We start from the raw sequence: 144,179 nt of genomic DNA on the forward strand, positions 1-144,179 counted from the left end.
TGTACCAGATTCTGAGTGCCCCAGTTTTAGTAAATCTACTCCAATATCTGCTTATCTTGTCAGCAATGCAGTGTCCTGGTAATGTCCTGGGCATGGATATATGAAACTATGGTGTCAGCCTTCCCAGCTATCTTCTTTGAACTGCATAAAAATGCCTCCATATGTAACGGACATGAGGAGGAGAGGGGAAGTAGGAGAGCTGCCTAGGGTGACAATGCTGCTCCTTCTATATATACAGAGGAAGGAGCGTTGTCACCCCTAGGACAGGAAGTGTGTTACTGCTTTGATCAAAAGATAAAAATAAAAGAAACAAGACCAGAGAAAAGGAACAAATGCACTCACTACAGCTAAGGACTGAAAAACTGCAAAATATAGATTTTGATTTTTAGCTTTAGATGCCTTTTGGTATTAATACCTCTATTACACAGTCTGAAAATTGTGACTGCCCCAGGTATAACTCCATTATTCTTTTTTCTAGGACTATCAGACGTGGCGTTCTCCAAGAACAAGAAGGGACGTGTGAAACGGCCAATGAATGCGTACATGATCTGGTCTCGCATTCACCGTCCAGTCTTGAACCAAGCCTATCCTGGCACCCCATTTTCCACCATTAGTGCCAGGCTTGGAGAAGAATGGAAAAACCTGTCACTGGAGCAGCAAAAGCCCTATTATGAGGAGGCGGAGCGACTTAAAAGGAAACACGCTGAAGAGTATCCAAGTAAGTAGTCAGACACAGTTCTTAGTCCTCATTGCAGGATTCATATTCCAATGGATGAAAACTAGTTTTACTATCAGTACAGAAAAGTCCGTTCGTTTATCCGATGGATTGGCCCCTGCATGACATATTACATATCCAAATGCTGAAATGAAATATGTCATCGTTATAATAGCATAGTGCAATGTTGACACTTTTGTACAATTATTTTTATGGTTCGCTATGCAATTTGTATATTTCCCTCTGTGATTAACAAATAAAAAAATGCATCATAGAGCAAACTTTTATCAAAAACACATGACTTTTATAGCAGGACAGGATCTGTTCACCTGAGGGGTATTTACAGGTTCAGGGTGGGGATATCTCCCCCTTCACTGGCACAGCTATAAGGCTATGTTTACACCTGTGGCTGGGGTCAGTCAAAACAAACAGCTGAGCCACGTTTTTACTGCCCCCCCCCCCCTAGGCTGCGCAGGCAGCGGCTGTACACATGCTGGTTGTGCAGGTTTTCAGAGGCTACAACAGGTGGTGGGGAAGAAACAAAATGCCTCTTCTCCTCCTGTCAAACGTCATCAGAAAAGTGATCCACCGTGGATCGATCTTCAGAGGGTACAGCTCATGGAAGCTAGCCCTAACACTTGCTGAAAGCTTTTTACTTGAGCCTTTGGTGTCATCAAATAAGTCCTCTATATATGTCTATTGAGAATTCACTGTTGGGATACAGATTTGAAGTGCTCTGTCCCTCTAGATATATATGGAAAAGGCTCTTCTGCTGGCGGCACAAAAGGTTCAACTGAAAAGCACTCGAGTTTTACCAAGCTGAGAGGACCCAATGTGGAATCCAAACCTGCTTCATTCTACACAAAACAGAAAAGAAAGGGTTTTCCAAGCATGTCTACTTTACAGCTGTACTTGCTACATGTATGCACACATTTAAATTGAACCATTTTAGTACCAATCTGCAAATTGCTTCCTACCTGTACGCTCCAATGTGCATTGTACATTAAACCCAGATCTATAGATCTTCACATCTGCAGATATAGGGATTACCCATGATAACCGATAGTCGTGAGTATTGGATAATCCCAATTCATCTGTGCAAAGTACAATGCAAATCCAATCTGTAGGCTGTATTTATGGAGTCTGATTTATAGTAGATGATTTCTGACTTTTCCACACCAGTTTTTTCCCTCCATCTGTATTATACACTATAATAACATTTTGCTTTTCTTTAGATTGGGAATATCGGCCTGACACAAAGAGAAGGAAGATATCCTCTTCAGTAGAGGACACCAGTGCAAGTTCTCCCAGAGTTCCATCAGAAGCCTCCGCTAATTTGATGCTGCCATATTTGTCATCATCTGCAGGGATGGTTCAACTCCTCCAAACAACAGGTAAGTCATGAGTGTTTACTGAGTGAATGTAGGCTGACACTACCAGATGTAACCCTAGGGTCACACTTATGTGGGTTTGCGGCTGCGTGTCTCTACAGAGCAGCACGTATTGGCTGCAGGTGGTTGTGCGTACAGGACCAGCTGTGATTCTCGCACCCGCAATCACCCCACACCGTGTGAACCTAGCCTTACATACTCTGCCAGCAATTAAAGTGAACCTATATTAGTTCACTCGGTTAGTTCACTTAGTTCAATTGGATCCTTAACTAGGCTTCAATTTCTCCGCAGATTAAAGTGAAAGGCCAGCTTTCATTATATTCTTTTATTTTCTGTAGGACTGCTATTGTCCTTACGTCTAACTTGTCTAATTTGTTCTCTTGTAGATGGAGTATATTACATTTTGTAACCAGTCATGCCACCGTCCTGCAATACCATCGACCAGCAATGCAACTGAACTGCAGTACCATCGTGTCATCAAGACCTACAACATCCAACATGTAAACACCGCACAGCCATCTTTTATGCTTACCTACTCTGTGCAATGATATCGCACAGACAGGTCCCTTTCCTCATCTTTAGCAGTCCCCATCTTGACAAGAGGTGTGCTAACCTCTACAATCAGGTACTCTTACCCAACAGATGCATATTACAAAATGCTTTATTCAGTACAATTATAATCAGAGAGGCAGACCATATACTACTAAAATCCCCATCACCACAAAGCTCTAAAGCAGCCGGTCTCACTTTGCGAAACTGGTCAGACATGACCCTTCTACAATGCCCTGACTCTCTGTGGGACCTATACATTTGGAATGATAAGTTACATTGAGTAACATTTTATTCTATTATCACTTTCAGACTACCTATGGTGACTTTCTCTTGGATATATAACGGTCTACACATACGGAGTTTCCTCATCCTAAAGCCCCCATTGGCTCGCTGGTGTGCGAGGGAGGTTCAGCGGTGGCTGCCCTTAATATACCAGTATCAAGGTGGTGGCGCTCATCAGTGTCTGGTTTATTCTGGTAGCCTATTTATCCATCCTCCTCTAGACCACTGTGCCCGGTATTGTGTTCCGGGCACTACCAGTCCCCTTATCCTAAAACCTCCATGGGCTCCATGGAGTGAAATATTAAGATTTACTGGAGTGCGAGGGAGGTTCAGTATGGCTGTCTTTAATAGACATATTTAGCCATCCTCCTCTAGACCAATGTGCCAGATGTTTTGTTTCGGGCACAACCAGTTGGGAGCTGCAACATAAGGGGGAATCAGGGGGGAACCCATATCTGTTGGAGCAAGAGATAATAGTCACTATGTCCTTCAGCCTGTTATAGCTCTTTATGCTAAATACCATCTTGTCAATTTATAGTTTTCCATGACTGGATGGTTGGAAGGTCCCAGAGAGAGGCAAACATCGTGGAAGGTTCACGCCAGACCGGTTCCACCAGATTACACCAGCTGCGTCCTAGCTTGGTGATCTTAGTACATTGTCTGTTTCTGATTTTATTATAATTGCACTGAATAAAGCTTTTTGTAATATGCATCGGTTAAGTGTAGTACCAGGTTCAGTATGGCTGTCTTTAATAGACATAATTAGCCATCCTCCTCTAGACCACTGTGCCCGGTGTTTTGGCACAACCGGCTAAAGATCGATGAGAACCATCTAGCAAGCATATATCGCCCCGCTCAAAGCTAGACAAAACATCTAGCAAGCGGGAGCAGCATCCAAAGCTGTACCAGAAACTACCCTGAAACACGTTTGGATTTTTACCTGTCCCTTCCAGGGACATGCTAAGGTGGTTAAGTCCAAACCAGGTTTTTAGCCTCTGTTTATCAAATACTGCATGGGTCAATAACAGCATAAATGTTAAACCCACTGTTAAGGCCATTGAAGGGGGAGGCAATTACCCTGAAACGTGTTGGATGTTTAACTGTGTTAACATATGGTCTGTGGCATTTCAGGTCGGTAACCAGATATGAACCTATTGGCTCTCCTGCAGTTTGTGTCCGTTTGCCCCATGTTGGCACTGTGTTCACTGGAAAATTCGCATTTTGAAGAGCAAAGTAGGGTCTCAGGGCCTGGACTTGAACCTGGGACTTCTACTGTGTCAGGCAGTCTATATCGTTTGTGACCGACTTTTGGCTTGTGACTGACTCCGCTTTTGTGTTATCCCTAAACTGTTTGATCCGCTCTTGGTTTCCAGCTTGCCCTTTCCCTGGTGGGGGGATCCTGAGACTGCGACCTGGTATTCACACGCAGCCAAATCCATCTCCACCATTAGGAGCTCTGGTGAAGACCGGTGGATACTTCAACCCCGCACCTCAGGTGAGCCTGCGTCATTCCCAGGGTGACCCGCTGGTGTACCAATCCTGCTGGTTTCAGGTAAGCCTTACAACTGCTGTAGCAATTGGTCTCTGAACCTGACCACACACCGTGACAGAATATTCTGGCCCAAACATGGAGGCCGCTATAGCAAATGCCATGGCTCCTGTCAGGCAGCAAATTTCAGAGCTGCAAGAGTTTGGTGTTACCTACCAAAAGAAATTTTCCCAACTGCAAAGTGTAGTAGAGGGGCAACAGGAAGTGATCCATGCCCTGCAGAGATGATTGCTGGACTTAAGTTCACGCGATGTTGCTAATACACGCATGCCTCTGCCTTTCAAGTTCAATGGAGACCGCCGCCACTACAGGGGTTTCCTTAACCAATGCCGCATTTATTTCCAGATGCAACCTGCTGCATTTAATTCTGAGAAACAGACGGTATTATTTGTTATAAACCTCCTGACTGAGGAAGCCCTAGCTTGGGCCTCTCATTATATAGAGCAAGACAACGCAATGTTAAACAGCTTTGAGACTTTTGTGACTGCAATGAATCAGGTCTTTGATGATCGCTACCGCTGAAGCAAAGCTGCATAGTTTGCGGCAGGGTAGACGCCCTGTTGCAGAGTATACAACTGAATTTCGACGATGGATCTCAGATACCACCTGGAACCCAGCAGCGCAAAAGAGTCCGTTTCGGCAAGGGCTCTCTGAACAGGTGAAGGATGAGCTCGCCGGAGTAGAGACTCCTAACGATCTTGAGAAGTTCATCCAATTATACAATCGGATTGACCAGAAACTTACAGAAAGGAGAGATTGGGAATGTTTGGAAGTAATGGTGGTATGCGTTTCTCTGCTAATCAGTTCAGTCAGAAGGATCTAAACATTTCTTCAGATTCTAACACACCTGAACCTATGCAGGTAGATGCTATTAAAAGATCCATTTCTACTCAAGAGAAAGAGAAGACGTTTGGAGAACTTATGTTTATATTGTGGGGACTCTGGGCATTACGCAGTTAATTGTCCCAATAAAGTCAAAAGAAAAATTGCTGCGACTGATGTTATCCTGCCTGAACGCATGAATTCAATTACCCAGTCTATCTCCCCATTGGTCCATGAAGAAAATAAAGTTGGTCCTAAACAGTCTCATTTTGTTGTCCCTATCAAACTTTTCACCGAGGGCTATGAAATTCCTTCTTCTGCTATGCTGGATTCTGGGGCTGGGGGAAACTTTATGGACATAGAGTTTGCCCACAATAATAATATTCTCAGAAGAAACAAATCCGCCCCTATTGATATGGAGACGGTTGATGATTCACCTTTATCATCAGGACCAGTTACTCATGAAACCGTTCCTCTAGTACTCCAATTTCAGGCTGACCATTTTGAGACCATCAGCTTTCAGCTGATTACATCACCTAAATTCCTGTCATCCTGGGCATCCCCTGGTTTTCTACCCATAATCCCTCCATCAACTGGGGAGCACGGATGATAAATTTTACATCCCCCCATTGCGAGGAACATTGTAGGAAACCATGTGGTACAATTCTCTACCAATCAGAGAATCACAGGCTGATATGGTAACTACACAGTCATAAGACAACCTGCCTCTACAATACCATGAGTTTCAAGACATCTGTGATAAAAAGAATGCGGATCAATTACCTCCTCATCGTCCATACGATTGTCCCATTGAACTGCTTCCAGGAGCAGAAATACCATTCAGCCGCATTTTCAATTGATCAGAACCTGAATTAAAGGTGCTAAGGGAGTGGCTTGATGAGAATTTGGAGAAGGGCTTTATCAGACCCTCAACATCTGCAGGGGCAGCCCTGTTCTTTGTTGAGAAAAAGGACTCCACTTTGCGTCCATGCATTGATTTTAGGGGCTTGAATAAAATCACTGTTAAAAACCTTTACCCACTCCCTTTAATCGCAGAAATGTTGGAAAGACTCCGCTCTGCCAAAGTCTTCACAAAACTTGACTTACGGGGGGCATATAACCTGGTACGCATGCTGCAAGGAGACGAATGGAAAACTGCCTTTAGCACCAGATATGGACACTTCGAGTCCCTAGTTATGCCTTTTGGCCTATGTAATGCTACCGTGACTTTTCAGCACTTCATCAATGATGTTTTTCGAGATCTCTTGGACCAGTTTGTTATTGCTTATCTGGACGATATTCTCATCTTTTCGGACAACCTGGAGGAGCATCGCAAGCATGTCTGCACTGTATTCAAAAGGTTAAGGATGAACCGACTTTACATCAAACTGGAGAAGTGTGAGTTTGAACAAACCCAGATCCAGTTCTTGGGATATATCGTTTCATCAGAAGGAGTGAGCATGGATCCCGAAAAGATCACGGCAGCGGTGGATTGGACTGCCCCTGGAAACGTTAAGGAAATACAACGATTTATTGGATTTGCCAACTTTTATAGGAAATTCATAAGAAACCTCTCTAAAGTAATAGCACCAATTACACAGCTGACAAAGAAAGGAGTGCCCTTTGCATGGTCAACTGAGGCGCAAACTGCTTTTAGTAAGCTAAAGACTCTTTGCACTTCTGCACCAATATTGGTACATCCAGATCCTGAGCTACCTTTTATTGTGGAAGTGGATGCCTCAGACTCTGCCGTAGGAGCGATCATTTCTCAGAGACGAGGAGAAAAAATGCAGCTTCATCCCTGTGCATATTTTTCTCATTTGATGTCATCAGCTGAAAAGAATTATGACATTAGGAATAAGGAGTTGCTGGCAATTAAGGAAGCTTTTTCCGAATGGAGGCATCTGTAGGAAGGGGCTAAGCATCCTGTGACTGTCTTCACTGATCATAAAAATCTAGAATTCATCCGTTTTGCCAACAGATTGTCTTCTAGACAAGCACGTTGGTCACTGTTCTTTTCCAGGTTCAATTTTATTATCTCATATCGACCTGGGTCAAGAAACGGTAAGGCTGATGCTTTATCACGGATGTTGTCTGGGCCTCTCCAGGAGAACAACTCTGAATGCACAATCCTGCCTCAAAAGAACTTTCTGGGGGCCACAAGTCCTAAGGCATTCTTGTATCTTCTTAAAGAGGGGTATGAGAATGACCCACTTCTCAATCATCCACCTAAAGACATTAACCTGACTTATAAGAATGGCTTTTGGATTCAAGGACATCATCTTTATGTACCTGAATCTGTTCGGGTGGAAGCTCTCAAGTTGGTTCATGATTCCAAACCGCTGGGCATTTTGGAGTCTCTAAGACCGAAGAACTGTTATCGCATTCCTTTTGTTGGCCGGGGTACAGGAAAGATGTCAAACGCTATGTGGCCTCATGCTTGACCTGTGCACGCAATAAAATTCCCCGAGCCTCTCCTTTGGGGTTGCTTTAGCCACTCCCTGTTCCATCAAGACCATGGGGGTCTATTTCTATGGATTTTGTGGTGGATTTACCTCCCTCAAAAGGAATGACCACCATTTTGGTAGTTGTTGACCGTCTCACAAAAATTTTCTTCCAGTTAAGGGGGTGCCCACTGCTGAACAGACTGCTGAACTGATGGTTCGAGAAGTCTTTAAACTGCATGAAATCCCTGATGATGTGGTGTCTGACAGAGGTGTGCAGTTTACTTCAAAATTCTGGAAAAGCTTTTGCTCAGCCGTAGGTGTTACAATCAATCTGTCCTCTGCTTTTCATCCCCAGTCTAATGGTCAGACTGAGAGAACTAATCAAACAATGGAACAGTATCTTCGTTTCTTTGTCACTTATCTTCAGGATGACTGGGTGGACTGCCTTCCCACTGCAGAGTTTGCATACAATTCTAAACATAGTTCCACGTCTCCCTTTTACTTAAACACCGGTTATCATCCAGTTTTTATTCCTGATCTCCCTATCACAACTCCAATTCCTGCTGTTACCAACAGACTAACTACATTGCAGGCGATTCAGGAGACATTGATTGAGACTTTGAGGGAAGCTCAGGAATATTACAAAAAGGCTGCTGACGCCGGAGAGCACTTCCTACGTTTCATGTGGGTGACCAAGTTTGGTTATCAACAAAGAATTTGAAGGTGCATGTGCCTACGTTTCATGTGGGTAACAAAGTTTGGTTATCAACAAAGAATTTGACGGTGCATGTGCCATCTGCTAAGTTGGGTCAAAAGTTTGTGGGTCCTTTTCAGATTTCTGCCCAAATCAACCCAGTCACTTTCCGCTTAAAGCTTCCGGACAGTATGAGGATTCACCCTGTTTTTCACATATCACTACTCAAACCGTTTCAGGAAAATCCTTTCCCTGGAAGAATTTGTCCACCTGTTGAGATACAGGGTGAAGAAGAATTTGTGGTGGAGAAAATTCTTGATTCCAGGATCTTTAGGAATAAATTACAATATCTGGTTCAATGGGAAGGTTATGGGCCAGAAGAAAATTCTTGGGAGCCTGAGGAGAATATTCACGCCTCTAGATTAACAAGAGAATTCCACCAGAGGTTTTCTCACAAACCTGGCCCTAAAACGTCCAGAGGACGTCCTGGGAGGAGGGGAGTACTGTCAGGGCCTGGACTTGAACCTGGGACTTCTACTGTGTCAGGCAGTAACTCTTCACACTGAGCTACCTGAGATGCTGGACAACACTCTGCCTGATCTATTGGATAATCCTGCCTTGTGCCTTGTTTTCTCTTGAACGTTGAACTCCTTGCTCCTCCCATGAACTTCCTATAAAAGCCATGTCCATGCACTTCCTCCTTGCCAAATTATTGTGCCTTCCAGCCAATATCCCGCTCATCCTTACTGCTGCCGTCTATATCGTTTGTGACCGACCTTTGGCTTGTGACTGACTCCGCTTTTGTCTTATCTCTAAACTGTTTGATCCGCTCTTGGTTTCCAGCGTGCCCTTTCCCTGGTGGGGGGATCCTGAGACTACGACCTGGTATTCACACGCAGCCAAATCCATCTCCACCGTTAGGAGCTCTGGTGAAGACCGTTGGATACTTCGACCCCGCACCTCAGGTGAGCCTGCGTCATTCCCAGGGTGACCCGCTGGTGTACCAATCCTGCTGGTTTCAGGTAAGCCTTACAACTGCTGTAGCAATTGGTCTCTGAACCTGACCACACACCGTGACATAGGGACTGGCCAGAAAGGGATTACTTTGACGCAGTTGGCCAGCTTAAACATATATTACAATATATGTGAACTAAAAATCCCTGTTTTTTTTTATTACAATGTTTGCTAGAAAGGGTGTATAGCAATGTACAGAGGGTTCATCCATAATTTATTGTGTTAACATATAGTCACACCCCTTTGCACCAGATGGATTATATACATATGTATACAGTGGATATAAAAATTCAATTAGGATCAGTGCTGATATAATAAAAAGGTGAACAATCAGAAGCTATATATATATAAATAAAACATCTGTATGGTACACTTGATTGTGATGCGACAGCACATATGGCTAGAAATCTTATTAAATAAGAACTCCAACTAACAATACGTTCATAGTTGAGTAACACAACCCAACGCAATTTTAAAAAACAACATATGTGCTTTTTAGAGGCATTTGACTGGCGGTGAGGAGGCGATATGCCACCTCTTCAAATTCTGAAAATATGACCCACTGCGCTGAAACCACATTGCATGCAGTTGCAGGGCAGTTGTGGAGACTTCCCATGCACTTGAGTGGGTTGCATTCGGTGGCGGTACAGCCTTCTGAATGAGACATGCTGTTTAACCACTTGCCCTCCAGAGGATTTACCCCCCCTTCCTGACCAGGCCAGTTTTTTGCGATACGGCGCTGCATTACTTTAACCTCCCTGGCGGTATTCCCCAGTGTAGCTCGGGGTAAAGTTTCAGTACCACAAGCGGTAACCCCGAGCTACACTCAGGCTTACCATGCGGCGCTGCTCCGCGATCCCTCGGTCACTTACCTTGTCCTGTGCTCCCGCGATGTCCCTCCTGCAGTGTCCCCAGCAATGTAATCCGGCAGATGCTGGCATCTGGCATCTGGGTTCCGTCCCCTGCGAGCGTCAGGACGTACGCGGGAAATTTGAAAATGACAAAAAGTGACATTCACAAAAATCACTAAAATCACATAGTAAAACATTACTGTACCAAACCATTTCACATACATTTTGTCCCGAGTGCTTTGTCCTGTGCCCTGCCTTCATTTGTACTGTTCTTTCTACCTGGAAACTGAGAAATGTCCATGGCGTCCAAAAAGCGTCCCTTTAGGTCAAAAGCGGTTTTAGACCAGCATGAGAACAGCGATAGTAAATTGGAACTACTTGCAGAATTGAGTGATGATTCGTGGGAAAATTCGTCATCAGATACTGAAAACGATTTTGCGACTTTGCTCAGCGATGTACGAACTTGGCGCTATATTTCAAATTTCAGTGTTTTTGGTTTGATTATATTATTGAATTAAATTTAATATTATTATATTATTTTGTTATGATTATTTATTAAATCAAAATTTATGATTTTGTGTTTCAAGTTTTATCCTACCCAGGATGTTTACTAGACTCTTGTTCGGACAGATTTCAGTGAGTTATTCCTAAGAATTACAGGCCTATAATATAAAACGCCAAATTTCCATGCAAAATAATGGTACCGCTTTCAGCACCAAAAATCTGAAATAATCATACCGCCAGGGAGGTTAACTGACAATTGCATAGTCATGCAACGCTGCACCCAAATTAAATTTATGTCCTTTTTTCCCCACAAATGGAGCTTTCTTTCAGTGGTATTTGATCTGTGTTTTTTATATTTTGCACTATAAACAAAAAAAGACCGTCAATTTTGAAAATATATATATTTTTTGCCTTTTTGCTATAAAACATATGCAGTAAAAAAAATGTTAAAAAATCAAATTTCTGCATAAATTTAGGCCAAAAAGGTATTCTGCTACATGTCTTTGCTACAAAAAATCCCAATAAGTGTAAATTAATTGCTTTACGTCAAAGTTATAGCATCTACAAATGGCGGTATATATACTGGAATTAGTTTTTTTCAACACTAGTAATGGCAGCAATCAGCGACTTATAGATGGACTGCGGCGGGCATTGGGACACTGGGGGGAACTGACTAACTGCCACTGACATCCCCAGTGACACTAATACAGTGATCAGTGCTAATAAAAAGCTACTAATGACACTGGGCAGGAAGGGGTTAACATCTGGGGCGATCAAAGGGTTAACTGTGTGCTGTTTTACTATGTGGCCTGTGTGTGTTTTACTATATAAGCATGCTACTTTGTATTGCTCTGCTATGCAGAGCAATACAAAGCAGCATGCCAGTACTGACAGGGGAAATCTGTATTGTTTTTTTTTTTTGAAATTCATTAAAAACCATTCAAATACAAAAATGAATTAAAATAGAGGTTTCAGTTTGTAGTGCTCAAACACAGCCGAGTCCCTTTTTAATGAATAACAAATTACAAAGCAGTTAATAAGGTTATTAGTGTGGGGGGTGTGTGGGGATTTCTGTGTGACCCCCCCTCCTTCAACTGGGAGATACATCAAACGTTGCTAAATTTAGGGTACAAGACACAATATTTTACATATGAAAGCTGCCGCCATCTTATAATCGCTTTCCGTATTTTAGATACATTTCATCAGGCTCAACCAATCGCCAACATCTTCTATCCTACATTTCAATCTCCATTTACTTCTTAGCATCATACACAAGCAGAACCATTAGATCATGGTTTGTCCTAGGCCGGAGTAAGACATTTTAGCTTTCATGAGTAGTGGAACTGCGAATATCAATGAGAAGCCAGCAAGTTAAAGAGGAGTTCCAGGTATGGATATTTTATACATAGTAACTGTACATTGGTTCAGCTTGGACCAATGTAACTGAAATTGACACAGCTACTCCAGTAATCTCCACTTGCTACCGGGTCCAAAGCGAAGTGTCTGGCCCGATGCACTGTGAACACCGAACATTGTGTCTTTTTCCCAGAAAGACTTCAATCATGAAACAAAAATGTATCGTGGCAACTAGATGGTTTTGACAATAAAGGAACTACACATCAGGGCTTGACAAATCCCAGGCGCCAGGTCACCATGGCGACTAGAAATTGCATCGGGGAACCTGGATTTACAGACTGCCTCCCATTGACTTCAATGTAAAAACTCTTGTCAATAGCAATCATATGTGAACACTTAAGTACGCATCAGGGATGTTGGATTCCTATCGCCCAACGCCTGGGACATGTAGTTTCGGGTGCCCGGCAGGTAGTTTCTACCTTTAGCCCTGCTGTGGACAAGCAGCAGGGCTCACCTGTCAGGTGAAGCAATTGGCGACGGCCACACAGTGAAAGTTACACCCAAGCAGATACCATCCTCCCCCCTAAAAAAAATTGAGGCCCCCACCCCCCAATACAAACGTAAAAGCACATGCTGGGGCGCCTACGCATGAAACCGTCAATTGTAATACACGTTACATATCGCCGTGCACGCCAGGATGAGAGCAATAATTCTAGCACCAGACCTCCTCCGTAACACTAAACTGGTGACGGAGCTTTAAAAGTGTCGACCTATAGAAAATATAAGATACTGCAGTTCGTCGCCATATCACGAGCGCGCACAAATTTAAGGTTCGATAAGTTGGATATCCATTTAGTCGCTGCAACCTCATCTTTTATATGGTACAAAAAAATAGGCTAATTTATTGGTTTTTTTGTGCCCTAAAATTAACTTCCTTGTACTTTTTACTAAAATTTTGCGGTAAAATCATGTGACATAAAAAATTGGAATCACCACTATTTCATTCTCCAGGGTCTCTGCTTTCAGAAAATATATAATATTGAAGAGTTTCATGTAATCTTCAGGCCTAAAATTATTTTTTAAACATGTGCAAAAAAACGGCTCTGGCAGCAAAAGGGATAAAGTTAAAAAAGAAAAAATTGTTTATCTGGACAAGCAGATTCTCATGAGGGACAAGTAGATTGGGGCCCTGATTTAGTCGCTGGACAAGTAGTTTTTTCAAAAACGTCCACACCCCTGTGTCATGTAAACCTGTGAGTTTCAATACAAATCCAGAAATGCATATGTGTGAACCAGGTTGGCTCCATTCACATTTGGGTCTTTTGGAATCGCAGCAGAAACACTGTGATCACAAAACGCAGGTTTAGGTGCCATTATTTTCAATGGCGAATAAAATGAGGTGCAGTTTTGCCATGATTGTCGTGTGACAAATTGCAAGAAATATACAGCTACATTTAAAAAAAAAAAAAAAAAAAAAAAGTGGTATCCATTAGCATTTACCAGCAACAGAAAGCCCGCTTTGTCCTGAAAAAAACAAGGTATAATCCACCAGGTTAAAGTTATTGTGATATGTTCAGTTGCAAAATTGTGTTCAGGCAGTAAGGGGGTTACATTTTTAAATTTTGTCAGTTGGAGATGACACGGCAGCCATTTTTGGCCAGATTTCCTTTGATAATAATAATATTAATAATAATAAAAAAAAAAAATAGGAGATATCCTTTACCATTTACCAGCAAAAGAAAGCCCACTTTGTCCTGAACAAAACAAGGTATAATCCACCAGGAGGTCGAGGTCCCAATCATGTGATCACTGTTTGGCCAATCAGTGATCACATGCAGAGTAGTAAGCAAGATGTCACTTCTGACATCATTGCTTACTACATGTGAAATCTGTGAATGATCACAGAGGTCACATGGTACAAAGCTATTCACAACAGCCTTGTACTATGTGACAAGCTGTGACCAATCACAGCTCACACAGTAGTTCTCAATGGCTGCAAGAATGCAGCCAGAGAGAAGAAGAAATGGTTGCTTTTACAGCCTTTATGGGTGTAAAAGCAATCAGTGTAAAAAAAAAAAAAAAAAAACTTCATCACCCCACCATGGTGACACTGTACTGCTAGGGTGACAGTATGTAAAAAAGTAAAAAAAAAAAAAAAAAAAAAAAAATTTATAAGAAAAACACTTTTTCAAAATTTTTGGACTTTTCATTTACATAGCAAAAAAAATAAAAATCCCAGTGGTGAATAAATACCACCAAAATAAAGCTTTATCTGTCTCAAAAAATGCTAAAAAATTAATATGGGTACAGTGTTGCATGACCGCGCAATTGTCATTCAAAGTGTGATAGCACTAAAAGCTGAAAATAGGCCTGGACAGCAAGGGGGTAAAAGAGTCCGGACTTGAAGTGGTTAAAAAAAGGAGATATCCTTTACCATTTACCATCAAAAAAAAAAAAACCCACTTTATTACTTTATTCTGAAGAAAACAAGACTGAATCCACCAGAATATGTTGTGTTGTGATCCACCAGGATAAGTTGTTGTGATGATATGTACAGTTGCAAAATTGTGTTCGAGCATTGAGGGGTTAAATTTTCATTTGACATGGTGGCCATTTTGGGCCAGTTTTCCTTTGATAACACCAAAAAAATAGCAGCTAGCCATTAGCATTTACCAGCAAAAGAAACGCAGGTTTAGGTGCCATTATTTTCAATGGCGAATAAAATGAGGTGCAGTTTTGTCATGATTGTCGTGTGACAAATAGCAAGAAATATACAGCTACATTAAAAAAAAAAAAAAAAAAAAAGTGGTATCTATTGCCATTTACCAGCAACTGAAAGCCCGCTTTGTCCTGAAAAAAACAAGGTATAATCCACCAGGTTAAAGTTATTGTGATATGTACAGTTGCAAAATTGTGTTCAGGCACTAAGGGGGTTACATTTTTAAATTTTGTCAGTTGGAGATGACACGGCAGCCATTTTTGGCCAGTTTTCCTTTGATAATAATAATAATAATAAAAAAAAAAAGAAGTAGGAGATATCCTTTACCATTTACCAGCAAAAGAAAGCCCACTTTGTCCTGAACAAAACAAGGTATAATGATATGTACAGTTGCAAAATTGTGCTCAGGCATTAAGGGGTTAATTTTTTTTAAATTCTGTCACTTGGAGATGACATGGCGACTATTTTGGGACAATTTTCCTTTGATGATAATATTATTAAAAAAAAAAAAAAAAAAAAAAAAAAAATATCCATTATTATTTTCCAGCAAAAAAAAAAAACATTTTGTCCTGAACAAAACAAGGTATAATCCACCAGGATATACAGAGCTGTTGTGATAATATGCACAGTTGCAAAATTGTGTTCAGACACTAAGGGGTTAAATTTTTAAATCTTGTCAGTTGGAGATGACACGGCGGCCATTTTGGGCCATTTTTCCTTTGATAATAAAACAAAAAATATAGGACATATCCATTACCATTTACCAGCAAAAGAAAGCCCACTTTGTCCTGAACAAAACAAGGTATAATCCACCAGGATATACAAAGCTGTTGTGATGATATGTACAGTTACAATATTGTGTCCAGGCAGTAAGGGGTTAAATTTTGTCAGTTGGTGATGACTCAGCAGTTTTGGTTTCTATAAATAGAAGCCTGAGCAGTGTCTGATCAGTCCTTGTGTGTGAGTGGTGGAGAGCAGAGGCACAAGGACCCATCTCGTCAGCGTATTTTACATCCTTTTCGCAGTTTCAGATTTTTGCATCATTTGCCTATATTCTTGGATTTTTCGGTATTGCTCTCCATATTTAACATCTCAGGTAGGAAATTAGTGGGCTGTTTTGAGATCTAAAGCCCAGCCTTTAGGGGCTGTAGGCCAGATTTCACAGCCCCTATTTCATTACACACTAATAACATCAGTGTTCTACAACCAACTAGACATCGCCATGGAGTGGCCTGATGTTGAAATTGGTTTCCATGATTTCTCAGAATTTGACCCAGACAATGACAGCGACTGGGACATGATTTCTGAGCTGATCAATTACCATGACTCTGAGTTTGGCCAAGCCAATAAAGAAACAACTAATTGGTTTGAGAGCATCATCTCCAACTCAGAAGGAGATAAGAACGTCACTAAGGAGGAAGATAAAACCATCCATCATTCTCCACAGCCCAGCCTAGCAAACACCGTGCTGGAGCTAGCTCCTACCCAATCTTATTTACCATCTGCAGCATCTGACCCGCTGAACAACATCAGGGTCTGGGACACGATTTCTGAGCCTGCCAATGGCTGGGAGTCAACTTACCAGCTAGCTAGCTCAGAAAAGCAACAGGTCCCAGCCACCCAAAAAATGGCTGCGTGGGTAGCGAGCTTCACCTCTGAGAATTACTCAGAAGAGCAGCGGGTCCCAGCCATCCAAGAGTCAACTGATGGGATGGATAGCTGGATTGCTGACCCGGTAGGAGATAAAACCAACATCCAATCTCCACAGTTCGGGTCAGCACACCATCATCTAGCAGCAAACACAATGCTGGAGCTACCACCTACCCGGCATTATTTTGCAGCTGCACAGTATGACGCAGCGCACAATGACAGGGTCTGGGACATGATTTCTGAGCCTGCGAATGGCTGCATGTCAACTAGCCAGTTAGCTAGCTCAGAAATAAAGCAGGTCCCAGCTAACCCAAAAAAAAGGAGTTGGGCAGATAGCTTCTTCTCTGATCTGGCAGGAGATGAGGACATAACCAATGTGGAAACCAACAACCAATATCCACATCCCAGCCTAGCAAACCATCATCTAACATCAAACACTTCGCTGGAGCCTCTTCCTGCCAGACATCAGAATCTAAATGTCCAGCACATACCTCTGACTATTCCTCCATCGAAAGCAGGTAAGTACATTTCAGGATTTATTATTACAGTTCTTTAGCTTTACCTTTAGCAAGTGATATGCAGAGATTCCTAGGTAAATGCAGGTTAACTCCAGGGCCAGCCAGTTTCAGCTGCCATTTACCATCATTCACCACTTACAGTCCCTTCCATACAGACCGGACTCCCTAAAGGAGTCCGCTTGCTCAGCAGGGATCTGTCCGCTGATCCCCGCAAAGCAAGTGGATGGCTGGTCCATGTCCGCTCCGCTCCTGCAGAGTGGAAGCAGACACAAGCTGCTCTCCTTTATGGTCGGTTGGAAGTAAACAGACTGCTCTGTCTGTTTACACCCGACTGCCATCTGATCCGATTCGCTAGATGAAGGGGAACGGATCCCCATCTGTCTGTTTTTAGCATGACACAAGTCCGTTTACACCCACCGCTCTGTTTTTTTTCAGGTTTTATTGCTGAGAGCTACCATTTAATAATACTAATATCAATAATGTCACAATAATCAAGGTGAAATTGTAGGTTCATAGGGAAGCCCAAAATGTTTTATTAAAAAAATAAAACAAAATTATATATATACATATATATATACACACACACACATATAAATATAATCTTGACAGTACTTAGATGTAAATGAGGCATTAGGGCCTATTCACAAATGTGAGTTGTAAACATATGAATTTTTTGAAAACACATCTTGCATGTTTAGCATGTTTTGTGCTCTTGGTGCACTTCATTTTTGAGCATGGCTGCAATCAGGACTTTTGAAAAGCGCTGCTCGCTGTAAAGTAACACAGGGCAACACTTAGATAGGATTTAAAGAGAGCTATCTTTCATGCGCTGGGAAGGTGCATTTTAGCATGTCAAAAGTGCATAGGTGGGAACAGGGCCTTCGTTTTTACTTTTCAGTCTGAGCGCATTTTTTTCAACAGAACATTTACTAAGCCTAGAGAGTGCAAAATCTGGAGCAGCTCTGAATAGAAACCAATCAGCTTCCAGGTTTAATTTGCAAAGCTAAAAGCGAATCTAAAGGTTCATTTTTTTTTTTTTAATAACAAACACGTCTATACTTACATGCTGTGTGCAGTGGTTTTGCACAGAGCAGCCTGGATCCTCCTCTTCTCGGGTCCCCCGCAGGCTCGCCTGGCCCTTCCCTCCTGTTGGGTGCCGCCACAGAAATCAGCTTGCCATGGGGGCACCTGCTGCTCTGTGTCCATTCACACCCTGAGCTGTGGCTTGGCACCACCCCTCTCTCTCATTGCCTGACTGGCTGTGATTGACAGCAGCGGGAGCCAATGGCTCCAGCTTGCTATCTCAGCCAATGAGGAGGTAGAGACTTGGGGTAGAGCCGAGGCTGTCATTCATAGCACTGGATCATGATGAGGCTCAGGTAAGCATTGAGGGGGCGGGAGGAGCTGCTGCACACAGAAAGTTTGTTACCTTCTTGCATAGAATGCCTGAATGTAAAAAACCTTCAGCCTTTACAACCGCTTTAATTGAACAAACTGAAGTTAGAAGCTGATTGGCTACCATGTACGGCTGTACCAGATTCTGAGTGCCCCAGTTTTAGTAAATCTACTCCAATATCTGCTTATCTTGTCAGCAATGCAGTGTCCTGGTAATGTCCTGGGCATGGATATATGAAACTATGGTGTCAGCCTTCCCAGCTATCTTCTTTGAACTGCATAAAAATGCCTCCATATGTAACGGACATGAGGAGGAGAGGGGAAGTAGGAGAGCTGCCTAGGGTGACAATGCTGCTCCTTCTATATATACAGAGGAAGGAGCGTTGTCACCCCTAGGACAGGAAGTGTGTTACTGCTTTGATCAAAAGATAAAAATAAAAGAAACAAGACCAGAGAAAAGGAACAAATGCACTCACTACAGCTAAGGACTGAAAAACTGCAAAATATAGATTTTGATTTTTAGCTTTAGATGCCTTTTGGTATTAATACCTCTATTACACAGTCTGAAAATTGTGACTGCCCCAGGTATAACTCCATTATTCTTTTTTCTAGGACTATCAGACGTGGCGTTCTCCAAGAACAAGAAGGGACGTGTGAAACGGCCAATGAATGCGTACATGATCTGGTCTCGCATTCACCGTCCAGTCTTGAACCAAGCCTATCCTGGCACCCCATTTTCCACCATTAGTGCCAGGCTTGGAGAAGAATGGAAAAACCTGTCACTGGAGCAGCAAAAGCCCTATTATGAGGAGGCGGAGCGACTTAAAAGGAAACACGCTGAAGAGTATCCAAGTAAGTAGTCAGACACAGTTCTTAGTCCTCATTGCAGGATTCATATTCCAATGGATGAAAACTAGTTTTACTATCAGTACAGAAAAGTCCGTTCGTTTATCCGATGGATTGGCCCCTGCATGACATATTACATATCCAAATGCTGAAATGAAATATGTCATCGTTATAATAGCATAGTGCAATGTTGACACTTTTGTACAATTATTTTTATGGTTCGCTATGCAAATTGTATATTTCCCTCTGTGATTAACAAATAAAAAAATGCATCATAGAGCAAACTTTTATCAAAAACACATGACTTTTATAGCAGGACAGGATCTGATCACCTGAGGGGTATTTACAGGTTCAGGGTGGGGATATCTCCCCCTTCACTGGCACAGCTATAAGGCTATGTTTACACCTGTGGCTGGGGTCAGTCAAAACAAACAGCTGAGCCACGTTTTTACTGCCCCCCCCCCCCCCTAGGCTGCGCAGGCAGCGGCTGTACACATGCTGGTTGTGCAGGTTTTCAGAGGCTACAACAGGTGGTGGGGAAGAAACAAAATGCCTCTTCTCCTCCTGTCAAACGTCATCAGAAAAGTGATCCACCGTGGATCGATCTTCAGAGGGTACAGCTCATGGAAGCTAGCCCTAACACTTGCTGAAAGCTTTTTACTTGAGCCTTTGGTGTCATCAAATAAGTCCTCTATATATGTCTATTGAGAATTCACTGTTGGGATACAGATTTGAAGTGCTCTGTCCCTCTAGATATATATGGAAAAGGCTCTTCTGCTGGCGGCACAAAAGGTTCAACTGAAAAGCACTCGAGTTTTACCAAGCTGAGAGGACCCAATGTGGAATCCAAACCTGCTTCATTCTACACAAAACAGAAAAGAAAGGGTTTTCCAAGCATGTCTACTTTACAGCTGTACTTGCTACATGTATGCACACATTTAAATTGAACCATTTTAGTACCAATCTGCAAATTGCTTCCTACCTGTACGCTCCAATGTGCATTGTACATTAAACCCAGATCTATAGATCTTCACATCTGCAGATATAGGGATTACCCATGATAACCGATAGTCGTGAGTATTGGATAATCCCAATTCATCTGTGCAAAGTACAATGCAAATCCAATCTGTAGGCTGTATTTATGGAGTCTGATTTATAGTAGATGATTTCTGACTTTTCCACACCAGTTTTTTCCCTCCATCTGTATTATACACTATAATAACATTTTGCTTTTCTTTAGATTGGGAATATCGGCCTGACACAAAGAGAAGGAAGATATCCTCTTCAGTAGAGGACACCAGTGCAAGTTCTCCCAGAGTTCCATCAGAAGCCTCCGCTAATTTGATGCTGCCATATTTGTCATCATCTGCAGGGATGGTTCAACTCCTCCAAACAACAGGTAAGTCATGAGTGTTTACTGAGTGAATGTAGGCTGACACTACCAGATGTAACCCTAGGGTCACACTTATGTGGGTTTGCGGCTGCGTGTCTCTACAGAGCAGCACGTATTGGCTGCAGGTGGTTGTGCGTACAGGACCAGCTGTGATTCTCGCACCCGCAATCACCCCACACCGTGTGAACCTAGCCTTACATACTCTGCCAGCAATTAAAGTGAACCTATATTAGTTCACTCGGTTAGTTCACTTAGTTCAATTGGATCCTTAACTAGGCTTCAATTTCTCCGCAGATTAAAGTGAAAGGCCAGCTTTCATTATATTCTTTTATTTTCTGTAGGACTGCTATTGTCCTTACGTCTAACTTGTCTAATTTGTTCTCTTGTAGATGGAGTATATTACATTTTGTAACCAGTCATGCCACCGTCCTGCAATACCATCGACCAGCAATGCAACTGAACTGCAGTACCATCGTGTCATCAAGACCTACAACATCCAACATGTAAACACCGCACAGCCATCTTTTATGCTTACCTACTCTGTGCAATGATATCGCACAGACAGGTCCCTTTCCTCATCTTTAGCAGTCCCCATCTTGACAAGAGGTGTGCTAACCTCTACAATCAGGTACTCTTACCCAACAGATGCATATTACAAAATGCTTTATTCAGTACAATTATAATCAGAGAGGCAGACCATATACTACTAAAATCCCCATCACCACAAAGCTCTAAAGCAGCCGGTCTCACTTTGCGAAACTGGTCAGACATGACCCTTCTACAATGCCCTGACTCTCTGTGGGACCTATACATTTGGAATGATAAGTTACATTGAGTAACATTTTATTCTATTATCACTTTCAGACTACCTATGGTGACTTTCTCTTGGATATATAACGGTCTACACATACGGAGTTTCCTCATCCTAAAGCCCCCATTGGCTCGCTGGTGTGCGAGGGAGGTTCAGCGGTGGCTGCCCTTAATATACCAGTATCAAGGTGGTGGCGCTCATCAGTGTCTGGTTTATTCTGGTAGCCTATTTATCCATCCTCCTCTAGACCACTGTGCCCGGTATTGTGTTCCGGGCACTACCAGTCCCCTTATCCTAAAACCTCCATGGGCTCCATGGAGTGAAATATTAAGATTTACTGGAGTGCGAGGGAGGTTCAGTATGGCTGTCTTTAATAGACATATTTAGCCATCCTCCTCTAGACCAATGTGCCAGATGTTTTGTTTCGGGCACAACCAGTTGGGAGCTGCAACATAAGGGGGAATCAGGGGGGAACCCATATCTGTTGGAGCAAGAGATAATAGTCACTATGTCCTTCAGCCTGTTATAGCTCTTTATGCTAAATACCATCTTGTCAATTTATAGTTTTCCATGACTGGATGGTTGGAAGGTCCCAGAGAGAGGCAAACATCGTGGAAGGTTCACGCCAGACCGGTTCCACCAGATTACACCAGCTGCGTCCTAGCTTGGTGATCTTAGTACATTGTCTGTTTCTGATTTTATTATAATTGCACTGAATAAAGCTTTTTGTAATATGCATCGGTTAAGTGTAGTACCAGGTTCAGTATGGCTGTCTTTAATAGACATAATTAGCCATCCTCCTCTAGACCACTGTGCCCGGTGTTTTGGCACAACCGGCTAAAGATCGATGAGAACCATCTAGCAAGCATATATCGCCCCGCTCAAAGCTAGACAAAACATCTAGCAAGCGGGAGCAGCATCCAAAGCTGTACCAGAAACTACCCTGAAACACGTTTGGATTTTTACCTGTCCCTTCCAGGGACATGCTAAGGTGGTTAAGTCCAAACCAGGTTTTTAGCCTCTGTTTATCAAATACTGTATGGGTCAATAACAGCATAAATGTTAAACCCACTGTTAAGGCCATTGAAGGGGGAGGCAATTACCCTGAAACGTGTTGGATGTTTAACTGTGTTAACATATGGTCTGTGGCATTTCAGGTCGGTAACCAGATATGAACCTATTGGCTCTCCTGCAGTTTGTGTCCGTTTGCCCCATGTTGGCACTGTGTTCACTGGAAAATTCGCATTTTGAAGAGCAAAGTAGGGTCTCAGGGCCTGGACTTGAACCTGGGACTTCTACTGTGTAAGGCAGTCTATATCGTTTGTGACCGACTTTTGGCTTGTGACTGACTCCGCTTTTGTGTTATCCCTAAACTGTTTGATCCGCTCTTGGTTTCCAGCTTGCCCTTTCCCTGGTGGGGGGATCCTGAGACTGCGACCTGGTATTCACACGCAGCCAAATCCATCTCCACCATTAGGAGCTCTGGTGAAGACCGGTGGATACTTCAACCCCGCACCTCAGGTGAGCCTGCGTCATTCCCAGGGTGACCCGCTGGTGTACCAATCCTGCTGGTTTCAGGTAAGCCTTACAACTGCTGTAGCAATTGGTCTCTGAACCTGACCACACACCGTGACAGAATATTCTGGCCCAAACATGGAGGCCGCTATAGCAAATGCCATGGCTCCTGTCAGGCAGCAAATTTCAGAGCTGCAAGAGTTTGGTGTTACCTACCAAAAGAAATTTTCCCAACTGCAAAGTGTAGTAGAGGGGCAACAGGAAGTGATCCATGCCCTGCAGAGATGATTGCTGGACTTAAGTTCACGCGATGTTGCTAATACACGCATGCCTCTGCCTTTCAAGTTCAATGGAGACCGCCGCCACTACAGGGGTTTCCTTAACCAATGCCGCATTTATTTCCAGATGCAACCTGCTGCATTTAATTCTGAGAAACAGACGGTATTATTTGTTATAAACCTCCTGACTGAGGAAGCCCTAGCTTGGGCCTCTCATTATATAGAGCAAGACAACGCAATGTTAAACAGCTTTGAGACTTTTGTGACTGCAATGAATCAGGTCTTTGATGATCGCTACCGCTGAAGCAAAGCTGCATAGTTTGCGGCAGGGTAGACGCCCTGTTGCAGAGTATACAACTGAATTTCGACGATGGATCTCAGATACCACCTGGAACCCAGCAGCGCAAAAGAGTCCGTTTCGGCAAGGGCTCTCTGAACAGGTGAAGGATGAGCTCGCCGGAGTAGAGACTCCTAACGATCTTGAGAAGTTCATCCAATTATACAATCGGATTGACCAGAAACTTACAGAAAGGAGAGATTGGGAATGTTTGGAAGTAATGGTGGTATGCGTTTCTCTGCTAATCAGTTCAGTCAGAAGGATCTAAACATTTCTTCAGATTCTAACACACCTGAACCTATGCAGGTAGATGCTATTAAAAGATCCATTTCTACTCAAGAGAAAGAGAAGACGTTTGGAGAACTTATGTTTATATTGTGGGGACTCTGGGCATTACGCAGTTAATTGTCCCAATAAAGTCAAAAGAAAAATTGCTGCGACTGATGTTATCCTGCCTGAACGCATGAATTCAATTACCCAGTCTATCTCCCCATTGGTCCATGAAGAAAATAAAGTTGGTCCTAAACAGTCTCATTTTGTTGTCCCTATCAAACTTTTCACCGAGGGCTATGAAATTCCTTCTTCTGCTATGCTGGATTCTGGGGCTGGGGGAAACTTTATGGACATAGAGTTTGCCCACAATAATAATATTCTCAGAAGAAACAAATCCGCCCCTATTGATATGGAGACGGTTGATGATTCACCTTTATCATCAGGACCAGTTACTCATGAAACCGTTCCTCTAGTACTCCAATTTCAGGCTGACCATTTTGAGACCATCAGCTTTCAGCTGATTACATCACCTAAATTCCTGTCATCCTGGGCATCCCCTGGTTTTCTACCCATAATCCCTCCATCAACTGGGGAGCACGGATGATAAATTTTACATCCCCCCATTGCGAGGAACATTGTAGGAAACCATGTGGTACAATTCTCTACCAATCAGAGAATCACAGGCTGATATGGTAACTACACAGTCATAAGACAACCTGCCTCTACAATACCATGAGTTTCAAGACATCTGTGATAAAAAGAATGCGGATCAATTACCTCCTCATCGTCCATACGATTGTCCCATTGAACTGCTTCCAGGAGCAGAAATACCATTCAGCCGCATTTTCAATTGATCAGAACCTGAATTAAAGGTGCTAAGGGAGTGGCTTGATGAGAATTTGGAGAAGGGCTTTATCAGACCCTCAACATCTGCAGGGGCAGCCCTGTTCTTTGTTGAGAAAAAGGACTCCACTTTGCGTCCATGCATTGATTTTAGGGGCTTGAATAAAATCACTGTTAAAAACCTTTACCCACTCCCTTTAATCGCAGAAATGTTGGAAAGACTCCGCTCTGCCAAAGTCTTCACAAAACTTGACTTACGGGGGGCATATAACCTGGTACGCATGCTGCAAGGAGACGAATGGAAAACTGCCTTTAGCACCAGATATGGACACTTCGAGTCCCTAGTTATGCCTTTTGGCCTATGTAATGCTACCGTGACTTTTCAGCACTTCATCAATGATGTTTTTCGAGATCTCTTGGACCAGTTTGTTATTGCTTATCTGGACGATATTCTCATCTTTTCGGACAACCTGGAGGAGCATCGCAAGCATGTCTGCACTGTATTCAAAAGGTTAAGGATGAACCGACTTTACATCAAACTGGAGAAGTGTGAGTTTGAACAAACCCAGATCCAGTTCTTGGGATATATCGTTTCATCAGAAGGAGTGAACATGGATCCCGAAAAGATCACGGCAGCGGTGGATTGGACTGCCCCTGGAAACGTTAAGGAAATACAACGATTTATTGGATTTGCCAACTTTTATAGGAAATTCATAAGAAACCTCTCTAAAGTAATAGCACCAATTACACAGCTGACAAAGAAAGGAGTGCCCTTTGCATGGTCAACTGAGGCGCAAACTGCTTTTAGTAAGCTAAAGACTCTTTGCACTTCTGCACCAATATTGGTACATCCAGATCCTGAGCTACCTTTTATTGTGGAAGTGGATGCCTCAGACTCTGCCGTAGGAGCGATCATTTCTCAGAGACGAGGAGAAAAAATGCAGCTTCATCCCTGTGCATATTTTTCTCATTTGATGTCATCAGCTGAAAAGAATTATGACATTAGGAATAAGGAGTTGCTGGCAATTAAGGAAGCTTTTTCCGAATGGAGGCATCTGTAGGAAGGGGCTAAGCATCCTGTGACTGTCTTCACTGATCATAAAAATCTAGAATTCATCCGTTTTGCCAACAGATTGTCTTCTAGACAAGCACGTTGGTCACTGTTCTTTTCCAGGTTCAATTTTATTATCTCATATCGACCTGGGTCAAGAAACGGTAAGGCTGATGCTTTATCACGGATGTTGTCTGGGCCTCTCCAGGAGAACAACTCTGAATGCACAATCCTGCCTCAAAAGAACTTTCTGGGGGCCACAAGTCCTAAGGCATTCTTGTATCTTCTTAAAGAGGGGTATGAGAATGACCCACTTCTCAATCATCCACCTAAAGACATTAACCTGACTTATAAGAATGGCTTTTGGATTCAAGGACATCATCTTTATGTACCTGAATCTGTTCGGGTGGAAGCTCTCAAGTTGGTTCATGATTCCAAACCGCTGGGCATTTTGGAGTCTCTAAGACCGAAGAACTGTTATCGCATTCCTTTTGTTGGCCGGGGTACAGGAAAGATGTCAAACGCTATGTGGCCTCATGCTTGACCTGTGCACGCAATAAAATTCCCCGAGCCTCTCCTTTGGGGTTGCTTTAGCCACTCCCTGTTCCATCAAGACCATGGGGGTCTATTTCTATGGATTTTGTGGTGGATTTACCTCCCTCAAAAGGAATGACCACCATTTTGGTAGTTGTTGACCGTCTCACAAAAATTTTCTTCCAGTTAAGGGGGTGCCCACTGCTGAACAGACTGCTGAACTGATGGTTCGAGAAGTCTTTAAACTGCATGAAATCCCTGATGATGTGGTGTCTGACAGAGGTGTGCAGTTTACTTCAAAATTCTGGAAAAGCTTTTGCTCAGCCGTAGGTGTTACAATCAATCTGTCCTCTGCTTTTCATCCCCAGTCTAATGGTCAGACTGAGAGAACTAATCAAACAATGGAACAGTATCTTCGTTTCTTTGTCACTTATCTTCAGGATGACTGGGTGGACTGCCTTCCCACTGCAGAGTTTGCATACAATTCTAAACATAGTTCCACGTCTCCCTTTTACTTAAACACCGGTTATCATCCAGTTTTTATTCCTGATCTCCCTATCACAACTCCAATTCCTGCTGTTACCAACAGACTAACTACATTGCAGGCGATTCAGGAGACATTGATTGAGACTTTGAGGGAAGCTCAGGAATATTACAAAAAGGCTGCTGACGCCGGAGAGCACTTCCTACGTTTCATGTGGGTGACCAAGTTTGGTTATCAACAAAGAATTTGAAGGTGCATGTGCCTACGTTTCATGTGGGTAACAAAGTTTGGTTATCAACAAAGAATTTGACGGTGCATGTGCCATCTGCTAAGTTGGGTCAAAAGTTTGTGGGTCCTTTTCAGATTTCTGCCCAAATCAACCCAGTCACTTTCCGCTTAAAGCTTCCGGACAGTATGAGGATTCACCCTGTTTTTCACATATCACTACTCAAACCGTTTCAGGAAAATCCTTTCCCTGGAAGAATTTGTCCACCTGTTGAGATACAGGGTGAAGAAGAATTTGTGGTGGAGAAAATTCTTGATTCCAGGATCTTTAGGAATAAATTACAATATCTGGTTCAATGGGAAGGTTATGGGCCAGAAGAAAATTCTTGGGAGCCTGAGGAGAATATTCACGCCTCTAGATTAACAAGAGAATTCCACCAGAGGTTTTCTCACAAACCTGGCCCTAAAACGTCCAGAGGACGTCCTGGGAGGAGGGGAGTACTGTCATGTCAGGGCCTGGACTTGAACCTGGGACTTCTACTGTGTCAGGCAGTAACTCTTCACACTGAGCTACCTGAGATGCTGGACAACACTCTGCCTGATCTATTGGATAATCCTGCCTTGTGCCTTGTTTTCTCTTGAACGTTGAACTCCTTGCTCCTCCCATGAACTTCCTATAAAAGCCATGTCCATGCACTTCCTCCTTGCCAGATTATTGTGCCTTCCAGCCAATATCCCGCTCATCCTTACTGCTGCCGTCTATATCGTTTGTGACCGACCTTTGGCTTGTGACTGACTCCGCTTTTGTCTTATCTCTAAACTGTTTGATCCGCTCTTGGTTTCCAGCGTGCCCTTTCCCTGGTGGGGGGATCCTGAGACTGCGACCTGGTATTCACATGCAGCCAAATCCATCTCCACCGTTAGGAGCTCTGGTGAAGACCGTTGGATACTTCGACCCCGCACCTCAGGTGAGCCTGCGTCATTCCCAGGGTGACCCGCTGGTGTACCAATCCTGCTGGTTTCAGGTAAGCCTTACAACTGCTGTAGCAATTGGTCTCTGAACCTGACCACACACCGTGACATAGGGACTGGCCAGAAAGGGATTACTTTGACGCAGTTGGCCAGCTTAAACATATATTACAATATATGTGAACTAAAAATCCCTGTTTTTTTTTATTACAATGTTTGCTAGAAAGGGTGTATAGCAATGTACAGAGGGTTCATCCATAATTTATTGTGTTAACATATAGTCACACCCCTTTGCACCAGATGGATTATATACATATGTATACAGTGGATATAAAAATTCAATTAGGATCAGTGCTGATATAATAAAAAGGTGAACAATCAGAAGCTATATATATATAAATAAAACATCTGTATGGTACACTTGATTGTGATGCGACAGCACATATGGCTAGAAATCTTATTAAATAAGAACTCCAACTAACAATACGTTCATAGTTGAGTAACACAACCCAACGCAATTTTAAAAAACAACATATGTGCTTTTTAGAGGCATTTGACTGGCGGTGAGGAGGCGATATGCCACCTCTTCAAATTCTGAAAATATGACCCACTGCGCTGAAACCACATTGCATGCAGTTGCAGGGCAGTTGTGGAGACTTCCCATGCACTTGAGTGGGTTGCATTCGGTGGCGGTACAGCCTTCTGAATGAGACATGCTGTTTAACCACTTGCCCTCCAGAGGATTTACCCCCCCTTCCTGACCAGGCCAGTTTTTTGCGATACGGCGCTGCATTACTTTAACCTCCCTGGCGGTATTCCCCATTGTAGCTCGGGGTAAAGTTTCAGTACCACAAGCGGTAACCCCGAGCTACACTCAGGCTTACCATGCGGCGCTGCTCCGCGATCCCTCGGTCACTTACCTTGTCCTGTGCTCCCGCGATGTCCCTCCTGCAGTGTCCCCAGCAATGTAATCCGGCAGATGCTGGCATCTGGCATCTGGGTTCCGTCCCCTGCGAGCGTCAGGACGTACGGGGGACGGAACGGCGGGAAATTTGAAAATGACAAAAAGTGACATTCACAAAAATCACTAAAATCACATAGTAAAACATTACTGTACCAAACCATTTCACATACATTTTGTCCCGAGTGCTTTGTCCTGTGCCCTGCCTTCATTTGTACTGTTCTTTCTACCTGGAAACTGAGAAATGTCCATGGCGTCCAAAAAGCGTCCCTTTAGGTCAAAAGCGGTTTTAGACCAGCATGAGAACAGCGATAGTAAATTGGAACTACTTGCAGAATTGAGTGATGATTCGTGGGAAAATTCGTCATCAGATACTGAAAACGATTTTGCGACTTTGCTCAGCGATGTACGAACTTGGCGCTATATTTCAAATTTCAGTGTTTTTGGTTTGATTATATTATTGAATTAAATTTAATATTATTATATTATTTTGTTATGATTATTTATTAAATCAAAATTTATGATTTTGTGTTTCAAGTTTTATCCTACCCAGGATGTTTACTAGACTCTTGTTCGGACAGATTTCAGTGAGTTATTCCTAAGAATTACAGGCCTATAATATAAAACGCCAAATTTCCATGCAAAATAATGGTACCGCTTTCAGCACCAAAAATCTGAAATAATCATACCGCCAGGGAGGTTAACTGACAATTGCATAGTCATGCAACGCTGCACCCAAATTAAATTTATGTCCTTTTTTCCCCACAAATGGAGCTTTCTTTCAGTGGTATTTGATCTGTGTTTTTTATATTTTGCACTATAAACAAAAAAAGACCGTCAATTTTGAAAATATATATATTTTTTGCCTTTTTGCTATAAAACATATGCAGTAAAAAAAATGTTAAAAAATCAAATTTCTGCATAAATTTAGGCCAAAAAGGTATTCTGCTACATGTCTTTGCTACAAAAAATCCCAATAAGTGTAAATTAATTGCTTTACGTCAAAGTTATAGCATCTACAAATGGCGGTATATATACTGGAATGAGTTTTTTTCAACACTAGTAATGGCAGCAATCAGCGACTTATAGATGGACTGCGGCGGGCATTGGGACACTGGGGGGAACTGACTAACTGCCACTGACATCCCCAGTGACACTAATACAGTGATCAGTGCTAATAAAAAGCTACTAATGACACTGGGCAGGAAGGGGTTAACATCTGGGGCGATCAAAGGGTTAACTGTGTGCTGTTTTACTATGTGGCCTGTGTGTGTTTTACTATATAAGCATGCTACTTTGTATTGCTCTGCTATGCAGAGCAATACAAAGCAGCATGCCAGTACTGACAGGGGAAATCTGTATTGTTTTTTTTTTTGAAATTCATTAAAAACCATTCAAATACAAAAATGAATTAAAATAGAGGTTTCAGTTTGTAGTGCTCAAACACAGCCGAGTCCCTTTTTAATGAATAACAAATTACAAAGCAGTTAATAAGGTTATTAGTGTGGGGGGTGTGTGGGGATTTCTGTGTGACCCCCCCTCCTTCAACTGGGAGATACATCAAACGTTGCTAAATTTAGGGTACAAGACACAATATTTTACATATGAAAGCTGCCGCCATCTTATAATCGCTTTCCGTATTTTAGATACATTTCATCAGGCTCAACCAATCGCCAACATCTTCTATCCTACATTTCAATCTCCATTTACTTCTTAGCATCATACACAAGCAGAACCATTAGATCATGGTTTGTCCTAGGCCGGAGTAAGACATTTTAGCTTTCATGAGTAGTGGAACTGCGAATATCAATGAGAAGCCAGCAAGTTAAAGAGGAGTTCCAGGTATGGATATTTTATACATAGTAACTGTACATTGGTTCAGCTTGGACCAATGTAACTGAAATTGACACAGCTACTCCAGTAATCTCCACTTGCTACCGGGTCCAAAGCGAAGTGTCTGGCCCGATGCACTGTGAACACCGAACATTGTGTCTTTTTCCCAGAAAGACTTCAATCATGAAACAAAAATGTATCGTGGCAACTAGATGGTTTTGACAATAAAGGAACTACACATCAGGGCTTGACAAATCCCAGGCGCCAGGTCACCATGGCGACTAGAAATTGCATCGGGGAACCTGGATTTACAGACTGCCTCCCATTGACTTCAATGTAAAAACTCTTGTCAATAGCAATCATATGTGAACACTTAAGTACGCATCAGGGATGTTGGATTCCTATCGCCCAACGCCTGGGACATGTAGTTTCGGGTGCCCGGCAGGTAGTTTCTACCTTTAGCCCTGCTGTGGACAAGCAGCAGGGCTCACCTGTCAGGTGAAGCAATTGGCGACGGCCACACAGTGAAAGTTACACCCAAGCAGATACCATCCTCCCCCCTAAAAAAAATTGAGGCCCCCACCCCCCAATACAAACGTAAAAGCACATGCTGGGGCGCCTACGCATGAAACCGTCAATTGTAATACACGTTACATATCGCCGTGCACGCCAGGATGAGAGCAATAATTCTAGCACCAGACCTCCTCCGTAACACTAAACTGGTGACGGAGCTTTAAAAGTGTCGACCTATAGAAAATATAAGATACTGCAGTTCGTCGCCATATCACGAGCGCGCACAAATTTAAGGCTCGATAAGTTGGATATCCATTTAGTCGCTGCAACCTCATCTTTTATATGGTACAAAAAAATAGGCTAATTTATTGGTTTTTTTGTGCCCTAAAATTAACTTCCTTGTACTTTTTACTAAAATTTTGCGGTAAAATCATGTGACATAAAAAATTGGAATCACCACTATTTCATTCTCCAGGGTCTCTGCTTTCAGAAAATATATAATATTGAAGAGTTTCATGTAATCTTCAGGCCTAAAATTATTTTTTAAACATGTGCAAAAAAACGGCTCTGGCAGCAAAAGGGATAAAGTTAAAAAAGAAAAAATTGTTTATCTGGACAAGCAGATTCTCATGAGGGACAAGTAGATTGGGGCCCTGATTTAGTCGCTGGACAAGTAGTTTTTTCAAAAACGTCCACACCCCTGTGTCATGTAAACCTGTGAGTTTCAATACAAATCCAGAAATGCATATGTGTGAACCAGGTTGGCTCCATTCACATTTGGGTCTTTTGGAATCGCAGCAGAAACACTGTGATCACAAAACGCAGGTTTAGGTGCCATTATTTTCAATGGCGAATAAAATGAGGTGCAGTTTTGCCATGATTGTCGTGTGACAAATTGCAAGAAATATACAGCTACATTTAAAAAAAAAAAAAAAAAAAAAAAGTGGTATCCATTAGCATTTACCAGCAACAGAAAGCCCGCTTTGTCCTGAAAAAAACAAGGTATAATCCACCAGGTTAAAGTTATTGTGATATGTTCAGTTGCAAAATTGTGTTCAGGCAGTAAGGGGGTTACATTTTTAAATTTTGTCAGTTGGAGATGACACGGCAGCCATTTTTGGCCAGATTTCCTTTGATAATAATAATATTAATAATAATAAAAAAAAAAAAAAATAGGAGATATCCTTTACCATTTACCAGCAAAAGAAAGCCCACTTTGTCCTGAACAAAACAAGGTATAATCCACCAGGAGGTCGAGGTCCCAATCATGTGATCACTGTTTGGCCAATCAGTGATCACATGCAGAGTAGTAAGCAAGATGTCACTTCTGACATCATTGCTTACTACATGTGAAATCTGTGAATGATCACAGAGGTCACATGGTACAAAGCTATTCACAACAGCCTTGTACTATGTGACAAGCTGTGACCAATCACAGCTCACACAGTAGTTCTCAATGGCTGCAAGAATGCAGCCAGAGAGAAGAAGAAATGGTTGCTTTTACAGCCTTTATGGGTGTAAAAGCAATCAGTGTAAAAAAAAAAAAAAAAAAACTTCATCACCCCACCATGGTGACACTGTACTGCTAGGGTGACAGTATGTAAAAAAGTAAAAAAAAAAAAAAAAAAAAAAAATTATAAGAAAAACACTTTTTCAAAATTTTTGGACTTTTCATTTACATAGCAAAAAAAATAAAAATCCCAGTGGTGAATAAATACCACCAAAATAAAGCTTTATCTGTCTCAAAAAATGCTAAAAAATTAATATGGGTACAGTGTTGCATGACCGCGCAATTGTCATTCAAAGTGTGATAGCACTAAAAGCTGAAAATAGGCCTGGACAGCAAGGGGGTAAAAGAGTCCGGACTTGAAGTGGTTAAAAAAAGGAGATATCCTTTACCATTTACCATCAAAAAAAAAAAAACCCACTTTATTACTTTATTCTGAAGAAAACAAGACTGAATCCACCAGAATATGTTGTGTTGTGATCCACCAGGATAAGTTGTTGTGATGATATGTACAGTTGCAAAATTGTGTTCGAGCATTGAGGGGTTAAATTTTCATTTGACATGGTGGCCATTTTGGGCCAGTTTTCCTTTGATAACACCAAAAAAATAGCAGCTAGCCATTAGCATTTACCAGCAAAAGAAACGCAGGTTTAGGTGCCATTATTTTCAATGGCGAATAAAATGAGGTGCAGTTTTGTCATGATTGTCGTGTGACAAATAGCAAGAAATATACAGCTACATTAAAAAAAAAAAAAAAAAAAAAGTGGTATCTATTGCCATTTACCAGCAACTGAAAGCCCGCTTTGTCCTGAAAAAAACAAGGTATAATCCACCAGGTTAAAGTTATTGTGATATGTACAGTTGCAAAATTGTGTTCAGGCACTAAGGGGGTTACATTTTTAAATTTTGTCAGTTGGAGATGACACGGCAGCCATTTTTGGCCAGTTTTCCTTTGATAATAATAATAATAATAAAAAAAAAAAGAAGTAGGAGATATCCTTTACCATTTACCAGCAAAAGAAAGCCCACTTTGTCCTGAACAAAACAAGGTATAATGATATGTACAGTTGCAAAATTGTGCTCAGGCATTAAGGGGTTAATTTTTTTTAAATTCTGTCACTTGGAGATGACATGGCGACTATTTTGGGACAATTTTCCTTTGATGATAATATTATTAAAAAAAAAAAAAAAAAAAAAAAAATATCCATTATTATTTTCCAGCAAAAAAAAAAAACATTTTGTCCTGAACAAAACAAGGTATAATCCACCAGGATATACAGAGCTGTTGTGATAATATGCACAGTTGCAAAATTGTGTTCAGACACTAAGGGGTTAAATTTTTAAATCTTGTCAGTTGGAGATGACACGGCGGCCATTTTGGGCCATTTTTCCTTTGATAATAAAACAAAAAATATAGGACATATCCATTACCATTTACCAGCAAAAGAAAGCCCACTTTGTCCTGAACAAAACAAGGTATAATCCACCAGGATATACAAAGCTGTTGTGATGATATGTACAGTTACAATATTGTGTCCAGGCAGTAAGGGGTTAAATTTTGTCAGTTGGTGATGACTCAGCAGTTTTGGTTTCTATAAATAGAAGCCTGAGCAGTGTCTGATCAGTCCTTGTGTGTGAGTGGTGGAGAGCAGAGGCACAAGGACCCATCTCGTCAGCGTATTTTACATCCTTTTCGCAGTTTCAGATTTTTGCATCATTTGCCTATATTCTTGGATTTTTCGGTATTGCTCTCCATATTTAACATCTCAGGTAGGAAATTAGTGGGCTGTTTTGAGATCTAAAGCCCAGCCTTTAGGGGCTGTAGGCCAGATTTCACAGCCCCTATTTCATTACACACTAATAACATCAGTGTTCTACAACCAACTAGACATCGCCATGGAGTGGCCTGATGTTGAAATTGGTTTCCATGATTTCTCAGAATTTGACCCAGACAATGACAGCGACTGGGACATGATTTCTGAGCTGATCAATTACCATGACTCTGAGTTTGGCCAAGCCAATAAAGAAACAACTAATTGGTTTGAGAGCATCATCTCCAACTCAGAAGGAGATAAGAACGTCACTAAGGAGGAAGATAAAACCATCCATCATTCTCCACAGCCCAGCCTAGCAAACACCGTGCTGGAGCTAGCTCCTACCCAATCTTATTTACCATCTGCAGCATCTGACCCGCTGAACAACATCAGGGTCTGGGACACGATTTCTGAGCCTGCCAATGGCTGGGAGTCAACTTACCAGCTAGCTAGCTCAGAAAAGCAACAGGTCCCAGCCACCCAAAAAATGGCTGCGTGGGTAGCGAGCTTCACCTCTGAGAATTACTCAGAAGAGCAGCGGGTCCCAGCCATCCAAGAGTCAACTGATGGGATGGATAGCTGGATTGCTGACCCGGTAGGAGATAAATCTCCACAGTTCGGGTCAGCACACCATCATCTAGCAGCAAACACAATGCTGGAGCTACCACCTACCCGGCATTATTTTGCAGCTGCACAGTATGACGCAGCGCACAATGACAGGGTCTGGGACATGATTTCTGAGCCTGCGAATGGCTGCATGTCAACTAGCCAGTTAGCTAGCTCAGAAATAAAGCAGGTCCCAGCTAACCCAAAAAAAAGGAGTTGGGCAGATAGCTTCTTCTCTGATCTGGCAGGAGATGAGGACATAACCAATGTGGAAACCAACAACCAATATCCACATCCCAGCCTAGCAAACCATCATCTAACATCAAACACTTCGCTGGAGCCTCTTCCTGCCAGACATCAGAATCTAAATGTCCAGCACATACCTCTGACTATTCCTCCATCGAAAGCAGGTAAGTACATTTCAGGATTTATTATTACAGTTCTTTAGCTTTACCTTTAGCAAGTGATATGCAGAGATTCCTAGGTAAATGCAGGTTAACTCCAGGGCCAGCCAGTTTCAGCTGCCATTTACCATCATTCACCACTTACAGTCCCTTCCATACAGACCGGACTCCCTAAAGGAGTCCGCTTGCTCAGCAGGGATCTGTCCGCTGATCCCCGCAAAGCAAGTGGATGGCTGGTCCATGTCCGCTCCGCTCCTGCAGAGTGGAAGCAGACACAAGCTGCTCTCCTTTATGGTCGGTTGGAAGTAAACAGACTGCTCTGTCTGTTTACACCCGACTGCCATCTGATCCGATTCGCTAGATGAAGGGGAACGGATCCCCATCTGTCTGTTTTTAGCATGACACAAGTCCGTTTACACCCACCGCTCTGTTTTTTTTCAGGTTTTATTGCTGAGAGCTACCATTTAATAATACTAATATCAATAATGTCACAATAATCAAGGTGAAATTGTAGGTTCATAGGGAAGCCCAAAATGTTTTATTAAAAAAATAAAACAAAATTATATATATACATATATATATACACACACACACATATAAATATAATCTTGACAGTACTTAGATGTAAATGAGGCATTAGGGCCTATTCACAAATGTGAGTTGTAAACATATGAATTTTTTGAAAACACATCTTGCATGTTTAGCATGTTTTGTGCTCTTGGTGCACTTCATTTTTGAGCATGGCTGCAATCAGGACTTTTGAAAAGCGCTGCTCGCTGTAAAGTAACACAGGGCAACACTTAGATAGGATTTAAAGAGAGCTATCTTTCATGCGCTGGGAAGGTGCATTTTAGCATGTCAAAAGTGCATAGGTGGGAACAGGGCCTTCGTTTTTACTTTTCAGTCTGAGCGCATTTTTTTCAACAGAACATTTACTAAGCCTAGAGAGTGCAAAATCTGGAGCAGCTCTGAATAGAAACCAATCAGCTTCCAGGTTTAATTTGCAAAGCTAAAAGCGAATCTAAAGGTTCATTTTTTTTTTTTTAATAACAAACACGTCTATACTTACATGCTGTGTGCAGTGGTTTTGCACAGAGCAGCCTGGATCCTCCTCTTCTCGGGTCCCCCGCAGGCTCGCCTGGCCCTTCCCTCCTGTTGGGTGCCGCCACAGAAATCAGCTTGCCATGGGGGCACCTGCTGCTCTGTGTCCATTCACACCCTGAGCTGTGGCTTGGCACCACCCCTCTCTCTCATTGCCTGACTGGCTGTGATTGACAGCAGCGGGAGCCAATGGCTCCAGCTTGCTATCTCAGCCAATGAGGAGGTAGAGACTTGGGGTAGAGCCGAGGCTGTCATTCATAGCACTGGATCATGATGAGGCTCAGGTAAGCATTGAGGGGGCGGGAGGAGCTGCTGCACACAGAAAGTTTGTTACCTTCTTGCATAGAATGCCTGAATGTAAAAAACCTTCAGCCTTTACAACCGCTTTAATTGAACAAACTGAAGTTAGAAGCTGATTGGCTACCATGTACGGCTGTACCAGATTCTGAGTGCCCCAGTTTTAGTAAATCTACTCCAATATCTGCTTATCTTGTCAGCAATGCAGTGTCCTGGTAATGTCCTGGGCATGGATATATGAAACTATGGTGTCAGCCTTCCCAGCTATCTTCTTTGAACTGCATAAAAATGCCTCCATATGTAACGGACATGAGGAGGAGAGGGGAAGTAGGAGAGCTGCCTAGGGTGACAATGCTGCTCCTTCTATATATACAGAGGAAGGAGCGTTGTCACCCCTAGGACAGGAAGTGTGTTACTGCTTTGATCAAAAGATAAAAATAAAAGAAACAAGACCAGAGAAAAGGAACAAATGCACTCACTACAGCTAAGGACTGAAAAACTGCAAAATATAGATTTTGATTTTTAGCTTTAGATGCCTTTTGGTATTAATACCTCTATTACACAGTCTGAAAATTGTGACTGCCCCAGGTATAACTCCATTATTCTTTTTTCTAGGACTATCAGACGTGGCGTTCTCCAAGAACAAGAAGGGACGTGTGAAACGGCCAATGAATGCGTACATGATCTGGTCTCGCATTCACCGTCCAGTCTTGAACCAAGCCTATCCTGGCACCCCATTTTCCACCATTAGTGCCAGGCTTGGAGAAGAATGGAAAAACCTGTCACTGGAGCAGCAAAAGCCCTATTATGAGGAGGCGGAGCGACTTAAAAGGAAACACGCTGAAGAGTATCCAAGTAAGTAGTCAGACACAGTTCTTAGTCCTCATTGCAGGATTCATATTCCAATGGATGAAAACTAGTTTTACTATCAGTACAGAAAAGTCCGTTCGTTTATCCGATGGATTGGCCCCTGCATGACATATTACATATCCAAATGCTGAAATGAAATATGTCATCGTTATAATAGCATAGTGCAATGTTGACACTTTTGTACAATTATTTTTATGGTTCGCTATGCAATTTGTATATTTCCCTCTGTGATTAACAAATAAAAAAATGCATCATAGAGCAAACTTTTATCAAAAACACATGACTTTTATAGCAGGACAGGATCTGTTCACCTGAGGGGTATTTACAGGTTCAGGGTGGGGATATCTCCCCCTTCACTGGCACAGCTATAAGGCTATGTTTACACCTGTGGCTGGGGTCAGTCAAAACAAACAGCTGAGCCACGTTTTTACTGCCCCCCCCCCCCTAGGCTGCGCAGGCAGCGGCTGTACACATGCTGGTTGTGCAGGTTTTCAGAGGCTACAACAGGTGGTGGGGAAGAAACAAAATGCCTCTTCTCCTCCTGTCAAACGTCATCAGAAAAGTGATCCACCGTGGATCGATCTTCAGAGGGTACAGCTCATGGAAGCTAGCCCTAACACTTGCTGAAAGCTTTTTACTTGAGCCTTTGGTGTCATCAAATAAGTCCTCTATATATGTCTATTGAGAATTCACTGTTGGGATACAGATTTGAAGTGCTCTGTCCCTCTAGATATATATGGAAAAGGCTCTTCTGCTGGCGGCACAAAAGGTTCAACTGAAAAGCACTCGAGTTTTACCAAGCTGAGAGGACCCAATGTGGAATCCAAACCTGCTTCATTCTACACAAAACAGAAAAGAAAGGGTTTTCCAAGCATGTCTACTTTACAGCTGTACTTGCTACATGTATGCACACATTTAAATTGAACCATTTTAGTACCAATCTGCAAATTGCTTCCTACCTGTACGCTCCAATGTGCATTGTACATTAAACCCAGATCTATAGATCTTCACATCTGCAGATATAGGGATTACCCATGATAACCGATAGTCGTGAGTATTGGATAATCCCAATTCATCTGTGCAAAGTACAATGCAAATCCAATCTGTAGGCTGTATTTATGGAGTCTGATTTATAGTAGATGATTTCTGACTTTTCCACACCAGTTTTTTCCCTCCATCTGTATTATACACTATAATAACATTTTGCTTTTCTTTAGATTGGGAATATCGGCCTGACACAAAGAGAAGGAAGATATCCTCTTCAGTAGAGGACACCAGTGCAAGTTCTCCCAGAGTTCCATCAGAAGCCTCCGCTAATTTGATGCTGCCATATTTGTCATCATCTGCAGGGATGGTTCAACTCCTCCAAACAACAGGTAAGTCATGAGTGTTTACTGCGTGAATGTAGGCTGACACTACCAGATGTAACCCTAGGGTCACACTTATGTGGGTTTGCGGCTGCGTGTCTCTACAGAGCAGCACGTATTGGCTGCAGGTGGTTGTGCGTACAGGACCAGCTGTGATTCTCGCACCCGCAATCACCCCACACCGTGTGAACCTAGCCTTACATACTCTGCCAGCAATTAAAGTGAACCTATATTAGTTCACTCGGTTAGTTCACTTAGTTCAATTGGATCCTTAACTAGGCTTCAATTTCTCCGCAGATTAAAGTGAAAGGCCAGCTTTCATTATATTCTTTTATTTTCTGTAGGACTGCTATTGTCCTTACGTCTAACTTGTCTAATTTGTTCTCTTGTAGATGGAGTATATTACATTTTGTAACCAGTCATGCCACCGTCCTGCAATACCATCGACCAGCAATGCAACTGAACTGCAGTACCATCGTGTCATCAAGACCTACAACATCCAACATGTAAACACCGCACAGCCATCTTTTATGCTTACCTACTCTGTGCAATGATATCGCACAGACAGGTCCCTTTCCTCATCTTTAGCAGTCCCCATCTTGACAAGAGGTGTGCTAACCTCTACAATCAGGTACTCTTACCCAACAGATGCATATTACAAAATGCTTTATTCAGTACAATTATAATCAGAGAGGCAGACCATATACTACTAAAATCCCCATCACCACAAAGCTCTAAAGCAGCCGGTCTCACTTTGCGAAACTGGTCAGACATGACCCTTCTACAATGCCCTGACTCTCTGTGGGACCTATACATTTGGAATGATAAGTTACATTGAGTAACATTTTATTCTATTATCACTTTCAGACTACCTATGGTGACTTTCTCTTGGATATATAACGGTCTACACATACGGAGTTTCCTCATCCTAAAGCCCCCATTGGCTCGCTGGTGTGCGAGGGAGGTTCAGCGGTGGCTGCCCTTAATATACCAGTATCAAGGTGGTGGCGCTCATCAGTGTCTGGTTTATTCTGGTAGCCTATTTATCCATCCTCCTCTAGACCACTGTGCCCGGTATTGTGTTCCGGGCACTACCAGTCCCCTTATCCTAAAACCTCCATGGGCTCCATGGAGTGAAATATTAAGATTTACTGGAGTGCGAGGGAGGTTCAGTATGGCTGTCTTTAATAGACATATTTAGCCATCCTCCTCTAGACCAATGTGCCAGATGTTTTGTTTCGGGCACAACCAGTTGGGAGCTGCAACATAAGGGGGAATCAGGGGGGAACCCATATCTGTTGGAGCAAGAGATAATAGTCACTATGTCCTTCAGCCTGTTATAGCTCTTTATGCTAAATACCATCTTGTCAATTTATAGTTTTCCATGACTGGATGGTTGGAAGGTCCCAGAGAGAGGCAAACATCGTGGAAGGTTCACGCCAGACCGGTTCCACCAGATTACACCAGCTGCGTCCTAGCTTGGTGATCTTAGTACATTGTCTGTTTCTGATTTTATTATAATTGCACTGAATAAAGCTTTTTGTAATATGCATCGGTTAAGTGTAGTACCAGGTTCAGTATGGCTGTCTTTAATAGACATAATTAGCCATCCTCCTCTAGACCACTGTGCCCGGTGTTTTGGCACAACCGGCTAAAGATCGATGAGAACCATCTAGCAAGCATATATCGCCCCGCTCAAAGCTAGACAAAACATCTAGCAAGCGGGAGCAGCATCCAAAGCTGTACCAGAAACTACCCTGAAACACGTTTGGATTTTTACCTGTCCCTTCCAGGGACATGCTAAGGTGGTTAAGTCCAAACCAGGTTTTTAGCCTCTGTTTATCAAATACTGTATGGGTCAATAACAGCATAAATGTTAAACCCACTGTTAAGGCCATTGAAGGGGGAGGCAATTACCCTGAAACGTGTTGGATGTTTAACTGTGTTAACATATGGTCTGTGGCATTTCAGGTCGGTAACCAGATATGAACCTATTGGCTCTCCTGCAGTTTGTGTCCGTTTGCCCCATGTTGGCACTGTGTTCACTGGAAAATTCGCATTTTGAAGAGCAAAGTAGGGTCTCAGGGCCTGGACTTGAACCTGGGACTTCTACTGTGTAAGGCAGTCTATATCGTTTGTGACCGACTTTTGGCTTGTGACTGACTCCGCTTTTGTGTTATCCCTAAACTGTTTGATCCGCTCTTGGTTTCCAGCTTGCCCTTTCCCTGGTGGGGGGATCCTGAGACTGCGACCTGGTATTCACACGCAGCCAAATCCATCTCCACCATTAGGAGCTCTGGTGAAGACCGGTGGATACTTCAACCCCGCACCTCAGGTGAGCCTGCGTCATTCCCAGGGTGACCCGCTGGTGTACCAATCCTGCTGGTTTCAGGTAAGCCTTACAACTGCTGTAGCAATTGGTCTCTGAACCTGACCACACACCGTGACAGAATATTCTGGCCCAAACATGGAGGCCGCTATAGCAAATGCCATGGCTCCTGTCAGGCAGCAAATTTCAGAGCTGCAAGAGTTTGGTGTTACCTACCAAAAGAAATTTTCCCAACTGCAAAGTGTAGTAGAGGGGCAACAGGAAGTGATCCATGCCCTGCAGAGATGATTGCTGGACTTAAGTTCACGCGATGTTGCTAATACACGCATGCCTCTGCCTTTCAAGTTCAATGGAGACCGCCGCCACTACAGGGGTTTCCTTAACCAATGCCGCATTTATTTCCAGATGCAACCTGCTGCATTTAATTCTGAGAAACAGACGGTATTATTTGTTATAAACCTCCTGACTGAGGAAGCCCTAGCTTGGGCCTCTCATTATATAGAGCAAGACAACGCAATGTTAAACAGCTTTGAGACTTTTGTGACTGCAATGAATCAGGTCTTTGATGATCGCTACCGCTGAAGCAAAGCTGCATAGTTTGCGGCAGGGTAGACGCCCTGTTGCAGAGTATACAACTGAATTTCGACGATGGATCTCAGATACCACCTGGAACCCAGCAGCGCAAAAGAGTCCGTTTCGGCAAGGGCTCTCTGAACAGGTGAAGGATGAGCTCGCCGGAGTAGAGACTCCTAACGATCTTGAGAAGTTCATCCAATTATACAATCGGATTGACCAGAAACTTACAGAAAGGAGAGATTGGGAATGTTTGGAAGTAATGGTGGTATGCGTTTCTCTGCTAATCAGTTCAGTCAGAAGGATCTAAACATTTCTTCAGATTCTAACACACCTGAACCTATGCAGGTAGATGCTATTAAAAGATCCATTTCTACTCAAGAGAAAGAGAAGACGTTTGGAGAACTTATGTTTATATTGTGGGGACTCTGGGCATTACGCTGTTAATTGTCCCAATAAAGTCAAAAGAAAAATTGCTGCGACTGATGTTATCCTGCCTGAACGCATGAATTCAATTACCCAGTCTATCTCCCCATTGGTCCATGAAGAAAATAAAGTTGGTCCTAAACAGTCTCATTTTGTTGTCCCTATCAAACTTTTCACCGAGGGCTATGAAATTCCTTCTTCTGCTATGCTGGATTCTGGGGCTGGGGGAAACTTTATGGACATAGAGTTTGCCCACAATAATAATATTCTCAGAAGAAACAAATCCGCCCCTATTGATATGGAGACGGTTGATGATTCACCTTTATCATCAGGACCAGTTACTCATGAAACCGTTCCTCTAGTACTCCAATTTCAGGCTGACCATTTTGAGACCATCAGCTTTCAGCTGATTACATCACCTAAATTCCTGTCATCCTGGGCATCCCCTGGTTTTCTACCCATAATCCCTCCATCAACTGGGGAGCACGGATGATAAATTTTACATCCCCCCATTGCGAGGAACATTGTAGGAAACCATGTGGTACAATTCTCTACCAATCAGAGAATCACAGGCTGATATGGTAACTACACAGTCATAAGACAACCTGCCTCTACAATACCATGAGTTTCAAGACATCTGTGATAAAAAGAATGCGGATCAATTACCTCCTCATCGTCCATACGATTGTCCCATTGAACTGCTTCCAGGAGCAGAAATACCATTCAGCCGCATTTTCAATTGATCAGAACCTGAATTAAAGGTGCTAAGGGAGTGGCTTGATGAGAATTTGGAGAAGGGCTTTATCAGACCCTCAACATCTGCAGGGGCAGCCCTGTTCTTTGTTGAGAAAAAGGACTCCACTTTGCGTCCATGCATTGATTTTAGGGGCTTGAATAAAATCACTGTTAAAAACCTTTACCCACTCCCTTTAATCGCAGAAATGTTGGAAAGACTCCGCTCTGCCAAAGTCTTCACAAAACTTGACTTACGGGGGGCATATAACCTGGTACGCATGCTGCAAGGAGACGAATGGAAAACTGCCTTTAGCACCAGATATGGACACTTCGAGTCCCTAGTTATGCCTTTTGGCCTATGTAATGCTACCGTGACTTTTCAGCACTTCATCAATGATGTTTTTCGAGATCTCTTGGACCAGTTTGTTATTGCTTATCTGGACGATATTCTCATCTTTTCGGACAACCTGGAGGAGCATCGCAAGCATGTCTGCACTGTATTCAAAAGGTTAAGGATGAACCGACTTTACATCAAACTGGAGAAGTGTGAGTTTGAACAAACCCAGATCCAGTTCTTGGGATATATCGTTTCATCAGAAGGAGTGAACATGGATCCCGAAAAGATCACGGCAGCGGTGGATTGGACTGCCCCTGGAAACGTTAAGGAAATACAACGATTTATTGGATTTGCCAACTTTTATAGGAAATTCATAAGAAACCTCTCTAAAGTAATAGCACCAATTACACAGCTGACAAAGAAAGGAGTGCCCTTTGCATGGTCAACTGAGGCGCAAACTGCTTTTAGTAAGCTAAAGACTCTTTGCACTTCTGCACCAATATTGGTACATCCAGATCCTGAGCTACCTTTTATTGTGGAAGTGGATGCCTCAGACTCTGCCGTAGGAGCGATCATTTCTCAGAGACGAGGAGAAAAAATGCAGCTTCATCCCTGTGCATATTTTTCTCATTTGATGTCATCAGCTGAAAAGAATTATGACATTAGGAATAAGGAGTTGCTGGCAATTAAGGAAGCTTTTTCCGAATGGAGGCATCTGTAGGAAGGGGCTAAGCATCCTGTGACTGTCTTCACTGATCATAAAAATCTAGAATTCATCCGTTTTGCCAACAGATTGTCTTCTAGACAAGCACGTTGGTCACTGTTCTTTTCCAGGTTCAATTTTATTATCTCATATCGACCTGGGTCAAGAAACGGTAAGGCTGATGCTTTATCACGGATGTTGTCTGGGCCTCTCCAGGAGAACAACTCTGAATGCACAATCCTGCCTCAAAAGAACTTTCTGGGGGCCACAAGTCCTAAGGCATTCTTGTATCTTCTTAAAGAGGGGTATGAGAATGACCCACTTCTCAATCATCCACCTAAAGACATTAACCTGACTTATAAGAATGGCTTTTGGATTCAAGGACATCATCTTTATGTACCTGAATCTGTTCGGGTGGAAGCTCTCAAGTTGGTTCATGATTCCAAACCGCTGGGCATTTTGGAGTCTCTAAGACCGAAGAACTGTTATCGCATTCCTTTTGTTGGCCGGGGTACAGGAAAGATGTCAAACGCTATGTGGCCTCATGCTTGACCTGTGCACGCAATAAAATTCCCCGAGCCTCTCCTTTGGGGTTGCTTTAGCCACTCCCTGTTCCATCAAGACCATGGGGGTCTATTTCTATGGATTTTGTGGTGGATTTACCTCCCTCAAAAGGAATGACCACCATTTTGGTAGTTGTTGACCGTCTCACAAAAATTTTCTTCCAGTTAAGGGGGTGCCCACTGCTGAACAGACTGCTGAACTGATGGTTCGAGAAGTCTTTAAACTGCATGAAATCCCTGATGATGTGGTGTCTGACAGAGGTGTGCAGTTTACTTCAAAATTCTGGAAAAGCTTTTGCTCAGCCGTAGGTGTTACAATCAATCTGTCCTCTGCTTTTCATCCCCAGTCTAATGGTCAGACTGAGAGAACTAATCAAACAATGGAACAGTATCTTCGTTTCTTTGTCACTTATCTTCAGGATGACTGGGTGGACTGCCTTCCCACTGCAGAGTTTGCATACAATTCTAAACATAGTTCCACGTCTCCCTTTTACTTAAACACCGGTTATCATCCAGTTTTTATTCCTGATCTCCCTATCACAACTCCAATTCCTGCTGTTACCAACAGACTAACTACATTGCAGGCGATTCAGGAGACATTGATTGAGACTTTGAGGGAAGCTCAGGAATATTACAAAAAGGCTGCTGACGCCGGAGAGCACTTCCTACGTTTCATGTGGGTGACCAAGTTTGGTTATCAACAAAGAATTTGAAGGTGCATGTGCCTACGTTTCATGTGGGTAACAAAGTTTGGTTATCAACAAAGAATTTGACGGTGCATGTGCCATCTGCTAAGTTGGGTCAAAAGTTTGTGGGTCCTTTTCAGATTTCTGCCCAAATCAACCCAGTCACTTTCCGCTTAAAGCTTCCGGACAGTATGAGGATTCACCCTGTTTTTCACATATCACTACTCAAACCGTTTCAGGAAAATCCTTTCCCTGGAAGAATTTGTCCACCTGTTGAGATACAGGGTGAAGAAGAATTTGTGGTGGAGAAAATTCTTGATTCCAGGATCTTTAGGAATAAATTACAATATCTGGTTCAATGGGAAGGTTATGGGCCAGAAGAAAATTCTTGGGAGCCTGAGGAGAATATTCACGCCTCTAGATTAACAAGAGAATTCCACCAGAGGTTTTCTCACAAACCTGGCCCTAAAACGTCCAGAGGACGTCCTGGGAGGAGGGGAGTACTGTCAGGGCCTGGACTTGAACCTGGGACTTCTACTGTGTCAGGCAGTAACTCTTCACACTGAGCTACCTGAGATGCTGGACAACACTCTGCCTGATCTATTGGATAATCCTGCCTTGTGCCTTGTTTTCTCTTGAACGTTGAACTCCTTGCTCCTCCCATGAACTTCCTATAAAAGCCATGTCCATGCACTTCCTCCTTGCCAGATTATTGTGCCTTCCAGCCAATATCCCGCTCATCCTTACTGCTGCCGTCTATATCGTTTGTGACCGACCTTTGGCTTGTGACTGACTCCGCTTTTGTCTTATCTCTAAACTGTTTGATCCGCTCTTGGTTTCCAGCGTGCCCTTTCCCTGGTGGGGGGATCCTGAGACTGCGACCTGGTATTCACATGCAGCCAAATCCATCTCCACCGTTAGGAGCTCTGGTGAAGACCGTTGGATACTTCGACCCCGCACCTCAGGTGAGCCTGCGTCATTCCCAGGGTGACCCGCTGGTGTACCAATCCTGCTGGTTTCAGGTAAGCCTTACAACTGCTGTAGCAATTGGTCTCTGAACCTGACCACACACCGTGACATAGGGACTGGCCAGAAAGGGATTACTTTGACGCAGTTGGCCAGCTTAAACATATATTACAATATATGTGAACTAAAAATCCCTGTTTTTTTTTATTACAATGTTTGCTAGAAAGGGTGTATAGCAATGTACAGAGGGTTCATCCATAATTTATTGTGTTAACATATAGTCACACCCCTTTGCACCAGATGGATTATATACATATGTATACAGTGGATATAAAAATTCAATTAGGATCAGTGCTGATATAATAAAAAGGTGAACAATCAGAAGCTATATATATATAAATAAAACATCTGTATGGTACACTTGATTGTGATGCGACAGCACATATGGCTAGAAATCTTATTAAATAAGAACTCCAACTAACAATACGTTCATAGTTGAGTAACACAACCCAACGCAATTTTAAAAAACAACATATGTGCTTTTTAGAGGCATTTGACTGGCGGTGAGGAGGCGATATGCCACCTCTTCAAATTCTGAAAATATGACCCACTGCGCTGAAACCACATTGCATGCAGTTGCAGGGCAGTTGTGGAGACTTCCCATGCACTTGAGTGGGTTGCATTCGGTGGCGGTACAGCCTTCTGAATGAGACATGCTGTTTAACCACTTGCCCTCCAGAGGATTTACCCCCCCTTCCTGACCAGGCCAGTTTTTTGCGATACGGCGCTGCATTACTTTAACCTCCCTGGCGGTATTCCCCATTGTAGCTCGGGGTAAAGTTTCAGTACCACAAGCGGTAACCCCGAGCTACACTCAGGCTTACCATGCGGCGCTGCTCCGCGATCCCTCGGTCACTTACCTTGTCCTGTGCTCCCGCGATGTCCCTCCTGCAGTGTCCCCAGCAATGTAATCCGGCAGATGCTGGCATCTGGCATCTGGGTTCCGTCCCCTGCGAGCGTCAGGACGTACGGGGGACGGAACGGCGGGAAATTTGAAAATGACAAAAAGTGACATTCACAAAAATCACTAAAATCACATAGTAAAACATTACTGTACCAAACCATTTCACATACATTTTGTCCCGAGTGCTTTGTCCTGTGCCCTGCCTTCATTTGTACTGTTCTTTCTACCTGGAAACTGAGAAATGTCCATGGCGTCCAAAAAGCGTCCCTTTAGGTCAAAAGCGGTTTTAGACCAGCATGAGAACAGCGATAGTAAATTGGAACTACTTGCAGAATTGAGTGATGATTCGTGGGAAAATTCGTCATCAGATACTGAAAACGATTTTGCGACTTTGCTCAGCGATGTACGAACTTGGCGCTATATTTCAAATTTCAGTGTTTTTGGTTTGATTATATTATTGAATTAAATTTAATATTATTATATTATTTTGTTATGATTATTTATTAAATCAAAATTTATGATTTTGTGTTTCAAGTTTTATCCTACCCAGGATGTTTACTAGACTCTTGTTCGGACAGATTTCAGTGAGTTATTCCTAAGAATTACAGGCCTATAATATAAAACGCCAAATTTCCATGCAAAATAATGGTACCGCTTTCAGCACCAAAAATCTGAAATAATCATACCGCCAGGGAGGTTAACTGACAATTGCATAGTCATGCAACGCTGCACCCAAATTAAATTTATGTCCTTTTTTCCCCACAAATGGAGCTTTCTTTCAGTGGTATTTGATCTGTGTTTTTTATATTTTGCACTATAAACAAAAAAAGACCGTCAATTTTGAAAATATATATATTTTTTGCCTTTTTGCTATAAAACATATGCAGTAAAAAAAATGTTAAAAAATCAAATTTCTGCATAAATTTAGGCCAAAAAGGTATTCTGCTACATGTCTTTGCTACAAAAAATCCCAATAAGTGTAAATTAATTGCTTTACGTCAAAGTTATAGCATCTACAAATGGCGGTATATATACTGGAATGAGTTTTTTTCAACACTAGTAATGGCAGCAATCAGCGACTTATAGATGGACTGCGGCGGGCATTGGGACACTGGGGGGAACTGACTAACTGCCACTGACATCCCCAGTGACACTAATACAGTGATCAGTGCTAATAAAAAGCTACTAATGACACTGGGCAGGAAGGGGTTAACATCTGGGGCGATCAAAGGGTTAACTGTGTGCTGTTTTACTATGTGGCCTGTGTGTGTTTTACTATATAAGCATGCTACTTTGTATTGCTCTGCTATGCAGAGCAATACAAAGCAGCATGCCAGTACTGACAGGGGAAATCTGTATTGTTTTTTTTTTTGAAATTCATTAAAAACCATTCAAATACAAAAATGAATTAAAATAGAGGTTTCAGTTTGTAGTGCTCAAACACAGCCGAGTCCCTTTTTAATGAATAACAAATTACAAAGCAGTTAATAAGGTTATTAGTGTGGGGGGTGTGTGGGGATTTCTGTGTGACCCCCCCTCCTTCAACTGGGAGATACATCAAACGTTGCTAAATTTAGGGTACAAGACACAATATTTTACATATGAAAGCTGCCGCCATCTTATAATCGCTTTCCGTATTTTAGATACATTTCATCAGGCTCAACCAATCGCCAACATCTTCTATCCTACATTTCAATCTCCATTTACTTCTTAGCATCATACACAAGCAGAACCATTAGATCATGGTTTGTCCTAGGCCGGAGTAAGACATTTTAGCTTTCATGAGTAGTGGAACTGCGAATATCAATGAGAAGCCAGCAAGTTAAAGAGGAGTTCCAGGTATGGATATTTTATACATAGTAACTGTACATTGGTTCAGCTTGGACCAATGTAACTGAAATTGACACAGCTACTCCAGTAATCTCCACTTGCTACCGGGTCCAAAGCGAAGTGTCTGGCCCGATGCACTGTGAACACCGAACATTGTGTCTTTTTCCCAGAAAGACTTCAATCATGAAACAAAAATGTATCGTGGCAACTAGATGGTTTTGACAATAAAGGAACTACACATCAGGGCTTGACAAATCCCAGGCGCCAGGTCACCATGGCGACTAGAAATTGCATCGGGGAACCTGGATTTACAGACTGCCTCCCATTGACTTCAATGTAAAAACTCTTGTCAATAGCAATCATATGTGAACACTTAAGTACGCATCAGGGATGTTGGATTCCTATCGCCCAACGCCTGGGACATGTAGTTTCGGGTGCCCGGCAGGTAGTTTCTACCTTTAGCCCTGCTGTGGACAAGCAGCAGGGCTCACCTGTCAGGTGAAGCAATTGGCGACGGCCACACAGTGAAAGTTACACCCAAGCAGATACCATCCTCCCCCCTAAAAAAAATTGAGGCCCCCACCCCCCAATACAAACGTAAAAGCACATGCTGGGGCGCCTACGCATGAAACCGTCAATTGTAATACACGTTACATATCGCCGTGCACGCCAGGATGAGAGCAATAATTCTAGCACCAGACCTCCTCCGTAACACTAAACTGGTGACGGAGCTTTAAAAGTGTCGACCTATAGAAAATATAAGATACTGCAGTTCGTCGCCATATCACGAGCGCGCACAAATTTAAGGTTCGATAAGTTGGATATCCATTTAGTCGCTGCAACCTCATCTTTTATATGGTACAAAAAAATAGGCTAATTTATTGGTTTTTTTGTGCCCTAAAATTAACTTCCTTGTACTTTTTACTAAAATTTTGCGGTAAAATCATGTGACATAAAAAATTGGAATCACCACTATTTCATTCTCCAGGGTCTCTGCTTTCAGAAAATATATAATATTGAAGAGTTTCATGTAATCTTCAGGCCTAAAATTATTTTTTAAACATGTGCAAAAAAACGGCTCTGGCAGCAAAAGGGATAAAGTTAAAAAAGAAAAAATTGTTTATCTGGACAAGCAGATTCTCATGAGGGACAAGTAGATTGGGGCCCTGATTTAGTCGCTGGACAAGTAGTTTTTTCAAAAACGTCCACACCCCTGTGTCATGTAAACCTGTGAGTTTCAATACAAATCCAGAAATGCATATGTGTGAACCAGGTTGGCTCCATTCACATTTGGGTCTTTTGGAATCGCAGCAGAAACACTGTGATCACAAAACGCAGGTTTAGGTGCCATTATTTTCAATGGCGAATAAAATGAGGTGCAGTTTTGCCATGATTGTCGTGTGACAAATTGCAAGAAATATACAGCTACATTTAAAAAAAAAAAAAAAAAAAAAAAAAGTGGTATCCATTAGCATTTACCAGCAACAGAAAGCCCGCTTTGTCCTGAAAAAAACAAGGTATAATCCACCAGGTTAAAGTTATTGTGATATGTTCAGTTGCAAAATTGTGTTCAGGCAGTAAGGGGGTTACATTTTTAAATTTTGTCAGTTGGAGATGACACGGCAGCCATTTTTGGCCAGATTTCCTTTGATAATAATAATATTAATAATAATAAAAAAAAAAAAAAATAGGAGATATCCTTTACCATTTACCAGCAAAAGAAAGCCCACTTTGTCCTGAACAAAACAAGGTATAATCCACCAGGAGGTCGAGGTCCCAATCATGTGATCACTGTTTGGCCAATCAGTGATCACATGCAGAGTAGTAAGCAAGATGTCACTTCTGACATCATTGCTTACTACATGTGAAATCTGTGAATGATCACAGAGGTCACATGGTACAAAGCTATTCACAACAGCCTTGTACTATGTGACAAGCTGTGACCAATCACAGCTCACACAGTAGTTCTCAATGGCTGCAAGAATGCAGCCAGAGAGAAGAAGAAATGGTTGCTTTTACAGCCTTTATGGGTGTAAAAGCAATCAGTGTAAAAAAAAAAAAAAAAAAACTTCATCACCCCACCATGGTGACACTGTACTGCTAGGGTGACAGTATGTAAAAAAGTAAAAAAAAAAAAAAAAAAAAAATTTATAAGAAAAACACTTTTTCAAAATTTTTGGACTTTTCATTTACATAGCAAAAAAAATAAAAATCCCAGTGGTGAATAAATACCACCAAAATAAAGCTTTATCTGTCTCAAAAAATGCTAAAAAATTAATATGGGTACAGTGTTGCATGACCGCGCAATTGTCATTCAAAGTGTGATAGCACTAAAAGCTGAAAATAGGCCTGGACAGCAAGGGGGTAAAAGAGTCCGGACTTGAAGTGGTTAAAAAAAGGAGATATCCTTTACCATTTACCATCAAAAAAAAAAAACCCACTTTATTACTTTATTCTGAAGAAAACAAGACTGAATCCACCAGAATATGTTGTGTTGTGATCCACCAGGATAAGTTGTTGTGATGATATGTACAGTTGCAAAATTGTGTTCGAGCATTGAGGGGTTAAATTTTCATTTGACATGGCGGCCATTTTGGGCCAGTTTTCCTTTGATAACACCAAAAAAATAGAAGCTAGCCATTAGCATTTACCAGCAAAAGAAACGCAGGTTTAGGTGCCATTATTTTCAATGGCGAATAAAATGAGGTGCAGTTTTGTCATGATTGTCGTGTGACAAATAGCAAGAAATATACAGCTACATTAAAAAAAAAAAAAAAAAAAAAGTGGTATCTATTGCCATTTACCAGCAACTGAAAGCCCGCTTTGTCCTGAAAAAAACAAGGTATAATCCACCAGGTTAAAGTTATTGTGATATGTACAGTTGCAAAATTGTGTTCAGGCAGTAAGGGGGTTACATTTTTAAATTTTGTCAGTTGGAGATGACACGGCAGCCATTTTTGGCCAGTTTTCCTTTGATAATAATAATAATAATAAAAAAAAAAGAAGTAGGAGATATCCTTTACCATTTACCAGCAAAAGAAAGCCCACTTTGTCCTGAACAAAACAAGGTATAATGATATGTACAGTTGCAAAATTGTGCTCAGGCATTAAGGGGTTAATTTTTTTTAAATTCTGTCACTTGGAGATGACATGGCGACTATTTTGGGACAATTTTCCTTTGATGATAATATTATTAAAAAAAAAAAAAAAAAAAAAAAAATATCCATTATTATTTTCCAGCAAAAAAAAAAAACATTTTGTCCTGAACAAAACAAGGTATAATCCACCAGGATATACAGAGCTGTTGTGATAATATGCACAGTTGCAAAATTGTGTTCAGACACTAAGGGGTTAAATTTTTAAATCTTGTCAGTTGGAGATGACACGGCGGCCATTTTGGGCCATTTTTCCTTTGATAATAAAACAAAAAATATAGGACATATCCATTACCATTTATCAGCAAAAGAAAGCCCACTTTGTCCTGAACAAAACAAGGTATAATCCACCAGGATATACAAAGCTGTTGTGATGATATGTACAGTTACAATATTGTGTCCAGGCAGTAAGGGGTTAAATTTTGTCAGTTGGTGATGACTCAGCAGTTTTGGTTTCTATAAATAGAAGCCTGAGCAGTGTCTGATCAGTCCTTGTGTGTGAGTGGTGGAGAGCAGAGGCACAAGGACCCATCTCGTCAGCGTATTTTACATCCTTTTCGCAGTTTCAGATTTTTGCATCATTTGCCTATATTCTTGGATTTTTCGGTATTGCTCTCCATATTTAACATCTCAGGTAGGAAATTAGTGGGCTGTTTTGAGATCTAAAGCCCAGCCTTTAGGGGCTGTAGGCCAGATTTCACAGCCCCTATTTCATTACACACTAATAACATCAGTGTTCTACAACCAACTAGACATCGCCATGGAGTGGCCTGATGTTGAAATTGGTTTCCATGATTTCTCAGAATTTGACCCAGACAATGACAGCGACTGGGACATGATTTCTGAGCTGATCAATTACCATGACTCTGAGTTTGGCCAAGCCAATAATGAAACAACTAATTGGTTTGAGAGCATCATCTCCAACTCAGAAGGAGATAAGAACGTCACTAAGGAGGAAGATAAAACCATCCATCATTCTCCACAGCCCAGCCTAGCAAACACCGTGCTGGAGCTAGCTCCTACCCAATCTTATTTACCATCTGCAGCATCTGACCCGCTGAACAACATCAGGGTCTGGGACACGATTTCTGAGCCTGCCAATGGCTGGGAGTCAACTTACCAGCTAGCTAGCTCAGAAAAGCAACAGGTCCCAGCCACCCAAAAAATGGCTGCGTGGGTAGCGAGCTTCACCTCTGAGAATTACTCAGAAGAGCAGCGGGTCCCAGCCATCCAAGAGTCAACTGATGGGATGGATAGCTGGACTGCTGACCTGGTAGGAGATAAAACCAACATCCAATCTCCACAGTTCGGGTCAGCACACCATCATCTAGCAGCAAACACAATGCTGGAGCTACCACCTACCCGGCATTATTTTGCAGCTGCACAGTATGACGCAGCGCACAATGACAGGGTCTGGGACATGATTTCTGAGCCTGCGAATGGCTGCATGTCAACTAGCCAGTTAGCTAGCTCAGAAATAAAGCAGGTCCCAGCTAACCCAAAAAAAAGGAGTTGGGCAGATAGCTTCTTCTCTGATCTGGCAGGAGATGAGGACATAACCAATGTGGAAACCAACAACCAATATCCACATCCCAGCCTAGCAAACCATCATCTAACATCAAACACTTCGCTGGAGCCTCTTCCTGCCAGACATCAGAATCTAAATGTCCAGCACATACCTCTGACTATTCCTCCATCGAAAGCAGGTAAGTACATTTCAGGATTTATTATTACAGTTCTTTAGCTTTACCTTTAGCAAGTGATATGCAGAGATTCCTAGGTAAATGCAGGTTAACTCCAGGGCCAGCCAGTTTCAGCTGCCATTTACCATCATTCACCACTTACAGTCCCTTCCATACAGACCGGACTCCCTAAAGGAGTCCGCTTGCTCAGCAGGGATCTGTCCGCTGATCCCCGCAAAGCAAGTGGATGGCTGGTCCATGTCCGCTCCGCTCCTGCAGAGTGGAAGCAGACACAAGCTGCTCTCCTTTATGGTCGGTTGGAAGTAAACAGACTGCTCTGTCTGTTTACACCCGACTGCCATCTGATCCGATTCGCTAGATGAAGGGGAACGGATCCCCATCTGTCTGTTTTTAGCATGACACAAGTCCGTTTACACCCACCGCTCTGTTTTTTTTCAGGTTTTATTGCTGAGAGCTACCATTTAATAATACTAATATCAATAATGTCACAATAATCAAGGTGAAATTGTAGGTTCATAGGGAAGCCCAAAATGTTTTATTAAAAAAATAAAACAAAATTATATATATACATATATATATACACACACACACATATAAATATAATCTTGACAGTACTTAGATGTAAATGAGGCATTAGGGCCTATTCACAAATGTGAGTTGTAAACATATGAATTTTTTGAAAACACATCTTGCATGTTTAGCATGTTTTGTGCTCTTGGTGCACTTCATTTTTGAGCATGGCTGCAATCAGGACTTTTGAAAAGCGCTGCTCGCTGTAAAGTAACACAGGGCAACACTTAGATAGGATTTAAAGAGAGCTATCTTTCATGCGCTGGGAAGGTGCATTTTAGCATGTCAAAAGTGCATAGGTGGGAACAGGGCCTTCGTTTTTACTTTTCAGTCTGAGCGCATTTTTTTCAACAGAACATTTACTAAGCCTAGAGAGTGCAAAATCTGGAGCAGCTCTGAATAGAAACCAATCAGCTTCCAGGTTTAATTTGCAAAGCTAAAAGCGAATCTAAAGGTTCATTTTTTTTTTTTTAATAACAAACACGTCTATACTTACATGCTGTGTGCAGTGGTTTTGCACAGAGCAGCCTGGATCCTCCTCTTCTCGGGTCCCCCGCAGGCTCGCCTGGCCCTTCCCTCCTGTTGGGTGCCGCCACAGAAATCAGCTTGCCATGGGGGCACCTGCTGCTCTGTGTCCATTCACACCCTGAGCTGTGGCTTGGCACCACCCCTCTCTCTCATTGCCTGACTGGCTGTGATTGACAGCAGCGGGAGCCAATGGCTCCAGCTTGCTATCTCAGCCAATGAGGAGGTAGAGACTTGGGGTAGAGCCGAGGCTGTCATTCATAGCACTGGATCATGATGAGGCTCAGGTAAGCATTGAGGGGGCGGGAGGAGCTGCTGCACACAGAAAGTTTGTTACCTTCTTGCATAGAATGCCTGAATGTAAAAAACCTTCAGCCTTTACAACCGCTTTAATTGAACAAACTGAAGTTAGAAGCTGATTGGCTACCATGTACGGCTGTACCAGATTCTGAGTGCCCCAGTTTTAGTAAATCTACTCCAATATCTGCTTATCTTGTCAGCAATGCAGTGTCCTGGTAATGTCCTGGGCATGGATATATGAAACTATGGTGTCAGCCTTCCCAGCTATCTTCTTTGAACTGCATAAAAATGCCTCCATATGTAACGGACATGAGGAGGAGAGGGGAAGTAGGAGAGCTGCCTAGGGTGACAATGCTGCTCCTTCTATATATACAGAGGAAGGAGCGTTGTCACCCCTAGGACAGGAAGTGTGTTACTGCTTTGATCAAAAGATAAAAATAAAAGAAACAAGACCAGAGAAAAGGAACAAATGCACTCACTACAGCTAAGGACTGAAAAACTGCAAAATATAGATTTTGATTTTTAGCTTTAGATGCCTTTTGGTATTAATACCTCTATTACACAGTCTGAAAATTGTGACTGCCCCAGGTATAACTCCATTATTCTTTTTTCTAGGACTATCAGACGTGGCGTTCTCCAAGAACAAGAAGGGACGTGTGAAACGGCCAATGAATGCGTACATGATCTGGTCTCGCATTCACCGTCCAGTCTTGAACCAAGCCTATCCTGGCACCCCATTTTCCACCATTAGTGCCAGGCTTGGAGAAGAATGGAAAAACCTGTCACTGGAGCAGCAAAAGCCCTATTATGAGGAGGCGGAGCGACTTAAAAGGAAACACGCTGAAGAGTATCCAAGTAAGTAGTCAGACACAGTTCTTAGTCCTCATTACAGGATTCATATTCCAATGGATGAAAACTAGTTTTACTATCAGTACAGAAAAGTCCGTTCGTTTATCCGATGGATTGGCCCCTGCATGACATATTACATATCCAAATGCTGAAATGAAATATGTCATCGTTATAATAGCATAGTGCAATGTTGACACTTTTGTACAATTATTTTTATGGTTCGCTATGCAATTTGTATATTTCCCTCTGTGATTAACAAATAAAAAAATGCATCATAGAGCAAACTTTTATCAAAAACACATGACTTTTATAGCAGGACAGGATCTGATCACCTGAGGGGTATTTACAGGTTCAGGGTGGGGATATCTCCCCCTTCACTGGCACAGCTATAAGGCTATGTTTACACCTGTGGCTGGGGTCAGTCAAAACAAACAGCTGAGCCACGTTTTTACTGCCCCCCCCCCCCCCTAGGCTGCGCAGGCAGCGGCTGTACACATGCTGGTTGTGCAGGTTTTCAGAGGCTACAACAGGTGGTGGGGAAGAAACAAAATGCCTCTTCTCCTCCTGTCAAACGTCATCAGAAAAGTGATCCACCGTGGATCGATCTTCAGAGGGTACAGCTCATGGAAGCTAGCCCTAACACTTGCTGAAAGCTTTTTACTTGAGCCTTTGGTGTCATCAAATAAGTCCTCTATATATGTCTATTGAGAATTCACTGTTGGGATACAGATTTGAAGTGCTCTGTCCCTCTAGATATATATGGAAAAGGCTCTTCTGCTGGCGGCACAAAAGGTTCAACTGAAAAGCACTCGAGTTTTACCAAGCTGAGAGGACCCAATGTGGAATCCAAACCTGCTTCATTCTACACAAAACAGAAAAGAAAGGGTTTTCCAAGCATGTCTACTTTACAGCTGTACTTGCTACATGTATGCACACATTTAAATTGAACCATTTTAGTACCAATCTGCAAATTGCTTCCTACCTGTACGCTCCAATGTGCATTGTACATTAAACCCAGATCTATAGATCTTCACATCTGCAGATATAGGGATTACCCATGATAACCGATAGTCGTGAGTATTGGATAATCCCAATTCATCTGTGCAAAGTACAATGCAAATCCAATCTGTAGGCTGTATTTATGGAGTCTGATTTATAGTAGATGATTTCTGACTTTTCCACACCAGTTTTTTCCCTCCATCTGTATTATACACTATAATAACATTTTGCTTTTCTTTAGATTGGGAATATCGGCCTGACACAAAGAGAAGGAAGATATCCTCTTCAGTAGAGGACACCAGTGCAAGTTCTCCCAGAGTTCCATCAGAAGCCTCCGCTAATTTGATGCTGCCATATTTGTCATCATCTGCAGGGATGGTTCAACTCCTCCAAACAACAGGTAAGTCATGAGTGTTTACTGAGTGAATGTAGGCTGACACTACCAGATGTAACCCTAGGGTCACACTTATGTGGGTTTGCGGCTGCGTGTCTCTACAGAGCAGCACGTATTGGCTGCAGGTGGTTGTGCGTACAGGACCAGCTGTGATTCTCGCACCCGCAATCACCCCACACCGTGTGAACCTAGCCTTACATACTCTGCCAGCAATTAAAGTGAACCTATATTAGTTCACTCGGTTAGTTCACTTAGTTCAATTGGATCCTTAACTAGGCTTCAATTTCTCCGCAGATTAAAGTGAAAGGCCAGCTTTCATTATATTCTTTTATTTTCTGTAGGACTGCTATTGTCCTTACGTCTAACTTGTCTAATTTGTTCTCTTGTAGATGGAGTATATTACATTTTGTAACCAGTCATGCCACCGTCCTGCAATACCATCGACCAGCAATGCAACTGAACTGCAGTACCATCGTGTCATCAAGACCTACAACATCCAACATGTAAACACCGCACAGCCATCTTTTATGCTTACCTACTCTGTGCAATGATATCGCACAGACAGGTCCCTTTCCTCATCTTTAGCAGTCCCCATCTTGACAAGAGGTGTGCTAACCTCTACAATCAGGTACTCTTACCCAACAGATGCATATTACAAAATGCTTTATTCAGTACAATTATAATCAGAGAGGCAGACCATATACTACTAAAATCCCCATCACCACAAAGCTCTAAAGCAGCCGGTCTCACTTTGCGAAACTGGTCAGACATGACCCTTCTACAATGCCCTGACTCTCTGTGGGACCTATACATTTGGAATGATAAGTTACATTGAGTAACATTTTATTCTATTATCACTTTCAGACTACCTATGGTGACTTTCTCTTGGATATATAACGGTCTACACATACGGAGTTTCCTCATCCTAAAGCCCCCATTGGCTCGCTGGTGTGCGAGGGAGGTTCAGCGGTGGCTGCCCTTAATATACCAGTATCAAGGTGGTGGCGCTCATCAGTGTCTGGTTTATTCTGGTAGCCTATTTATCCATCCTCCTCTAGACCACTGTGCCCGGTATTGTGTTCCGGGCACTACCAGTCCCCTTATCCTAAAACCTCCATGGGCTCCATGGAGTGAAATATTAAGATTTACTGGAGTGCGAGGGAGGTTCAGTATGGCTGTCTTTAATAGACATATTTAGCCATCCTCCTCTAGACCAATGTGCCAGATGTTTTGTTTCGGGCACAACCAGTTGGGAGCTGCAACATAAGGGGGAATCAGGGGGGAACCCATATCTGTTGGAGCAAGAGATAATAGTCACTATGTCCTTCAGCCTGTTATAGCTCTTTGCGCTAAATACCATCTTGTCAATTTATAGTTTTCCATGACTGGATGGTTGGAAGGTCCCAGAGAGAGGCAAACATCGTGGAAGGTTCACGCCAGACCGGTTCCACCAGATTACACCAGCTGCGTCCTAGCTTGGTGATCTTAGTACATTGTCTGTTTCTGATTTTATTATAATTGCACTGAATAAAGCTTTTTGTAATATGCATCGGTTAAGTGTAGTACCAGGTTCAGTATGGCTGTCTTTAATAGACATAATTAGCCATCCTCCTCTAGACCACTGTGCCCGGTGTTTTGGCACAACCGGCTAAAGATCGATGAGAACCATCTAGCAAGCATATATCGCCCCGCTCAAAGCTAGACAAAACATCTAGCAAGCGGGAGCAGCATCCAAAGCTGTACCAGAAACTACCCTGAAACACGTTTGGATTTTTACCTGTCCCTTCCAGGGACATGCTAAGGTGGTTAAGTCCAAACCAGGTTTTTAGCCTCTGTTTATCAAATACTGCATGGGTCAATAACAGCATAAATGTTAAACCCACTGTTAAGGCCATTGAAGGGGGAGGCAATTACCCTGAAACGTGTTGGATGTTTAACTGTGTTAACATATGGTCTGTGGCATTTCAGGTCGGTAACCAGATATGAACCTATTGGCTCTCCTGCAGTTTGTGTCCGTTTGCCCCATGTTGGCACTGTGTTCACTGGAAAATTCGCATTTTGAAGAGCAAAGTAGGGTCTCAGGGCCTGGACTTGAACCTGGGACTTCTACTGTGTCAGGCAGTCTATATCGTTTGTGACCGACTTTTGGCTTGTGACTGACTCCGCTTTTGTGTTATCCCTAAACTGTTTGATCCGCTCTTGGTTTCCAGCTTGCCCTTTCCCTGGTGGGGGGATCCTGAGACTGCGACCTGGTATTCACACGCAGCCAAATCCATCTCCACCATTAGGAGCTCTGGTGAAGACCGGTGGATACTTCAACCCCGCACCTCAGGTGAGCCTGCGTCATTCCCAGGGTGACCCGCTGGTGTACCAATCCTGCTGGTTTCAGGTAAGCCTTACAACTGCTGTAGCAATTGGTCTCTGAACCTGACCACACACCGTGACAGAATATTCTGGCCCAAACATGGAGGCCGCTATAGCAAATGCCATGGCTCCTGTCAGGCAGCAAATTTCAGAGCTGCAAGAGTTTGGTGTTACCTACCAAAAGAAATTTTCCCAACTGCAAAGTGTAGTAGAGGGGCAACAGGAAGTGATCCATGCCCTGCAGAGATGATTGCTGGACTTAAGTTCACGCGATGTTGCTAATACACGCATGCCTCTGCCTTTCAAGTTCAATGGAGACCGCCGCCACTACAGGGGTTTCCTTAACCAATGCCGCATTTATTTCCAGATGCAACCTGCTGCATTTAATTCTGAGAAACAGACGGTATTATTTGTTATAAACCTCCTGACTGAGGAAGCCCTAGCTTGGGCCTCTCATTATATAGAGCAAGACAACGCAATGTTAAACAGCTTTGAGACTTTTGTGACTGCAATGAATCAGGTCTTTGATGATCGCTACCGCTGAAGCAAAGCTGCATAGTTTGCGGCAGGGTAGACGCCCTGTTGCAGAGTATACAACTGAATTTCGACGATGGATCTCAGATACCACCTGGAACCCAGCAGCGCAAAAGAGTCCGTTTCGGCAAGGGCTCTCTGAACAGGTGAAGGATGAGCTCGCCGGAGTAGAGACTCCTAACGATCTTGAGAAGTTCATCCAATTATACAATCGGATTGACCAGAAACTTACAGAAAGGAGAGATTGGGAATGTTTGGAAGTAATGGTGGTATGCGTTTCTCTGCTAATCAGTTCAGTCAGAAGGATCTAAACATTTCTTCAGATTCTAACACACCTGAACCTATGCAGGTAGATGCTATTAAAAGATCCATTTCTACTCAAGAGAAAGAGAAGACGTTTGGAGAACTTATGTTTATATTGTGGGGACTCTGGGCATTACGCAGTTAATTGTCCCAATAAAGTCAAAAGAAAAATTGCTGCGACTGATGTTATCCTGCCTGAACGCATGAATTCAATTACCCAGTCTATCTCCCCATTGGTCCATGAAGAAAATAAAGTTGGTCCTAAACAGTCTCATTTTGTTGTCCCTATCAAACTTTTCACCGAGGGCTATGAAATTCCTTCTTCTGCTATGCTGGATTCTGGGGCTGGGGGAAACTTTATGGACATAGAGTTTGCCCACAATAATAATATTCTCAGAAGAAACAAATCCGCCCCTATTGATATGGAGACGGTTGATGATTCACCTTTATCATCAGGACCAGTTACTCATGAAACCGTTCCTCTAGTACTCCAATTTCAGGCTGACCATTTTGAGACCATCAGCTTTCAGCTGATTACATCACCTAAATTCCTGTCATCCTGGGCATCCCCTGGTTTTCTACCCATAATCCCTCCATCAACTGGGGAGCACGGATGATAAATTTTACATCCCCCCATTGCGAGGAACATTGTAGGAAACCATGTGGTACAATTCTCTACCAATCAGAGAATCACAGGCTGATATGGTAACTACACAGTCATAAGACAACCTGCCTCTACAATACCATGAGTTTCAAGACATCTGTGATAAAAAGAATGCGGATCAATTACCTCCTCATCGTCCATACGATTGTCCCATTGAACTGCTTCCAGGAGCAGAAATACCATTCAGCCGCATTTTCAATTGATCAGAACCTGAATTAAAGGTGCTAAGGGAGTGGCTTGATGAGAATTTGGAGAAGGGCTTTATCAGACCCTCAACATCTGCAGGGGCAGCCCTGTTCTTTGTTGAGAAAAAGGACTCCACTTTGCGTCCATGCATTGATTTTAGGGGCTTGAATAAAATCACTGTTAAAAACCTTTACCCACTCCCTTTAATCGCAGAAATGTTGGAAAGACTCCGCTCTGCCAAAGTCTTCACAAAACTTGACTTACGGGGGGCATATAACCTGGTACGCATGCTGCAAGGAGACGAATGGAAAACTGCCTTTAGCACCAGATATGGACACTTCGAGTCCCTAGTTATGCCTTTTGGACTATGTAATGCTACCGTGACTTTTCAGCACTTCATCAATGATGTTTTTCGAGATCTCTTGGACCAGTTTGTTATTGCTTATCTGGACAATATTCTCATCTTTTTGGACAACCTGGAGGAGCATCGCAAGCATGTCTGCACTGTATTCAAAAGGTTAAGGATGAACCGACTTTACATCAAACTGGAGAAGTGTGAGTTTGAACAAACCCAGATCCAGTTCTTGGGATATATCGTTTCATCAGAAGGAGTGAGCATGGATCCCGAAAAGATCACGGCAGCGGTGGATTGGACTGCCCCTGGAAACGTTAAGGAAATACAACGATTTATTGGATTTGCCAACTTTTATAGGAAATTCATAAGAAACCTCTCTAAAGTAATAGCACCAATTACACAGCTGACAAAGAAAGGAGTGCCCTTTGCATGGTCAACTGAGGCGCAAACTGCTTTTAGTAAGCTAAAACTCTTTGCACTTCTGCACCAATATTGGTACATCCAGATCCTGAGCTACCTTTTATTGTGGAAGTGGATGCCTCAGACTCTGCCGTAGGAGCTATCATTTCTCAGAGACAAGGAGAAAAAATGCAGCTTCATCCCTGTGCATATTTTTCTCATTTGATGTCATCAGCTGAAAAGAATTATGACATTGGGAATAAGGAGTTGCTGGCAATTAAGGAAGCTTTTTCCGAATGGAGGCATCTGTTGGAAGGGGCTAAGCATCCTGTGACTGTCTTCACTGATCATAAAAATCTAGAATTCATCCGTTTTGCCAACAGATTGTCTTCTAGACAAGCACGTTGGTCACTGTTCTTTTCCAGGTTCAATTTTATTATCTCATATCGACCTGGGTCAAGAAACGGTAAGGCTGATGCTTTATCACGGATGTTGTCTGGGCCTCTCCAGGAGAACAACTCTGAATGCACAATCCTGCCTCAAAAGAACTTTCTGGGGGCCACAAGTCCTAAGGCATTCTTGTATCTTCTTAAAGAGGGGTATGAGAATGACCCACTTCTCAATCATCCACCTAAAGACATTAACCTGACTTATAAGAATGGCTTTCGGATTCAAGGACATCATCTTTATGTACCTGAATCTGTTCGGGTGGAAGCTCTCAAGTTGGTTCATGATTCCAAACCGCTGGGCATTTTGGAGTCTCTAAGACCGAAGAACTGTTATCGCATTCCTTTTGTTGGCCGGGGTACAGGAAAGATGTCAAACGCTATGTGGCCTCATGCTTGACCTGTGCACGCAATAAAATTCCCCGAGCCTCTCCTTTGGGGTTTCTTTAGCCACTCCCTGTTCCATCAAGACCATGGGGGTCTATTTCTATGGATTTTGTGGTGGATTTACCTCCCTCAAAAGGAATGACCACCATTTTGGTAGTTGTTGACCGTCTCACAAAAATTTTCTTCCAGTTAAGGGGGTGCCCACTGCTGAACAGACTGCTGAACTGATGGTTCGAGAAGTCTTTAAACTGCATGAAATCCCTGATGATGTGGTGTCTGACAGAGGTGTGCAGTTTACTTCAAAATTCTGGAAAAGCTTTTGCTCAGCCGTAGGTGTTACAATCAATCTGTCCTCCGCTTTTCATCCCCAGTCTAATGGTCAGACTGAGAGAACTAATCAAACAATGGAACAGTATCTTCGTTTCTTTGTCACTTATCTTCAGGATGACTGGGTGGACTGCCTTCCCACTGCAGAGTTTGCATACAATTCTAAACATAGTTCCACGTCTCCCTTTTACTTAAACACCGGTTATCATCCAGTTTTTATTGCTGATCTCCCTATCACAACTCCAATTCCTGCTGTTACCAACAGACTAACTACATTGCAGGCGATTCAGGAGACATTGATTGAGACTTTGAGGGAAGCTCAGGAATATTACAAAAAGGCTGCTGACACCGGAGAGCACTTCCTACGTTTCATGTGGGTGACCAAGTTTGGTTATCAACAAAGAATTTGAAGGTGCATGTGCCTACGTTTCATGTGGGTAACAAAGTTTGGTTATCAACAAAGAATTTGACGGTGCATGTGCCATCTGCTAAGTTGGGTCAAAAGTTTGTGGGTCCTTTTCAGATTTCTGCCCAAATCAACCCAGTCACTTTCCGCTTAAAGCTTCCGGACAGTATGAGGATTCACCCTGTTTTTCACATATCACTACTCAAACCGTTTCAGGAAAATCCTTTCCCTGGAAGAATTTGTCCACCTGTTGAGATACAGGGTGAAGAAGAATTTGTGGTGGAGAAAATTCTTGATTCCAGGATCTTTAGGAATAAATTACAATATCTGGTTCAATGGGAAGGTTATGGGCCAGAAGAAAATTCTTGGGAGCCTGAGGAGAATATTCACGCCTCTAGATTAACAAGAGAATTCCACCAGAGGTTTTCTCACAAACCTGGCCCTAAAACGTCCAGAGGACGTCCTGGGAGGAGGGGAGTACTGTCAGGGCCTGGACTTGAACCTGGGACTTCTACTGTGTCAGGCAGTAACTCTTCACACTGAGCTACCTGAGATGCTGGACAACACTCTGCCTGATCTATTGGATAATCCTGCCTTGTGCCTTGTTTTCTCTTGAACGTTGAACTCCTTGCTCCTCCCATGAACTTCCTATAAAAGCCATGTCCATGCACTTCCTCCTTGCCAGATTATTGTGCCTTCCAGCCAATATCCCGCTCATCCTTACTGCTGCCGTCTATATCGTTTGTGACCGACCTTTGGCTTGTGACTGACTCCGCTTTTGTCTTATCTCTAAACTGTTTGATCCGCTCTTGGTTTCCAGCGTGCCCTTTCCCTGGTGGGGGGATCCTGAGACTGCGACCTGGTATTCACACGCAGCCAAATCCATCTCCACCGTTAGGAGCTCTGGTGAAGACCGTTGGATACTTCGACCCCGCACCTCAGGTGAGCCTGCGTCATTCCCAGGGTGACCCGCTGGTGTACCAATCCTGCTGGTTTCAGGTAAGCCTTACAACTGCTGTAGCAATTGGTCTCTGAACCTGACCACACACCGTGACATAGGGACTGGCCAGAAAGGGATTACTTTGACGCAGTTGGCCAGCTTAAACATATATTACAATATATGTGAACTAAAAATCCCTGTTTTTTTTTATTACAATGTTTGCTAGAAAGGGTGTATAGCAATGTACAGAGGGTTCATCTATAATTTATTGTGTTAACATATAGTCACACCCCTTTGCACCAGATGGATTATGTACATATGTATACAGTGGATATAAAAATTCAATTAGGATCAGTGCTGATATAATAAAAAGGTGAACAATCAGAAGCTATATATATATAAATAAAACATCTGTATTGGACACTTGATTGTGATGCGACAGCACATATGGCTAGAAATCTTATTAAATAAGAACTCCAACTAACAATACGTTCATAGTTGAGTAACACAACCCAACGCAATTTTAAAAAACAACATATGTGCTTTTTAGAGGCATTTGACTGGCGGTGAGGAGGCGATATGCCACCTCTTCAAATTCTGAAAATATGACCCACTGCGCTGAAACCACATTGCATGCAGTTGCAGGGCAGTTGTGGAGACTTCCCATGCACTTGAGTGGGTTGCATTCGGTGGCGGTACAGCCTTCTGAATGAGACATGCTGTTTAACCACTTGCCCTCCAGAGGATTTACCCCCCCTTCCTGACCAGGCCAGTTTTTTGCGATACGGCGCTGCATTACTTTAACCTCCCTGGCGGTATTCCCCAGTGTAGCTCGGGGTAAAGTTTCAGTACCACAAGCGGTAACCCCGAGCTACACTCAGGCTTACCATGCGGCGCTGCTCCGCGATCCCTCGGTCACTTACCTTGTCCTGTGCTCCCGCGATGTCCCTCCTGCAGTGTCCCCAGCAATGTAATCCGGCAGATGCTGGCATCTGGCATCTGGGTTCCGTCCCCTGCGAGCGTCAGGACGTACGGGGGACGGAACGGCGGGAAATTTGAAAATGACAAAAAGTGACATTCACAAAAATCACTAAAATCACATAGTAAAACATTACTGTACCAAACCATTTCACATACATTTTGTCCCGAGTGCTTTGTCCTGTGCCCTGCCTTCATTTGTACTGTTCTTTCTACCTGGAAACTGAGAAATGTCCATGGCGTCCAAAAAGCGTCCCTTTAGGTCAAAAGCGGTTTTAGACCAGCATGAGAACAGCGATAGTAAATTGGAACTACTTGCAGAATTGAGTGATGATTCGTGGGAAAATTCGTCATCAGATACTGAAAACGATTTTGCGACTTTGCTCAGCGATGTACGAACTTGGCGCTATATTTCAAATTTCAGTGTTTTTGGTTTGATTATATTATTGAATTAAATTTAATATTATTATATTATTTTGTTATGATTATTTATTAAATCAAAATTTATGATTTTGTGTTTCAAGTTTTATCCTACCCAGGATGTTTACTAGACTCTTGTTCGGACAGATTTCAGTGAGTTATTCCTAAGAATTACAGGCCTATAATATAAAACGCCAAATTTCCATGCAAAATAATGGTACCGCTTTCAGCACCAAAAATCTGAAATAATCATACCGCCAGGGAGGTTAACTGACAATTGCATAGTCATGCAACGCTGCACCCAAATTAAATTTATGTCCTTTTTTCCCCACAAATGGAGCTTTCTTTCAGTGGTATTTGATCTGTGTTTTTTATATTTTGCACTATAAACAAAAAAAGACCGTCAATTTTGAAAATATATATATTTTTTGCCTTTTTGCTATAAAACATATGCAGTAAAAAAAATGTTAAAAAATCAAATTTCTGCATAAATTTAGGCCAAAAAGGTATTCTGCTACATGTCTTTGCTACAAAAAATCCCAATAAGTGTAAATTAATTGCTTTACGTCAAAGTTATAGCATCTACAAATGGCGGTATATATACTGGAATGAGTTTTTTTCAACACTAGTAATGGCAGCAATCAGCGACTTATAGATGGACTGCGGCGGGCATTGGGACACTGGGGGGAACTGACTAACTGCCACTGACATCCCCAGTGACACTAATACAGTGATCAGTGCTAATAAAAAGCTACTAATGACACTGGGCAGGAAGGGGTTAACATCTGGGGCGATCAAAGGGTTAACTGTGTGCTGTTTTACTATGTGGCCTGTGTGTGTTTTACTATATAAGCATGCTACTTTGTATTGCTCTGCTATGCAGAGCAATACAAAGCAGCATGCCAGTACTGACAGGGGAAATCTGTATTGTTTTTTTTTTTTGAAATTCATTAAAAACCATTCAAATACAAAAATGAATTAAAATAGAGGTTTCAGTTTGTAGTGCTCAAACACAGCCGAGTCCCTTTTTAATGAATAACAAATTACAAAGCAGTTAATAAGGTTATTAGTGTGGGGGGTGTGTGGGGATTTCTGTGTGACCCCCCCTCCTTCAACTGGGAGATACATCAAACGTTGCTAAATTTAGGGTACAAGACACAATATTTTACATATGAAAGCTGCCGCCATCTTATAATCGCTTTCCGTATTTTAGATACATTTCATCAGGCTCAACCAATCGCCAACATCTTCTATCCTACATTTCAATCTCCATTTACTTCTTAGCATCATACACAAGCAGAACCATTAGATCATGGTTTGTCCTAGGCCGGAGTAAGACATTTTAGCTTTCATGAGTAGTGGAACTGCGAATATCAATGAGAAGCCAGCAAGTTAAAGAGGAGTTCCAGGTATGGATATTTTATACATAGTAACTGTACATTGGTTCAGCTTGGACCAATGTAACTGAAATTGACACAGCTACTCCAGTAATCTCCACTTGCTACCGGGTCCAAAGCGAAGTGTCTGGCCCGATGCACTGTGAACACCGAACATTGTGTCTTTTTCCCAGAAAGACTTCAATCATGAAACAAAAATGTATCGTGGCAACTAGATGGTTTTGACAATAAAGGAACTACACATCAGGGCTTGACAAATCCCAGGCGCCAGGTCACCATGGCGACTAGAAATTGCATCGGGGAACCTGGATTTACAGACTGCCTCCCATTGACTTCAATGTAAAAACTCTTGTCAATAGCAATCATATGTGAACACTTAAGTACGCATCAGGGATGTTGGATTCCTATCGCCCAACGCCTGGGACATGTAGTTTCGGGTGCCCGGCAGGTAGTTTCTACCTTTAGCCCTGCTGTGGACAAGCAGCAGGGCTCACCTGTCAGGTGAAGCAATTGGCGACGGCCACACAGTGAAAGTTACACCCAAGCAGATACCATCCTCCCCCCTAAAAAAAATTGAGGCCCCCACCCCCCAATACAAACGTAAAAGCACATGCTGGGGCGCCTACGCATGAAACCGTCAATTGTAATACACGTTACATATCGCCGTGCACGCCAGGATGAGAGCAATAATTCTAGCACCAGACCTCCTCCGTAACACTAAACTGGTGACGGAGCTTTAAAAGTGTCGACCTATAGAAAATATAAGATACTGCAGTTCGTCGCCATATCACGAGCGCGCACAAATTTAAGGTTCGATAAGTTGGATATCCATTTAGTCGCTGCAACCTCATCTTTTATATGGTACAAAAAAATAGGCTAATTTATTGGTTTTTTTGTGCCCTAAAATTAACTTCCTTGTACTTTTTACTAAAATTTTGCGGTAAAATCATGTGACATAAAAAATTGGAATCACCACTATTTCATTCTCCAGGGTCTCTGCTTTCAGAAAATATATAATATTGAAGAGTTTCATGTAATCTTCAGGCCTAAAATTATTTTTTAAACATGTGCAAAAAAACGGCTCTGGCAGCAAAAGGGATAAAGTTAAAAAAGAAAAAATTGTTTATCTGGATAAGCAGATTCTCATGAGGGACAAGTAGATTGGGGCCCTGATTTAGTCGCTGGACAAGTAGTTTTTTCAAAAACGTCCACACCCCTGTGTCATGTAAACCTGTGAGTTTCAATACAAATCCAGAAATGCATATGTGTGAACCAGGTTGGCTCCATTCACATTTGGGTCTTTTGGAATCGCAGCAGAAACACTGTGATCACAAAACGCAGGTTTAGGTGCCATTATTTTCAATGGCGAATAAAATGAGGTGCAGTTTTGCCATGATTGTCGTGTGACAAATTGCAAGAAATATACAGCTACATTTAAAAAAAAAAAAAAAAAAAAAAAAAGTGGTATCCATTAGCATTTACCAGCAACAGAAAGCCCGCTTTGTCCTGAAAAAAACAAGGTATAATCCACCAGGTTAAAGTTATTGTGATATGTTCAGTTGCAAAATTGTGTTCAGGCAGTAAGGGGGTTACATTTTTAAATTTTGTCAGTTGGAGATGACACGGCAGCCATTTTTGGCCAGATTTCCTTTGATAATAATAATATTAATAATAATAAAAAAAAAAAAAAATAGGAGATATCCTTTACCATTTACCAGCAAAAGAAAGCCCACTTTGTCCTGAACAAAACAAGGTATAATCCACCAGGAGGTCGAGGTCCCAATCATGTGATCACTGTTTGGCCAATCAGTGATCACATGCAGAGTAGTAAGCAAGATGTCACTTCTGACATCATTGCTTACTACATGTGAAATCTGTGAATGATCACAGAGGTCACATGGTACAAAGCTATTCACAACAGCCTTGTACTATGTGACAAGCTGTGACCAATCACAGCTCACACAGTAGTTCTCAATGGCTGCAAGAATGCAGCCAGAGAGAAGAAGAAATGGTTGCTTTTACAGCCTTTATGGGTGTAAAAGCAATGAGTGTAAAAAAAAAAAAAAAAAAACTTCATCACCCCACCATGGTGACACTGTACTGCTAGGGTGACAGTATGTAAAAAAGTAAAAAAAAAAAAAAAAAAAAAAAATTTATAAGAAAAACACTTTTTCAAAATTTTTGGACTTTTCATTTACATAGCAAAAAAAATAAAAATCCCAGTGGTGAATAAATACCACCAAAATAAAGCTTTATCTGTCTCAAAAAATGCTAAAAAATTAATATGGGTACAGTGTTGCATGACCGCGCAATTGTCATTCAAAGTGTGATAGCACTAAAAGCTGAAAATAGGCCTGGACAGCAAGGGGGTAAAAGAGTCCGGACTTGAAGTGGTTAAAAAAAGGAGATATCCTTTACCATTTACCATCAAAAAAAAAAAAACCCACTTTATTACTTTATTCTGAAGAAAACAAGACTGAATCCACCAGAATATGTTGTGTTGTGATCCACCAGGATAAGTTGTTGTGATGATATGTACAGTTGCAAAATTGTGTTCGAGCATTGAGGGGTTAAATTTTCATTTGACATGGCGGCCATTTTGGGCCAGTTTTCCTTTGATAACACCAAAAAAATAGCAGCTAGCCATTAGCATTTACCAGCAAAAGAAACGCAGGTTTAGGTGCCATTATTTTCAATGGCGAATAAAATGAGGTGCAGTTTTGTCATGATTGTCGTGTGACAAATAGCAAGAAATATACAGCTACATTAAAAAAAAAAAAAAAAAAAAAGTGGTATCTATTGCCATTTACCAGCAACAGAAAGCCCGCTTTGTCCTGAAAAAAACAAGGTATAATCCACCAGGTTAAAGTTATTGTGATATGTTCAGTTGCAAAATTGTTTTCAGGCAGTAAGGGGGTTACATTTTTAAATTTTGTCAGTTGGAGATGACACGGCAGCCATTTTTGGCCAGTTTTCCTTTGATAACAATAATAATAATAAAAAAAAAAGAAGTAGGAGATATCCTTTACCATTTACCAGCAAAAGAAAGCCCACTTTGTCCTGAACAAAACAAGGTATAATGATATGTACAGTTGCAAAATTGTGCTCAGGCATTAAGGGGTTAATTTTTTTTAAATTCTGTCACTTGGAGATGACATGGCGACTATTTTGGGATAATTTTCCTTTGATGATAATATTATTAAAAAAAAAAAAAAAAAAAAAAAAAAATATCCATTATTATTTTCCAGCAAAAAAAAAAAACATTTTGTCCTGAACAAAACAAGGTATAATCCACCAGGATATACAGAGCTGTTGTGATAATATGCACAGTTGCAAAATTGTGTTCAGACACTAAGGGGTTAAATTTTTAAATCTTGTCAGTTGGAGATGACACGGCGGCCATTTTGGGCCATTTTTCCTTTGATAATAAAACAAAAAATATAGGACATATCCATTACCATTTACCAGCAAAAGAAAGCCCACTTTGTCCTGAACAAAACAAGGTATAATCCACCAGGATATACAAAGCTGTTGTGATGATATGTACAGTTACAATATTGTGTCCAGGCAGTAAGGGGTTAAATTTTGTCAGTTGGTAATGACTCAGCAGTTTTGGTTTCTATAAATAGAAGCCTGAGCAGTGTCTGATCAGTCCTTGTGTGTGAGTGGTGGAGAGCAGAGGCACAAGGACCCATCTCGTCAGCGTATTTTACATCCTTTTCGCAGTTTCAGATTTTTGCATCATTTGCCTATATTCTTGGATTTTTCGGTATTGCTCTCCATATTTAACATCTCAGGTAGGAAATTAGTGGGCTGTTTTGAGATCTAAAGCCCAGCCTTTAGGGGCTGTAGGCCAGATTTCACAGCCCCTATTTCATTACACACTAATAACATCAGTGTTCTACAACCAACTAGACATCGCCATGGAGTGGCCTGATGTTGAAATTGGTTTCCATGATTTCTCAGAATTTGACCCAGACAATGACAGCGACTGGGACATGATTTCTGAGCTGATCAATTACCATGACTCTGAGTTTGGCCAAGCCAATAAAGAAACAACTAATTGGTTTGAGAGCATCATCTCCAACTCAGAAGGAGATAAGAACGTCACTAAGGAGGAAGATAAAACCATCCATCATTCTCCACAGCCCAGCCTAGCAAACACCGTGCTGGAGCTAGCTCCTACCCAATCTTATTTACCATCTGCAGCATCTGACCCGCTGAACAACATCAGGGTCTGGGACACGATTTCTGAGCCTGCCAATGGCTGGGAGTCAACTTACCAGCTAGCTAGCTCAGAAAAGCAACAGGTCCCAGCCACCCAAAAAATGGCTGCGTGGGTAGCGAGCTTCACCTCTGAGAATTACTCAGAAGAGCAGCGGGTCCCAGCCATCCAAGAGTCAACTGATGGGATGGATAGCTGGATTGCTGACCCGGTAGGAGATAAAACCAACATCCAATCTCCACAGTTCGGGTCAGCACACCATCATCTAGCAGCAAACACAATGCTGGAGCTACCACCTACCCGGCATTATTTTGCAGCTGCACAGTATGACGCAGCGCACAATGACAGGGTCTGGGACATGATTTCTGAGCCTGCGAATGGCTGCATGTCAACTAGCCAGTTAGCTAGCTCAGAAATAAAGCAGGTCCCAGCTAACCCAAAAAAAAGGAGTTGGGCAGATAGCTTCTTCTCTGATCTGGCAGGAGATGAGGACATAACCAATGTGGAAACCAACAACCAATATCCACATCCCAGCCTAGCAAACCATCATCTAACATCAAACACTTCGCTGGAGCCTCTTCCTGCCAGACATCAGAATCTAAATGTCCAGCACATACCTCTGACTATTCCTCCATCGAAAGCAGGTAAGTACATTTCAGGATTTATTATTACAGTTCTTTAGCTTTACCTTTAGCAAGTGATATGCAGAGATTCCTAGGTAAATGCAGGTTAACTCCAGGGCCAGCCAGTTTCAGCTGCCATTTACCATCATTCACCACTTACAGTCCCTTCCATACAGACCGGACTCCCTAAAGGAGTCCGCTTGCTCAGCAGGGATCTGTCCGCTGATCCCCGCAAAGCAAGTGGATGGCTGGTCCATGTCCGCTCCGCTCCTGCAGAGTGGAAGCAGACACAAGCTGCTCTCCTTTATGGTCGGTTGGAAGTAAACAGACTGCTCTGTCTGTTTACACCCGACTGCCATCTGATCCGATTCGCTAGATGAAGGGGAACGGATCCCCATCTGTCTGTTTTTAGCATGACACAAGTCCGTTTACACCCACCGCTCTGTTTTTTTTCAGGTTTTATTGCTGAGAGCTACCATTTAATAATACTAATATCAATAATGTCACAATAATCAAGGTGAAATTGTAGGTTCATAGGGAAGCCCAAAATGTTTTATTAAAAAAATAAAACAAAATTATATATATACATATATATATACACACACACATATAAATATAATCTTGACAGTACTTAGATGTAAATGAGGCATTAGGGCCTATTCACAAATGTGAGTTGTAAACATATGAATTTTTTGAAAACACATCTTGCATGTTTAGCATGTTTTGTGCTCTTGGTGCACTTCATTTTTGAGCATGGCTGCAATCAGGACTTTTGAAAAGCGCTGCTCGCTGTAAAGTAACACAGGGCAACACTTAGATAGGATTTAAAGAGAGCTATCTTTCATGCGCTGGGAAGGTGCATTTTAGCATGTCAAAAGTGCATAGGTGGGAACAGGGCCTTCGTTTTTACTTTTCAGTCTGAGCGCATTTTTTTCAACAGAACATTTACTAAGCCTAGAGAGTGCAAAATCTGGAGCAGCTCTGAATAGAAACCAATCAGCTTCCAGGTTTAATTTGCAAAGCTAAAAGCGAATCTAAAGGTTCATTTTTTTTTTTTTAATAACAAACACGTCTATACTTACATGCTGTGTGCAGTGGTTTTGCACAGAGCAGCCTGGATCCTCCTCTTCTCGGGTCCCCCGCAGGCTCGCCTGGCCCTTCCCTCCTGTTGGGTGCCGCCACAGAAATCAGCTTGCCATGGGGGCACCTGCTGCTCTGTGTCCATTCACACCCTGAGCTGTGGCTTGGCACCACCCCTCTCTCTCATTGCCTGACTGGCTGTGATTGACAGCAGCGGGAGCCAATGGCTCCAGCTTGCTATCTCAGCCAATGAGGAGGTAGAGACTTGGGGTAGAGCCGAGGCTGTCATTCATAGCACTGGATCATGATGAGGCTCAGGTAAGCATTGAGGGGGCGGGAGGAGCTGCTGCACACAGAAAGTTTGTTACCTTCTTGCATAGAATGCCTGAATGTAAAAAACCTTCAGCCTTTACAACCGCTTTAATTGAACAAACTGAAGTTAGAAGCTGATTGGCTACCATGTACGGCTGTACCAGATTCTGAGTGCCCCAGTTTTAGTAAATCTACTCCAATATCTGCTTATCTTGTCAGCAATGCAGTGTCCTGGTAATGTCCTGGGCATGGATATATGAAACTATGGTGTCAGCCTTCCCAGCTATCTTCTTTGAACTGCATAAAAATGCCTCCATATGTAACGGACATGAGGAGGAGAGGGGAAGTAGGAGAGCTGCCTAGGGTGACAATGCTGCTCCTTCTATATATACAGAGGAAGGAGCGTTGTCACCCCTAGGACAGGAAGTGTGTTACTGCTTTGATCAAAAGATAAAAATAAAAGAAACAAGACCAGAGAAAAGGAACAAATGCACTCACTACAGCTAAGGACTGAAAAACTGCAAAATATAGATTTTGATTTTTAGCTTTAGATGCCTTTTGGTATTAATACCTCTATTACACAGTCTGAAAATTGTGACTGCCCCAGGTATAACTCCATTATTCTTTTTTCTAGGACTATCAGACGTGGCGTTCTCCAAGAACAAGAAGGGACGTGTGAAACGGCCAATGAATGCGTACATGATCTGGTCTCGCATTCACCGTCCAGTCTTGAACCAAGCCTATCCTGGCACCCCATTTTCCACCATTAGTGCCAGGCTTGGAGAAGAATGGAAAAACCTGTCACTGGAGCAGCAAAAGCCCTATTATGAGGAGGCGGAGCGACTTAAAAGGAAACACGCTGAAGAGTATCCAAGTAAGTAGTCAGACACAGTTCTTAGTCCTCATTGCAGGATTCATATTCCAATGGATGAAAACTAGTTTTACTATCAGTACAGAAAAGTCCGTTCGTTTATCCGATGGATTGGCCCCTGCATGACATATTACATATCCAAATGCTGAAATGAAATATGTCATCGTTATAATAGCATAGTGCAATGTTGACACTTTTGTACAATTATTTTTATGGTTCGCTATGCAATTTGTATATTTCCCTCTGTGATTAACAAATAAAAAAATGCATCATAGAGCAAACTTTTATCAAAAACACATGACTTTTATAGCAGGACAGGATCTGTTCACCTGAGGGGTATTTACAGGTTCAGGGTGGGGATATCTCCCCCTTCACTGGCACAGCTATAAGGCTATGTTTACACCTGTGGCTGGGGTCAGTCAAAACAAACAGCTGAGCCACGTTTTTACTGCCCCCCCCCCCCTAGGCTGCGCAGGCAGCGGCTGTACACATGCTGGTTGTGCAGGTTTTCAGAGGCTACAACAGGTGGTGGGGAAGAAACAAAATGCCTCTTCTCCTCCTGTCAAACGTCATCAGAAAAGTGATCCACCGTGGATCGATCTTCAGAGGGTACAGCTCATGGAAGCTAGCCCTAACACTTGCTGAAAGCTTTTTACTTGAGCCTTTGGTGTCATCAAATAAGTCCTCTATATATGTCTATTGAGAATTCACTGTTGGGATACAGATTTGAAGTGCTCTGTCCCTCTAGATATATATGGAAAAGGCTCTTCTGCTGGCGGCACAAAAGGTTCAACTGAAAAGCACTCGAGTTTTACCAAGCTGAGAGGACCCAATGTGGAATCCAAACCTGCTTCATTCTACACAAAACAGAAAAGAAAGGGTTTTCCAAGCATGTCTACTTTACAGCTGTACTTGCTACATGTATGCACACATTTAAATTGAACCATTTTAGTACCAATCTGCAAATTGCTTCCTACCTGTACGCTCCAATGTGCATTGTACATTAAACCCAGATCTATAGATCTTCACATCTGCAGATATAGGGATTACCCATGATAACCGATAGTCGTGAGTATTGGATAATCCCAATTCATCTGTGCAAAGTACAATGCAAATCCAATCTGTAGGCTGTATTTATGGAGTCTGATTTATAGTAGATGATTTCTGACTTTTCCACACCAGTTTTTTCCCTCCATCTGTATTATACACTATAATAACATTTTGCTTTTCTTTAGATTGGGAATATCGGCCTGACACAAAGAGAAGGAAGATATCCTCTTCAGTAGAGGACACCAGTGCAAGTTCTCCCAGAGTTCCATCAGAAGCCTCCGCTAATTTGATGCTGCCATATTTGTCATCATCTGCAGGGATGGTTCAACTCCTCCAAACAACAGGTAAGTCATGAGTGTTTACTGAGTGAATGTAGGCTGACACTACCAGATGTAACCCTAGGGTCACACTTATGTGGGTTTGCGGCTGCGTGTCTCTACAGAGCAGCACGTATTGGCTGCAGGTGGTTGTGCGTACAGGACCAGCTGTGATTCTCGCACCCGCAATCACCCCACACCGTGTGAACCTAGCCTTACATACTCTGCCAGCAATTAAAGTGAACCTATATTAGTTCACTCGGTTAGTTCACTTAGTTCAATTGGATCCTTAACTAGTCTTCAATTTCTCCGCAGATTAAAGTGAAAGGCCAGCTTTCATTATATTCTTTTATTTTCTGTAGGACTGCTATTGTCCTTACGTCTAACTTGTCTAATTTGTTCTCTTGTAGATGGAGTATATTACATTTTGTAACCAGTCATGCCACCGTCCTGCAATACCATCGACCAGCAATGCAACTGAACTGCAGTACCATCGTGTCATCAAGACCTACAACATCCAACATGTAAACACCGCACAGCCATCTTTTATGCTTACCTACTCTGTGCAATGATATCGCACAGACAGGTCCCTTTCCTCATCTTTAGCAGTCCCCATCTTGACAAGAGGTGTGCTAACCTCTACAATCAGGTACTCTTACCCAACAGATGCATATTACAAAATGCTTTATTCAGTACAATTATAATCAGAGAGGCAGACCATATACTACTAAAATCCCCATCACCACAAAGCTCTAAAGCAGCCGGTCTCACTTTGCGAAACTGGTCAGACATGACCCTTCTACAATGCCCTGACTCTCTGTGGGACCTATACATTTGGAATGATAAGTTACATTGAGTAACATTTTATTCTATTATCACTTTCAGACTACCTATGGTGACTTTCTCTTGGATATATAACGGTCTACACATACGGAGTTTCCTCATCCTAAAGCCCCCATTGGCTCGCTGGTGTGCGAGGGAGGTTCAGCGGTGGCTGCCCTTAATATACCAGTATCAAGGTGGTGGCGCTCATCAGTGTCTGGTTTATTCTGGTAGCCTATTTATCCATCCTCCTCTAGACCACTGTGCCCGGTATTGTGTTCCGGGCACTACCAGTCCCCTTATCCTAAAACCTCCATGGGCTCCATGGAGTGAAATATTAAGATTTACTGGAGTGCGAGGGAGGTTCAGTATGGCTGTCTTTAATAGACATATTTAGCCATCCTCCTCTAGACCAATGTGCCAGATGTTTTGTTTCGGGCACAACCAGTTGGGAGCTGCAACATAAGGGGGAATCAGGGGGGAACCCATATCTGTTGGAGCAAGAGATAATAGTCACTATGTCCTTCAGCCTGTTATAGCTCTTTATGCTAAATACCATCTTGTCAATTTATAGTTTTCCATGACTGGATGGTTGGAAGGTCCCAGAGAGAGGCAAACATCGTGGAAGGTTCACGCCAGACCGGTTCCACCAGATTACACCAGCTGCGTCCTAGCTTGGTGATCTTAGTACATTGTCTGTTTCTGATTTTATTATAATTGCACTGAATAAAGCTTTTTGTAATATGCATCGGTTAAGTGTAGTACCAGGTTCAGTATGGCTGTCTTTAATAGACATAATTAGCCATCCTCCTCTAGACCACTGTGCCTGGTGTTTTGGCACAACCGGCTAAAGATCGATGAGAACCATCTAGCAAGCATATATCGCCCCGCTCAAAGCTAGACAAAACATCTAGCAAGCGGGAGCAGCATCCAAAGCTGTACCAGAAACTACCCTGAAACACGTTTGGATTTTTACCTGTCCCTTCCAGGGACATGCTAAGGTGGTTAAGTCCAAACCAGGTTTTTAGCCTCTGTTTATCAAATACTGTATGGGTCAATAACAGCATAAATGTTAAACCCACTGTTAAGGCCATTGAAGGGGGAGGCAATTACCCTGAAACGTGTTGGATGTTTAACTGTGTTAACATATGGTCTGTGGCATTTCAGGTCGGTAACCAGATATGAACCTATTGGCTCTCCTGCAGTTTGTGTCCGTTTGCCCCATGTTGGCACTGTGTTCACTGGAAAATTCGCATTTTGAAGAGCAAAGTAGGGTCTCAGGGCCTGGACTTGAACCTGGGACTTCTACTGTGTAAGGCAGTCTATATCGTTTGTGACCGACTTTTGGCTTGTGACTGACTCCGCTTTTGTGTTATCCCTAAACTGTTTGATCCGCTCTTGGTTTCCAGCTTGCCCTTTCCCTGGTGGGGGGATCCTGAGACTGCGACCTGGTATTCACACGCAGCCAAATCCATCTCCACCATTAGGAGCACTGGTGAAGACCGGTGGATACTTCAACCCCGCACCTCAGGTGAGCCTGCGTCATTCCCAGGGTGACCCGCTGGTGTACCAATCCTGCTGGTTTCAGGTAAGCCTTACAACTGCTGTAGCAATTGGTCTCTGAACCTGACCACACACCGTGACAGAATATTCTGGCCCAAACATGGAGGCCGCTATAGCAAATGCCATGGCTCCTGTCAGGCAGCAAATTTCAGAGCTGCAAGAGTTTGGTGTTACCTACCAAAAGAAATTTTCCCAACTGCAAAGTGTAGTAGAGGGGCAACAGGAAGTGATCCATGCCCTGCAGAGATGATTGCTGGACTTAAATTCACGCGATGTTGCTAATACACGCATGCCTCTGCCTTTCAAGTTCAATGGAGACCGCCGCCACTACAGGGGTTTCCTTAACCAATGCCGCATTTATTTCCAGATGCAACCTGCTGCATTTAATTCTGAGAAACAGACGGTATTATTTGTTATAAACCTCCTGACTGAGGAAGCCCTAGCTTGGGCCTCTCATTATATAGAGCAAGACAACGCAATGTTAAACAGCTTTGAGACTTTTGTGACTGCAATGAATCAGGTCTTTGATGATCGCTACCGCTGAAGCAAAGCTGCATAGTTTGCGGCAGGGTAGACGCCCTGTTGCAGAGTATACAACTGAATTTCGACGATGGATCTCAGATACCACCTGGAACCCAGCAGCGCAAAAGAGTCCGTTTCGGCAAGGGCTCTCTGAACAGGTGAAGGATGAGCTCGCCGGAGTAGAGACTCCTAACGATCTTGAGAAGTTCATCCAATTATACAATCGGATTGACCAGAAACTTACAGAAAGGAGAGATTGGGAATGTTTGGAAGTAATGGTGGTATGCGTTTCTCTGCTAATCAGTTCAGTCAGAAGGATCTAAACATTTCTTCAGATTCTAACACACCTGAACCTATGCAGGTAGATGCTATTAAAAGATCCATTTCTACTCAAGAGAAAGAGAAGACGTTTGGAGAACTTATGTTTATATTGTGGGGACTCTGGGCATTACGCAGTTAATTGTCCCAATAAAGTCAAAAGAAAAATTGCTGCGACTGATGTTATCCTGCCTGAACGCATGAATTCAATTACCCAGTCTATCTCCCCATTGGTCCATGAAGAAAATAAAGTTGGTCCTAAACAGTCTCATTTTGTTGTCCCTATCAAACTTTTCACCGAGGGCTATGAAATTCCTTCTTCTGCTATGCTGGATTCTGGGGCTGGGGGAAACTTTATGGACATAGAGTTTGCCCACAATAATAATATTCTCAGAAGAAACAAATCCGCCCCTATTGATATGGAGACGGTTGATGATTCACCTTTATCATCAGGACCAGTTACTCATGAAACCGTTCCTCTAGTACTCCAATTTCAGGCTGACCATTTTGAGACCATCAGCTTTCAGCTGATTACATCACCTAAATTCCTGTCATCCTGGGCATCCCCTGGTTTTCTACCCATAATCCCTCCATCAACTGGGGAGCACGGATGATAAATTTTACATCCCCCCATTGCGAGGAACATTGTAGGAAACCATGTGGTACAATTCTCTACCAATCAGAGAATCACAGGCTGATATGGTAACTACACAGTCATAAGACAACCTGCCTCTACAATACCATGAGTTTCAAGACATCTGTGATAAAAAGAATGCGGATCAATTACCTCCTCATCGTCCATACGATTGTCCCATTGAACTGCTTCCAGGAGCAGAAATACCATTCAGCCGCATTTTCAATTGATCAGAACCTGAATTAAAGGTGCTAAGGGAGTGGCTTGATGAGAATTTGGAGAAGGGCTTTATCAGACCCTCAACATCTGCAGGGGCAGCCCTGTTCTTTGTTGAGAAAAAGGACTCCACTTTGCGTCCATGCATTGATTTTAGGGGCTTGAATAAAATCACTGTTAAAAACCTTTACCCACTCCCTTTAATCGCAGAAATGTTGGAAAGACTCCGCTCTGCCAAAGTCTTCACAAAACTTGACTTACGGGGGGCATATAACCTGGTACGCATGCTGCAAGGAGACGAATGGAAAACTGCCTTTAGCACCAGATATGGACACTTCGAGTCCCTAGTTATGCCTTTTGGCCTATGTAATGCTACCGTGACTTTTCAGCACTTCATCAATGATGTTTTTCGAGATCTCTTGGACCAGTTTGTTATTGCTTATCTGGACGATATTCTCATCTTTTCGGACAACCTGGAGGAGCATCGCAAGCATGTCTGCACTGTATTCAAAAGGTTAAGGATGAACCGACTTTACATCAAACTGGAGAAGTGTGAGTTTGAACAAACCCAGATCCAGTTCTTGGGATATATCGTTTCATCAGAAGGAGTGAACATGGATCCCGAAAAGATCACGGCAGCGGTGGATTGGACTGCCCCTGGAAACGTTAAGGAAATACAACGATTTATTGGATTTGCCAACTTTTATAGGAAATTCATAAGAAACCTCTCTAAAGTAATAGCACCAATTACACAGCTGACAAAGAAAGGAGTGCCCTTTGCATGGTCAACTGAGGCGCAAACTGCTTTTAGTAAGCTAAAGACTCTTTGCACTTCTGCACCAATATTGGTACATCCAGATCCTGAGCTACCTTTTATTGTGGAAGTGGATGCCTCAGACTCTGCCGTAGGAGCGATCATTTCTCAGAGACGAGGAGAAAAAATGCAGCTTCATCCCTGTGCATATTTTTCTCATTTGATGTCATCAGCTGAAAAGAATTATGACATTAGGAATAAGGAGTTGCTGGCAATTAAGGAAGCTTTTTCCGAATGGAGGCATCTGTAGGAAGGGGCTAAGCATCCTGTGACTGTCTTCACTGATCATAAAAATCTAGAATTCATCCGTTTTGCCAACAGATTGTCTTCTAGACAAGCACGTTGGTCACTGTTCTTTTCCAGGTTCAATTTTATTATCTCATATCGACCTGGGTCAAGAAACGGTAAGGCTGATGCTTTATCACGGATGTTGTCTGGGCCTCTCCAGGAGAACAACTCTGAATGCACAATCCTGCCTCAAAAGAACTTTCTGGGGGCCACAAGTCCTAAGGCATTCTTGTATCTTCTTAAAGAGGGGTATGAGAATGACCCACTTCTCAATCATCCACCTAAAGACATTAACCTGACTTATAAGAATGGCTTTTGGATTCAAGGACATCATCTTTATGTACCTGAATCTGTTCGGGTGGAAGCTCTCAAGTTGGTTCATGATTCCAAACCGCTGGGCATTTTGGAGTCTCTAAGACCGAAGAACTGTTATCGCATTCCTTTTGTTGGCCGGGGTACAGGAAAGATGTCAAACGCTATGTGGCCTCATGCTTGACCTGTGCACGCAATAAAATTCCCCGAGCCTCTCCTTTGGGGTTGCTTTAGCCACTCCCTGTTCCATCAAGACCATGGGGGTCTATTTCTATGGATTTTGTGGTGGATTTACCTCCCTCAAAAGGAATGACCACCATTTTGGTAGTTGTTGACCGTCTCACAAAAATTTTCTTCCAGTTAAGGGGGTGCCCACTGCTGAACAGACTGCTGAACTGATGGTTCGAGAAGTCTTTAAACTGCATGAAATCCCTGATGATGTGGTGTCTGACAGAGGTGTGCAGTTTACTTCAAAATTCTGGAAAAGCTTTTGCTCAGCCGTAGGTGTTACAATCAATCTGTCCTCTGCTTTTCATCCCCAGTCTAATGGTCAGACTGAGAGAACTAATCAAACAATGGAACAGTATCTTCGTTTCTTTGTCACTTATCTTCAGGATGACTGGGTGGACTGCCTTCCCACTGCAGAGTTTGCATACAATTCTAAACATAGTTCCACGTCTCCCTTTTACTTAAACACCGGTTATCATCCAGTTTTTATTCCTGATCTCCCTATCACAACTCCAATTCCTGCTGTTACCAACAGACTAACTACATTGCAGGCGATTCAGGAGACATTGATTGAGACTTTGAGGGAAGCTCAGGAATATTACAAAAAGGCTGCTGACGCCGGAGAGCACTTCCTACGTTTCATGTGGGTGACCAAGTTTGGTTATCAACAAAGAATTTGAAGGTGCATGTGCCTACGTTTCATGTGGGTAACAAAGTTTGGTTATCAACAAAGAATTTGACGGTGCATGTGCCATCTGCTAAGTTGGGTCAAAAGTTTGTGGGTCCTTTTCAGATTTCTGCCCAAATCAACCCAGTCACTTTCCGCTTAAAGCTTCCGGACAGTATGAGGATTCACCCTGTTTTTCACATATCACTACTCAAACCGTTTCAGGAAAATCCTTTCCCTGGAAGAATTTGTCCACCTGTTGAGATACAGGGTGAAGAAGAATTTGTGGTGGAGAAAATTCTTGATTCCAGGATCTTTAGGAATAAATTACAATATCTGGTTCAATGGGAAGGTTATGGGCCAGAAGAAAATTCTTGGGAGCCTGAGGAGAATATTCACGCCTCTAGATTAACAAGAGAATTCCACCAGAGGTTTTCTCACAAACCTGGCCCTAAAACGTCCAGAGGACGTCCTGGGAGGAGGGGAGTACTGTCAGGGCCTGGACTTGAACCTGGGACTTCTACTGTGTCAGGCAGTAACTCTTCACACTGAGCTACCTGAGATGCTGGACAACACTCTGCCTGATCTATTGGATAATCCTGCCTTGTGCCTTGTTTTCTCTTGAACGTTGAACTCCTTGCTCCTCCCATGAACTTCCTATAAAAGCCATGTCCATGCACTTCCTCCTTGCCAGATTATTGTGCCTTCCAGCCAATATCCCGCTCATCCTTACTGCTGCCGTCTATATCGTTTGTGACCGACCTTTGGCTTGTGACTGACTCCGCTTTTGTCTTATCTCTAAACTGTTTGATCCGCTCTTGGTTTCCAGCGTGCCCTTTCCCTGGTGGGGGGATCCTGAGACTGCGACCTGGTATTCACATGCAGCCAAATCCATCTCCACCGTTAGGAGCTCTGGTGAAGACCGTTGGATACTTCGACCCCGCACCTCAGGTGAGCCTGCGTCATTCCCAGGGTGACCCGCTGGTGTACCAATCCTGCTGGTTTCAGGTAAGCCTTACAACTGCTGTAGCAATTGGTCTCTGAACCTGACCACACACCGTGACATAGGGACTGGCCAGAAAGGGATTACTTTGACGCAGTTGGCCAGCTTAAACATATATTACAATATATGTGAACTAAAAATCCCTGTTTTTTTTTATTACAATGTTTGCTAGAAAGGGTGTATAGCAATGTACAGAGGGTTCATCCATAATTTATTGTGTTAACATATAGTCACACCCCTTTGCACCAGATGGATTATATACATATGTATACAGTGGATATAAAAATTCAATTAGGATCAGTGCTGATATAATAAAAAGGTGAACAATCAGAAGCTATATATATATAAATAAAACATCTGTATGGTACACTTGATTGTGATGCGACAGCACATATGGCTAGAAATCTTATTAAATAAGAACTCCAACTAACAATACGTTCATAGTTGAGTAACACAACCCAACGCAATTTTAAAAAACAACATATGTGCTTTTTAGAGGCATTTGACTGGCGGTGAGGAGGCGATATGCCACCTCTTCAAATTCTGAAAATATGACCCACTGCGCTGAAACCACATTGCATGCAGTTGCAGGGCAGTTGTGGAGACTTCCCATGCACTTGAGTGGGTTGCATTCGGTGGCGGTACAGCCTTCTGAATGAGACATGCTGTTTAACCACTTGCCCTCCAGAGGATTTACCCCCCCTTCCTGACCAGGCCAGTTTTTTGCGATACGGCGCTGCATTACTTTAACCTCCCTGGCGGTATTCCCCATTGTAGCTCGGGGTAAAGTTTCAGTACCACAAGCGGTAACCCCGAGCTACACTCAGGCTTACCATGCGGCGCTGCTCCGCGATCCCTCGGTCACTTACCTTGTCCTGTGCTCCCGCGATGTCCCTCCTGCAGTGTCCCCAGCAATGTAATCCGGCAGATGCTGGCATCTGGCATCTGGGTTCCGTCCCCTGCGAGCGTCAGGACGTACGGGGGACGGAACGGCGGGAAATTTGAAAATGACAAAAAGTGACATTCACAAAAATCACTAAAATCACATAGTAAAACATTACTGTACCAAACCATTTCACATACATTTTGTCCCGAGTGCTTTGTCCTGTGCCCTGCCTTCATTTGTACTGTTCTTTCTACCTGGAAACTGAGAAATGTCCATGGCGTCCAAAAAGCGTCCCTTTAGGTCAAAAGCGGTTTTAGACCAGCATGAGAACAGCGATAGTAAATTGGAACTACTTGCAGAATTGAGTGATGATTCGTGGGAAAATTCGTCATCAGATACTGAAAACGATTTTGCGACTTTGCTCAGCGATGTACGAACTTGGCGCTATATTTCAAATTTCAGTGTTTTTGGTTTGATTATATTATTGAATTAAATTTAATATTATTATATTATTTTGTTATGATTATTTATTAAATCAAAATTTATGATTTTGTGTTTCAAGTTTTATCCTACCCAGGATGTTTACTAGACTCTTGTTCGGACAGATTTCAGTGAGTTATTCCTAAGAATTACAGGCCTATAATATAAAACGCCAAATTTCCATGCAAAATAATGGTACCGCTTTCAGCACCAAAAATCTGAAATAATCATACCGCCAGGGAGGTTAACTGACAATTGCATAGTCATGCAACGCTGCACCCAAATTAAATTTATGTCCTTTTTTCCCCACAAATGGAGCTTTCTTTCAGTGGTATTTGATCTGTGTTTTTTATATTTTGCACTATAAACAAAAAAAGACCGTCAATTTTGAAAATATATATATTTTTTTTGCCTTTTTGCTATAAAACATATGCAGTAAAAAAAATGTTAAAAAATCAAATTTCTGCATAAATTTAGGCCAAAAAGGTATTCTGCTACATGTCTTTGCTACAAAAAATCCCAATAAGTGTAAATTAATTGCTTTACGTCAAAGTTATAGCATCTACAAATGGCGGTATATATACTGGAATGAGTTTTTTTCAACACTAGTAATGGCAGCAATCAGCGACTTATAGATGGACTGCGGCGGGCATTGGGACACTGGGGGGAACTGACTAACTGCCACTGACATCCCCAGTGACACTAATACAGTGATCAGTGCTAATAAAAAGCTACTAATGACACTGGGCAGGAAGGGGTTAACATCTGGGGCGATCAAAGGGTTAACTGTGTGCTGTTTTACTATGTGGCCTGTGTGTGTTTTACTATATAAGCATGCTACTTTGTATTGCTCTGCTATGCAGAGCAATACAAAGCAGCATGCCAGTACTGACAGGGGAAATCTGTATTGTTTTTTTTTTTTTGAAATTCATTAAAAACCATTCAAATACAAAAATGAATTAAAATAGAGGTTTCAGTTTGTAGTGCTCAAACACAGCCGAGTCCCTTTTTAATGAATAACAAATTACAAAGCAGTTAATAAGGTTATTAGTGTGGGGGGTGTGTGGGGATTTCTGTGTGACCCCCCCTCCTTCAACTGGGAGATACATCAAACGTTGCTAAATTTAGGGTACAAGACACAATATTTTACATATGAAAGCTGCCGCCATCTTATAATCGCTTTCCGTATTTTAGATACATTTCATCAGGCTCAACCAATCGCCAACATCTTCTATCCTACATTTCAATCTCCATTTACTTCTTAGCATCATACACAAGCAGAACCATTAGATCATGGTTTGTCCTAGGCCGGAGTAAGACATTTTAGCTTTCATGAGTAGTGGAACTGCGAATATCAATGAGAAGCCAGCAAGTTAAAGAGGAGTTCCAGGTATGGATATTTTATACATAGTAACTGTACATTGGTTCAGCTTGGACCAATGTAACTGAAATTGACACAGCTACTCCAGTAATCTCCACTTGCTACCGGGTCCAAAGCGAAGTGTCTGGCCCGATGCACTGTGAACACCGAACATTGTGTCTTTTTCCCAGAAAGACTTCAATCATGAAACAAAAATGTATCGTGGCAACTAGATGGTTTTGACAATAAAGGAACTACACATCAGGGCTTGACAAATCCCAGGCGCCAGGTCACCATGGCGACTAGAAATTGCATCGGGGAACCTGGATTTACAGACTGCCTCCCATTGACTTCAATGTAAAAACTCTTGTCAATAGCAATCATATGTGAACACTTAAGTACGCATCAGGGATGTTGGATTCCTATCGCCCAACGCCTGGGACATGTAGTTTCGGGTGCCCGGCAGGTAGTTTCTACCTTTAGCCCTGCTGTGGACAAGCAGCAGGGCTCACCTGTCAGGTGAAGCAATTGGCGACGGCCACACAGTGAAAGTTACACCCAAGCAGATACCATCCTCCCCCCTAAAAAAAATTGAGGCCCCCACCCCCCAATACAAACGTAAAAGCACATGCTGGGGCGCCTACGCATGAAACCGTCAATTGTAATACACGTTACATATCGCCGTGCACGCCAGGATGAGAGCAATAATTCTAGCACCAGACCTCCTCCGTAACACTAAACTGGTGACGGAGCTTTAAAAGTGTCGACCTATAGAAAATATAAGATACTGCAGTTCGTCGCCATATCACGAGCGCGCACAAATTTAAGGTTCGATAAGTTGGATATCCATTTAGTCGCTGCAACCTCATCTTTTATATGGTACAAAAAAATAGGCTAATTTATTGGTTTTTTTGTGCCCTAAAATTAACTTCCTTGTACTTTTTACTAAAATTTTGCGGTAAAATCATGTGACATAAAAAATTGGAATCACCACTATTTCATTCTCCAGGGTCTCTGCTTTCAGAAAATATATAATATTGAAGAGTTTCATGTAATCTTCAGGCCTAAAATTATTTTTTAAACATGTGCAAAAAAACGGCTCTGGCAGCAAAAGGGATAAAGTTAAAAAAGAAAAAATTGTTTATCTGGACAAGCAGATTCTCATGAGGGACAAGTAGATTGGGGCCCTGATTTAGTCGCTGGACAAGTAGTTTTTTCAAAAACGTCCACACCCCTGTGTCATGTAAACCTGTGAGTTTCAATACAAATCCAGAAATGCATATGTGTGAACCAGGTTGGCTCCATTCACATTTGGGTCTTTTGGAATCGCAGCAGAAACACTGTGATCACAAAACGCAGGTTTAGGTGCCATTATTTTCAATGGCGAATAAAATGAGGTGCAGTTTTGCCATGATTGTCGTGTGACAAATTGCAAGAAATATACAGCTACATTTAAAAAAAAAAAAAAAAAAAAAAGTGGTATCCATTAGCATTTACCAGCAACAGAAAGCCCGCTTTGTCCTGAAAAAAACAAGGTATAATCCACCAGGTTAAAGTTATTGTGATATGTACAGTTGCAAAATTGTGTTCAGGCAGTAAGGGGGTTACATTTTTAAATTTTGTCAGTTGGAGATGACACGGCAGCCATTTTTGGCCAGATTTCCTTTGATAATAATAATATTAATAATAATAAAAAAAAAAAATAGGAGATATCCTTTACCATTTACCAGCAAAAGAAAGCCCACTTTGTCCTGAACAAAACAAGGTATAATCCACCAGGAGGTCGAGGTCCCAATCATGTGATCACTGTTTGGCCAATCAGTGATCACATGCAGAGTAGTAAGCAAGATATCACTTCTGACATCATTGCTTACTACATGTGAAATCTGTGAATGATCACAGAGGTCACATGGTACAAAGCTATTCACAACAGCCTTGTACTATGTGACAAGCTGTGACCAATCACAGCTCACACAGTAGTTCTCAATGGCTGCAAGAATGCAGCCAGAGAGAAGAAGAAATGGTTGCTTTTACAGCCTTTATGGGTGTAAAAGCAATCAGTGTAAAAAAAAAAAAAAAAAAAACTTCATCACCCCACCATGGTGACACTGTACTGCTAGGGTGACAGTATGTAAAAAAGTAAAAAAAAAAAAAAAAAAAAAAAATTTATAAGAAAAACACTTTTTCAAAATTTTTGGACTTTTCATTTACATAGCAAAAAAAATAAAAATCCCAGTGGTGAATAAATACCACCAAAATAAAGCTTTATCTGTCTCAAAAAATGCTAAAAAATTAATATGGGTACAGTGTTGCATGACCGCGCAATTGTCATTCAAAGTGTGATAGCACTAAAAGCTGAAAATAGGCCTGGACAGCAAGGGGGTAAAAGAGTCCGGACTTGAAGTGGTTAAAAAAAGGAGATATCCTTTACCATTTACCATCAAAAAAAAAAAAACCCACTTTATTACTTTATTCTGAAGAAAACAAGACTGAATCCACCAGAATATGTTGTGTTGTGATCCACCAGGATAAGTTGTTGTGATGATATGTACAGTTGCAAAATTGTGTTCGAGCATTGAGGGGTTAAATTTTCATTTGACATGGCGGCCATTTTGGGCCAGTTTTCCTTTGATAACACCAAAAAAATAGCAGCTAGCCATTAGCATTTACCAGCAAAAGAAACGCAGGTTTAGGTGCCATTATTTTCAATGGCGAATAAAATGAGGTGCAGTTTTGTCATGATTGTCGTGTGACAAATAGCAAGAAATATACAGCTACATTAAAAAAAAAAAAAAAAAAAAAGTGGTATCTATTGCCATTTACCAGCAACTGAAAGCCCGCTTTGTCCTGAAAAAAACAAGGTATAATCCACCAGGTTAAAGTTATTGTGATATGTACAGTTGCAAAATTGTGTTCAGGCAGTAAGGGGGTTACATTTTTAAATTTTGTCAGTTGGAGATGACACGGCAGCCATTTTTGGCCAGTTTTCCTTTGATAATAATAATAATAATAAAAAAAAAAGAAGTAGGAGATATCCTTTACCATTTACCAGCAAAAGAAAGCCCACTTTGTCCTGAACAAAACAAGGTATAATGATATGTACAGTTGCAAAATTGTGCTCAGGCATTAAGGGGTTAATTTTTTTTAAATTCTGTCACTTGGAGATGACATGGCGACTATTTTGGGACAATTTTCCTTTGATGATAATATTATTAAAAAAAAAAAAAAAAAAAAAAAAAAAATATCCATTATTATTTTCCAGCAAAAAAAAAAAACATTTTGTCCTGAACAAAACAAGGTATAATCCACCAGGATATACAGAGCTGTTGTGATAATATGCACAGTTGCAAAATTGTGTTCAGACACTAAGGGGTTAAATTTTTAAATCTTGTCAGTTGGAGATGACACGGCGGCCATTTTGGGCCATTTTTCCTTTGATAATAAAACAAAAAATATAGGACATATCCATTACCATTTATCAGCAAAAGAAAGCCCACTTTGTCCTGAACAAAACAAGGTATAATCCACCAGGATATACAAAGCTGTTGTGATGATATGTACAGTTACAATATTGTGTCCAGGCAGTAAGGGGTTAAATTTTGTCAGTTGGTGATGACTCAGCAGTTTTGGTTTCTATAAATAGAAGCCTGAGCAGTGTCTGATCAGTCCTTGTGTGTGAGTGGTGGAGAGCAGAGGCACAAGGACCCATCTCGTCAGCGTATTTTACATCCTTTTCGCAGTTTCAGATTTTTGCATCATTTGCCTATATTCTTGGATTTTTCGGTATTGCTCTCCATATTTAACATCTCAGGTAGGAAATTAGTGGGCTGTTTTGAGATCTAAAGCCCAGCCTTTAGGGGCTGTAGGCCAGATTTCACAGCCCCTATTTCATTACACACTAATAACATCAGTGTTCTACAACCAACTAGACATCGCCATGGAGTGGCCTGATGTTGAAATTGGTTTCCATGATTTCTCAGAATTTGACCCAGACAATGACAGCGACTGGGACATGATTTCTGAGCTGATCAATTACCATGACTCTGAGTTTGGCCAAGCCAATAAAGAAACAACTAATTGGTTTGAGAGCATCATCTCCAACTCAGAAGGAGATAAGAACGTCACTAAGGAGGAAGATAAAACCATCCATCATTCTCCACAGCCCAGCCTAGCAAACACCGTGCTGGAGCTAGCTCCTACCCAATCTTATTTACCATCTGCAGCATCTGACCCGCTGAACAACATCAGGGTCTGGGACACGATTTCTGAGCCTGCCAATGGCTGGGAGTCAACTTACCAGCTAGCTAGCTCAGAAAAGCAACAGGTCCCAGCCACCCAAAAAATGGCTGCGTGGGTAGCGAGCTTCACCTCTGAGAATTACTCAGAAGAGCAGCGGGTCCCAGCCATCCAAGAGTCAACTGATGGGATGGATAGCTGGATTGCTGACCCGGTAGGAGATAAAACCAACATCCAATCTCCACAGTTCGGGTCAGCACACCATCATCTAGCAGCAAACACAATGCTGGAGCTACCACCTACCCGGCATTATTTTGCAGCTGCACAGTATGACGCAGCGCACAATGACAGGGTCTGGGACATGATTTCTGAGCCTGCGAATGGCTGCATGTCAACTAGCCAGTTAGCTAGCTCAGAAATAAAGCAGGTCCCAGCTAACCCAAAAAAAAGGAGTTGGGCAGATAGCTTCTTCTCTGATCTGGCAGGAGATGAGGACATAACCAATGTGGAAACCAACAACCAATATCCACATCCCAGCCTAGCAAACCATCATCTAACATCAAACACTTCGCTGGAGCCTCTTCCTGCCAGACATCAGAATCTAAATGTCCAGCACATACCTCTGACTATTCCTCCATCGAAAGCAGGTAAGTACATTTCAGGATTTATTATTACAGTTCTTTAGCTTTACCTTTAGCAAGTGATATGCAGAGATTCCTAGGTAAATGCAGGTTAACTCCAGGGCCAGCCAGTTTCAGCTGCCATTTACCATCATTCACCACTTACAGTCCCTTCCATACAGACCGGACTCCCTAAAGGAGTCCGCTTGCTCAGCAGGGATCTGTCCGCTGATCCCCGCAAAGCAAGTGGATGGCTGGTCCATGTCCGCTCCGCTCCTGCAGAGTGGAAGCAGACACAAGCTGCTCTCCTTTATGGTCGGTTGGAAGTAAACAGACTGCTCTGTCTGTTTACACCCGACTGCCATCTGATCCGATTCGCTAGATGAAGGGGAACGGATCCCCATCTGTCTGTTTTTAGCATGACACAAGTCCGTTTACACCCACCGCTCTGTTTTTTTTCAGGTTTTATTGCTGAGAGCTACCATTTAATAATACTAATATCAATAATGTCACAATAATCAAGGTGAAATTGTAGGTTCATAGGGAAGCCCAAAATGTTTTATTAAAAAAATAAAACAAAATTATATATATACATATATATATACACACACACACATATAAATATAATCTTGACAGTACTTAGATGTAAATGAGGCATTAGGGCCTATTCACAAATGTGAGTTGTAAACATATGAATTTTTTGAAAACACATCTTGCATGTTTAGCATGTTTTGTGCTCTTGGTGCACTTCATTTTTGAGCATGGCTGCAATCAGGACTTTTGAAAAGCGCTGCTCGCTGTAAAGTAACACAGGGCAACACTTAGATAGGATTTAAAGAGAGCTATCTTTCATGCGCTGGGAAGGTGCATTTTAGCATGTCAAAAGTGCATAGGTGGGAACAGGGCCTTCGTTTTTACTTTTCAGTCTGAGCGCATTTTTTTCAACAGAACATTTACTAAGCCTAGAGAGTGCAAAATCTGGAGCAGCTCTGAATAGAAACCAATCAGCTTCCAGGTTTAATTTGCAAAGCTAAAAGCGAATCTAAAGGTTCATTTTTTTTTTTTTAATAACAAACACGTCTATACTTACATGCTGTGTGCAGTGGTTTTGCACAGAGCAGCCTGGATCCTCCTCTTCTCGGGTCCCCCGCAGGCTCGCCTGGCCCTTCCCTCCTGTTGGGTGCCGCCACAGAAATCAGCTTGCCATGGGGGCACCTGCTGCTCTGTGTCCATTCACACCCTGAGCTGTGGCTTGGCACCACCCCTCTCTCTCATTGCCTGACTGGCTGTGATTGACAGCAGCGGGAGCCAATGGCTCCAGCTTGCTATCTCAGCCAATGAGGAGGTAGAGACTTGGGGTAGAGCCGAGGCTGTCATTCATAGCACTGGATCATGATGAGGCTCAGGTAAGCATTGAGGGGGCGGGAGGAGCTGCTGCACACAGAAAGTTTGTTACCTTCTTGCATAGAATGCCTGAATGTAAAAAACCTTCAGCCTTTACAACCGCTTTAATTGAACAAACTGAAGTTAGAAGCTGATTGGCTACCATGTACGGCTGTACCAGATTCTGAGTGCCCCAGTTTTAGTAAATCTACTCCAATATCTGCTTATCTTGTCAGCAATGCAGTGTCCTGGTAATGTCCTGGGCATGGATATATGAAACTATGGTGTCAGCCTTCCCAGCTATCTTCTTTGAACTGCATAAAAATGCCTCCATATGTAACGGACATGAGGAGGAGAGGGGAAGTAGGAGAGCTGCCTAGGGTGACAATGCTGCTCCTTCTATATATACAGAGGAAGGAGCGTTGTCACCCCTAGGACAGGAAGTGTGTTACTGCTTTGATCAAAAGATAAAAATAAAAGAAACAAGACCAGAGAAAAGGAACAAATGCACTCACTACAGCTAAGGACTGAAAAACTGCAAAATATAGATTTTGATTTTTAGCTTTAGATGCCTTTTGGTATTAATACCTCTATTACACAGTCTGAAAATTGTGACTGCCCCAGGTATAACTCCATTATTCTTTTTTCTAGGACTATCAGACGTGGCGTTCTCCAAGAACAAGAAGGGACGTGTGAAACGGCCAATGAATGCGTACATGATCTGGTCTCGCATTCACCGTCCAGTCTTGAACCAAGCCTATCCTGGCACCCCATTTTCCACCATTAGTGCCAGGCTTGGAGAAGAATGGAAAAACCTGTCACTGGAGCAGCAAAAGCCCTATTATGAGGAGGCGGAGCGACTTAAAAGGAAACACGCTGAAGAGTATCCAAGTAAGTAGTCAGACACAGTTCTTAGTCCTCATTGCAGGATTCATATTCCAATGGATGAAAACTAGTTTTACTATCAGTACAGAAAAGTCCGTTCGTTTATCCGATGGATTGGCCCCTGCATGACATATTACATATCCAAATGCTGAAATGAAATATGTCATCGTTATAATAGCATAGTGCAATGTTGACACTTTTGTACAATTATTTTTATGGTTCGCTATGCAATTTGTATATTTCCCTCTGTGATTAACAAATAAAAAAATGCATCATAGAGCAAACTTTTATCAAAAACACATGACTTTTATAGCAGGACAGGATCTGTTCACCTGAGGGGTATTTACAGGTTCAGGGTGGGGATATCTCCCCCTTCACTGGCACAGCTATAAGGCTATGTTTACACCTGTGGCTGGGGTCAGTCAAAACAAACAGCTGAGCCACGTTTTTACTGCCCCCCCCCCCCTAGGCTGCGCAGGCAGCGGCTGTACACATGCTGGTTGTGCAGGTTTTCAGAGGCTACAACAGGTGGTGGGGAAGAAACAAAATGCCTCTTCTCCTCCTGTCAAACGTCATCAGAAAAGTGATCCACCGTGGATCGATCTTCAGAGGGTACAGCTCATGGAAGCTAGCCCTAACACTTGCTGAAAGCTTTTTACTTGAGCCTTTGGTGTCATCAAATAAGTCCTCTATATATGTCTATTGAGAATTCACTGTTGGGATACAGATTTGAAGTGCTCTGTCCCTCTAGATATATATGGAAAAGGCTCTTCTGCTGGCGGCACAAAAGGTTCAACTGAAAAGCACTCGAGTTTTACCAAGCTGAGAGGACCCAATGTGGAATCCAAACCTGCTTCATTCTACACAAAACAGAAAAGAAAGGGTTTTCCAAGCATGTCTACTTTACAGCTGTACTTGCTACATGTATGCACACATTTAAATTGAACCATTTTAGTACCAATCTGCAAATTGCTTCCTACCTGTACGCTCCAATGTGCATTGTACATTAAACCCAGATCTATAGATCTTCACATCTGCAGATATAGGGATTACCCATGATAACCGATAGTCGTGAGTATTGGATAATCCCAATTCATCTGTGCAAAGTACAATGCAAATCCAATCTGTAGGCTGTATTTATGGAGTCTGATTTATAGTAGATGATTTCTGACTTTTCCACACCAGTTTTTTCCCTCCATCTGTATTATACACTATAATAACATTTTGCTTTTCTTTAGATTGGGAATATCGGCCTGACACAAAGAGAAGGAAGATATCCTCTTCAGTAGAGGACACCAGTGCAAGTTCTCCCAGAGTTCCATCAGAAGCCTCCGCTAATTTGATGCTGCCATATTTGTCATCATCTGCAGGGATGGTTCAACTCCTCCAAACAACAGGTAAGTCATGAGTGTTTACTGAGTGAATGTAGGCTGACACTACCAGATGTAACCCTAGGGTCACACTTATGTGGGTTTGCGGCTGCGTGTCTCTACAGAGCAGCACGTATTGGCTGCAGGTGGTTGTGCGTACAGGACCAGCTGTGATTCTCGCACCCGCAATCACCCCACACCGTGTGAACCTAGCCTTACATACTCTGCCAGCAATTAAAGTGAACCTATATTAGTTCACTCGGTTAGTTCACTTAGTTCAATTGGATCCTTAACTAGGCTTCAATTTCTCCGCAGATTAAAGTGAAAGGCCAGCTTTCATTATATTCTTTTATTTTCTGTAGGACTGCTATTGTCCTTACGTCTAACTTGTCTAATTTGTTCTCTTGTAGATGGAGTATATTACATTTTGTAACCAGTCATGCCACCGTCCTGCAATACCATCGACCAGCAATGCAACTGAACTGCAGTACCATCGTGTCATCAAGACCTACAACATCCAACATGTAAACACCGCACAGCCATCTTTTATGCTTACCTACTCTGTGCAATGATATCGCACAGACAGGTCCCTTTCCTCATCTTTAGCAGTCCCCATCTTGACAAGAGGTGTGCTAACCTCTACAATCAGGTACTCTTACCCAACAGATGCATATTACAAAATGCTTTATTCAGTACAATTATAATCAGAGAGGCAGACCATATACTACTAAAATCCCCATCACCACAAAGCTCTAAAGCAGCCGGTCTCACTTTGCGAAACTGGTCAGACATGACCCTTCTACAATGCCCTGACTCTCTGTGGGACCTATACATTTGGAATGATAAGTTACATTGAGTAACATTTTATTCTATTATCACTTTCAGACTACCTATGGTGACTTTCTCTTGGATATATAACGGTCTACACATACGGAGTTTCCTCATCCTAAAGCCCCCATTGGCTCGCTGGTGTGCGAGGGAGGTTCAGCGGTGGCTGCCCTTAATATACCAGTATCAAGGTGGTGGCGCTCATCAGTGTCTGGTTTATTCTGGTAGCCTATTTATCCATCCTCCTCTAGACCACTGTGCCCGGTATTGTGTTCCGGGCACTACCAGTCCCCTTATCCTAAAACCTCCATGGGCTCCATGGAGTGAAATATTAAGATTTACTGGAGTGCGAGGGAGGTTCAGTATGGCTGTCTTTAATAGACATATTTAGCCATCCTCCTCTAGACCAATGTGCCAGATGTTTTGTTTCGGGCACAACCAGTTGGGAGCTGCAACATAAGGGGGAATCAGGGGGGAACCCATATCTGTTGGAGCAAGAGATAATAGTCACTATGTCCTTCAGCCTGTTATAGCTCTTTGCGCTAAATACCATCTTGTCAATTTATAGTTTTCCATGACTGGATGGTTGGAAGGTCCCAGAGAGAGGCAAACATCGTGGAAGGTTCACGCCAGACCGGTTCCACCAGATTACACCAGCTGCGTCCTAGCTTGGTGATCTTAGTACATTGTCTGTTTCTGATTTTATTATAATTGCACTGAATAAAGCTTTTTGTAATATGCATCGGTTAAGTGTAGTACCAGGTTCAGTATGGCTGTCTTTAATAGACATAATTAGCCATCCTCCTCTAGACCACTGTGCCCGGTGTTTTGGCACAACCGGCTAAAGATCGATGAGAACCATCTAGCAAGCATATATCGCCCCGCTCAAAGCTAGACAAAACATCTAGCAAGCGGGAGCAGCATCCAAAGCTGTACCAGAAACTACCCTGAAACACGTTTGGATTTTTACCTGTCCCTTCCAGGGACATGCTAAGGTGGTTAAGTCCAAACCAGGTTTTTAGCCTCTGTTTATCAAATACTGCATGGGTCAATAACAGCATAAATGTTAAGCCCACTGTTAAGGCCATTGAAGGGGGAGGCAATTACCCTGAAACGTGTTGGATGTTTAACTGTGTTAACATATGGTCTGTGGCATTTCAGGTCGGTAACCAGATATGAACCTATTGGCTCTCCTGCAGTTTGTGTCCGTTTGCCCCATGTTGGCACTGTGTTCACTGGAAAATTCGCATTTTGAAGAGCAAAGTAGGGTCTCAGGGCCTGGACTTGAACCTGGGACTTCTACTGTGTCAGGCAGTCTATATCGTTTGTGACCGACTTTTGGCTTGTGACTGACTCCGCTTTTGTGTTATCCCTAAACTGTTTGATCCGCTCTTGGTTTCCAGCTTGCCCTTTCCCTGGTGGGGGGATCCTGAGACTGCGACCTGGTATTCACACGCAGCCAAATCCATCTCCACCATTAGGAGCTCTGGTGAAGACCGGTGGATACTTCAACCCCGCACCTCAGGTGAGCCTGCGTCATTCCCAGGGTGACCCGCTGGTGTACCAATCCTGCTGGTTTCAGGTAAGCCTTACAACTGCTGTAGCAATTGGTCTCTGAACCTGACCACACACCGTGACAGAATATTCTGGCCCAAACATGGAGGCCGCTATAGCAAATGCCATGGCTCCTGTCAGGCAGCAAATTTCAGAGCTGCAAGAGTTTGGTGTTACTTACCAAAAGAAATTTTCCCAACTGCAAAGTGTAGTAGAGGGGCAACAGGAAGTGATCCATGCCCTGCAGAGATGATTGCTGGACTTAAGTTCACGCGATGTTGCTAATACACGCATGCCTCTGCCTTTCAAGTTCAATGGAGACCGCCGCCACTACAGGGGTTTCCTTAACCAATGCCGCATTTATTTCCAGATGCAACCTGCTGCATTTAATTCTGAGAAACAGACGGTATTATTTGTTATAAACCTCCTGACTGAGGAAGCCCTAGCTTGGGCCTCTCATTATATAGAGCAAGACAACGCAATGTTAAACAGCTTTGAGACTTTTGTGACTGCAATGAATCAGGTCTTTGATGATCGCTACCGCTGAAGCAAAGCTGCATAGTTTGCGGCAGGGTAGACGCCCTGTTGCAGAGTATACAACTGAATTTCGACGATGGATCTCAGATACCACCTGGAACCCAGCAGCGCAAAAGAGTCCGTTTCGGCAAGGGCTCTCTGAACAGGTGAAGGATGAGCTCGCCGGAGTAGAGACTCCTAACGATCTTGAGAAGTTCATCCAATTATACAATCGGATTGACCAGAAACTTACAGAAAGGAGAGATTGGGAATGTTTGGAAGTAATGGTGGTATGCGTTTCTCTGCTAATCAGTTCAGTCAGAAGGATCTAAACATTTCTTCAGATTCTAACACACCTGAACCTATGCAGGCAGATGCTATTAAAAGATCCATTTCTACTCAAGAGAAAGAGAAGACGTTTGGAGAACTTATGTTTATATTGTGGGGACTCTGGGCATTACGCAGTTAATTGTCCCAATAAAGTCAAAAGAAAAATTGCTGCGACTGATGTTATCCTGCCTGAACGCATGAATTCAATTACCCAGTCTATCTCCCCATTGGTCCATGAAGAAAATAAAGTTGGTCCTAAACAGTCTCATTTTGTTGTCCCTATCAAACTTTTCACCGAGGGCTATGAAATTCCTTCTTCTGCTATGCTGGATTCTGGGGCTGGGGGAAACTTTATGGACATAGAGTTTGCCCACAATAATAATATTCTCAGAAGAAACAAATCCGCCCCTATTGATATGGAGACGGTTGATGATTCACCTTTATCATCAGGACCAGTTACTCATGAAACCGTTCCTCTAGTACTCCAATTTCAGGCTGACCATTTTGAGACCATCAGCTTTCAGCTGATTACATCACCTAAATTCCTGTCATCCTGGGCATCCCCTGGTTTTCTACCCATAATCCCTCCATCAACTGGGGAGCACGGATGATAAATTTTACATCCCCCCATTGCGAGGAACATTGTAGGAAACCATGTGGTACAATTCTCTACCAATCAGAGAATCACAGGCTGATATGGTAACTACACAGTCATAAGACAACCTGCCTCTACAATACCATGAGTTTCAAGACATCTGTGATAAAAAGAATGCGGATCAATTACCTCCTCATCGTCCATACGATTGTCCCATTGAACTGCTTCCAGGAGCAGAAATACCATTCAGCCGCATTTTCAATTGATCAGAACCTGAATTAAAGGTGCTAAGGGAGTGGCTTGATGAGAATTTGGAGAAGGGCTTTATCAGACCCTCAACATCTGCAGGGGCAGCCCTGTTCTTTGTTGAGAAAAAGGACTCCACTTTGCGTCCATGCATTGATTTTAGGGGCTTGAATAAAATCACTGTTAAAAACCTTTACCCACTCCCTTTAATCGCAGAAATGTTGGAAAGACTCCGCTCTGCCAAAGTCTTCACAAAACTTGACTTACGGGGGGCATATAACCTGGTACGCATGCTGCAAGGAGACGAATGGAAAACTGCCTTTAGCACCAGATATGGACACTTCGAGTCCCTAGTTATGCCTTTTGGCCTATGTAATGCTACCGTGACTTTTCAGCACTTCATCAATGATGTTTTTCGAGATCTCTTGGACCAGTTTGTTATTGCTTATCTGGACGATATTCTCATCTTTTCGAACAACCTGGAGGAGCATCGCAAGCATGTCTGCACTGTATTCAAAAGGTTAAGGATGAACCGACTTTACATCAAACTGGAGAAGTGTGAGTTTGAACAAACCCAGATCCAGTTCTTGGGATATATCGTTTCATCAGAAGGAGTGAGCATGGATCCCGAAAAGATCACGGCAGCGGTGGATTGGACTGCCCCTGGAAACGTTAAGGAAATACAACGATTTATTGGATTTGCCAACTTTTATAGGAAATTCATAAGAAACCTCTCTAAAGTAATAGCACCAATTACACAGCTGACAAAGAAAGGAGTGCCCTTTGCATGGTCAACTGAGGCGCAAACTGCTTTTAGTAAGCTAAAGACTCTTTGCACTTCTGCACCAATATTGGTACATCCAGATCCTGAGCTACCTTTTATTGTGGAAGTGGATGCCTCAGACTCTGCCGTAGGAGCGATCATTTCTCAGAGACGAGGAGAAAAAATGCAGCTTCATCCCTGTGCATATTTTTCTCATTTGATGTCATCAGCTGAAAAGAATTATGACATTAGGAATAAGGAGTTGCTGGCAATTAAGGAAGCTTTTTCCGAATGGAGGCATCTGTAGGAAGGGGCTAAGCATCCTGTGACTGTCTTCACTGATCATAAAAATCTAGAATTCATCCGTTTTGCCAACAGATTGTCTTCTAGACAAGCACGTTGGTCACTGTTCTTTTCCAGGTTCAATTTTATTATCTCATATCGACCTGGGTCAAGAAACGGTAAGGCTGATGCTTTATCACGGATGTTGTCTGGGCCTCTCCAGGAGAACAACTCTGAATGCACAATCCTGCCTCAAAAGAACTTTCTGGGGGCCACAAGTCCTAAGGCATTCTTGTATCTTCTTAAAGAGGGGTATGAGAATGACCCACTTCTCAATCATCCACCTAAAGACATTAACCTGACTTATAAGAATGGCTTTCGGATTCAAGGACATCATCTTTATGTACCTGAATCTGTTCGGGTGGAAGCTCTCAAGTTGGTTCATGATTCCAAACCGCTGGGCATTTTGGAGTCTCTAAGACCGAAGAACTGTTATCGCATTCCTTTTGTTGGCCGGGGTACAGGAAAGATGTCAAACGCTATGTGGCCTCATGCTTGACCTGTGCACGCAATAAAATTCCCCGAGCCTCTCCTTTGGGGTTGCTTTAGCCACTCCCTGTTCCATCAAGACCATGGGGGTCTATTTCTATGGATTTTGTGGTGGATTTACCTCCCTCAAAAGGAATGACCACCATTTTGGTAGTTGTTGACCGTCTCACAAAAATTTTCTTCCAGTTAAGGGGGTGCCCACTGCTGAACAGACTGCTGAACTGATGGTTCGAGAAGTCTTTAAACTGCATGAAATCCCTGATGATGTGGTGTCTGACAGAGGTGTGCAGTTTACTTCAAAATTCTGGAAAAGCTTTTGCTCAGCCGTAGGTGTTACAATCAATCTGTCCTCTGCTTTTCATCCCCAGTCTAATGGTCAGACTGAGAGAACTAATCAAACAATGGAACAGTATCTTCGTTTCTTTGTCACTTATCTTCAGGATGACTGGGTGGACTGCCTTCCCACTGCAGAGTTTGCATACAATTCTAAACATAGTTCCACGTCTCCCTTTTACTTAAACACCGGTTATCATCCAGTTTTTATTCCTGATCTCCCTATCACAACTCCAATTCCTGCTGTTACCAACAGACTAACTACATTGCAGGCGATTCAGGAGACATTGATTGAGACTTTGAGGGAAGCTCAGGAATATTACAAAAAGGCTGCTGACGCCGGAGAGCACTTCCTACGTTTCATGTGGGTGACCAAGTTTGGTTATCAACAAAGAATTTGAAGGTGCATGTGCCTACGTTTCATGTGGGTAACAAAGTTTGGTTATCAACAAAGAATTTGACGGTGCATGTGCCATCTGCTAAGTTGGGTCAAAAGTTTGTGGGTCCTTTTCAGATTTCTGCCCAAATCAACCCAGTCACTTTCCGCTTAAAGCTTCCGGACAGTATGAGGATTCACCCTGTTTTTCACATATCACTACTCAAACCGTTTCAGGAAAATCCTTTCCCTGGAAGAATTTGTCCACCTGTTGAGATACAGGGTGAAGAAGAATTTGTGGTGGAGAAAATTCTTGATTCCAGGATCTTTAGGAATAAATTACAATATCTGGTTCAATGGGAAGGTTATGGGCCAGAAGAAAATTCTTGGGAGCCTGAGGAGAATATTCACGCCTCTAGATTAACAAGAGAATTCCACCAGAGGTTTTCTCACAAACCTGGCCCTAAAACGTCCAGAGGACGTCCTGGGAGGAGGGGAGTACTGTCAGGGCCTGGACTTGAACCTGGGACTTCTACTGTGTCAGGCAGTAACTCTTCACACTGAGCTACCTGAGATGCTGGACAACACTCTGCCTGATCTATTGGATAATCCTGCCTTGTGCCTTGTTTTCTCTTGAACGTTGAACTCCTTGCTCCTCCCATGAACTTCCTATAAAAGCCATGTCCATGCACTTCCTCCTTGCCAGATTATTGTGCCTTCCAGCCAATATCCCGCTCATCCTTACTGCTGCCGTCTATATCGTTTGTGACCGACCTTTGGCTTGTGACTGACTCCGCTTTTGTCTTATCTCTAAACTGTTTGATCCGCTCTTGGTTTCCAGCGTGCCCTTTCCCTGGTGGGGGGATCCTGAGACTGCGACCTGGTATTCACACGCAGCCAAATCCATCTCCACCGTTAGGAGCTCTGGTGAAGACCGTTGGATACTTCGACCCCGCACCTCAGGTGAGCCTGCGTCATTCCCAGGGTGACCCGCTGGTGTACCAATCCTGCTGGTTTCAGGTAAGCCTTACAACTGCTGTAGCAATTGGTCTCTGAACCTGACCACACACCGTGACATAGGGACTGGCCAGAAAGGGATTACTTTGACGCAGTTGGCCAGCTTAAACATATATTACAATATATGTGAACTAAAAATCCCTGTTTTTTTTTATTACAATGTTTGCTAGAAAGGGTGTATAGCAATGTACAGAGGGTTCATCTATAATTTATTGTGTTAACATATAGTCACACCCCTTTGCACCAGATGGATTATGTACATATGTATACAGTGGATATAAAAATTCAATTCGGATCAGTGCTGATATAATAAAAAGGTGAACAATCAGAAGCTATATATATATAAATAAAACATCTGTATTGGACACTTGATTGTGATGCGACAGCACATATGGCTAGAAATCTTATTAAATAAGAACTCCAACTAACAATACGTTCATAGTTGAGTAACACAACCCAACGCAATTTTAAAAAACAACATATGTGCTTTTTAGAGGCATTTGACTGGCGGTGAGGAGGCGATATGCCACCTCTTCAAATTCTGAAAATATGACCCACTGCGCTGAAACCACATTGCATGCAGTTGCAGGGCAGTTGTGGAGACTTCCCATGCACTTGAGTGGGTTGCATTCGGTGGCGGTACAGCCTTCTGAATGAGACATGCTGTTTAACCACTTGCCCTCCAGAGGATTTACCCCCCCTTCCTGACCAGGCCAGTTTTTTGCGATACGGCGCTGCATTACTTTAACCTCCCTGGCGGTATTCCCCAGTGTAGCTCGGGGTAAAGTTTCAGTACCACAAGCGGTAACCCCGAGCTACACTCAGGCTTACCATGCGGCGCTGCTCCGCGATCCCTCGGTCACTTACCTTGTCCTGTGCTCCCGCGATGTCCCTCCTGCAGTGTCCCCAGCAATGTAATCCGGCAGATGCTGGCATCTGGCATCTGGGTTCCGTCCCCTGCGAGCGTCAGGACGTACGGGGGACGGAACGGCGGGAAATTTGAAAATGACAAAAAGTGACATTCACAAAAATCACTAAAATCACATAGTAAAACATTACTGTACCAAACCATTTCACATACATTTTGTCCCGAGTGCTTTGTCCTGTGCCCTGCCTTCATTTGTACTGTTCTTTCTACCTGGAAACTGAGAAATGTCCATGGCGTCCAAAAAGCGTCCCTTTAGGTCAAAAGCGGTTTTAGACCAGCATGAGAACAGCGATAGTAAATTGGAACTACTTGCAGAATTGAGTGATGATTCGTGGGAAAATTCGTCATCAGATACTGAAAACGATTTTGCGACTTTGCTCAGCGATGTACGAACTTGGCGCTATATTTCAAATTTCAGTGTTTTTGGTTTGATTATATTATTGAATTAAATTTAATATTATTATATTATTTTGTTATGATTATTTATTAAATCAAAATTTATGATTTTGTGTTTCAAGTTTTATCCTACCCAGGATGTTTACTAGACTCTTGTTCGGACAGATTTCAGTGAGTTATTCCTAAGAATTACAGGCCTATAATATAAAACGCCAAATTTCCATGCAAAATAATGGTACCGCTTTCAGCACCAAAAATCTGAAATAATCATACCGCCAGGGAGGTTAACTGACAATTGCATAGTCATGCAACGCTGCACCCAAATTAAATTTATGTCCTTTTTTCCCCACAAATGGAGCTTTCTTTCAGTGGTATTTGATCTGTGTTTTTTATATTTTGCACTATAAACAAAAAAAGACCGTCAATTTTGAAAATATATATATTTTTTGCCTTTTTGCTATAAAACATATGCAGTAAAAAAAATGTTAAAAAATCAAATTTCTGCATAAATTTAGGCCAAAAAGGTATTCTGCTACATGTCTTTGCTACAAAAAATCCCAATAAGTGTAAATTAATTGCTTTACGTCAAAGTTATAGCATCTACAAATGGCGGTATATATACTGGAATGAGTTTTTTTCAACACTAGTAATGGCAGCAATCAGCGACTTATAGATGGACTGCGGCGGGCATTGGGACACTGGGGGGAACTGACTAACTGCCACTGACATCCCCAGTGACACTAATACAGTGATCAGTGCTAATAAAAAGCTACTAATGACACTGGGCAGGAAGGGGTTAACATCTGGGGCGATCAAAGGGTTAACTGTGTGCTGTTTTACTATGTGGCCTGTGTGTGTTTTACTATATAAGCATGCTACTTTGTATTGCTCTGCTATGCAGAGCAATACAAAGCAGCATGCCAGTACTGACAGGGGAAATCTGTATTGTTTTTTTTTTTGAAATTCATTAAAAACCATTCAAATACAAAAATGAATTAAAATAGAGGTTTCAGTTTGTAGTGCTCAAACACAGCCGAGTCCCTTTTTAATGAATAACAAATTACAAAGCAGTTAATAAGGTTATTAGTGTGGGGGGGTGTGGGGATTTCTGTGTGACCCCCCCTCCTTCAACTGGGAGATACATCAAACGTTGCTAAATTTAGGGTACAAGACACAATATTTTACATATGAAAGCTGCCGCCATCTTATAATCGCTTTCCGTATTTTAGATACATTTCATCAGGCTCAACCAATCGCCAACATCTTCTATCCTACATTTCAATCTCCATTTACTTCTTAGCATCATACACAAGCAGAACCATTAGATCATGGTTTGTCCTAGGCCGGAGTAAGACATTTTAGCTTTCATGAGTAGTGGAACTGCGAATATCAATGAGAAGCCAGCAAGTTAAAGAGGAGTTCCAGGTATGGATATTTTATACATAGTAACTGTACATTGGTTCAGCTTGGACCAATGTAACTGAAATTGACACAGCTACTCCAGTAATCTCCACTTGCTACCGGGTCCAAAGCGAAGTGTCTGGCCCGATGCACTGTGAACACCGAACATTGTGTCTTTTTCCCAGAAAGACTTCAATCATGAAACAAAAATGTATCGTGGCAACTAGATGGTTTTGACAATAAAGGAACTACACATCAGGGCTTGACAAATCCCAGGCGCCAGGTCACCATGGCGACTAGAAATTGCATCGGGGAACCTGGATTTACAGACTGCCTCCCATTGACTTCAATGTAAAAACTCTTGTCAATAGCAATCATATGTGAACACTTAAGTACGCATCAGGGATGTTGGATTCCTATCGCCCAACGCCTGGGACATGTAGTTTCGGGTGCCCGGCAGGTAGTTTCTACCTTTAGCCCTGCTGTGGACAAGCAGCAGGGCTCACCTGTCAGGTGAAGCAATTGGCGACGGCCACACAGTGAAAGTTACACCCAAGCAGATACCATCCTCCCCCCTAAAAAAAATTGAGGCCCCCACCCCCCAATACAAACGTAAAAGCACATGCTGGGGCGCCTACGCATGAAACCGTCAATTGTAATACACGTTACATATCGCCGTGCACGCCAGGATGAGAGCAATAATTCTAGCACCAGACCTCCTCCGTAACACTAAACTGGTGACGGAGCTTTAAAAGTGTCGACCTATAGAAAATATAAGATACTGCAGTTCGTCGCCATATCACGAGCGCGCACAAATTTAAGGTTCGATAAGTTGGATATCCATTTAGTCGCTGCAACCTCATCTTTTATATGGTACAAAAAAATAGGCTAATTTATTGGTTTTTTTGTGCCCTAAAATTAACTTCCTTGTACTTTTTACTAAAATTTTGCGGTAAAATCATGTGACATAAAAAATTGGAATCACCACTATTTCATTCTCCAGGGTCTCTGCTTTCAGAAAATATATAATATTGAAGAGTTTCATGTAATCTTCAGGCCTAAAATTATTTTTTAAACATGTGCAAAAAAACGGCTCTGGCAGCAAAAGGGATAAAGTTAAAAAAGAAAAAATTGTTTATCTGGACAAGCAGATTCTCATGAGGGACAAGTAGATTGGGGCCCTGATTTAGTCGCTGGACAAGTAGTTTTTTCAAAAACGTCCACACCCCTGTGTCATGTAAACCTGTGAGTTTCAATACAAATCCAGAAATGCATATGTGTGAACCAGGTTGGCTCCATTCACATTTGGGTCTTTTGGAATCGCAGCAGAAACACTGTGATCACAAAACGCAGGTTTAGGTGCCATTATTTTCAATGGCGAATAAAATGAGGTGCAGTTTTGCCATGATTGTCGTGTGACAAATTGCAAGAAATATACAGCTACATTTAAAAAAAAAAAAAAAAAAAAAAAAGTGGTATCCATTAGCATTTACCAGCAACAGAAAGCCCGCTTTGTCCTGAAAAAAACAAGGTATAATCCACCAGGTTAAAGTTATTGTGATATGTTCAGTTGCAAAATTGTGTTCAGGCAGTAAGGGGGTTACATTTTTAAATTTTGTCAGTTGGAGATGACACGGCAGCCATTTTTGGCCAGATTTCCTTTGATAATAATAATATTAATAATAATAAAAAAAAAAAATAGGAGATATCCTTTACCATTTACCAGCAAAAGAAAGCCCACTTTGTCCTGAACAAAACAAGGTATAATCCACCAGGAGGTCGAGGTCCCAATCATGTGATCACTGTTTGGCCAATCAGTGATCACATGCAGAGTAGTAAGCAAGATGTCACTTCTGACATCATTGCTTACTACATGTGAAATCTGTGAATGATCACAGAGGTCACATGGTACAAAGCTATTCACAACAGCCTTGTACTATGTGACAAGCTGTGACCAATCACAGCTCACACAGTAGTTCTCAATGGCTGCAAGAATGCAGCCAGAGAGAAGAAGAAATGGTTGCTTTTACAGCCTTTATGGGTGTAAAAGCAATCAGTGTAAAAAAAAAAAAAAAAAAAACTTCATCACCCCACCATGGTGACACTGTACTGCTAGGGTGACAGTATGTAAAAAAGTAAAAAAAAAAAAAAAAAAAAAAAAATTTATAAGAAAAACACTTTTTCAAAATTTTTGGACTTTTCATTTACATAGCAAAAAAAATAAAAATCCCAGTGGTGAATAAATACCACCAAAATAAAGCTTTATCTGTCTCAAAAAATGCTAAAAAATTAATATGGGTACAGTGTTGCATGACCGCGCAATTGTCATTCAAAGTGTGATAGCACTAAAAGCTGAAAATAGGCCTGGACAGCAAGGGGGTAAAAGAGTCCGGACTTGAAGTGGTTAAAAAAAGGAGATATCCTTTACCATTTACCATCAAAAAAAAAAAAACCCACTTTATTACTTTATTCTGAAGAAAACAAGACTGAATCCACCAGAATATGTTGTGTTGTGATCCACCAGGATAAGTTGTTGTGATGATATGTACAGTTGCAAAATTGTGTTCGAGCATTGAGGGGTTAAATTTTCATTTGACATGGCGGCCATTTTGGGCCAGTTTTCCTTTGATAACACCAAAAAAATAGCAGCTAGCCATTAGCATTTACCAGCAAAAGAAACGCAGGTTTAGGTGCCATTATTTTCAATGGCGAATAAAATGAGGTGCAGTTTTGTCATGATTGTCGTGTGACAAATAGCAAGAAATATACAGCTACATTAAAAAAAAAAAAAAAAAAAAGTGGTATCTATTGCCATTTACCAGCAACTGAAAGCCCGCTTTGTCCTGAAAAAAACAAGGTATAATCCACCAGGTTAAAGTTATTGTGATATGTACAGTTGCAAAATTGTGTTCAGGCACTAAGGGGGTTACATTTTTAAATTTTGTCAGTTGGAGATGACACGGCAGCCATTTTTGGCCAGTTTTCCTTTGATAATAATAATAATAATAAAAAAAAAAAAGAAGTAGGAGATATCCTTTACCATTTACCAGCAAAAGAAAGCCCACTTTGTCCTGAACAAAACAAGGTATAATGATATGTACAGTTGCAAAATTGTGCTCAGGCATTAAGGGGTTAATTTTTTTTAAATTCTGTCACTTGGAGATGACATGGCGACTATTTTGGGACAATTTTCCTTTGATGATAATATTATTAAAAAAAAAAAAAAAAAATATCCATTATTATTTTCCAGCAAAAAAAAAAAACATTTTGTCCTGAACAAAACAAGGTATAATCCACCAGGATATACAGAGCTGTTGTGATAATATGCACAGTTGCAAAATTGTGTTCAGACACTAAGGGGTTAAATTTTTAAATCTTGTCAGTTGGAGATGACACGGCGGCCATTTTGGGCCATTTTTCCTTTGATAATAAAACAAAAAATATAGGACATATCCATTACCATTTACCAGCAAAAGAAAGCCCACTTTGTCCTGAACAAAACAAGGTATAATCCACCAGGATATACAAAGCTGTTGTGATGATATGTACAGTTACAATATTGTGTCCAGGCAGTAAGGGGTTAAATTTTGTCAGTTGGTAATGACTCAGCAGTTTTGGTTTCTATAAATAGAAGCCTGAGCAGTGTCTGATCAGTCCTTGTGTGTGAGTGGTGGAGAGCAGAGGCACAAGGACCCATCTCGTCAGCGTATTTTACATCCTTTTCGCAGTTTCAGATTTTTGCATCATTTGCCTATATTCTTGGATTTTTCGGTATTGCTCTCCATATTTAACATCTCAGGTAGGAAATTAGTGGGCTGTTTTGAGATCTAAAGCCCAGCCTTTAGGGGCTGTAGGCCAGATTTCACAGCCCCTATTTCATTACACACTAATAACATCAGTGTTCTACAACCAACTAGACATCGCCATGGAGTGGCCTGATGTTGAAATTGGTTTCCATGATTTCTCAGAATTTGACCCAGACAATGACAGCGACTGGGACATGATTTCTGAGCTGATCAATTACCATGACTCTGAGTTTGGCCAAGCCAATAAAGAAACAACTAATTGGTTTGAGAGCATCATCTCCAACTCAGAAGGAGATAAGAACGTCACTAAGGAGGAAGATAAAACCATCCATCATTCTCCACAGCCCAGCCTAGCAAACACCGTGCTGGAGCTAGCTCCTACCCAATCTTATTTACCATCTGCAGCATCTGACCCGCTGAACAACATCAGGGTCTGGGACACGATTTCTGAGCCTGCCAATGGCTGGGAGTCAACTTACCAGCTAGCTAGCTCAGAAAAGCAACAGGTCCCAGCCACCCAAAAAATGGCTGCGTGGGTAGCGAGCTTCACCTCTGAGAATTACTCAGAAGAGCAGCGGGTCCCAGCCATCCAAGAGTCAACTGATGGGATGGATAGCTGGATTGCTGACCCGGTAGGAGATAAAACCAACATCCAATCTCCACAGTTCGGGTCAGCACACCATCATCTAGCAGCAAACACAATGCTGGAGCTACCACCTACCCGGCATTATTTTGCAGCTGCACAGTATGACGCAGCGCACAATGACAGGGTCTGGGACATGATTTCTGAGCCTGCGAATGGCTGCATGTCAACTAGCCAGTTAGCTAGCTCAGAAATAAAGCAGGTCCCAGCTAACCCAAAAAAAAGGAGTTGGGCAGATAGCTTCTTCTCTGATCTGGCAGGAGATGAGGACATAACCAATGTGGAAACCAACAACCAATATCCACATCCCAGCCTAGCAAACCATCATCTAACATCAAACACTTCGCTGGAGCCTCTTCCTGCCAGACATCAGAATCTAAATGTCCAGCACATACCTCTGACTATTCCTCCATCGAAAGCAGGTAAGTACATTTCAGGATTTATTATTACAGTTCTTTAGCTTTACCTTTAGCAAGTGATATGCAGAGATTCCTAGGTAAATGCAGGTTAACTCCAGGGCCAGCCAGTTTCAGCTGCCATTTACCATCATTCACCACTTACAGTCCCTTCCATACAGACCGGACTCCCTAAAGGAGTCCGCTTGCTCAGCAGGGATCTGTCCGCTGATCCCCGCAAAGCAAGTGGATGGCTGGTCCATGTCCGCTCCGCTCCTGCAGAGTGGAAGCAGACACAAGCTGCTCTCCTTTATGGTCGGTTGGAAGTAAACAGACTGCTCTGTCTGTTTACACCCGACTGCCATCTGATCCGATTCGCTAGATGAAGGGGAACGGATCCCCATCTGTCTGTTTTTAGCATGACACAAGTCCGTTTACACCCACCGCTCTGTTTTTTTTCAGGTTTTATTGCTGAGAGCTACCATTTAATAATACTAATATCAATAATGTCACAATAATCAAGGTGAAATTGTAGGTTCATAGGGAAGCCCAAAATGTTTTATTAAAAAAATAAAACAAAATTATATATATATACACATACATATATATATACACACACACACATATAAATATAATCTTGACAGTACTTAGATGTAAATGAGGCATTAGGGCCTATTCACAAATGTGAGTTGTAAACATATGAATTTTTTGAAAACACATCTTGCATGTTTAGCATGTTTTGTGCTCTTGGTGCACTTCATTTTTGAGCATGGCTGCAATCAGGACTTTTGAAAAGCGCTGCTCGCTGTAAAGTAACACAGGGCAACACTTAGATAGGATTTAAAGAGAGCTATCTTTCATGCGCTGGGAAGGTGCATTTTAGCATGTCAAAAGTGCATAGGTGGGAACAGGGCCTTCGTTTTTACTTTTCAGTCTGAGCGCATTTTTTTCAACAGAACATTTACTAAGCCTAGAGAGTGCAAAATCTGGAGCAGCTCTGAATAGAAACCAATCAGCTTCCAGGTTTAATTTGCAAAGCTAAAAGCGAATCTAAAGGTTCATTTTTTTTTTTTTAATAACAAACACGTCTATACTTACATGCTGTGTGCAGTGGTTTTGCACAGAGCAGCCTGGATCCTCCTCTTCTCGGGTCCCCCGCAGGCTCGCCTGGCCCTTCCCTCCTGTTGGGTGCCGCCACAGAAATCAGCTTGCCATGGGGGCACCTGCTGCTCTGTGTCCATTCACACCCTGAGCTGTGGCTTGGCACCACCCCTCTCTCTCATTGCCTGACTGGCTGTGATTGACAGCAGCGGGAGCCAATGGCTCCAGCTTGCTATCTCAGCCAATGAGGAGGTAGAGACTTGGGGTAGAGCCGAGGCTGTCATTCATAGCACTGGATCATGATGAGGCTCAGGTAAGCATTGAGGGGGCGGGAGGAGCTGCTGCACACAGAAAGTTTGTTACCTTCTTGCATAGAATGCCTGAATGTAAAAAACCTTCAGCCTTTACAACCGCTTTAATTGAACAAACTGAAGTTAGAAGCTGATTGGCTACCATGTACGGCTGTACCAGATTCTGAGTGCCCCAGTTTTAGTAAATCTACTCCAATATCTGCTTATCTTGTCAGCAATGCAGTGTCCTGGTAATGTCCTGGGCATGGATATATGAAACTATGGTGTCAGCCTTCCCAGCTATCTTCTTTGAACTGCATAAAAATGCCTCCATATGTAACGGACATGAGGAGGAGAGGGGAAGTAGGAGAGCTGCCTAGGGTGACAATGCTGCTCCTTCTATATATACAGAGGAAGGAGCGTTGTCACCCCTAGGACAGGAAGTGTGTTACTGCTTTGATCAAAAGATAAAAATAAAAGAAACAAGACCAGAGAAAAGGAACAAATGCACTCACTACAGCTAAGGACTGAAAAACTGCAAAATATAGATTTTGATTTTTAGCTTTAGATGCCTTTTGGTATTAATACCTCTATTACACAGTCTGAAAATTGTGACTGCCCCAGGTATAACTCCATTATTCTTTTTTCTAGGACTATCAGACGTGGCGTTCTCCAAGAACAAGAAGGGACGTGTGAAACGGCCAATGAATGCGTACATGATCTGGTCTCGCATTCACCGTCCAGTCTTGAACCAAGCCTATCCTGGCACCCCATTTTCCACCATTAGTGCCAGGCTTGGAGAAGAATGGAAAAACCTGTCACTGGAGCAGCAAAAGCCCTATTATGAGGAGGCGGAGCGACTTAAAAGGAAACACGCTGAAGAGTATCCAAGTAAGTAGTCAGACACAGTTCTTAGTCCTCATTGCAGGATTCATATTCCAATGGATGAAAACTAGTTTTACTATCAGTACAGAAAAGTCCGTTCGTTTATCCGATGGATTGGCCCCTGCATGACATATTACATATCCAAATGCTGAAATGAAATATGTCATCGTTATAATAGCATAGTGCAATGTTGACACTTTTGTACAATTATTTTTATGGTTCGCTATGCAATTTGTATATTTCCCTCTGTGATTAACAAATAAAAAAATGCATCATAGAGCAAACTTTTATCAAAAACACATGACTTTTATAGCAGGACAGGATCTGTTCACCTGAGGGGTATTTACAGGTTCAGGGTGGGGATATCTCCCCCTTCACTGGCACAGCTATAAGGCTATGTTTACACCTGTGGCTGGGGTCAGTCAAAACAAACAGCTGAGCCACGTTTTTACTGCCCCCCCCCCCCTAGGCTGCGCAGGCAGCGGCTGTACACATGCTGGTTGTGCAGGTTTTCAGAGGCTACAACAGGTGGTGGGGAAGAAACAAAATGCCTCTTCTCCTCCTGTCAAACGTCATCAGAAAAGTGATCCACCGTGGATCGATCTTCAGAGGGTACAGCTCATGGAAGCTAGCCCTAACACTTGCTGAAAGCTTTTTACTTGAGCCTTTGGTGTCATCAAATAAGTCCTCTATATATGTCTATTGAGAATTCACTGTTGGGATACAGATTTGAAGTGCTCTGTCCCTCTAGATATATATGGAAAAGGCTCTTCTGCTGGCGGCACAAAAGGTTCAACTGAAAAGCACTCGAGTTTTACCAAGCTGAGAGGACCCAATGTGGAATCCAAACCTGCTTCATTCTACACAAAACAGAAAAGAAAGGGTTTTCCAAGCATGTCTACTTTACAGCTGTACTTGCTACATGTATGCACACATTTAAATTGAACCATTTTAGTACCAATCTGCAAATTGCTTCCTACCTGTACGCTCCAATGTGCATTGTACATTAAACCCAGATCTATAGATCTTCACATCTGCAGATATAGGGATTACCCATGATAACCGATAGTCGTGAGTATTGGATAATCCCAATTCATCTGTGCAAAGTACAATGCAAATCCAATCTGTAGGCTGTATTTATGGAGTCTGATTTATAGTAGATGATTTCTGACTTTTCCACACCAGTTTTTTCCCTCCATCTGTATTATACACTATAATAACATTTTGCTTTTCTTTAGATTGGGAATATCGGCCTGACACAAAGAGAAGGAAGATATCCTCTTCAGTAGAGGACACCAGTGCAAGTTCTCCCAGAGTTCCATCAGAAGCCTCCGCTAATTTGATGCTGCCATATTTGTCATCATCTGCAGGGATGGTTCAACTCCTCCAAACAACAGGTAAGTCATGAGTGTTTACTGAGTGAATGTAGGCTGACACTACCAGATGTAACCCTAGGGTCACACTTATGTGGGTTTGCGGCTGCGTGTCTCTACAGAGCAGCACGTATTGGCTGCAGGTGGTTGTGCGTACAGGACCAGCTGTGATTCTCGCACCCGCAATCACCCCACACCGTGTGAACCTAGCCTTACATACTCTGCCAGCAATTAAAGTGAACCTATATTAGTTCACTCGGTTAGTTCACTTAGTTCAATTGGATCCTTAACTAGGCTTCAATTTCTCCGCAGATTAAAGTGAAAGGCCAGCTTTCATTATATTCTTTTATTTTCTGTAGGACTGCTATTGTCCTTACGTCTAACTTGTCTAATTTGTTCTCTTGTAGATGGAGTATATTACATTTTGTAACCAGTCATGCCACCGTCCTGCAATACCATCGACCAGCAATGCAACTGAACTGCAGTACCATCGTGTCATCAAGACCTACAACATCCAACATGTAAACACCGCACAGCCATCTTTTATGCTTACCTACTCTGTGCAATGATATCGCACAGACAGGTCCCTTTCCTCATCTTTAGCAGTCCCCATCTTGACAAGAGGTGTGCTAACCTCTACAATCAGGTACTCTTACCCAACAGATGCATATTACAAAATGCTTTATTCAGTACAATTATAATCAGAGAGGCAGACCATATACTACTAAAATCCCCATCACCACAAAGCTCTAAAGCAGCCGGTCTCACTTTGCGAAACTGGTCAGACATGACCCTTCTACAATGCCCTGACTCTCTGTGGGACCTATACATTTGGAATGATAAGTTACATTGAGTAACATTTTATTCTATTATCACTTTCAGACTACCTATGGTGACTTTCTCTTGGATATATAACGGTCTACACATACGGAGTTTCCTCATCCTAAAGCCCCCATTGGCTCGCTGGTGTGCGAGGGAGGTTCAGCGGTGGCTGCCCTTAATATACCAGTATCAAGGTGGTGGCGCTCATCAGTGTCTGGTTTATTCTGGTAGCCTATTTATCCATCCTCCTCTAGACCACTGTGCCCGGTATTGTGTTCCGGGCACTACCAGTCCCCTTATCCTAAAACCTCCATGGGCTCCATGGAGTGAAATATTAAGATTTACTGGAGTGCGAGGGAGGTTCAGTATGGCTGTCTTTAATAGACATATTTAGCCATCCTCCTCTAGACCAATGTGCCAGATGTTTTGTTTCGGGCACAACCAGTTGGGAGCTGCAACATAAGGGGGAATCAGGGGGGAACCCATATCTGTTGGAGCAAGAGATAATAGTCACTATGTCCTTCAGCCTGTTATAGCTCTTTGCGCTAAATACCATCTTGTCAATTTATAGTTTTCCATGACTGGATGGTTGGAAGGTCCCAGAGAGAGGCAAACATCGTGGAAGGTTCACGCCAGACCGGTTCCACCAGATTACACCAGCTGCGTCCTAGCTTGGTGATCTTAGTACATTGTCTGTTTCTGATTTTATTATAATTGCACTGAATAAAGCTTTTTGTAATATGCATCGGTTAAGTGTAGTACCAGGTTCAGTATGGCTGTCTTTAATAGACATAATTAGCCATCCTCCTCTAGACCACTGTGCCCGGTGTTTTGGCACAACCGGCTAAAGATCGATGAGAACCATCTAGCAAGCATATATCGCCCCGCTCAAAGCTAGACAAAACATCTAGCAAGCGGGAGCAGCATCCAAAGCTGTACCAGAAACTACCCTGAAACACGTTTGGATTTTTACCTGTCCCTTCCAGGGACATGCTAAGGTGGTTAAGTCCAAACCAGGTTTTTAGCCTCTGTTTATCAAATACTGCATGGGTCAATAACAGCATAAATGTTAAGCCCACTGTTAAGGCCATTGAAGGGGGAGGCAATTACCCTGAAACGTGTTGGATGTTTAACTGTGTTAACATATGGTCTGTGGCATTTCAGGTCGGTAACCAGATATGAACCTATTGGCTCTCCTGCAGTTTGTGTCCGTTTGCCCCATGTTGGCACTGTGTTCACTGGAAAATTCGCATTTTGAAGAGCAAAGTAGGGTCTCAGGGCCTGGACTTGAACCTGGGACTTCTACTGTGTCAGGCAGTCTATATCGTTTGTGACCGACTTTTGGCTTGTGACTGACTCCGCTTTTGTGTTATCCCTAAACTGTTTGATCCGCTCTTGGTTTCCAGCTTGCCCTTTCCCTGGTGGGGGGATCCTGAGACTGCGACCTGGTATTCACACGCAGCCAAATCCATCTCCACCATTAGGAGCTCTGGTGAAGACCGGTGGATACTTCAACCCCGCACCTCAGGTGAGCCTGCGTCATTCCCAGGGTGACCCGCTGGTGTACCAATCCTGCTGGTTTCAGGTAAGCCTTACAACTGCTGTAGCAATTGGTCTCTGAACCTGACCACACACCGTGACAGAATATTCTGGCCCAAACATGGAGGCCGCTATAGCAAATGCCATGGCTCCTGTCAGGCAGCAAATTTCAGAGCTGCAAGAGTTTGGTGTTACTTACCAAAAGAAATTTTCCCAACTGCAAAGTGTAGTAGAGGGGCAACAGGAAGTGATCCATGCCCTGCAGAGATGATTGCTGGACTTAAGTTCACGCGATGTTGCTAATACACGCATGCCTCTGCCTTTCAAGTTCAATGGAGACCGCCGCCACTACAGGGGTTTCCTTAACCAATGCCGCATTTATTTCCAGATGCAACCTGCTGCATTTAATTCTGAGAAACAGACGGTATTATTTGTTATAAACCTCCTGACTGAGGAAGCCCTAGCTTGGGCCTCTCATTATATAGAGCAAGACAACGCAATGTTAAACAGCTTTGAGACTTTTGTGACTGCAATGAATCAGGTCTTTGATGATCGCTACCGCTGAAGCAAAGCTGCATAGTTTGCGGCAGGGTAGACGCCCTGTTGCAGAGTATACAACTGAATTTCGACGATGGATCTCAGATACCACCTGGAACCCAGCAGCGCAAAAGAGTCCGTTTCGGCAAGGGCTCTCTGAACAGGTGAAGGATGAGCTCGCCGGAGTAGAGACTCCTAACGATCTTGAGAAGTTCATCCAATTATACAATCGGATTGACCAGAAACTTACAGAAAGGAGAGATTGGGAATGTTTGGAAGTAATGGTGGTATGCGTTTCTCTGCTAATCAGTTCAGTCAGAAGGATCTAAACATTTCTTCAGATTCTAACACACCTGAACCTATGCAGGCAGATGCTATTAAAAGATCCATTTCTACTCAAGAGAAAGAGAAGACGTTTGGAGAACTTATGTTTATATTGTGGGGACTCTGGGCATTACGCAGTTAATTGTCCCAATAAAGTCAAAAGAAAAATTGCTGCGACTGATGTTATCCTGCCTGAACGCATGAATTCAATTACCCAGTCTATCTCCCCATTGGTCCATGAAGAAAATAAAGTTGGTCCTAAACAGTCTCATTTTGTTGTCCCTATCAAACTTTTCACCGAGGGCTATGAAATTCCTTCTTCTGCTATGCTGGATTCTGGGGCTGGGGGAAACTTTATGGACATAGAGTTTGCCCACAATAATAATATTCTCAGAAGAAACAAATCCGCCCCTATTGATATGGAGACGGTTGATGATTCACCTTTATCATCAGGACCAGTTACTCATGAAACCGTTCCTCTAGTACTCCAATTTCAGGCTGACCATTTTGAGACCATCAGCTTTCAGCTGATTACATCACCTAAATTCCTGTCATCCTGGGCATCCCCTGGTTTTCTACCCATAATCCCTCCATCAACTGGGGAGCACGGATGATAAATTTTACATCCCCCCATTGCGAGGAACATTGTAGGAAACCATGTGGTACAATTCTCTACCAATCAGAGAATCACAGGCTGATATGGTAACTACACAGTCATAAGACAACCTGCCTCTACAATACCATGAGTTTCAAGACATCTGTGATAAAAAGAATGCGGATCAATTACCTCCTCATCGTCCATACGATTGTCCCATTGAACTGCTTCCAGGAGCAGAAATACCATTCAGCCGCATTTTCAATTGATCAGAACCTGAATTAAAGGTGCTAAGGGAGTGGCTTGATGAGAATTTGGAGAAGGGCTTTATCAGACCCTCAACATCTGCAGGGGCAGCCCTGTTCTTTGTTGAGAAAAAGGACTCCACTTTGCGTCCATGCATTGATTTTAGGGGCTTGAATAAAATCACTGTTAAAAACCTTTACCCACTCCCTTTAATCGCAGAAATGTTGGAAAGACTCCGCTCTGCCAAAGTCTTCACAAAACTTGACTTACGGGGGGCATATAACCTGGTACGCATGCTGCAAGGAGACGAATGGAAAACTGCCTTTAGCACCAGATATGGACACTTCGAGTCCCTAGTTATGCCTTTTGGCCTATGTAATGCTACCGTGACTTTTCAGCACTTCATCAATGATGTTTTTCGAGATCTCTTGGACCAGTTTGTTATTGCTTATCTGGACGATATTCTCATCTTTTCGAACAACCTGGAGGAGCATCGCAAGCATGTCTGCACTGTATTCAAAAGGTTAAGGATGAACCGACTTTACATCAAACTGGAGAAGTGTGAGTTTGAACAAACCCAGATCCAGTTCTTGGGATATATCGTTTCATCAGAAGGAGTGAGCATGGATCCCGAAAAGATCACGGCAGCGGTGGATTGGACTGCCCCTGGAAACGTTAAGGAAATACAACGATTTATTGGATTTGCCAACTTTTATAGGAAATTCATAAGAAACCTCTCTAAAGTAATAGCACCAATTACACAGCTGACAAAGAAAGGAGTGCCCTTTGCATGGTCAACTGAGGCGCAAACTGCTTTTAGTAAGCTAAAGACTCTTTGCACTTCTGCACCAATATTGGTACATCCAGATCCTGAGCTACCTTTTATTGTGGAAGTGGATGCCTCAGACTCTGCCGTAGGAGCGATCATTTCTCAGAGACGAGGAGAAAAAATGCAGCTTCATCCCTGTGCATATTTTTCTCATTTGATGTCATCAGCTGAAAAGAATTATGACATTAGGAATAAGGAGTTGCTGGCAATTAAGGAAGCTTTTTCCGAATGGAGGCATCTGTAGGAAGGGGCTAAGCATCCTGTGACTGTCTTCACTGATCATAAAAATCTAGAATTCATCCGTTTTGCCAACAGATTGTCTTCTAGACAAGCACGTTGGTCACTGTTCTTTTCCAGGTTCAATTTTATTATCTCATATCGACCTGGGTCAAGAAACGGTAAGGCTGATGCTTTATCACGGATGTTGTCTGGGCCTCTCCAGGAGAACAACTCTGAATGCACAATCCTGCCTCAAAAGAACTTTCTGGGGGCCACAAGTCCTAAGGCATTCTTGTATCTTCTTAAAGAGGGGTATGAGAATGACCCACTTCTCAATCATCCACCTAAAGACATTAACCTGACTTATAAGAATGGCTTTCGGATTCAAGGACATCATCTTTATGTACCTGAATCTGTTCGGGTGGAAGCTCTCAAGTTGGTTCATGATTCCAAACCGCTGGGCATTTTGGAGTCTCTAAGACCGAAGAACTGTTATCGCATTCCTTTTGTTGGCCGGGGTACAGGAAAGATGTCAAACGCTATGTGGCCTCATGCTTGACCTGTGCACGCAATAAAATTCCCCGAGCCTCTCCTTTGGGGTTGCTTTAGCCACTCCCTGTTCCATCAAGACCATGGGGGTCTATTTCTATGGATTTTGTGGTGGATTTACCTCCCTCAAAAGGAATGACCACCATTTTGGTAGTTGTTGACCGTCTCACAAAAATTTTCTTCCAGTTAAGGGGGTGCCCACTGCTGAACAGACTGCTGAACTGATGGTTCGAGAAGTCTTTAAACTGCATGAAATCCCTGATGATGTGGTGTCTGACAGAGGTGTGCAGTTTACTTCAAAATTCTGGAAAAGCTTTTGCTCAGCCGTAGGTGTTACAATCAATCTGTCCTCTGCTTTTCATCCCCAGTCTAATGGTCAGACTGAGAGAACTAATCAAACAATGGAACAGTATCTTCGTTTCTTTGTCACTTATCTTCAGGATGACTGGGTGGACTGCCTTCCCACTGCAGAGTTTGCATACAATTCTAAACATAGTTCCACGTCTCCCTTTTACTTAAACACCGGTTATCATCCAGTTTTTATTCCTGATCTCCCTATCACAACTCCAATTCCTGCTGTTACCAACAGACTAACTACATTGCAGGCGATTCAGGAGACATTGATTGAGACTTTGAGGGAAGCTCAGGAATATTACAAAAAGGCTGCTGACGCCGGAGAGCACTTCCTACGTTTCATGTGGGTGACCAAGTTTGGTTATCAACAAAGAATTTGAAGGTGCATGTGCCTACGTTTCATGTGGGTAACAAAGTTTGGTTATCAACAAAGAATTTGACGGTGCATGTGCCATCTGCTAAGTTGGGTCAAAAGTTTGTGGGTCCTTTTCAGATTTCTGCCCAAATCAACCCAGTCACTTTCCGCTTAAAGCTTCCGGACAGTATGAGGATTCACCCTGTTTTTCACATATCACTACTCAAACCGTTTCAGGAAAATCCTTTCCCTGGAAGAATTTGTCCACCTGTTGAGATACAGGGTGAAGAAGAATTTGTGGTGGAGAAAATTCTTGATTCCAGGATCTTTAGGAATAAATTACAATATCTGGTTCAATGGGAAGGTTATGGGCCAGAAGAAAATTCTTGGGAGCCTGAGGAGAATATTCACGCCTCTAGATTAACAAGAGAATTCCACCAGAGGTTTTCTCACAAACCTGGCCCTAAAACGTCCAGAGGACGTCCTGGGAGGAGGGGAGTACTGTCAGGGCCTGGACTTGAACCTGGGACTTCTACTGTGTCAGGCAGTAACTCTTCACACTGAGCTACCTGAGATGCTGGACAACACTCTGCCTGATCTATTGGATAATCCTGCCTTGTGCCTTGTTTTCTCTTGAACGTTGAACTCCTTGCTCCTCCCATGAACTTCCTATAAAAGCCATGTCCATGCACTTCCTCCTTGCCAGATTATTGTGCCTTCCAGCCAATATCCCGCTCATCCTTACTGCTGCCGTCTATATCGTTTGTGACCGACCTTTGGCTTGTGACTGACTCCGCTTTTGTCTTATCTCTAAACTGTTTGATCCGCTCTTGGTTTCCAGCGTGCCCTTTCCCTGGTGGGGGGATCCTGAGACTGCGACCTGGTATTCACACGCAGCCAAATCCATCTCCACCGTTAGGAGCTCTGGTGAAGACCGTTGGATACTTCGACCCCGCACCTCAGGTGAGCCTGCGTCATTCCCAGGGTGACCCGCTGGTGTACCAATCCTGCTGGTTTCAGGTAAGCCTTACAACTGCTGTAGCAATTGGTCTCTGAACCTGACCACACACCGTGACATAGGGACTGGCCAGAAAGGGATTACTTTGACGCAGTTGGCCAGCTTAAACATATATTACAATATATGTGAACTAAAAATCCCTGTTTTTTTTTATTACAATGTTTGCTAGAAAGGGTGTATAGCAATGTACAGAGGGTTCATCTATAATTTATTGTGTTAACATATAGTCACACCCCTTTGCACCAGATGGATTATGTACATATGTATACAGTGGATATAAAAATTCAATTCGGATCAGTGCTGATATAATAAAAAGGTGAACAATCAGAAGCTATATATATATAAATAAAACATCTGTATTGGACACTTGATTGTGATGCGACAGCACATATGGCTAGAAATCTTATTAAATAAGAACTCCAACTAACAATACGTTCATAGTTGAGTAACACAACCCAACGCAATTTTAAAAAACAACATATGTGCTTTTTAGAGGCATTTGACTGGCGGTGAGGAGGCGATATGCCACCTCTTCAAATTCTGAAAATATGACCCACTGCGCTGAAACCACATTGCATGCAGTTGCAGGGCAGTTGTGGAGACTTCCCATGCACTTGAGTGGGTTGCATTCGGTGGCGGTACAGCCTTCTGAATGAGACATGCTGTTTAACCACTTGCCCTCCAGAGGATTTACCCCCCCTTCCTGACCAGGCCAGTTTTTTGCGATACGGCGCTGCATTACTTTAACCTCCCTGGCGGTATTCCCCAGTGTAGCTCGGGGTAAAGTTTCAGTACCACAAGCGGTAACCCCGAGCTACACTCAGGCTTACCATGCGGCGCTGCTCCGCGATCCCTCGGTCACTTACCTTGTCCTGTGCTCCCGCGATGTCCCTCCTGCAGTGTCCCCAGCAATGTAATCCGGCAGATGCTGGCATCTGGCATCTGGGTTCCGTCCCCTGCGAGCGTCAGGACGTACGGGGGACGGAACGGCGGGAAATTTGAAAATGACAAAAAGTGACATTCACAAAAATCACTAAAATCACATAGTAAAACATTACTGTACCAAACCATTTCACATACATTTTGTCCCGAGTGCTTTGTCCTGTGCCCTGCCTTCATTTGTACTGTTCTTTCTACCTGGAAACTGAGAAATGTCCATGGCGTCCAAAAAGCGTCCCTTTAGGTCAAAAGCGGTTTTAGACCAGCATGAGAACAGCGATAGTAAATTGGAACTACTTGCAGAATTGAGTGATGATTCGTGGGAAAATTCGTCATCAGATACTGAAAACGATTTTGCGACTTTGCTCAGCGATGTACGAACTTGGCGCTATATTTCAAATTTCAGTGTTTTTGGTTTGATTATATTATTGAATTAAATTTAATATTATTATATTATTTTGTTATGATTATTTATTAAATCAAAATTTATGATTTTGTGTTTCAAGTTTTATCCTACCCAGGATGTTTACTAGACTCTTGTTCGGACAGATTTCAGTGAGTTATTCCTAAGAATTACAGGCCTATAATATAAAACGCCAAATTTCCATGCAAAATAATGGTACCGCTTTCAGCACCAAAAATCTGAAATAATCATACCGCCAGGGAGGTTAACTGACAATTGCATAGTCATGCAACGCTGCACCCAAATTAAATTTATGTCCTTTTTTCCCCACAAATGGAGCTTTCTTTCAGTGGTATTTGATCTGTGTTTTTTATATTTTGCACTATAAACAAAAAAAGACCGTCAATTTTGAAAATATATATATTTTTTGCCTTTTTGCTATAAAACATATGCAGTAAAAAAAATGTTAAAAAATCAAATTTCTGCATAAATTTAGGCCAAAAAGGTATTCTGCTACATGTCTTTGCTACAAAAAATCCCAATAAGTGTAAATTAATTGCTTTACGTCAAAGTTATAGCATCTACAAATGGCGGTATATATACTGGAATGAGTTTTTTTCAACACTAGTAATGGCAGCAATCAGCGACTTATAGATGGACTGCGGCGGGCATTGGGACACTGGGGGGAACTGACTAACTGCCACTGACATCCCCAGTGACACTAATACAGTGATCAGTGCTAATAAAAAGCTACTAATGACACTGGGCAGGAAGGGGTTAACATCTGGGGCGATCAAAGGGTTAACTGTGTGCTGTTTTACTATGTGGCCTGTGTGTGTTTTACTATATAAGCATGCTACTTTGTATTGCTCTGCTATGCAGAGCAATACAAAGCAGCATGCCAGTACTGACAGGGGAAATCTGTATTGTTTTTTTTTTTGAAATTCATTAAAAACCATTCAAATACAAAAATGAATTAAAATAGAGGTTTCAGTTTGTAGTGCTCAAACACAGCCGAGTCCCTTTTTAATGAATAACAAATTACAAAGCAGTTAATAAGGTTATTAGTGTGGGGGGGTGTGGGGATTTCTGTGTGACCCCCCCTCCTTCAACTGGGAGATACATCAAACGTTGCTAAATTTAGGGTACAAGACACAATATTTTACATATGAAAGCTGCCGCCATCTTATAATCGCTTTCCGTATTTTAGATACATTTCATCAGGCTCAACCAATCGCCAACATCTTCTATCCTACATTTCAATCTCCATTTACTTCTTAGCATCATACACAAGCAGAACCATTAGATCATGGTTTGTCCTAGGCCGGAGTAAGACATTTTAGCTTTCATGAGTAGTGGAACTGCGAATATCAATGAGAAGCCAGCAAGTTAAAGAGGAGTTCCAGGTATGGATATTTTATACATAGTAACTGTACATTGGTTCAGCTTGGACCAATGTAACTGAAATTGACACAGCTACTCCAGTAATCTCCACTTGCTACCGGGTCCAAAGCGAAGTGTCTGGCCCGATGCACTGTGAACACCGAACATTGTGTCTTTTTCCCAGAAAGACTTCAATCATGAAACAAAAATGTATCGTGGCAACTAGATGGTTTTGACAATAAAGGAACTACACATCAGGGCTTGACAAATCCCAGGCGCCAGGTCACCATGGCGACTAGAAATTGCATCGGGGAACCTGGATTTACAGACTGCCTCCCATTGACTTCAATGTAAAAACTCTTGTCAATAGCAATCATATGTGAACACTTAAGTACGCATCAGGGATGTTGGATTCCTATCGCCCAACGCCTGGGACATGTAGTTTCGGGTGCCCGGCAGGTAGTTTCTACCTTTAGCCCTGCTGTGGACAAGCAGCAGGGCTCACCTGTCAGGTGAAGCAATTGGCGACGGCCACACAGTGAAAGTTACACCCAAGCAGATACCATCCTCCCCCCTAAAAAAAATTGAGGCCCCCACCCCCCAATACAAACGTAAAAGCACATGCTGGGGCGCCTACGCATGAAACCGTCAATTGTAATACACGTTACATATCGCCGTGCACGCCAGGATGAGAGCAATAATTCTAGCACCAGACCTCCTCCGTAACACTAAACTGGTGACGGAGCTTTAAAAGTGTCGACCTATAGAAAATATAAGATACTGCAGTTCGTCGCCATATCACGAGCGCGCACAAATTTAAGGTTCGATAAGTTGGATATCCATTTAGTCGCTGCAACCTCATCTTTTATATGGTACAAAAAAATAGGCTAATTTATTGGTTTTTTTGTGCCCTAAAATTAACTTCCTTGTACTTTTTACTAAAATTTTGCGGTAAAATCATGTGACATAAAAAATTGGAATCACCACTATTTCATTCTCCAGGGTCTCTGCTTTCAGAAAATATATAATATTGAAGAGTTTCATGTAATCTTCAGGCCTAAAATTATTTTTTAAACATGTGCAAAAAAACGGCTCTGGCAGCAAAAGGGATAAAGTTAAAAAAGAAAAAATTGTTTATCTGGACAAGCAGATTCTCATGAGGGACAAGTAGATTGGGGCCCTGATTTAGTCGCTGGACAAGTAGTTTTTTCAAAAACGTCCACACCCCTGTGTCATGTAAACCTGTGAGTTTCAATACAAATCCAGAAATGCATATGTGTGAACCAGGTTGGCTCCATTCACATTTGGGTCTTTTGGAATCGCAGCAGAAACACTGTGATCACAAAACGCAGGTTTAGGTGCCATTATTTTCAATGGCGAATAAAATGAGGTGCAGTTTTGCCATGATTGTCGTGTGACAAATTGCAAGAAATATACAGCTACATTTAAAAAAAAAAAAAAAAAAAAAAAAGTGGTATCCATTAGCATTTACCAGCAACAGAAAGCCCGCTTTGTCCTGAAAAAAACAAGGTATAATCCACCAGGTTAAAGTTATTGTGATATGTTCAGTTGCAAAATTGTGTTCAGGCAGTAAGGGGGTTACATTTTTAAATTTTGTCAGTTGGAGATGACACGGCAGCCATTTTTGGCCAGATTTCCTTTGATAATAATAATATTAATAATAATAAAAAAAAAAAATAGGAGATATCCTTTACCATTTACCAGCAAAAGAAAGCCCACTTTGTCCTGAACAAAACAAGGTATAATCCACCAGGAGGTCGAGGTCCCAATCATGTGATCACTGTTTGGCCAATCAGTGATCACATGCAGAGTAGTAAGCAAGATGTCACTTCTGACATCATTGCTTACTACATGTGAAATCTGTGAATGATCACAGAGGTCACATGGTACAAAGCTATTCACAACAGCCTTGTACTATGTGACAAGCTGTGACCAATCACAGCTCACACAGTAGTTCTCAATGGCTGCAAGAATGCAGCCAGAGAGAAGAAGAAATGGTTGCTTTTACAGCCTTTATGGGTGTAAAAGCAATCAGTGTAAAAAAAAAAAAAAAAAAAACTTCATCACCCCACCATGGTGACACTGTACTGCTAGGGTGACAGTATGTAAAAAAGTAAAAAAAAAAAAAAAAAAAAAAAAATTTATAAGAAAAACACTTTTTCAAAATTTTTGGACTTTTCATTTACATAGCAAAAAAAATAAAAATCCCAGTGGTGAATAAATACCACCAAAATAAAGCTTTATCTGTCTCAAAAAATGCTAAAAAATTAATATGGGTACAGTGTTGCATGACCGCGCAATTGTCATTCAAAGTGTGATAGCACTAAAAGCTGAAAATAGGCCTGGACAGCAAGGGGGTAAAAGAGTCCGGACTTGAAGTGGTTAAAAAAAGGAGATATCCTTTACCATTTACCATCAAAAAAAAAAAAACCCACTTTATTACTTTATTCTGAAGAAAACAAGACTGAATCCACCAGAATATGTTGTGTTGTGATCCACCAGGATAAGTTGTTGTGATGATATGTACAGTTGCAAAATTGTGTTCGAGCATTGAGGGGTTAAATTTTCATTTGACATGGCGGCCATTTTGGGCCAGTTTTCCTTTGATAACACCAAAAAAATAGCAGCTAGCCATTAGCATTTACCAGCAAAAGAAACGCAGGTTTAGGTGCCATTATTTTCAATGGCGAATAAAATGAGGTGCAGTTTTGTCATGATTGTCGTGTGACAAATAGCAAGAAATATACAGCTACATTAAAAAAAAAAAAAAAAAAAAGTGGTATCTATTGCCATTTACCAGCAACTGAAAGCCCGCTTTGTCCTGAAAAAAACAAGGTATAATCCACCAGGTTAAAGTTATTGTGATATGTACAGTTGCAAAATTGTGTTCAGGCACTAAGGGGGTTACATTTTTAAATTTTGTCAGTTGGAGATGACACGGCAGCCATTTTTGGCCAGTTTTCCTTTGATAATAATAATAATAATAAAAAAAAAAAAGAAGTAGGAGATATCCTTTACCATTTACCAGCAAAAGAAAGCCCACTTTGTCCTGAACAAAACAAGGTATAATGATATGTACAGTTGCAAAATTGTGCTCAGGCATTAAGGGGTTAATTTTTTTTAAATTCTGTCACTTGGAGATGACATGGCGACTATTTTGGGACAATTTTCCTTTGATGATAATATTATTAAAAAAAAAAAAAAAAAATATCCATTATTATTTTCCAGCAAAAAAAAAAAACATTTTGTCCTGAACAAAACAAGGTATAATCCACCAGGATATACAGAGCTGTTGTGATAATATGCACAGTTGCAAAATTGTGTTCAGACACTAAGGGGTTAAATTTTTAAATCTTGTCAGTTGGAGATGACACGGCGGCCATTTTGGGCCATTTTTCCTTTGATAATAAAACAAAAAATATAGGACATATCCATTACCATTTACCAGCAAAAGAAAGCCCACTTTGTCCTGAACAAAACAAGGTATAATCCACCAGGATATACAAAGCTGTTGTGATGATATGTACAGTTACAATATTGTGTCCAGGCAGTAAGGGGTTAAATTTTGTCAGTTGGTGATGACTCAGCAGTTTTGGTTTCTATAAATAGAAGCCTGAGCAGTGTCTGATCAGTCCTTGTGTGTGAGTGGTGGAGAGCAGAGGCACAAGGACCCATCTCGTCAGCGTATTTTACATCCTTTTCGCAGTTTCAGATTTTTGCATCATTTGCCTATATTCTTGGATTTTTCGGTATTGCTCTCCATATTTAACATCTCAGGTAGGAAATTAGTGGGCTGTTTTGAGATCTAAAGCCCAGCCTTTAGGGGCTGTAGGCCAGATTTCACAGCCCCTATTTCATTACACACTAATAACATCAGTGTTCTACAACCAACTAGACATCGCCATGGAGTGGCCTGATGTTGAAATTGGTTTCCATGATTTCTCAGAATTTGACCCAGACAATGACAGCGACTGGGACATGATTTCTGAGCTGATCAATTACCATGACTCTGAGTTTGGCCAAGCCAATAAAGAAACAACTAATTGGTTTGAGAGCATCATCTCCAACTCAGAAGGAGATAAGAACGTCACTAAGGAGGAAGATAAAACCATCCATCATTCTCCACAGCCCAGCCTAGCAAACACCGTGCTGGAGCTAGCTCCTACCCAATCTTATTTACCATCTGCAGCATCTGACCCGCTGAACAACATCAGGGTCTGGGACACGATTTCTGAGCCTGCCAATGGCTGGGAGTCAACTTACCAGCTAGCTAGCTCAGAAAAGCAACAGGTCCCAGCCACCCAAAAAATGGCTGCGTGGGTAGCGAGCTTCACCTCTGAGAATTACTCAGAAGAGCAGCGGGTCCCAGCCATCCAAGAGTCAACTGATGGGATGGATAGCTGGATTGCTGACCCGGTAGGAGATAAAACCAACATCCAATCTCCACAGTTCGGGTCAGCACACCATCATCTAGCAGCAAACACAATGCTGGAGCTACCACCTACCCGGCATTATTTTGCAGCTGCACAGTATGACGCAGCGCACAATGACAGGGTCTGGGACATGATTTCTGAGCCTGCGAATGGCTGCATGTCAACTAGCCAGTTAGCTAGCTCAGAAATAAAGCAGGTCCCAGCTAACCCAAAAAAAAGGAGTTGGGCAGATAGCTTCTTCTCTGATCTGGCAGGAGATGAGGACATAACCAATGTGGAAACCAACAACCAATATCCACATCCCAGCCTAGCAAACCATCATCTAACATCAAACACTTCGCTGGAGCCTCTTCCTGCCAGACATCAGAATCTAAATGTCCAGCACATACCTCTGACTATTCCTCCATCGAAAGCAGGTAAGTACATTTCAGGATTTATTATTACAGTTCTTTAGCTTTACCTTTAGCAAGTGATATGCAGAGATTCCTAGGTAAATGCAGGTTAACTCCAGGGCCAGCCAGTTTCAGCTGCCATTTACCATCATTCACCACTTACAGTCCCTTCCATACAGACCGGACTCCCTAAAGGAGTCCGCTTGCTCAGCAGGGATCTGTCCGCTGATCCCCGCAAAGCAAGTGGATGGCTGGTCCATGTCCGCTCCGCTCCTGCAGAGTGGAAGCAGACACAAGCTGCTCTCCTTTATGGTCGGTTGGAAGTAAACAGACTGCTCTGTCTGTTTACACCCGACTGCCATCTGATCCGATTCGCTAGATGAAGGGGAACGGATCCCCATCTGTCTGTTTTTAGCATGACACAAGTCCGTTTACACCCACCGCTCTGTTTTTTTTCAGGTTTTATTGCTGAGAGCTACCATTTAATAATACTAATATCAATAATGTCACAATAATCAAGGTGAAATTGTAGGTTCATAGGGAAGCCCAAAATGTTTTATTAAAAAAATAAAACAAAATTATATATATACATATATATATACACACACACATATAAATATAATCTTGACAGTACTTAGATGTAAATGAGGCATTAGGGCCTATTCACAAATGTGAGTTGTAAACATATGAATTTTTTGAAAACACATCTTGCATGTTTAGCATGTTTTGTGCTCTTGGTGCACTTCATTTTTGAGCATGGCTGCAATCAGGACTTTTGAAAAGCGCTGCTCGCTGTAAAGTAACACAGGGCAACACTTAGATAGGATTTAAAGAGAGCTATCTTTCATGCGCTGGGAAGGTGCATTTTAGCATGTCAAAAGTGCATAGGTGGGAACAGGGCCTTCGTTTTTACTTTTCAGTCTGAGCGCATTTTTTTCAACAGAACATTTACTAAGCCTAGAGAGTGCAAAATCTGGAGCAGCTCTGAATAGAAACCAATCAGCTTCCAGGTTTAATTTGCAAAGCTAAAAGCGAATCTAAAGGTTCATTTTTTTTTTTTTAATAACAAACACGTCTATACTTACATGCTGTGTGCAGTGGTTTTGCACAGAGCAGCCTGGATCCTCCTCTTCTCGGGTCCCCCGCAGGCTCGCCTGGCCCTTCCCTCCTGTTGGGTGCCGCCACAGAAATCAGCTTGCCATGGGGGCACCTGCTGCTCTGTGTCCATTCACACCCTGAGCTGTGGCTTGGCACCACCCCTCTCTCTCATTGCCTGACTGGCTGTGATTGACAGCAGCGGGAGCCAATGGCTCCAGCTTGCTATCTCAGCCAATGAGGAGGTAGAGACTTGGGGTAGAGCCGAGGCTGTCATTCATAGCACTGGATCATGATGAGGCTCAGGTAAGCATTGAGGGGGCGGGAGGAGCTGCTGCACACAGAAAGTTTGTTACCTTCTTGCATAGAATGCCTGAATGTAAAAAACCTTCAGCCTTTACAACCGCTTTAATTGAACAAACTGAAGTTAGAAGCTGATTGGCTACCATGTACGGCTGTACCAGATTCTGAGTGCCCCAGTTTTAGTAAATCTACTCCAATATCTGCTTATCTTGTCAGCAATGCAGTGTCCTGGTAATGTCCTGGGCATGGATATATGAAACTATGGTGTCAGCCTTCCCAGCTATCTTCTTTGAACTGCATAAAAATGCCTCCATATGTAACGGACATGAGGAGGAGAGGGGAAGTAGGAGAGCTGCCTAGGGTGACAATGCTGCTCCTTCTATATATACAGAGGAAGGAGCGTTGTCACCCCTAGGACAGGAAGTGTGTTACTGCTTTGATCAAAAGATAAAAATAAAAGAAACAAGACCAGAGAAAAGGAACAAATGCACTCACTACAGCTAAGGACTGAAAAACTGCAAAATATAGATTTTGATTTTTAGCTTTAGATGCCTTTTGGTATTAATACCTCTATTACACAGTCTGAAAATTGTGACTGCCCCAGGTATAACTCCATTATTCTTTTTTCTAGGACTATCAGACGTGGCGTTCTCCAAGAACAAGAAGGGACGTGTGAAACGGCCAATGAATGCGTACATGATCTGGTCTCGCATTCACCGTCCAGTCTTGAACCAAGCCTATCCTGGCACCCCATTTTCCACCATTAGTGCCAGGCTTGGAGAAGAATGGAAAAACCTGTCACTGGAGCAGCAAAAGCCCTATTATGAGGAGGCGGAGCGACTTAAAAGGAAACACGCTGAAGAGTATCCAAGTAAGTAGTCAGACACAGTTCTTAGTCCTCATTGCAGGATTCATATTCCAATGGATGAAAACTAGTTTTACTATCAGTACAGAAAAGTCCGTTCGTTTATCCGATGGATTGGCCCCTGCATGACATATTACATATCCAAATGCTGAAATGAAATATGTCATCGTTATAATAGCATAGTGCAATGTTGACACTTTTGTACAATTATTTTTATGGTTCGCTATGCAATTTGTATATTTCCCTCTGTGATTAACAAATAAAAAAATGCATCATAGAGCAAACTTTTATCAAAAACACATGACTTTTATAGCAGGACAGGATCTGATCACCTGAGGGGTATTTACAGGTTCAGGGTGGGGATATCTCCCCCTTCACTGGCACAGCTATAAGGCTATGTTTACACCTGTGGCTGGGGTCAGTCAAAACAAACAGCTGAGCCACGTTTTTACTGCCCCCCCCCCCCCTAGGCTGCGCAGGCAGCGGCTGTACACATGCTGGTTGTGCAGGTTTTCAGAGGCTACAACAGGTGGTGGGGAAGAAACAAAATGCCTCTTCTCCTCCTGTCAAACGTCATCAGAAAAGTGATCCACCGTGGATCGATCTTCAGAGGGTACAGCTCATGGAAGCTAGCCCTAACACTTGCTGAAAGCTTTTTACTTGAGCCTTTGGTGTCATCAAATAAGTCCTCTATATATGTCTATTGAGAATTCACTGTTGGGATACAGATTTGAAGTGCTCTGTCCCTCTAGATATATATGGAAAAGGCTCTTCTGCTGGCGGCACAAAAGGTTCAACTGAAAAGCACTCGAGTTTTACCAAGCTGAGAGGACCCAATGTGGAATCCAAACCTGCTTCATTCTACACAAAACAGAAAAGAAAGGGTTTTCCAAGCATGTCTACTTTACAGCTGTACTTGCTACATGTATGCACACATTTAAATTGAACCATTTTAGTACCAATCTGCAAATTGCTTCCTACCTGTACGCTCCAATGTGCATTGTACATTAAACCCAGATCTATAGATCTTCACATCTGCAGATATAGGGATTACCCATGATAACCGATAGTCGTGAGTATTGGATAATCCCAATTCATCTGTGCAAAGTACAATGCAAATCCAATCTGTAGGCTGTATTTATGGAGTCTGATTTATAGTAGATGATTTCTGACTTTTCCACACCAGTTTTTTCCCTCCATCTGTATTATACACTATAATAACATTTTGCTTTTCTTTAGATTGGGAATATCGGCCTGACACAAAGAGAAGGAAGATATCCTCTTCAGTAGAGGACACCAGTGCAAGTTCTCCCAGAGTTCCATCAGAAGCCTCCGCTAATTTGATGCTGCCATATTTGTCATCATCTGCAGGGATGGTTCAACTCCTCCAAACAACAGGTAAGTCATGAGTGTTTACTGAGTGAATGTAGGCTGACACTACCAGATGTAACCCTAGGGTCACACTTATGTGGGTTTGCGGCTGCGTGTCTCTACAGAGCAGCACGTATTGGCTGCAGGTGGTTGTGCGTACAGGACCAGCTGTGATTCTCGCACCCGCAATCACCCCACACCGTGTGAACCTAGCCTTACATACTCTGCCAGCAATTAAAGTGAACCTATATTAGTTCACTCGGTTAGTTCACTTAGTTCAATTGGATCCTTAACTAGGCTTCAATTTCTCCGCAGATTAAAGTGAAAGGCCAGCTTTCATTATATTCTTTTATTTTCTGTAGGACTGCTATTGTCCTTACGTCTAACTTGTCTAATTTGTTCTCTTGTAGATGGAGTATATTACATTTTGTAACCAGTCATGCCACCGTCCTGCAATACCATCGACCAGCAATGCAACTGAACTGCAGTACCATCGTGTCATCAAGACCTACAACATCCAACATGTAAACACCGCACAGCCATCTTTTATGCTTACCTACTCTGTGCAATGATATCGCACAGACAGGTCCCTTTCCTCATCTTTAGCAGTCCCCATCTTGACAAGAGGTGTGCTAACCTCTACAATCAGGTACTCTTACCCAACAGATGCATATTACAAAATGCTTTATTCAGTACAATTATAATCAGAGAGGCAGACCATATACTACTAAAATCCCCATCACCACAAAGCTCTAAAGCAGCCGGTCTCACTTTGCGAAACTGGTCAGACATGACCCTTCTACAATGCCCTGACTCTCTGTGGGACCTATACATTTGGAATGATAAGTTACATTGAGTAACATTTTATTCTATTATCACTTTCAGACTACCTATGGTGACTTTCTCTTGGATATATAACGGTCTACACATACGGAGTTTCCTCATCCTAAAGCCCCCATTGGCTCGCTGGTGTGCGAGGGAGGTTCAGCGGTGGCTGCCCTTAATATACCAGTATCAAGGTGGTGGCGCTCATCAGTGTCTGGTTTATTCTGGTAGCCTATTTATCCATCCTCCTCTAGACCACTGTGCCCGGTATTGTGTTCCGGGCACTACCAGTCCCCTTATCCTAAAACCTCCATGGGCTCCATGGAGTGAAATATTAAGATTTACTGGAGTGCGAGGGAGGTTCAGTATGGCTGTCTTTAATAGACATATTTAGCCATCCTCCTCTAGACCAATGTGCCAGATGTTTTGTTTCGGGCACAACCAGTTGGGAGCTGCAACATAAGGGGGAATCAGGGGGGAACCCATATCTGTTGGAGCAAGAGATAATAGTCACTATGTCCTTCAGCCTGTTATAGCTCTTTATGCTAAATACCATCTTGTCAATTTATAGTTTTCCATGACTGGATGGTTGGAAGGTCCCAGAGAGAGGCAAACATCGTGGAAGGTTCACGCCAGACCGGTTCCACCAGATTACACCAGCTGCGTCCTAGCTTGGTGATCTTAGTACATTGTCTGTTTCTGATTTTATTATAATTGCACTGAATAAAGCTTTTTGTAATATGCATCGGTTAAGTGTAGTACCAGGTTCAGTATGGCTGTCTTTAATAGACATAATTAGCCATCCTCCTCTAGACCACTGTGCCCGGTGTTTTGGCACAACCGGCTAAAGATCGATGAGAACCATCTAGCAAGCATATATCGCCCCGCTCAAAGCTAGACAAAACATCTAGCAAGCGGGAGCAGCATCCAAAGCTGTACCAGAAACTACCCTGAAACACGTTTGGATTTTTACCTGTCCCTTCCAGGGACATGCTAAGGTGGTTAAGTCCAAACCAGGTTTTTAGCCTCTGTTTATCAAATACTGTATGGGTCAATAACAGCATAAATGTTAAACCCACTGTTAAGGCCATTGAAGGGGGAGGCAATTACCCTGAAACGTGTTGGATGTTTAACTGTGTTAACATATGGTCTGTGGCATTTCAGGTCGGTAACCAGATATGAACCTATTGGCTCTCCTGCAGTTTGTGTCCGTTTGCCCCATGTTGGCACTGTGTTCACTGGAAAATTCGCATTTTGAAGAGCAAAGTAGGGTCTCAGGGCCTGGACTTGAACCTGGGACTTCTACTGTGTAAGGCAGTCTATATCGTTTGTGACCGACTTTTGGCTTGTGACTGACTCCGCTTTTGTGTTATCCCTAAACTGTTTGATCCGCTCTTGGTTTCCAGCTTGCCCTTTCCCTGGTGGGGGGATCCTGAGACTGCGACCTGGTATTCACACGCAGCCAAATCCATCTCCACCATTAGGAGCTCTGGTGAAGACCGGTGGATACTTCAACCCCGCACCTCAGGTGAGCCTGCGTCATTCCCAGGGTGACCCGCTGGTGTACCAATCCTGCTGGTTTCAGGTAAGCCTTACAACTGCTGTAGCAATTGGTCTCTGAACCTGACCACACACCGTGACAGAATATTCTGGCCCAAACATGGAGGCCGCTATAGCAAATGCCATGGCTCCTGTCAGGCAGCAAATTTCAGAGCTGCAAGAGTTTGGTGTTACCTACCAAAAGAAATTTTCCCAACTGCAAAGTGTAGTAGAGGGGCAACAGGAAGTGATCCATGCCCTGCAGAGATGATTGCTGGACTTAAGTTCACGCGATGTTGCTAATACACGCATGCCTCTGCCTTTCAAGTTCAATGGAGACCGCCGCCACTACAGGGGTTTCCTTAACCAATGCCGCATTTATTTCCAGATGCAACCTGCTGCATTTAATTCTGAGAAACAGACGGTATTATTTGTTATAAACCTCCTGACTGAGGAAGCCCTAGCTTGGGCCTCTCATTATATAGAGCAAGACAACGCAATGTTAAACAGCTTTGAGACTTTTGTGACTGCAATGAATCAGGTCTTTGATGATCGCTACCGCTGAAGCAAAGCTGCATAGTTTGCGGCAGGGTAGACGCCCTGTTGCAGAGTATACAACTGAATTTCGACGATGGATCTCAGATACCACCTGGAACCCAGCAGCGCAAAAGAGTCCGTTTCGGCAAGGGCTCTCTGAACAGGTGAAGGATGAGCTCGCCGGAGTAGAGACTCCTAACGATCTTGAGAAGTTCATCCAATTATACAATCGGATTGACCAGAAACTTACAGAAAGGAGAGATTGGGAATGTTTGGAAGTAATGGTGGTATGCGTTTCTCTGCTAATCAGTTCAGTCAGAAGGATCTAAACATTTCTTCAGATTCTAACACACCTGAACCTATGCAGGTAGATGCTATTAAAAGATCCATTTCTACTCAAGAGAAAGAGAAGACGTTTGGAGAACTTATGTTTATATTGTGGGGACTCTGGGCATTACGCTGTTAATTGTCCCAATAAAGTCAAAAGAAAAATTGCTGCGACTGATGTTATCCTGCCTGAACGCATGAATTCAATTACCCAGTCTATCTCCCCATTGGTCCATGAAGAAAATAAAGTTGGTCCTAAACAGTCTCATTTTGTTGTCCCTATCAAACTTTTCACCGAGGGCTATGAAATTCCTTCTTCTGCTATGCTGGATTCTGGGGCTGGGGGAAACTTTATGGACATAGAGTTTGCCCACAATAATAATATTCTCAGAAGAAACAAATCCGCCCCTATTGATATGGAGACGGTTGATGATTCACCTTTATCATCAGGACCAGTTACTCATGAAACCGTTCCTCTAGTACTCCAATTTCAGGCTGACCATTTTGAGACCATCAGCTTTCAGCTGATTACATCACCTAAATTCCTGTCATCCTGGGCATCCCCTGGTTTTCTACCCATAATCCCTCCATCAACTGGGGAGCACGGATGATAAATTTTACATCCCCCCATTGCGAGGAACATTGTAGGAAACCATGTGGTACAATTCTCTACCAATCAGAGAATCACAGGCTGATATGGTAACTACACAGTCATAAGACAACCTGCCTCTACAATACCATGAGTTTCAAGACATCTGTGATAAAAAGAATGCGGATCAATTACCTCCTCATCGTCCATACGATTGTCCCATTGAACTGCTTCCAGGAGCAGAAATACCATTCAGCCGCATTTTCAATTGATCAGAACCTGAATTAAAGGTGCTAAGGGAGTGGCTTGATGAGAATTTGGAGAAGGGCTTTATCAGACCCTCAACATCTGCAGGGGCAGCCCTGTTCTTTGTTGAGAAAAAGGACTCCACTTTGCGTCCATGCATTGATTTTAGGGGCTTGAATAAAATCACTGTTAAAAACCTTTACCCACTCCCTTTAATCGCAGAAATGTTGGAAAGACTCCGCTCTGCCAAAGTCTTCACAAAACTTGACTTACGGGGGGCATATAACCTGGTACGCATGCTGCAAGGAGACGAATGGAAAACTGCCTTTAGCACCAGATATGGACACTTCGAGTCCCTAGTTATGCCTTTTGGCCTATGTAATGCTACCGTGACTTTTCAGCACTTCATCAATGATGTTTTTCGAGATCTCTTGGACCAGTTTGTTATTGCTTATCTGGACGATATTCTCATCTTTTCGGACAACCTGGAGGAGCATCGCAAGCATGTCTGCACTGTATTCAAAAGGTTAAGGATGAACCGACTTTACATCAAACTGGAGAAGTGTGAGTTTGAACAAACCCAGATCCAGTTCTTGGGATATATCGTTTCATCAGAAGGAGTGAACATGGATCCCGAAAAGATCACGGCAGCGGTGGATTGGACTGCCCCTGGAAACGTTAAGGAAATACAACGATTTATTGGATTTGCCAACTTTTATAGGAAATTCATAAGAAACCTCTCTAAAGTAATAGCACCAATTACACAGCTGACAAAGAAAGGAGTGCCCTTTGCATGGTCAACTGAGGCGCAAACTGCTTTTAGTAAGCTAAAGACTCTTTGCACTTCTGCACCAATATTGGTACATCCAGATCCTGAGCTACCTTTTATTGTGGAAGTGGATGCCTCAGACTCTGCCGTAGGAGCGATCATTTCTCAGAGACGAGGAGAAAAAATGCAGCTTCATCCCTGTGCATATTTTTCTCATTTGATGTCATCAGCTGAAAAGAATTATGACATTAGGAATAAGGAGTTGCTGGCAATTAAGGAAGCTTTTTCCGAATGGAGGCATCTGTAGGAAGGGGCTAAGCATCCTGTGACTGTCTTCACTGATCATAAAAATCTAGAATTCATCCGTTTTGCCAACAGATTGTCTTCTAGACAAGCACGTTGGTCACTGTTCTTTTCCAGGTTCAATTTTATTATCTCATATCGACCTGGGTCAAGAAACGGTAAGGCTGATGCTTTATCACGGATGTTGTCTGGGCCTCTCCAGGAGAACAACTCTGAATGCACAATCCTGCCTCAAAAGAACTTTCTGGGGGCCACAAGTCCTAAGGCATTCTTGTATCTTCTTAAAGAGGGGTATGAGAATGACCCACTTCTCAATCATCCACCTAAAGACATTAACCTGACTTATAAGAATGGCTTTTGGATTCAAGGACATCATCTTTATGTACCTGAATCTGTTCGGGTGGAAGCTCTCAAGTTGGTTCATGATTCCAAACCGCTGGGCATTTTGGAGTCTCTAAGACCGAAGAACTGTTATCGCATTCCTTTTGTTGGCCGGGGTACAGGAAAGATGTCAAACGCTATGTGGCCTCATGCTTGACCTGTGCACGCAATAAAATTCCCCGAGCCTCTCCTTTGGGGTTGCTTTAGCCACTCCCTGTTCCATCAAGACCATGGGGGTCTATTTCTATGGATTTTGTGGTGGATTTACCTCCCTCAAAAGGAATGACCACCATTTTGGTAGTTGTTGACCGTCTCACAAAAATTTTCTTCCAGTTAAGGGGGTGCCCACTGCTGAACAGACTGCTGAACTGATGGTTCGAGAAGTCTTTAAACTGCATGAAATCCCTGATGATGTGGTGTCTGACAGAGGTGTGCAGTTTACTTCAAAATTCTGGAAAAGCTTTTGCTCAGCCGTAGGTGTTACAATCAATCTGTCCTCTGCTTTTCATCCCCAGTCTAATGGTCAGACTGAGAGAACTAATCAAACAATGGAACAGTATCTTCGTTTCTTTGTCACTTATCTTCAGGATGACTGGGTGGACTGCCTTCCCACTGCAGAGTTTGCATACAATTCTAAACATAGTTCCACGTCTCCCTTTTACTTAAACACCGGTTATCATCCAGTTTTTATTCCTGATCTCCCTATCACAACTCCAATTCCTGCTGTTACCAACAGACTAACTACATTGCAGGCGATTCAGGAGACATTGATTGAGACTTTGAGGGAAGCTCAGGAATATTACAAAAAGGCTGCTGACGCCGGAGAGCACTTCCTACGTTTCATGTGGGTGACCAAGTTTGGTTATCAACAAAGAATTTGAAGGTGCATGTGCCTACGTTTCATGTGGGTAACAAAGTTTGGTTATCAACAAAGAATTTGACGGTGCATGTGCCATCTGCTAAGTTGGGTCAAAAGTTTGTGGGTCCTTTTCAGATTTCTGCCCAAATCAACCCAGTCACTTTCCGCTTAAAGCTTCCGGACAGTATGAGGATTCACCCTGTTTTTCACATATCACTACTCAAACCGTTTCAGGAAAATCCTTTCCCTGGAAGAATTTGTCCACCTGTTGAGATACAGGGTGAAGAAGAATTTGTGGTGGAGAAAATTCTTGATTCCAGGATCTTTAGGAATAAATTACAATATCTGGTTCAATGGGAAGGTTATGGGCCAGAAGAAAATTCTTGGGAGCCTGAGGAGAATATTCACGCCTCTAGATTAACAAGAGAATTCCACCAGAGGTTTTCTCACAAACCTGGCCCTAAAACGTCCAGAGGACGTCCTGGGAGGAGGGGAGTACTGTCAGGGCCTGGACTTGAACCTGGGACTTCTACTGTGTCAGGCAGTAACTCTTCACACTGAGCTACCTGAGATGCTGGACAACACTCTGCCTGATCTATTGGATAATCCTGCCTTGTGCCTTGTTTTCTCTTGAACGTTGAACTCCTTGCTCCTCCCATGAACTTCCTATAAAAGCCATGTCCATGCACTTCCTCCTTGCCAGATTATTGTGCCTTCCAGCCAATATCCCGCTCATCCTTACTGCTGCCGTCTATATCGTTTGTGACCGACCTTTGGCTTGTGACTGACTCCGCTTTTGTCTTATCTCTAAACTGTTTGATCCGCTCTTGGTTTCCAGCGTGCCCTTTCCCTGGTGGGGGGATCCTGAGACTGCGACCTGGTATTCACATGCAGCCAAATCCATCTCCACCGTTAGGAGCTCTGGTGAAGACCGTTGGATACTTCGACCCCGCACCTCAGGTGAGCCTGCGTCATTCCCAGGGTGACCCGCTGGTGTACCAATCCTGCTGGTTTCAGGTAAGCCTTACAACTGCTGTAGCAATTGGTCTCTGAACCTGACCACACACCGTGACATAGGGACTGGCCAGAAAGGGATTACTTTGACGCAGTTGGCCAGCTTAAACATATATTACAATATATGTGAACTAAAAATCCCTGTTTTTTTTTATTACAATGTTTGCTAGAAAGGGTGTATAGCAATGTACAGAGGGTTCATCCATAATTTATTGTGTTAACATATAGTCACACCCCTTTGCACCAGATGGATTATATACATATGTATACAGTGGATATAAAAATTCAATTAGGATCAGTGCTGATATAATAAAAAGGTGAACAATCAGAAGCTATATATATATAAATAAAACATCTGTATGGTACACTTGATTGTGATGCGACAGCACATATGGCTAGAAATCTTATTAAATAAGAACTCCAACTAACAATACGTTCATAGTTGAGTAACACAACCCAACGCAATTTTAAAAAACAACATATGTGCTTTTTAGAGGCATTTGACTGGCGGTGAGGAGGCGATATGCCACCTCTTCAAATTCTGAAAATATGACCCACTGCGCTGAAACCACATTGCATGCAGTTGCAGGGCAGTTGTGGAGACTTCCCATGCACTTGAGTGGGTTGCATTCGGTGGCGGTACAGCCTTCTGAATGAGACATGCTGTTTAACCACTTGCCCTCCAGAGGATTTACCCCCCCTTCCTGACCAGGCCAGTTTTTTGCGATACGGCGCTGCATTACTTTAACCTCCCTGGCGGTATTCCCCATTGTAGCTCGGGGTAAAGTTTCAGTACCACAAGCGGTAACCCCGAGCTACACTCAGGCTTACCATGCGGCGCTGCTCCGCGATCCCTCGGTCACTTACCTTGTCCTGTGCTCCCGCGATGTCCCTCCTGCAGTGTCCCCAGCAATGTAATCCGGCAGATGCTGGCATCTGGCATCTGGGTTCCGTCCCCTGCGAGCGTCAGGACGTACGGGGGACGGAACGGCGGGAAATTTGAAAATGACAAAAAGTGACATTCACAAAAATCACTAAAATCACATAGTAAAACATTACTGTACCAAACCATTTCACATACATTTTGTCCCGAGTGCTTTGTCCTGTGCCCTGCCTTCATTTGTACTGTTCTTTCTACCTGGAAACTGAGAAATGTCCATGGCGTCCAAAAAGCGTCCCTTTAGGTCAAAAGCGGTTTTAGACCAGCATGAGAACAGCGATAGTAAATTGGAACTACTTGCAGAATTGAGTGATGATTCGTGGGAAAATTCGTCATCAGATACTGAAAACAATTTTGCGACTTTGCTCAGCGATGTACGAACTTGGCGCTATATTTCAAATTTCAGTGTTTTTGGTTTGATTATATTATTGAATTAAATTTAATATTATTATATTATTTTGTTATGATTATTTATTAAATCAAAATTTATGATTTTGTGTTTCAAGTTTTATCCTACCCAGGATGTTTACTAGACTCTTGTTCGGACAGATTTCAGTGAGTTATTCCTAAGAATTACAGGCCTATAATATAAAACGCCAAATTTCCATGCAAAATAATGGTACCGCTTTCAGCACCAAAAATCTGAAATAATCATACCGCCAGGGAGGTTAACTGACAATTGCATAGTCATGCAACGCTGCACCCAAATTAAATTTATGTCCTTTTTTCCCCACAAATGGAGCTTTCTTTCAGTGGTATTTGATCTGTGTTTTTTATATTTTGCACTATAAACAAAAAAAGACCGTCAATTTTGAAAATATATATATTTTTTGCCTTTTTGCTATAAAACATATGCAGTAAAAAAAATGTTAAAAAATCAAATTTCTGCATAAATTTAGGCCAAAAAGGTATTCTGCTACATGTCTTTGCTACAAAAAATCCCAATAAGTGTAAATTAATTGCTTTACGTCAAAGTTATAGCATCTACAAATGGCGGTATATATACTGGAATGAGTTTTTTTCAACACTAGTAATGGCAGCAATCAGCGACTTATAGATGGACTGCGGCGGGCATTGGGACACTGGGGGGAACTGACTAACTGCCACTGACATCCCCAGTGACACTAATACAGTGATCAGTGCTAATAAAAAGCTACTAATGACACTGGGCAGGAAGGGGTTAACATCTGGGGCGATCAAAGGGTTAACTGTGTGCTGTTTTACTATGTGGCCTGTGTGTGTTTTACTATATAAGCATGCTACTTTGTATTGCTCTGCTATGCAGAGCAATACAAAGCAGCATGCCAGTACTGACAGGGGAAATCTGTATTGTTTTTTTTTTTGAAATTCATTAAAAACCATTCAAATACAAAAATGAATTAAAATAGAGGTTTCAGTTTGTAGTGCTCAAACACAGCCGAGTCCCTTTTTAATGAATAACAAATTACAAAGCAGTTAATAAGGTTATTAGTGTGGGGGGTGTGTGGGGATTTCTGTGTGACCCCCCCTCCTTCAACTGGGAGATACATCAAACGTTGCTAAATTTAGGGTACAAGACACAATATTTTACATATGAAAGCTGCCGCCATCTTATAATCGCTTTCCGTATTTTAGATACATTTCATCAGGCTCAACCAATCGCCAACATCTTCTATCCTACATTTCAATCTCCATTTACTTCTTAGCATCATACACAAGCAGAACCATTAGATCATGGTTTGTCCTAGGCCGGAGTAAGACATTTTAGCTTTCATGAGTAGTGGAACTGCGAATATCAATGAGAAGCCAGCAAGTTAAAGAGGAGTTCCAGGTATGGATATTTTATACATAGTAACTGTACATTGGTTCAGCTTGGACCAATGTAACTGAAATTGACACAGCTACTCCAGTAATCTCCACTTGCTACCGGGTCCAAAGCGAAGTGTCTGGCCCGATGCACTGTGAACACCGAACATTGTGTCTTTTTCCCAGAAAGACTTCAATCATGAAACAAAAATGTATCGTGGCAACTAGATGGTTTTGACAATAAAGGAACTACACATCAGGGCTTGACAAATCCCAGGCGCCAGGTCACCATGGCGACTAGAAATTGCATCGGGGAACCTGGATTTACAGACTGCCTCCCATTGACTTCAATGTAAAAACTCTTGTCAATAGCAATCATATGTGAACACTTAAGTACGCATCAGGGATGTTGGATTCCTATCGCCCAACGCCTGGGACATGTAGTTTCGGGTGCCCGGCAGGTAGTTTCTACCTTTAGCCCTGCTGTGGACAAGCAGCAGGGCTCACCTGTCAGGTGAAGCAATTGGCGACGGCCACACAGTGAAAGTTACACCCAAGCAGATACCATCCTCCCCCCTAAAAAAAATTGAGGCCCCCACCCCCCAATACAAACGTAAAAGCACATGCTGGGGCGCCTACGCATGAAACCGTCAATTGTAATACACGTTACATATCGCCGTGCACGCCAGGATGAGAGCAATAATTCTAGCACCAGACCTCCTCCGTAACACTAAACTGGTGACGGAGCTTTAAAAGTGTCGACCTATAGAAAATATAAGATACTGCAGTTCGTCGCCATATCACGAGCGCGCACAAATTTAAGGTTCGATAAGTTGGATATCCATTTAGTCGCTGCAACCTCATCTTTTATATGGTACAAAAAAATAGGCTAATTTATTGGTTTTTTTGTGCCCTAAAATTAACTTCCTTGTACTTTTTACTAAAATTTTGCGGTAAAATCATGTGACATAAAAAATTGGAATCACCACTATTTCATTCTCCAGGGTCTCTGCTTTCAGAAAATATATAATATTGAAGAGTTTCATGTAATCTTCAGGCCTAAAATTATTTTTTAAACATGTGCAAAAAAACGGCTCTGGCAGCAAAAGGGATAAAGTTAAAAAAGAAAAAATTGTTTATCTGGACAAGCAGATTCTCATGAGGGACAAGTAGATTGGGGCCCTGATTTAGTCGCTGGACAAGTAGTTTTTTCAAAAACGTCCACACCCCTGTGTCATGTAAACCTGTGAGTTTCAATACAAATCCAGAAATGCATATGTGTGAACCAGGTTGGCTCCATTCACATTTGGGTCTTTTGGAATCGCAGCAGAAACACTGTGATCACAAAACGCAGGTTTAGGTGCCATTATTTTCAATGGCGAATAAAATGAGGTGCAGTTTTGCCATGATTGTCGTGTGACAAATTGCAAGAAATATACAGCTACATTTAAAAAAAAAAAAAAAAAAAAAAAAAAAAGTGGTATCCATTAGCATTTACCAGCAACAGAAAGCCCGCTTTGTCCTGAAAAAAACAAGGTATAATCCACCAGGTTAAAGTTATTGTGATATGTTCAGTTGCAAAATTGTGTTCAGGCAGTAAGGGGGTTACATTTTTAAATTTTGTCAGTTGGAGATGACACGGCAGCCATTTTTGGCCAGATTTCCTTTGATAATAATAATATTAATAATAATAAAAAAAAAAAAAAATAGGAGATATCCTTTACCATTTACCAGCAAAAGAAAGCCCACTTTGTCCTGAACAAAACAAGGTATAATC

Source organism: Staurois parvus, unplaced genomic scaffold (assembly GCF_062004578.1).
Source record: "Staurois parvus isolate SC_StPar_1 unplaced genomic scaffold, SC_StPar_1.0 ptg000362l, whole genome shotgun sequence".
Lineage (NCBI taxonomy): Eukaryota > Metazoa > Chordata > Amphibia > Anura > Ranidae > Staurois > Staurois parvus.